At 36.8% G+C, this 143,635-nt stretch overlaps 6 protein-coding genes across 8 annotated transcripts; 4 read left to right on the forward strand and 2 right to left on the reverse strand.

Moving 5' to 3' along the window:
• Window positions 1-12,298: 12,298 nt before the first annotated feature.
• rragd (ras-related GTP binding D) lies at window positions 12,299-33,834 on the reverse strand. 2 transcript variants are annotated; one of them, XM_067368284.1, is made up of 9 exons: window positions 33,765-33,834; window positions 33,282-33,434; window positions 28,539-28,834; window positions 27,181-27,380; window positions 26,966-27,080; window positions 25,333-25,475; window positions 24,067-24,215; window positions 19,510-19,646; window positions 12,299-14,124 (listed from the first exon to the last, which is right to left on the reverse strand). In XM_067368284.1, exons 2-9 carry the CDS (start codon window positions 33,409-33,411, stop codon window positions 14,023-14,025), a joined length of 1,272 nt encoding a protein of 423 aa, XP_067224385.1. In that variant the 5' UTR covers window positions 33,412-33,434; window positions 33,765-33,834; the 3' UTR covers window positions 12,299-14,022. The 2 variants fall into 2 exon arrangements, with proteins under 2 accessions (XP_067224385.1, XP_067224384.1); XM_067368283.1 differs by lacking the exon at window positions 33,765-33,834 and having other exon boundaries at window positions 33,282-33,615.
• A 574-nt stretch (window positions 33,835-34,408) lies between these two features.
• On the forward strand, window positions 34,409-53,388 carry ankrd6a (ankyrin repeat domain 6a). The gene is made up of 14 exons (XM_067366890.1): window positions 34,409-34,414; window positions 38,712-38,810; window positions 39,605-39,703; window positions 39,940-40,038; window positions 40,158-40,256; window positions 41,558-41,656; window positions 41,855-41,932; window positions 45,717-45,821; window positions 46,031-46,167; window positions 49,577-49,721; window positions 49,798-49,950; window positions 50,814-50,927; window positions 51,024-51,324; window positions 52,823-53,388. The coding sequence occupies exons 1-14, from the start codon at window positions 34,409-34,411 to the stop codon at window positions 53,386-53,388; spliced, it is 2,100 nt and encodes a 699-aa protein (XP_067222991.1).
• Window positions 53,389-62,543: 9,155 nt separating this feature from the next.
• gja10a (gap junction protein alpha 10 a) lies at window positions 62,544-63,959 on the forward strand. The gene has a single exon (XM_067366861.1). It carries the CDS (start codon window positions 62,544-62,546, stop codon window positions 63,957-63,959), a length of 1,416 nt encoding a protein of 471 aa, XP_067222962.1.
• A 980-nt stretch (window positions 63,960-64,939) lies between these two features.
• Window positions 64,940-97,661, reverse strand: bach2a (BTB and CNC homology 1, basic leucine zipper transcription factor 2a). 2 transcript variants are annotated; one of them, XR_010892501.1, is made up of 6 exons: window positions 97,484-97,661; window positions 74,588-74,841; window positions 70,595-72,022; window positions 67,452-67,658; window positions 65,740-67,366; window positions 64,940-65,343 (listed from the first exon to the last, which is right to left on the reverse strand). XR_010892501.1 is itself a non-coding variant. In XM_067366860.1 (5 exons), the coding sequence occupies exons 2-5, from the start codon at window positions 74,825-74,827 to the stop codon at window positions 66,920-66,922; spliced, it is 2,322 nt and encodes a 773-aa protein (XP_067222961.1). In that variant the 5' UTR covers window positions 74,828-74,841; window positions 97,484-97,661; the 3' UTR covers window positions 65,389-66,919. The 2 variants fall into 2 exon arrangements, 1 of the variants encoding a protein (XP_067222961.1); XM_067366860.1 differs by lacking the exon at window positions 64,940-65,343 and having other exon boundaries at window positions 65,389-67,366.
• A 4,729-nt stretch (window positions 97,662-102,390) lies between these two features.
• Window positions 102,391-109,147, forward strand: manea (mannosidase, endo-alpha). The gene is made up of 5 exons (XM_067367510.1): window positions 102,391-102,509; window positions 103,248-103,866; window positions 103,948-104,057; window positions 104,143-104,219; window positions 107,729-109,147. Exons 2-5 carry the CDS (start codon window positions 103,365-103,367, stop codon window positions 108,363-108,365), a joined length of 1,326 nt encoding a protein of 441 aa, XP_067223611.1. The 5' UTR covers window positions 102,391-102,509; window positions 103,248-103,364; the 3' UTR covers window positions 108,366-109,147.
• Window positions 109,148-118,809: 9,662 nt separating this feature from the next.
• fut9a (fucosyltransferase 9a) lies at window positions 118,810-119,892 on the forward strand. Its single transcript, XM_067367640.1, has one exon. It carries the CDS (start codon window positions 118,813-118,815, stop codon window positions 119,890-119,892), a length of 1,080 nt encoding a protein of 359 aa, XP_067223741.1. The 5' UTR covers window positions 118,810-118,812.
• Window positions 119,893-143,635: the final 23,743 nt, after the last annotated feature.

Below are 143,635 nucleotides of genomic sequence, written 5' to 3' on the forward strand. Positions count from 1 at the left end.
TTTGGTCTCATCCGTTTTTCTGCATGTGCTTTATTTGTAAACAGAATTTGGTCTCTTTAATATCAGTCTAAGTGCATGAAGCGTTTTCTTGAGAGGACATGAGAGGAAACCGTTTAAGATATAAACGTGTTGCGTCCATATTTTGGGCTCATTTGCGTATCTCCACACAGTATGCTTTAATAAATATGTACAGAATTGTTTGTTTTTCACGTGAAGCATTTTTCTTGTTAAGCATTTGAATGTCCGTCAAGTTCTGCTAATTCACGAGTGCAGTGACATACAATGGTGACATTTTTCACAATCATGACAGAAAACAAATTACTGCGCTAAACTCAATAACGGAAAGGCTGGGCGATCCAGTCAAGATGGCCGATAAACAAAGAAGTTACCCAGAACTCAATGCGGCGTGACGTCAGATTCGTATTCTCTATTGGCCAAAGCTGATCACGTGAGCAACACAACATATGCGTGTGATGCTGACGCAGGAGCTGGCCAATGAGTCGCGTTGAACCTGAGAGCGCTGGATGTAAACAACGTATGTTAATGATACAGAAGAGAAGATATTGTTGAATAAAGTCCTTATTTTTGTTTCGTTTTTTGCGCACAAAAAGTGTTCTCGTCTCTGAACCACTGCAGTCACGTGGATTATTTTAAAAATACCTTTCTGGACCTTTAGTACCTTTCGGGAGTACCTCTCGGATTTCATCAAAAATATCTTAATTTGTGTTCCAAACATGAGCGTAGGTCTTACGGCTGTAGAACAACAGGAGTAATAAATGACAGAATTTTCATTTTTGGGTGAACTAACCCTTTAAGAACAATCTGCAGCAATAACTACAACGTGCCTTTCTACCACTATGAAAATTTAAAGGTGCAATAGGTGATTCGCTACAGAAACTATTTTTGTTATACCGGTTGAAAGTCTCCTCATATCCTGATAGCAATCATTATGTTCAATGGTCTAAATATATTTTTATAAATATATAATTTGTGGAAGGGGTAGGACTTGCTCTAGAGAGTGTATTTAGACAGATGCCAGTCACAAGCACCACAACCACAACAGCAGCTTATGCTGCGTTCATGCCTTAACTACCATAATTAAGAGATGGCAACACATGACGTTCTAACCAGAGCTGTTCACGTTCTCAGACTCAGAATAATGCGCTTCCATGTCAACAATATCAACACCGAAATGAATCTGCAGCAGTCAGGAACAAGCTCTAAGTGGTGTACATTCATTATTATTTTACGTTAAGTGCTTTGAGACATGAGGTAGATTAACGCAGTCTCTTGTGACGATTTGCAGAGAGCAGCTGTGTGTAGGGTTGCCAGGTCTGTGCAACAAAATGCTGTTTTCTTCATCATGCGTCCGAATTCTCCACTGAATTTGTACGTCTGGGGGGTGTTTTGGGGCTGTTGGAGCACCGAAATTGCATGTACAGGGAAAACATCTTCAGTTGTGGCAACAATTTAAAATTACGCCAATTCCACGGGAAAACCGCAAAATTTGCATTACTGCCTTCATGTGTTTTGGAGGAGGCATGGCTTTGGAGAGTGGAAGGGAGGGTGGGATGTTGTGATTTAAAAGCTAGCTCGCTATTGCTAGAGCAGGCTATTGCTAGCCTCTCTGAAAATGTCCTATTGCACCTTTAAAGGATTATTATTTAAAGTAAAATTGCCTGATAATTTACTCACCCCCTTGTCATCCAAGATGTTCATGTCTTTCTTTCTTCGGCCAAAAAGAAATTAAGGTTTTTGATGAAAACATTCCAGGATTTTTCTACACATAGTGGACTTCAATTGTTTCCAAAAGTCCAAAATGTAGTTTCAGTGCAGCTTCAAAGGGCTCTACACAATCCTGGATGAGGAATAAGGGTCTTATCTAGTGAAATGATTGTCCATTTTCTAAAAAAAATAAAAATGTATATACTTTTTAAATACAAATGCTCATTGTGCACTAGCTCTGTGATGGGCATTATGTAATTTAAAAATCAAATTTTTTAATTTTAATTCTGAGGTGAACTAATCCTTTAAGTTGCAACTCAAAATGAAGCCATTAAATAATGACATACATTTTTAAAGCCCATTTTGGCTCAATAGGCGTTTATTAGCCGTTTTTGATTTCTGTGAAAAATAAAATAGGTGATTATACACAAATTACAAGCAGTTTACCTCAAACATGAATTTTGAAGCTGCTGTTTGTTTGTTTGTTAAAAAAGCGTAGGCCTAAATTGCTAAGTTTGCTATATACGAATTCACAATCCCTCAGGTAATTGTAGCCCTTACTTACAAACTTGTTAGCAACTTACATTAAAAAAAAAGTTTTATCAAGTAATGTTAACCACAAGCCTTATTTTACTCACAAATCCAAAACCACCATTCTAAAAATACATAAAACAGTCCCAAGGGAATCCATGGCTTGAAAACTGTTCTGGATTTTAGGACTACAAACATAACAGCTCTGCTTGTTAGAAATTATTGTGCAGTTAAATGGATGGAAACAAACATGATGAAAAGTTTGAAAATCTACTGATATGTTCAGTTTCTTGGTTTCAACTGCTTAAAGATGTCTTTTAAATATCATAAACATTATATAAACCATTCTATGAATTATACGTCTTCCAGTCTTAGAAGGATCATAATAAACTATTTATTTAGTGAATAAACTCTGATAGAAACAACCCAGAGATTGAAAAAGAATCAAATTATAGTAGTCAATGCTTTTCCCCACTGTTTCTTTCCATTTGTAATTTCTTTCCTGTTGAGAGAACATCAGACAGAAGGCAGTTTGCCACGACTGGCACCCTACTGTAACACTGCTGGATTTTCTTTTGTTAATTTGCATGCTTTTTGCATCTGCATCAAGACAAACTGCATCCTCTGAGTGATGACCGCAATTCCAAATGTGTCTCTTTGAATGGTAATGATGCTGTTTAGGAATGACAAATTTGATTCAGTACATGTGAATAATGTTGGAAAACATGCATAATGTGAAAACACCAATGAAAATTTGATACAATTACAAATATCTGTAACACTTTACAAGTCCCATTACTTCATGTTAGCTAAGGCATTAACTAACACTACAATGAGCTATACACATGTTATAATATTTATTAATCTTTGAACTGTCTGTTCTAGATTTTAGGACTACAAACATAACAGCTCTGCTTGTTAGAAGTTTTTGTGCCAAGTTAAATGGATGGGGGAAAAAAATTATGAAAAGATTGAAAATCTACTGATTTGTTCAGTTTCTTGGTTTCAACTGCTTAAAGATGTCAATAAAATGTCATTTGTTAAAGCTGCAGTCCGTTAGTTTCGCCTCTTTGTCGCCATCTCTGTTTGAAATCTGCAATTGCAGTTATTTGTGGAATTATCATCTTTATGTGGGTTGTTCATCAGCGTGGCTCCTCAGCATGGATGAATCTAATGCTTCGAGGAGAATGTGTGGCTGTCAGTCACCGCACCAGTGGATACTGTACTTTGGAATCACAGATTGTAGTCTTCGAAGTATGACCAAAATAAGAATTTTCACTGGAAAATGTCATATGAAGAATTAACAATTTTTGCCATTTTTGTTCTGACCAACTGAGAAAAAAAAGCATTACAATAAATTGTGCGGCCAATGGTGATTAAATCTAACGTTCACTTAGCTAATATCACATCAAACCGTGCAAATTATTATTATTTTTACACTTTGTTCTCAAATTGTTAATGTTAACAACATCAGCATTGCGTGACTACATGTATTTAGTGTGTACTAGAGTTACCTGTAGATTTCAATTTCTGAACAGTCTAATCTCTAACGATAATTTGTCATACCATACAATCCGCCATCAAAATGATGTTTAATTATTGTAGCTGCTGTGAGAAAAGGCTATAAATGATCCGCCACCTGCAGTATCCTCACATGATATAGCCTACTAGCTGGGACTCATTCTTTATGTTTTTTTACAGACATGACGTTAAAGGTGCTAAAGAGGATGTATTGTTTTATACATTTTTGCAATATTACTTGAAACTGTCTTTACTAACTGATAAAAGACTATTTATTAGGTGCACTGAAAGGAATAATATTAATATACATCATCTGTGCACAACATCAGCCAATCGTTTACGCGATCATCGCGTAAACGATTGGCCCTCTGGCTTGTCAATCACTGCCGTGACGTTCCTTGTGAGAGACGAGCGCGGCTGCGCGCTCCAGTAACTTTCCACACTCTACAGGCACTGCATGCGATGTTTTTGTCAGGAGACAGGAGTAACAACTGCAGATTATGAGTTACCTGCGGTGAGTCCGACATAATGAATCCACTAACACGACACAGTGAATGCCGGTGGTAAACACTCGTGTTCCAATACTCGTGCACGAGTTTTGGAAGGCGCTCCCACGAAAGGAGGGGGGGTTGTTCTTACGCATGCGCTCATTTCAAAAACTCAGTAACAGTCTTTGGTTTCTCAGTCAACGAAAAGATCCTCTTTAGCATGTTTAATGATACAAAGACAAACGGCTGCATGCTTGAATTTCCAGCGGAAACCTACCAGTACCACCTGAATTAGAAAAAATTATTACAAGCTTACCGATGTGAATCAGTAAGGAAAAGGTAAGGAGATAGTTTTGAACACTGGCTGGTAATGTACAATTGATTTTGGATCATTTTTAACCGAAAAAAGTTACAGACTGCAGCTTTAATAAAAATTCATTGATAGCTTGGGTCCATTAAATAGTATTAACAGAACTTTAAATGTTAATAATGTAGTGTTGAAATTATACGGATGGTGATGGGAGAAAAATTTATATTCCAATGCTTTTGCATTCTCTCACAAAACATTTTTATGTTCACTCACAAAACTTTTGCCTTCCCATAAGAAACTACTGTAGTTTGTCACCATGATATCAAAACAAACAGTTCTTGTTTTGTTTAGTTTTTTATGCAATAATATTGCAGTATTTATTATAAATGAATTATCCATGCATGTCAATATATATTTTTTTCATGTGCCCTCTTAAACTTTAATCAAAATAACTTCCCCACCCTCTTGTCACTGGCGCGAGGGCAGGACAACCTGTCATCCAATCAATTCCCAATGGGAAAAATCAAGTCCCGGCCTACAAATTCAAGTCCTGCATTTTTTCTTGTCGTTGTGTTCCGTTTCATGCTGACTGTAACAAACCTTAATTGTAAATTTGTGCAAACTTATTGTAAAGTGTTACCCAAATATCTGCAATTATTAAACATCAAAGCAAATGGCTTTGAAATACATTCAAACCAAAAATTATTCAGACATTTTTGATATATTTTTACTAGTGGGTGCAGGACACTGTAGTGCATTTATGTAAGTGAGGATAGCAAAATAAAGTAAACTGTGACATATTATCTCCATACAGTGGACTACCAGTAAAATTGATAAAAAATTTTAAACCAAAATTTATTAAGACACTTTGACCTGACCATGTTTCGCTTAAGTGTTATCTGACATAATTAAGATAATTTATTCTGATACAGTTTACCTCTGAGATCTTATTACCATTTTTTTTTTAAACTATAGTAAATAAACTATATAAATGAATGAAATGTTCAAGGTGTCTGAATACATTTTGGTTTGAGCTCAAGTAAAACAGTCTTTTGTTAAGCTCGAAATTTTAAAACACCTGCGAGGAAAGCTGACGTAATACATTTCCAAAATTGATTTTGACACCAGTTGCTTAAAAGTCATTGCAAAACTTATTTCTGAGAAAAAGTCTATTTTGTTATCTAATGCAAATGAAATCTTTTCAATCTCATGAAGATTTCACAAGAAGATTGGGGGGGGGGGGGGGTGATCTCCATCCAGGGGCTTGCCTGAAGGTCTGCCTTTCTGCCACTGTCACAGCAGCAGATGGTAAGGCTCTTTTTTCATGCATTTGTCCTCCCACTCACTCAGCTCTAGCTCTACTGCCACTGAAACTCAGCTTATCTGGGATTTCACAGCAATTCAGCGCTGCCACGCCCCAGCTCCGTATCCACTTGATGCCTGCCACTGAGCTGGAGCATCGCCAGTGTGTCACTAAAGGATCCGTTACGTAAAAGTTTGTCAGGCCTCTCATATTAAAGGGATAAATCTGTCCCCTGCACAGCCAGGGCTTTTGTGTTGCAGTGTTTGCAAATCAAAATGGAGAAATTCAATTGCAAATATAAACAAAGCTATCCTTGGACGTTTTTTGAAAAGACATGGCTGATGGCATGTAGGAGGCTTTTCAAACGTGCCATGTCAACCTCATGATATCCAGCTTTAACTGTGTCCAAATGAGCGCTGCCACATTGGCTCTGCTCTAACAGCCAAGTGACAAAGATTGGCAATCTGAGTGACTCTGATTGGAGGTTAGCGCTCATGCAGACAGGCGACATCTTTTGAAGTGCAGAGCAAAGCACTGTAGGGCCTCTTTTGCATTAAATTTGCTCATCTCCTCCCTAGATGATGGGTGCTGGAATCACTCTCGCAGTTCACACTGCTGGAAACCTCAAATTGTGGACTAATGTTGCATGCATTGCTCTTACAAATTTAGATAATAAAGGGAGAGTGACGTGCAAAGACTCAAGACTCGTGCAAACAATCTCATACTGAGATATACGTTTCGCTGGAGCTATGATGAAAGAATTACACAAAATGTATGTGCAGTAATGAAATAACATAACAGAGATAATGTGCTGCCATGCGTTGACACACTTAAATGGCTACTTAGCAAATAACTAAATCAGTGTTTCCCAACCTTTTTCAGTCACGGCACCTTTTGAACATTTTTTAAAATTTGTGGCACCCTGTGTTGTCACAATACTAACTTCTATACGATACCTTCTTGAAAAGTATCGATTTTCGATACCACACCGTATATACTGTCATATACAGGTGCTGGTCATATAATTAGAATATCGTGAAAAAGTTCATTTTTTTATTGTAAATTATTTTTAAAAATTAAAAACTTTCATATATTCTAGATTCCCTACATGTAAGGTAAAACACTTCAAAAGTTGAAAAAGTTGAGCCTTCAGATCATCTGTATATTGTTGGATCGACTGTTTCTCATCTTTCTATTGAAAATATCCCATAGATTCAGGGGTCAGGCATGTTGGCTGGCCAATAAAACACAGTAATATCATGGTCAGCAAACCACTTGGAAGTGGTTTTTGCACTGTGGGCAGGTGCTAAAGTCCTGCTGGAAAAGGAAATCAGCATCTCCACAAAGCTTGTCAGCAGATGGAAGCATAAAGTGCTCCAAAATCTCCTGGAAGATTGCTGCATTGACTTTGCACTTGATAAAACACAATGGACCAACACCAGCAGATGTCACGGCCCCCCAAATCATTACTGACTTCAGAAACTTCCCACTAGACTTCAAGCAGCTTGGATTCTGTGCCTCTCCAGTCCTCCTTCAGAATCTGGGACCATGATTTCAACATGAAATGCAAAATTTACTTTTATCTGAAAAGAGGACTTTCGACCACTGTTCATTGTCCAGTTCTTTTTATCCTTAGCCCAGATAAGATGCTTCTGACGTTGTTTCTGTTTCAGAAGTGGCTTGGTAGTCCTTTTCCTGAAGATGTCTGAGTGTGGTGACTCTTGATGCGCTGACTCAGGCTTCATTCTACTCATTGTGAAGCTCTCCCAAGTGTTTGAATCGGCTTTACTTGACAGTATTCTCAAGCTTGCGGTCATCCCTGTTGCTTGTGCACCTTTGCCTACCCAATTTCTTCCTTCTAGTCAACTTTGCGTTTAATATGCTTTGATACATCACTCTGTAAACAGCCACCACATTCAGTAATGACCATCTGTGACTTACTCTCTTTGTGGAGGGTGTCAATGATTGTCTCCTGGACCATTGCCAAATCAGGTCTTCCCAATTAGTGTGGTTTCAAAGAACAAGAGATACCCGGAATTTATACTGTAGGGATGGTCATTTAACGAAACTCAAATGTAAATATTCTAATATTTTGAGATACTGGATTTTGGACTTTCATTAGCTGTACGCTAAAATCAACAAATTAAAAAAAAAAAAAAAAAAACTTTTGAAATGTTTTGCTTTACATGTAGGGAATCTAGTATAAATGAAAGTTTCATTTTTAAAAATAATTTACAATAAAAAATGAACTTTTTCACGATATTCTAATTATATGACCAGCACCTGTAGATATTTTTAATATAATATTATCAATTTTTTTTGTCCATCCATTGAATGTCTAGGCAATCAATAATTTCTTCTGAGGAGATCACTGTATATGATGACAGATTTTAATTAAGGCTTTTTTTCACAAATAAACATTGCTCAATTACCATTACAACTATCTTACCTACATGTTTGCTCACTCAATGTATTTGTTTTTACATGAGGGTAACTTTGTTGCAATAGCACAAGATATCTTGATTTCAAAATTAACAAATAATCAAATTACTAATGATAAAACAAATAAATACAATAGAAAAAATATACAAATTAAATAAATTGCTTTAAGTTTTTCAAGTAGGTGTGAAGCTTTTTACATGTACGCGAGGGTCTGCTATCTCACGACCAATTCGTACGTATTTTACGAGTTGTATGAATTTTGAACAAATTTGTACGATTTGTCTAAACCAGTGACGGGTAGGTTTGGGGTAGGTCATTCGTATGGATTCATATGAATTTGTCAACTTGTAAAAACAGAACAGACAGAACTCATGCAAGCTACAGCGACAATGGAGGCCTACATAGACAAGAGATTGTGTGAAGAGGTTAGAAAGTACCCACATTTGTACAACTCTAGCATGAAAGAATACAAAGATGTTTACATGGGTTGTAACCTGTGTCGAGAGATTATTCAAAAACGCGCATGCGTTGAGCAAATCTTTTTACACGGCACCCCTACTCTAGCCAGACAGCACCCGGTTGGGAAACACTGAACTAAATAAATGTCATGAAATATTGATTTGAGTTGAAATTATTTTTATGTAATAAAAAAGACCATAAGGTGACAAGATAACTAGTGACGTAGTTGCCTGGGATAATAGTCAGTTATGCAAAAACACACATTTGGCCAATCAGAATCAAGTTTGAATATTGTAATATTCATTGCGTTATGATTTCTCATGCAAAATGACATGAAATATGTGAAAAAAAAAAAAAATACCATAATATGATGATACTACAGATATGAAACTACAGTATAGCTAAAAAATATGTAGCTTTCAATTTTGCAAAGATTTTTGAATGGCATGATTGACCAATCAGAATCAAGTATTCCAGAGAGCCATGTAAATGATTGTAATATTCATTTCACTATGATTTCTCAATACAGTAAACAAATAAGTGACATGAAATTTTGATGAGTTTAAATTATTTTATTACATGAGAAAAAATGAAAATAAGGTGATGAGAGATATGACACTAGTGGCTAGAAAGTCAGGATCAGCCAATCAAAATATATAATATTCGTTTTGCTATGATTTCTCTAATAACATAAAAGGTCCCAGCCTCAAAGAATATTTTAATTTCAAATCAGATATTGGAGCGATAATAGATGTTAAATATGTAGGAAATGACTGCAAGCTCAGCATAATCCAACAATGAAGAAAGATAAACCAGTAGTTATATAACTGTTAAAGAATACTATGGGATAATTATTAATTCATAGCAAACAGTGTTTAAAAGTACACTGAAGCCAATGCAGAAAATTTATTGTGTAATGAAACCAGCAAGTATAGCTTAATCAAAAGTAATTTTGGACTTGTTGCTTGTGAGTAAATAATGTAGATATTTTTACAATGCATAGTGTATTCAAACATGTTTGGAGTTTGAAATGCCCAAACATTTTTCAAAAATGTATTAATTATTAAACAATTAAAAATGGAAAACTCTGCATATTATTTTAGTAGGGCTGTTGCTGCCAAAGAAAAAAAAAGGCTGACCCAGTTTTTTTGTTTTTTTTTGAGAACCTTTCATGTCCATAAGTTTCTTTGACACAGACACCATAACTAAAGGCTTTTTAAAGTTGGTGAAAAAAAAGTATGTCACATGTAAATGACTTCAATGCAGTCTCTCTATACACTAAGAAATAAAACCGAGAAACACGCACAATGCTTCACATAGCTCTATGAAGTACTCTTCAGTTGCCTTCAATAGAAATCTGTTTCCAAGGTGATAAACATCAAGAAAATTATTCAATACCGAAGGTTAAATATAGAGATTTTTTTATATGGATGTGCAGTTTGTAACAACTGACTGAAGAACAGCTCACATGTGATGAGCTCTTGTTGTTTAGTGCCAGATGTATGATTACTGATCTGACATTTAATCTAAACTCGAGAAACATGTGACATGCTGCATAACTGAAAAGAACAACAAAAACATCTGTTGTCATTAACCTTTAACCTTAAGGCATGAAACATGCAATCTCTGTCAATACAAGAGAAAATAAGGACCATTGTTACCATTGCTTATACAAAGGAACATATGTAATTGAAAAGTTTTGAAAAGCACCTTCATTTCCTCATTGTGGGGTTGCAAACAAACTGTGGCATATGAAATTTAAAAATGGGTCGCAAAAAATAAGATTAAATTCTTAAATTGTTAATTTATCATTAAATTAAATGTTTGCCTCGGTTGCTGAAAAATTGAAATGGTTCTTAGATTTGCTGGATGCTGAGAGTCTAAATTATAAGTTATCTTTAATGAGGCACTTCTGAATTGTTAATAATAATATTCGGGCTGCATATTCATGTGTCAGCGGGAGGTAAATTCACAAGTCAGATCTGCTGTTTTTCCTCCAACTTTTTCATTCCGTCGGGGAAATAGTGAGGTCAAAGAAATGCAGGCTAGATGCTGGGCTGTCCTCACTCGTCACAGAATCTGGGGCTGTTCATCAGGGCCAATAGTTATGCAACAACAAAGATTACTTTTAAGAGAGGTTGAAACTGAAGAGAGTTCCTCTGGACTTCAGATCATCTCTTGAGCCATATCTGCTCTCACTGACTTTTATTTGAAATCAGAAACTGAAATCAACTTGAACATTGAGTTAGTTACTATATATACATGTCCGGAGGACCCTACAAGTTTGATTAAGCAATCATCAAAAATAAGAGGAAAATATATTATATATATTTTTTTAAATATTTTAAATATAAAGGAAAAATAAGACAATAGTTTTGGTTAAGGTATTTATCAAAATTATTTGGCAAAAAACAAAAACTACAGCTACAGGTTTTATTTTACTATATATGCAAACAAACAAACAAACAAAAACATTAGACTACAGCATAAAATGTATGACAAATGTATATATATATATATATATATATATATATATATATATATATATATATATATATATAATGTGTGTGTATATATACAGTACAGTCCAAAAGTTTGGAACCACTAAGATTTTTAATGTTTTTAAAAGAAGTTTCATCTGCTCACCAAGACTACATTTATTTAATTAAAAATACAGTAAAAACAGTAATATTGTGAAATATTATTACAATTTAAAATAACTGTGTACTATTTAAATATATTTGACAAAGTAATTTATTCCTGTGATGCAAAGCTGAATTTTCAGCATCATTACTCCAGTCTTCAGTGTCACATGATCCTTCAGAAATCATTCTAATATGCTGATTTGCTGCTCAATAAACATTTATGATTATTTTCAATGTTGAAAACAGTTGTGTACTTTTTTTTTCAGTAATGATGCTGAAAATTCAGCTTTGCCATCACAGGAATAAATTACTGTTATATATGTGTGTATATATATATATATATATGTGTGTATGTGTATGTGTGTGTGTGTGTATATATATATATATAAAATATTTATTTATGGGGCCGTTCTACAGAATTGGGGCAAAGTCAGAGTTGGAAACATCTTGGAAAAAAATGTCTTTTTCCACAAATTCTGTATGTATGCATATTGTATACTATCCATGGCACACATTTCTAGTAATTGTGCAGTTAATTCTCATATTGTATTTTCAGAAAGTTTTAGATTATTTTTCCTCTAGGTTATATTGACCTATTAACATTTTATTTACATTAACGTCGTAAAAGTAGTTTTTGCTATTAAAAAAAAAAAAAAAAGTTTTCGCAGGTAAATCAATAACAATTACAATTTTAACAATATTTCAAGTGTAATTTATGAGATTTTTTTTTGTAAATTGAATCCATTTTTTTTTTTTTTTTGTAAAAGGCATAAAGTTAATTATACTGATTTTCAAAGTTAAAGATTCATTAGTTTGAATATACATTGAACCAAACACTATTCAATATACTTTATTTTTGACAAAACATCCCATGTTTCGGTCGTGACTGCACATTTTGGCAGCATCACAACACAATTTTAATTTGCACACTAAAACACTACTAAAACAATAAAATACAATGATTTGCAGAACTGTACTAAAATTTAGTTTATTTCCCCAAAATAAATGGTCATGTGTTCCCTTTTGTCACTACCAAAACAATGATGACGTGTTTCGGTCGTGACAATTTAAGATACTTCTGAGCCTATAGCGCAAAGATGCTAATCAGCATGCGGTTACCACAGTTCTGAACAGTTCTGAACACAGAAAACAAACTAAATTTGATCAAATAACACTCAAAAAATGATGTCACTACCAAAACGTGACAATTTTAGATTCTTTTGAGCCTAGCTTAGAGATGATAATCAGCATATGGTTACCTAGCACAGCTCTGAACAGCTGTACACACATATAAACTAAATTTAATGGAATAACACCCAAAAAAGTTTGCTTAATTGCAGGAAAAAGGTGTTTGGTAGTGACGTTCCTTAAAGTTACACAGATTTTCAGACTTTTGAATGCAGTAAATGATGATTTTATATATATTAAGCTTACTGATATTTTAAATATTATTGTGGGATTCAGTAGATAATAGAAGGATCTTTGTAAACATCTAAAATTTGAATAGTTAAATGCTTTTTAAATGTGTTTTTTGGTTGTGGGACAGCAGTTTGCACCAATTCTGTAGAATGGCCCATATATATATATATATATATATATACAGTGGTGGTCAGAATTATTGGCACCCTTGGTAAATATGATCAAAGATGACTGTAAAAATAAATCTGCATTGTTTATCCTTTTGATCTTTAATTCATAAAATTAGCAAAAGTCTATCCTTTCATTGAAGAAAAAGAAATTGAAAGTGGGGGGCTCACTCCAATCAGTTCACTCCACTCATTTTCTTTAGGGTTCAGGTGAGGGGACTGGGATGGTCATGGCAGAAGCTTCATTTTGTGCTCAGTGACACATGTTTGTGTTGATTTTGTTTGTTTTGGATCATTGTCCTGATGGAAGATCCAACCACAGCCCATTATAAGATTTCTAGCAGAAGCGGCCAGGTTTTGATTTTTTATCTGTTGGTATTTGATAGAATCTATGATACCATGAATCTGAACAAGATGTCCAGGACCTCCAATACAAAAATAGGCCCACAACATTAAATATCCAGCAGTATATTTAACCGTGGACATGGGGTACTTTTTATCCATGTGTGCACCAAATCCATCTGGTGGGTTTGCTGCCAAAAAGCTCTTTTTTTTTAGTTTCATCTGACCATAGAAGCCGGTCCCGTTTGAAGTTCCAGTCTTGACCGACAACTGAATATGCTGGAGATTGTTTCTGGATGAGAGCAGATGATTTTTCTTGAAACCCTCCTGAACAACTTGAGGTGGGGATGTAGGTGATAATTGATAATTTTTTTTAGGCTTTCTGAGACTCAAGACTCAACTAATCTCTGCAGTTCTCCAGCTGTGATCCTTGGAGAGTCTTTGTCCACTCAAACTTTCCTCCTCACTGTGCATTAGGATGATTTAGACACACGTCCTCTTCCAGGCAGATTTGTAACATCTGTAGTTTATTGGAACTTCTCAATTATTGCCCTGATAGTGGAAATGGGGATTTTCAATGCTTTAGCTATTTTCTTACAGCCACTTTCTATTTTGTGAAGCTCGACAATCTTTTGCTGCACATCAGAACTATATTGTTGTTTGGTTTTACTCATTGTGATGAATGATTATTTGGCCTTTGTGTTTCCTCATGTTTATTCTCCTGTATAAAGTCTCGGCTGGACAATTTCATGTTCATGATCACCCTGGTGTGCTAAAAAAAAAAAAAAAAAAACGTAAATATGAATGGGAATATACTTCAGAGATATTTTACTCATAAAATATTCTAGGGGTGCCAATAATTGTGGCCAAAGTGTTTTGGAGAAAAACATATAAACACAGCCCAAAAAGTGTCCCAATCAACCTGAATTCACCCCTATATTTCAAGTTATATATGCTGTTAGTAGCATTAGTTTAAATTCAAAGTGTTAGGAATGTCAACAAAATTTTATTCATTTTTATTTTTAATAATGAATAAATAATGACTCATTAAAGGTGCAATATGTAAGATTTTCTGTCCGCTAGAGGCCTATTCAAAACAAAGGCGTAGCTTAATGACGGCAAGTTTGAGCGCAGAATCTTGGGACATGTGGTGTTCACATCACAGCCCGTGGAAACAATCGGGATAGGACTCAGGAAGAAATCATGTTCATGGTTATTAACGTTAGGGTTAATGTAATATGTATAATGTATATGAAGCAGTGCAGAGTGTTGTGGAAACTGAACAAGGCCGCTGGAGCGATTGCGCAACACGCCGCGAGCAGCAGAACTTTTATTCTGCCACAGTCGCAGTCGCCGCTTCCGCTTTTCCGGTTATGGGTATGAGGTAACGCAGCTCTGTTTATCAGATACATTTGAGTGTGTTGAAAATGATGTTATAATGTTACTCTGTGTGTTCGCTCAATGGCTGCTGTGAGACACTGTTGCACACTGCAGTAAGATAGATCGATATTAGAATATCATATTAAATTCTGGATAGCTTGTATTGACAAATGGCATGCAATTCATTTTAAAACATATTGTATAATGAAGAAAATTCTGTATTACTGTTAGTAATAAAGCAGCATCTGATTATGCTATGTTAGCTACTTCACAAAATAGTTGTATTCTCGGAGGCGTGGTAAAGCATGGTACTCGCAAAAATAAATAAATAAAATCAAGAAAAAAATTGATTTAAACAATAAGACTAAACATGTTGAGCTATATAGCTATAAACGTAACCAAACAGTTGTTTGTAAAAACATGTAATATATTAAAGCGTCTTTGGTGTTTCCATGGTTTCTACTAAATAAAACCGGAAACCGAGGGTAACGCGGGTATGACCCAATTGACAGGCGACTCCTCACACATCCCAGAGCCTTGATTAAAATTGCAGTTTTCTCACGATTTACAAGTAGTTGGAAACATTTGGGATATTATAAGTACTCAAGTGAACAAAATATATAACACCGGCCTGGTGGTTTTTGGACATTTTACTGCAAAAATCTTACATATTGCACCTTTAATGTCCATTATCATAAAGCATTACTAATGAGTAACTAAAAAAAAGTGGTTCACTCATAATATTACACAAAACACAAGCAATTTGCAAAAACTAAATTAAGAAGCTTAAATATACATTAAAAATCCATCAACAGTGTTTGTGTACTTGGAAGAAAGGCAGTGGAAGTATCTGGATAGCTTGACATGTGTCTGATGTGTACTCCATAATAGCACGAGTTACAGTACATGAAGACTGCTCTCTTCTCACCCAATCAATGAAGACCTTGTGAAGAGCCCATAAAGCCTTTTCTTAATGTGGAGCGACAGCTTAAGTCTTAAAGCAATTTAATCCTCTATGACAGCCTTTGATTGGTACATTCACTATAGCTACTGACTAGTTGTGATGGAGAACTATGGCTGATAGATTTAATTTACACTCGGTTTGACAGCAACGCCATTTAAAATGCTGCGAGGAATAAGTCTTTCCTAGATTCTAATATATTCACACTAGGAGAGAGTTCCAACTTTCACTTCAACCTCACTTGTGTGCCTTAACAATACACAAGTGCAAAGGGAAAAGCCCTCAGTCATAGATGCGTCCTTGCTCTCGCTGAGGAAATAGCGCTTGGCCCGTTGATAGAGATTATAATACTAAACATGAAATTGTCTTACATAACACATTGTAGTTTCACTACAGATGATTTAGTGTCCATCCAGAGAGGAGCAGCTCTTGCGTAAGCGGCTCTGACCTCATGAGATTTACCCATCAGCCCTCATTGCTGAAGCAAAGGTATCCCCTGGGATTAGCGCTGGTTCTCTAACCCGCAGCGAGACACTTTCACTGCGTAGGCATTAAAGCCCTGACAACACACACCAACCTCTGAAATCAGTTACATGATATTAGGAGGCGGGACCATGTACTTCCTGTGGCGCCAAAGAAGTTAATTGTTCCTTGCGAGCAAAAGCTAAGTGTGGATGGCCTGGAAAGGGAAAAGCATTTGGGAGTAAAGATACAACGCTTCTTGCATTTGTCAGAATGAGAACATTTTAGCAATAATACATTTTCAAATATGTTAGATATGTGGGAGTGAAATAAAAGTATTTTTCCATATTGTGAGTGATAAAGTAAGAGACTTTTTATTTTATATATATAAAGCACTCATTTTTTAAACAAAATAAATAACTATTCTGCAAATTATTACACTTTTTTTTTTTTTTTTTTTTTACTTTTAATGTAGGCAGATCACCCTGCCAAATGTATATGCACATGGTTCTCAGCCTTTTTGACTGGAAGGCCCCCCATTGTCTGACAATTTTCAAAGGCCCATCCATATATGGTAAGATATTTTCTCCAGTATTTCTGTTTTGTTTTTATGGCAAAGCTGCTTGTTTTTCTTTCTTTCTTTTTTTATAAACTGTGAAACAAACAGAAACAATAAAAAAAGAAATAGGTCTTCTTAATTTTATGTATTTTTTAATATATTTAATATATATTTTTCTATATTTTAATTTTTAATCATAAAATTAAAGGTGCTCTAAGTAATCCTGGGTTTGGTAACTTCCTGTTGACATTCGAAGTGTTGTCAAACAAAACAGAGGCTAGCTAGACCCTCCCTCCTCCTCCTCCTCCCCCTCCCCTCCGTTCTTCCTGAAACAGTCATGAACGCGCATTTAAAATCATTCTTGTCGGTTATTGGCTGGAGCATGTTTGTTATGATTCGTGGTCCGGACTGCACCAGTTTGTTTTTATTGCCATTTTCGGAGCTTGTGGCGACTACAGAGACCGCGTTTTTTTACAGTGTGTTCAGAGGACAGGCAGCCATCGGATAGTGAGGAGATGTTTGCTGTATGTGATAAAAAATGTTTTGGCCTAAAAATGCGTGACATCACTTAGAGCACCTTTAATATTAAAGTCAAGAAAAAAACAAGAAAAAAAATGTAGGGCAGGGCTTGATTTTGCCCATTGAGAATAGAGTGGTTCTCATGGTGACTTTAATTGTATTAATAATAGTAATAATAATAGTAGTAATAATAATAATAATAATGTTAATATGAATCCTGCAGCCCCCTTGGAAGTTTTCTGTGGCCCTCTAGTGGATCCTGGCACCTTAAGGTGCGTTCACGCGGCCTCATAATTCCTGTAGTTACGAGATTCTAGCTTGTAAAAAGCGTTCACGTCCTCGTAGAGCTCGTAGTTACAGCTTGTAAGCTGGGAGTTTTCTGAAAGCTCCCAGATGTACCACGTGGCCGCTGTACCACCTGACCGCTGTAGATTCATTTAGGCGTTGATAGTGGTGCCATGGAAACGCATAATTCCCAGTCCAAGGACAAAAAGGACGTGAACAGCTCCGAATATAAGGTCACGTGTTGTCATTTCAAGATTCCGGTAACTACGAGGTGACGTGAATGCAGCTTTATTTGGGAACCACTGATATATGCAAAACAACCAATCATATGCTTGTTCATTTACTTAAATTTGTTGACATGCTTTTTACCATTTTACTAAATAAAATAATAATAATAATAAAAAAAAAAAAAAAAAATCAGATCAAAAACCATCTTCAGGGGTAATACAAATAAATAATTATGAATTAAAAGGGGAAATTAATTTTTAATTTTAAGCAATCAAAAATTATCAAAAAAAGTCATTTTCTTGTTTTACAATGAATCAAAGGGTGCGTTCACACTTGTCATGTTTGGTTCGATTAAAACGAACCCTGGTGCGATTTGCTCGGTTAGTGCGGTTCATTTGAACATATGGACCAACACGGACCAAAGACATGTAACCGAACCAAAAACAGGAAGACGAGACCCTAAAAAGGACAGAATCCTCACGCATGTCGGTTTTTCTTGTCATAGTCGCGAGTTTGCTCATCACGGTCATCAGACGCGCGTCTCCACGCAGCAGATCGTTTGTGTGTGTGACGGATGGATTCCCGCCGCTATTTTGATTACTTTACACATTTTATAAGCTCTTCACGAGTTCTCAGCTGGCCAAAATACCATCACATACATGCTACGCATACACAACGAGCGCATTTACCTCAGAAAACAGCATTGTTTTGGATGTTCGGTAAGTTGTGTGTCAAAATAGGCAATACGTCATAAAATCCGACCAATCACGTTGTGAATGTATCCCTATGCCTTAAGGTTCGGTATCTTTTGGTTCGGTGATACAATTGCCAATGTGAACGCTAACTGGACCAGGACTAAATGTTTTTTTTCTTCTTCTTTGGTCCGGACCAAATGAACCAAACGAACCGAACTACAAGTGTGAACGCACCCTAAAAGTAAATCGAGATGTTTGTGCCCTACATATGTGGCAGAACTATAGCCTATGATCTTGAACTAATGTCTCTGGAAATGGCTTTGACCATGTATTTTGTGGGAAAATGTAGCATAATTGATTGATTTTTTTTCAGTAAATACAAAATGTTGCGTTCATTGCAAAGAGTTAAAACATGGATGGCTAAGTTAGATGTGCAAGATATTTAATGCACAAAGCAGATTGTATTGGATTGCTGAAGTAAGCGACCCTAAAGAAATTTCTGACAAACTTAAATTACAATTTAAAGTTAATAAAGCAACATATTTATGAAACTGTATAGCCACTTAACCATGAACAAATGACAAAGTAAAAAACATCAGCAGGGATAATAAATATAAGTAATTCTGAATTAAAAGGGGAATTCTTTTTTAATTTTGAGCAAATCAATTTCTTTGTTTTCTTTAAAGTGCATATAGAAGTTAAATGACATGTTTGTGCCCATCTAAGCATATGCGATAAATATCTTGCACTAGTGACTCTGGAAATGGCTTTTTCCATGTATTTTGTGGGAAGCTGCAGCACAGTTGATTGATTTTTTTTTTTTTTCAGTAAAAAATATTATTGAAAATAAAAAATGTGTTCTTTGTGAACAGTTAAAACATGGATGGCTACGTTAGACGCACAAGATATTTAATGCACAAAGCAGTCTGTATTGCCATCTTGGATTGCTGAAAGCAGTAAGTGGCCCTGAAAAAGACTCAGAGCACAAGCAAAGTCTGTGTGAATCCTTCACACTCGAGTCACTGTAACAGGCTGGACAGCTTTCAATGCTCTTCAATGGGGATGCACCTGAGTCCCGTTTGGCACGGTCTGTCTGCTCCACCTCCTTTGGCTCAGAAGCTTCCGACTCCTCTGCACTTTCAAGCGCACGTCAAAAACCTCCTGTATGGCTTTCTTGAAACAGTGGAAATTGTAGTCGATAAGTCCTGCGTGAGCAAAGACAAGTGTAAATAGCCTGCGCTACGAAAAGTCGTTCGACCCATTCCCAAATTAGACCACTGCATAAATGCACACATAACAAGAGATGTCATTTAGCTTTGATCCAGAGAAACAAAAAAAAAAAAAAAAAAAAAAAAAATCAACATTTACTAACACCTACATCCAGCTATAATATGAAAGATAGCGTAAAACATTCAGTATCACATGACGGGTACCAACTGGTTTTATGAACTCACAAATGATTAAATATTCAGTTTGAACCAAAGACTTTAGATATGTAAAAATGGCGCACTCATATTACTATGAATGGGAGAAAGTGTAATGCACAATATGGCAATAAAAAAAAAAAAATTCTAAATAAAAGAGACAATTGCCAATTGGTAAAGTCATCGCATCACAGCAGCTGCTGTTAGAAGCTCTGGGTGTTAGTCAGTTTTCTGAGACACATGCTCATGATTGCATATGTGCAATGACTGGTCCAGGCTGAAAAATGCAGTTTTTTGTCATGAGCATTTGAGCATTTAGAAACAAAATTATTGTTGTCATATTAATTTTGTTGTCAGTTGTCATTCAAGAAAAATGGACCAGTTCTGGTGCGGTTTGAATGATATATGAACGCAACACGGACCAAAGACATGCTTGCCTTCTTCCCATAGTGCATCCTGGTGCCATGTGTTCTCCAGGTATGCGATGCACTCGGCCATTCACGTGATGTAAAAGAAAACACGATTCATTGGACCAGGCCACCTTCTTCCGTTGCTCCGTGGTCCAGTTCTGATGCTCATGTGTCCTCTTTTGGGGCTTTCGTTTGTGGACAGGGGTCAGCATGGGCACCCTGACTGGTCTGTGTCTGTGCAGCCCCATACACAACAAACTGTGATGCACTGTGTATTCTGACACCTTTCTATCAGAACCAGCATTAACTTCTTGAGCAATTTGAGCTACAGTAGCTCCTCTGTGGGATCGGACCACACGGGCCAGCCTTCACTTCCCACATACATAAGTGAGCCTTGGCCGCCCATGACCCTGTCGTTCCACCACGGTTCCTTCCTTGGACCACTTTTGATAGATACTGACCACTGCAGACCAGGAACATCCTACAAGAGCTGCAGTTTTGGAGATGCTCTGACCCAGTCGTCTAGCCATCACAATTTGGCCCTTGTCAAACTCACTCAAATCCTGATGCTTGCCCATTTTTCCTAATTCTAACACATCAACTTTGAGGACAAAATGTTCACTTGCTGCCTAATATATCACACCCACTAAAAGGTGCTGTGATGAAGAGATAATCAGTGTTATTCATTTCACCTGCCAGTGCTCATAATGTCATGCCTGATCGGTGTAGATCTGATGTGCCGCAAAAGATTGTTGTGCTTCACAAAATAGAAAGTTAAATTTACAGCTTTTGGAAGTGAAAAATAAGTCATTGTATAATTTACAGTGAAAAACAGTAAATTGACATTCCCACAATTCCCTGCGTGATGCTTCACATTTGATTAATTTTCGTTGAAATAACTGTTTCTTCTTAGTTTTTTCCAATCAGTTATGTACATTAGGGTTTTGTTACATCTAATGTTGTTAAATTATTGTTTATTGTATTTTTAAAATTTCATGTGTGTGTGCTCATGATGGTGTTTAGTGTGTGTGAATGACACTGTGTGCAGCTTCTATATATTAGTATTGTCCTTCTTAGCTTGTGGAAAAGCTGCTTGTGATGAGCTTTGATTCGTCATGTGACTCTCATCACCACTGTGTTTGGTGACTGTCAGTGTATTACAAAGATACAAACAGATATTAGTACTTCAATAGGTTGGTAAATTAACATTATATCAGTTAATACGAAATTAAAATCAGAAATACGTTTTTTTTTTTTACTGTAATTTTAACAGAATTTTAACCAATTTTTTTACGGTAAAGTTCTGGCAACCACAGCTGCCATTTTTTACTGTATATTTTACTTTTTTTTTTTTTTTACAGTGTAGCTAAAACATTGAAATTTCCACCGTCAAGGCAATAATTAAGAAGTTCTAATCAACTAAAGACGTTACAAATCTGCCTGGAAGAGGATGTGTGTCTAAATCATGCGCGGTGATGAGGAGAGTTTGAGTGGCCAAAGACTCTCCAAGGATCACAGATGGAGAATTGCAGAGATTAGTTGAGTCTTGGGGTCAGAAAAAAAAAAAAAAAAAAATAAAAAAAAACAAAAAAAAAACAAACAGCACCTACATCCCCACATGCTGTTTGGGAGGGTTTAAAAGAAAATCCTCTGCTCTCATCCAAAAACAAACTCCAGCATATTCAGTTGTCAGACACGACTGGAACTTCAAATGGGACCAGCTTCTATGGTAAGATGAAACCACTTCTGCTAGAAATCCAATAATGGGCTGTAGTTGGATTTTCCATCAGGACAATGATCCAAAACAAACATCAAAACCAACACAAAAATGTGTCACTGAGCACAAAATGAAGCTTCTGCCATGACCATCCCAGTCGCCTGACCTGAACCCTAAAGAAAATGAGTGGAGTGAACTGAAGAGAGGAAGCACCAACATGGAGCTGGAATCTGAAGGATCTGGAGAGATTCTGCATGAAGGAATGGTCTCTGATCTCTTGTCATATTATCATGTTATAGGTGACGACTCAGAGCTGTTTTCTTGGCAAAAGGAGGTTGCAAAAAAGTATTGAATAAAAGGGTGCCAATAATAGTGGCCAATGTGTTTTGGAGAAAAACATTTTTCATAAAAAGATTTTACTTCAATGAAAGGTTAGATTTTTGTGATTTTTTTTTTTAATAAAAGTTCAAAAGGATTAACAATGCAGATTTATTTGCACAGGTTTCTTTGTTCATATTTACCAAGGGTGCCAATAATTTTACCATGACTGTATGTGTGTGTATGTATACATTTCTGCTACTATTTGTATAGAATAAACCTAACTATTTACACTTAATGCAAATAATTATTGCCGTTTTCACTTCTTAGTGTAAAATGACCGGTCAAAAATTAATCAGTACAGTTAAAGATCTATTAGCATGAATAAATAACTCCAATGTATATATTACTATGACTCTCTTTAAATGCTAAGTTAAGTCATCAAAGAAGTCAGTGCTGTAGGTTTCCTCTGAACAAATCCACGCCTACATAAGATGCCTTGTTTTCCCCACTGACTAATATGATTGCTCATGATACTCTCCCTAACCCCCTTAGTAATTCCTAGCATGAATATTTCAAACTTCATTAGCCTCCCAAGGATTCCACTAATTATCTCATTCTCTCATGTGAGTGCAGCTTACACCAGCAGGTTCTTTTTTGACTGATTTAAGACAAATCTACTGTAGCTGTAATTGCTAAAAACAGCTTTTAGTAAGCTTGTTGAATCTATATGTGCTGCATGAGAGAATGGTTAATAAACATATGACACATGCTAGTTTTCCTTTCAGCTAGGTCACATTTGATTACACTTAAAGAATGGATATTGGTAGAGCAGTAAAAAGAATAGCTATTGATAACTGGCAAGCGGGGCTTGTTTTCATTTTTTATTCTAGTGAGTATTTATATTATTTTAAAAGCCAGTTTGTGTTTGTGTTGGCTACCAAAAAAAAAAAAAAAAAAAAAAAAAAAAAATCACATTTCTGCCATCATTGCTCAGGAAATAAAATATTCAGAAAATATCAATTAAACACATCTTAACTGTTATTGGAGAATGCCACTACATGTGGCAACTCATCACAATGGGAATCTACTGTTTATTGACAATTTTTTTTTTTGTTTGGGGTTTTTTTTGCTTTAAATTGATCAAAGGTGACAGTTAAGACATTTATAATGTTACAAAATGTTTCTTGAGCACCAAATCAGCATATTTGAATGATTTATGACAGATCATGTGACACTGAAGACTGGAGTAATGGCTACTGAAAATTCAGCTTTGTCATCACAGGAATACATTATATCAAATGTATTAAAATAGAAAACAGTTATTTCAAATTGTAGTAGTATTTCACAATATTACATAAGAGACCTTAAAAAACATTAGAAATATTACAGACCCTAAACTTTTGAATGGTAGGGGAAACAATCATGAGAATTGAAACCTGCCAGTAAGCATCTGAACAGGCTTTTCAGTTACATTTAAACAGTAAATGATTATTCAACACAAAAAGTCATGACCCATCAAAACATTTTGAGGTAAAAGGGCTAAGAGGTTTGTGAACTAACTGACTGAAACCCACAAATAAAACCACTGCTAGAGAAAACATGCATTTTTATCTTTGGACTCAAAATCTCAATGTTACTGAGACTCAAAGAAGCCCTTGAGACTACTCCATGTGACAACCAGCTAAATGGTAAAAGGCAGACTTAAACAATAATATTACACCAAACATATTTCCTTGTTGTCCAGAAAGCTCACCTTTCCTCTCAAAACTCTCTTCCCTGAGGAAACACACCAGGGCAAGAAACTTGGTGACCTCTTTTAGGTACATGACCGTAGTGTTGTTCAAGTGGATTATGGCCATGGATTCTTTATCATATGGAGTTCCTGCCTCATCTCCAGTCAATCTATAAATGTAGAAAAAAAGAACAATTAAAAAAGAAAATAATAACCAAAAGCAAAACCACCTCTCATCATGTCTTCCTTGTGTTTGGCAGTTCCAGAGGACGGGCGGCTTCCATCAGGAAGACACTTTCCCAATTCAGCTAAAGAACAGACCGTATACAGTTGGAAAAAAAAAAAAAATGTATCTGTGTGGAACAGATGTTGATTCATATCATAATTATCAAAATGAACAGATGCCCTGTCATAATCCCCTGCTTTTATAACCAAACAAATGTATGCCATTATGCACGGATATTACAAATATATAAATATTTTCACACAAAAAAAAGCACAGAAAAGATGATGAACAAATTGAGTCAACATAATAAAGCGTGTAATTTGAAGCTTCCTGATACTGAGAGCACGGATCAAGGACGTGAACATGATGAATAGGAGACAAATAAGTAGCTTATTAATTTCAATGAGTAATAAACAAGGCTTGCGGAAATTAATTCCACAGCAGCTCGACTAATGTACATATAAGTCATGTTCTACAAATTAGCCCACGAGCAGGCATGCAAAAATGGGCTGAACTGAATATAACCATTATGTGGCTTAAAATCCATGCATGTCAGTTACCGACTAAGGCTAAAATTCGCAGGGTTAACAGTCCTGCCTGCTCCCCTACTCACGGGATAGTGCTGAGGTGGCCCATCTGCTCTCGCAAGCCACTGCAAACTGACAGCTGTGCGGCCCCGGGTCTGGCCTGTGTTCCTGTACCTACCCAGACCGCGGTGTCCCGTCAAATTACAGGATAAATAGGGTCAGTGGTGCTGGAGGTGCAACTCTCTGCCCTTACAATGTTTACAGCCAGTGTTTACATATCCCTGAGTTATGTGCTGCTAATCCACAAAAGATTAAATCATAGCCCTCAACAGCTATAGGGAAACGAGGCTGCTGCATGTAGAATGTTGTATTTTATTGTGTATTTTTAGATGTATGGCACAAAAGAATTATAGCGAGGTAAGGAGCAAGGCTTGCCGTTCTGCTTCTTGTCTATTGGATAAGAACGTGTCCCATAGCGCAATGTGACTGTGGAGGGAACTGTAAGGGATGGTGGGGAATCTTGGTTTCACTCACCCATAGATGCACGAGATGTCGATGACCACATCTATCATGTCACAACACAACTCGTAGGTCTGCATGTCCACCGGGCTGCTGTCGGTTGCTATGTAAATCTTACTAACCACATCAAAGAGAAAAGCCTTTTCAATCCCTGAATTCTGCAATGAGAGCACAGGATCGGGTTAGGGGTCAGCTGTTATTCTTAAGAAGAAATGCAGCGGAACAGGACATCATATCTAAGAACACTTTGAAGTGGAAATGAATTACGCAACCAAGTAATCAACTGCATTGCAAGTACTTTTGTTAGAAAATGCATCTAATTCTATAAAAGCTGTTGAAAGACTAGAATGCCTCTTCCCAAGTTAAAATGTGACTTTTTTGACTGATGTTTTTAAAAGCATCACACTAGGTTTTAAATTGCAGTTAAATATTTTAAATAAATTAAAAATTAAAATTAAATAATTAAAAAAAAAAAAAACATTTGAATATATAAGCTATATCATTCACATCATTCAAAAGAAAGATTTTTTTGGAAAGAAGTCTTTTATATTCACAAAGGCTGCATATTTTTGATCAAAAATACAGAAAAACAGTAATATTGTGAAATATTACAATTTTGTTGACTTTTCAGCATTATTACTCCAGTCTTCAGTGTCACATGATGCATCAGAAATCAGTGTAATGTGCTGATTTGGTGCTGTCACTTTTGATCAATTTAATGCATCCTTGCTGAATAAAAGTATTAACTTCTTTAAAAAAATTTAGTGACCCAAACTTTTTGACGACAGTCTATGTACAGTAAATACAATTATAAGTTAATAAATATATTCACGGTGTAGAGATCAAAGACATGAATCAATCTATCAAATCACACAATGCATAAAAAACAGATTAATATCACAATGCATTGAAAGGCAGATGGTTAAGAGATTTCAATCTCCATAATGTCAAATCTATAAATTGTTCAGCTATCATATTTGAATAGCAGTCTTTTTACTATGTCAATTTACCCTCTGCTGCCACCAGCTGGCTAACTGCTCAAGTATTTATCATTCTGCTAAATGTAATTGCTTTCCTGTTCAGCATAAAAATAAAACACAAGCATCATGAAATTATATCATGTCTGAAAGAGATCATAATAAATAATAATGGGTTTTATGATAATCATGTTTGTAGGAATATTTTTTCCATTACACAACTTCAAGTGGCAAATCACAGGGCAGTGCAAATGTACCCATGCTAATGGATGAATGTGACCATATATTGCACAACAAATAACAAATTATGCTTTCTGATTATGCGTCTATACTTGAAAATGATTAGCAAAAAACATCAAATACATAATTTCTTTTGACATGTTCTTGCATGATACTGAAACCACTTTGCAAGTTATAATTAGTGTATCGCTCTTTTAATTCTAAATAACACTTCCCATGTATTATCATTTACTGTACAACCTATGACATCATAATTGGTCAATTCTCGCTACCTCAGTTCATGCACAAAAAAATACAAATGAAAAAATATATATGAATTACTAGAAATTTCTGAGGTCTCACTCATCAGAGATTCACTTTGGTTATCAACGCTTGAAACCAAGATATTAAAACTAGTGAGGTGGACCACTAAAACATATTCAGCTACTCACAGATATGAAAATGTTAAGCAGATTCTCAAGGGTGGGAAGTTGAGGGATGAGTTTCTGCACAACTTTACTGAAGGCCTCAAAGATTGAATGATCATAGATGCTTGTCAAGTAGAAACTGAAAGAAATAATACATTTCACATAACAAATTCAACATCTGAAGACATTTTTGAAAATGCCACATAATATCTGAGCTGTTACAAATAAATAATACAAACCTTAAGTGTATTCTTTCTAAACCGGCATCGGCTAGATCATCATTGGCTCGTTTGTGTATATCCCTCTGTTTCTCAATCTTGTGGTCATCTGACAGCCCATCCACCTTGTGGATGAACACCTCAAAGTTGATGTCTGGATTGACCTTGTAGGCTCTTGTCACAGTGAGGTGAAGTCTACTCAATGCCTCCACATAATCATCCTATGCAGTAAGACATTATAGTGTGTTTTTTAGACAGAGAAATACACAGATATACAGACAGACAGACAGACAGAAAGACAGACACACCATTAGACCAACAGACAGACATACAGATAGACCGACAGAGAGAAAGACAGACAGACAGACTGGCCGACAGATAGACCAACAGACAGGCCGATAGACAGAGAGATAGACAGATAGATAAACAGACAGACCAACAGACATACCGACAGACAGACAAACAGATGACAGACAGACCAACATACAGATAGACCGACAGAGAGAAAGACAGACCGACAGATAGACTGGCCGACAGATAGACCAACAGACAGACAGACAGGCAAATAGAAAGAGAGATAGACAGATAGATAAACAGACAGACAGACCGACCGACAGACAGACAGACAAACAGATGAGAGTCAAACCGAGCGGCAGATAAACAGGCAGACAGACAGATGACAGACAGACATACCAACAGACAGACAGACAGACAGATAGATAAAATGACAGACAGACAGGCCGATAGATAGACAGACAGACAGACATACCGACAGACCTACCAACAGACATACCGACAGACAGACAAACAGATGACCGACCGTCAGACAGACCGGCCGATAGACAGATAGATAGATAGATAGATAGATAGATAGATAGATAGATAGATAGATAGATAGATAGATAGATAGATAGATAGATAGATAGATAGATAGATAGATAGATAGATAGATAGATAGATAGATAGATAGATAGACAGACAGACAGACAGGCCGATAGACAGATCGATAGATAGACAGACAGACATACCGACAGACAGGCTGATAGAGAGATAGACAGATCGATAGATAGACAGACAGACATACCGACAGACAGGCTGATAGACAGATAGATAGATAGACAGACAGACATACCGACAGACAGGCTGATAGAGAGATAGACAGATCGATAGATAGACAGACAGACATACCGACAGACAGGCTGATAGACAGATAGATAGATAGACAGACAGACATACCGACAGACAGGCTGATAGAGAGATAGACAGATCGATAGATAGACAGACAGACATACCGACAGACATGCTGATAGACAGATAGACAGAGAGATAGACAGACATAGCGGCCGACAGACAGACAGACTGACTAATAGCCATTTCACCTGAGAGTCTATGACAAAGATGAGGGCCCCTGTGCCACGAAATATCATCTCATAGTCGAATGTGGGGTCGAAGAAATCAATCTGACCAGGAAAGTCCCAGATTTGGAAGCTGACAAAGGAACTGTTGGAAACATCTTCTCGACAAATCTTATTGGTGCTCTCCAGAAAGAGAGTCTCGTTGGGTGACATCTTGTGAAATACAACTTTCTGAATGGAAGACTTGCCACTTCGCCTCAGGCCCATGAGCAGGATCCGAGGTTTCACCTCACTGCTGAACGGATCACTGAACCCCAGCACTGTAAAACAGCCGAACACAGAAACACTGCATGAGAATATTCATCTTTTAATGAATAAATGGTAAACCAAAAGCAGAATTCAAACAACTAAACTGAGACAAAATGAAATGCTAGTGACACAAGCTACACTACAACTTAAACTAATGTTCAAAATGTCAGTTTCCTCAAAAATATTAAACAGCACAACTGTTAATTGATGTTATGTTAATTGAGCACCAAAGGATTTGAGGGGCAAATATCATATATTATATATATATTATATATGATATTTGCCCCTCAACTCCTTTGGTGCTCAATTAACATAACATCAATTAACAGTTGTGCTGTTTAATATATATATATATATATATATATATATATATATATATATATATATATATATATATATATATATATATAAACACTATAAAATGTCTAAGATAGATAGTTTCAGACTCTCTGGCTGTCTTGCATATTTTTCAGGTGGTTGGTAACCACTGGTAACCTGACTTTCAAGAGAGTTGACAGTGAGGACAGTAACATTATGCCCTTGAGGACAGATGACAACGCTGCACAATAACACCTGATTAACAAGCTGTCATCAGCCAACAAAGGTTATTATCTACTTCAGTCAGAAGGTATGCTGCAGATTTGTACTAAACAGTTATGTTTAGATGAGGTAACTCCCCTGAAGAGAAAATGTATGTATTCAAAATAATAATAATAATAACTAGTCCAAAATGAAAGTACACCTAATTTTTAATGATGTTTTATTAAAGTTCGGGAGGAACACGTTCAAATGATCTATCCAATCAGCATGAGAGGAGACTGTATATATGAGCATGAGAGGAGACTGGCTATGTATATACTCCTGACAGGAATATATACATAGCCCACTCACATATGTTCCTCGACAGTCTCCTCACACTTGCCTGGTTACTATCCTAACCAGAGATATGGGGGGAGTACTCTGGGTTCGGGCCAAAATACCAAGCTCGGAGCCCTCTCCTCAGACAGCACGGCAAATACGCATACTACTCTGATTATATGTAAGTGTGAACTCATGAAATAGAAGAAGAGCTGCACGTGGACTCTTCTTAACGAAAAAGATCTGACTGAAAATAATTGCAACCAGCTCTAATTTCTACACAACCCTGAAAAACCATATGACAGAGCATTTTGACATGAAACATCTTATAGAAAGGTTAAAGGTGCCGTAGAACGTCTTTTCAAAAGATGTAATATAAGTCTAAGGTGTCCCCTGAATGTGTCTGTGAAGTTTCAGCTCAAAATACCCCATAGATCTTTTTTAACTGCCTATTTTGGGGCATCATTAACTATGCACCGATTCAGACTGTGCAGCCCCTTTAAATCTCTTTCTCCCTGTCCTCCCAAGCTCTCGACTTTAAGTGCAGTTATACAGTGCATAAACAAAGTTCATACAGCTAATATAACCCTCAAATGGATCTTTACAAGATGTTCGTCATTCATGCTGCATGCATGGATCAGATCATGTGAGTATAGTTTTTATTTGGATGTTTCCATTTGATTCTGAATGAGTTTGAGGCTATATGCTCTGTGGCTAACGGCTAATGCTACACTGTTGGAGAGATTTACAAAGAATGAAGTTGTGTTTATGAATTATACAGACTGCAAGTGTTTAAAAATGAAAATAGCGACGGCTCTTGTCTCCGTGAATACAGTAATAACGATGGTAACTTTAACCACATTTAACAGTACATTAGCAACATGCTAACGAAACATTTAGAAAGACAATTTGCAAATATCACTAAAAATATCATGATATCATGGATCATGTCAGTTATTATTGCTCCATCTGCCATTTTTCGCTGTTGTTCTTGCTTGCTTACCTAGTCTGAAGATTCAGTTGTGCACAGATCCAGATGTTAATACTGGCTGCCCTTGTCTAATGCCTTGAACAGCTGGCATATGCAAATATTGGGGTCATACATTTTAATGATCCCGACTGTTACGTAACCGTTGGTGTTATGTTGAGATTCGCCTGTTTTCCGGAGGTCTATAACAATGGAGTTTGAAACTCAATGTATGTCTTTTCCATGTACTGAACTCTTGTTATTCAACTATGCCGAGGTAAATTCAATTTTTGATTCTAGGGCACCTTTAAAGGTGGCATTAGAATAATTGTCATTTTTTCCATTTATTTTCAAAAAAAGAGTTTCATTCTGCATCATTGCACATACTTCAACATCTAAAAGAGGCATGAACATTGCCACAAACTGCCGCTAACAACATCAGCTGGGGACAAATTCATACACTCTCAATTATGTAGCCAAGAAGTGAAAAGAGAAATGGCATACTAATCCCATCAGTTTAAATCATATTAGCAGGATGACTGGTAGAGGGCATGAGTGTGGAGTTGTGGGCACAGCCTACACTGGCATTCCACTCCTTCATATCACATGCTGCAGCTGATTTGATGACTGTGACCTTGCTAGCTCTCAGCTGAGGAATGTCAACTGCATTTGGTGAGACTGAGGGACACTTCTAGTCTCAAAATACAGCCTGCAGTATTTATCGAAGTGTCTAACTGGGGCACCACATAGTGAGGAGTAGCAGTGTGTTTGTTAAGTTGGTAAGCAACTAAGTGTAAAAAAGCAAGGGGAGGAAATCTTCAGCTCACTAAGCTGACAATCATAGTTTACATCTAAAATTGTGTAGAAACAATGGAATAAGCAGAGCCATAAGAAATGCTTAACTTAAAAATCTAACTGCTTTCTAAGAAATCCTGTCACTAGTTAATTTATACCATGGTCTGTCCAAGTGCTTCATTCTGATTGGCTGGAAGGTGTGCAATAAAACCGTTTAATGCACAGGTAGTTTCAAGTCATTCAGAGATTGCGCAAACACAGAAACGCCACGCACACATTGTTTTCAATGCTGCCCCACGAGTTTTATTAATAAACTAACTTCGCTACTGAATCACTACATTATACTACGCATCAAGGAGGTTGTATCATCGATGTTTTTGAAGTAATTAAACTCACAGCTTCATTGCTTGTAGAGAGAAGCAAAGTACCAACTGATGGGAAGCTTACATTTTTGGTGTTAATATACAACTTGGTCTATTTAAGTAATAATATTATTGTTTTGGTGAAAGTGCGTTTCTCGGATCATAAAAATGCGAGCCCCCTATGAATATGAAATGCCCTCCATTCTGTATGTTCTGATTGCGGCCTTGATGTGTCTCCCTCATCCACTTGCGATCCAATCAACCAAAACACATAAACTTACAGCTTCATTGCTAGTAGAGAGACGCAAAGAACCACCCGACGGGAAGCTTACATAAAGGTCAAACAGCCAAACTGATCAGAAAATACTTCAAAGTCACAAATCCATACACATGCTCATATAGGTGAACGTGATTTCACCAAGTACAACATGTTCCTGATCCTGGAACAACATTCCAATCAACCAATCAGATTTGAGGGACAAGTTTACCATTTATGTCAAGTTTATGTTTACAACCTGGTTTAGGCGCTTCCACAACAGTGTTATTCAACTATCATTTCCCTCTGATTTTAGGGATAAGTTATGGGTAGGGTTAGGTTTAGGGGTTGGGAAAAGGTTAGGACTAAATTTTTGGATAGGGATGTTGTTCCAGGATCAACAAAATATGTTGATCCAGGAACATGTCTTACTTGGCAAAATCACAGTGACCTGCTTATATAACAGATAATCTAGATGGTCTTTAAATAAATCCAGGTGAGACAAGAAATGTGTGCACTCATTAATAAACCTCTTGTAAATATTTACCATGGTATTTATACCAATTTCTAAAGTACCACAGTTACTGCAGTTTGTTGCTACTTACAAACCCATATTTGTTGTTTCAAGTAGCTACATTTTGTATGATACAGGTGGCTAATGCCAAATCACCAGTTTTATTTTATCAACACAACCCTTTTTTAATAAATTTCTCATAAATATTTACCATGGTAAACAGTTTTAACCAAAACACAAGTTATCAGCTTTTAAAATCATAATAAATGGGATCTCAAATAGAGTAAGCAGCTTACAAAAAAATTGATTGAATATAATTTTTTTATTTATTTATTTTTTTTAATAATATCAAGTTACCGCAGTTTATTAATAAATCCCTGCTAAATATTTCCCAACCAAAGTTTCCACCAAAACGCCGTAGATACTAAAAATATTGTTGGCACTCTCAAAACCATAACAAATTGAAATATGATCTCAAACAGTGTAAGAGAATATTTAAGTAGCCTATTTACTCTTTAATATCATTCATTATTTTGGTGGCTAATATCAAGTTACCACTTTTTTGTAACTTGTAGTAACAAATTAACTGTTGTATTTTAAGAGGTAAACCATGGTCATTTTTTTGTACACATTGCGCCGGTTTAGAAACATGTAAAATATACATGAGCCCTTATTTATGATGTGCTACATTAAAACTATCCCTAACCTCCTTCATCACAGTCGCAGTCTCCGTCCCCGTCAGTGAATGTGTCGAAATCATCATCGTCGTCATAATAGTCGAACGACAGCGCTTCGTTTTCTCCGTCCACTTCAATGTAGTTCCGTTCGCTTGTCATTCTCCGAGTTTAAGAAATTTAATCTGAGGAGACAGCCAAACTTTTCCACATTGTCACCTGATATGGCCAAGCCATGGTGAACTTTCACCTTCCCCCCTCTCACACACTCAAAGCAGCCCGCCTGCGCGAGGAATCACAGCACACTGAGACTATTCATCACCATCACCACAGAATGAAGAGCTGCAGTGCTGAAGAACTTTGACAGAGAAGAGTGAGAGGACGCCTCCCGTCCCTTCCCCAAACAAACAGGCTATGCATGGACTCCAACGATGGCTGAGGATCTCGGGAGATGTAGTTTAAAAGGGTTAGTTCACCCAAAAATGAAAATTCGGTCATTTATTAGGCCTACTTACCCTTATGCCGTTCCACACCCGTAAGACCTTCGTTCATCTTCGGAACACAAATTAAGATATTTTTGTTGAAATCTGATGGCTCCGTGAGGCCTTCATAGGGAGCGATGACATTTCGTCTCTCAAGATCCATAAAGGTACTAAAAACATATTTAAATCGGTTCATGTGAGTATAGTGGTTCAATATTAATATTAGCTATAAAGCCACGAGAATATTTTGGGTGGCCAATTTCAAAACACTGCTTCAGGAAGTTTCGGATCATTACGAATCAGTTGTTCGGAGCGCCAAAGTCACGTGATTTCAGCCGTTGGCAGTTTGACACGCGATCTGAATCATGATTCGATACACTGATTCAAAACGCTTCCGAAGCTTCATGAAGCAGTGTTTTGAAATTGGCCATCACTAAATAAATTGTTATTTAGTTTTTTTTGGCACTCCAAAAATATTCTCGTCGCTTTATAATATTATTGAACCACTGTACTCACATCGTGAACCAATTTTAAATATGTTTTTAGTACCTTTATGGATCTTGAGAGAGGAAATGTCATTGCTCCCTATGGAGGCCTCACGGAGCTATCGGATTTCAACTAAAATATCTTAATTTGTGTTCTGAGGATTAACGAAGGTCTTACAGATGTGGAACAGCATGAGGGTAAGTAGCTAATAAATGACATTATTTTAATTTTTGGGTGAACTAACCCTTTAAGTTCACACTTAGAGAATTGATTTAGTAAACTTATTATTGTTGCTGTTTTATTATATTAGCTACATAGAAATGCTAAAGTAGGCCTAATAGCAAAACAAACATTAAAATAATATATAATGTTGGCTATAATAATTAAATGTGTAAACGATATTTAGAATAGGTGTATTAAGATATAAATATAATTAATGTTTGATGATATTTAGTATTAATATCAATTCATTATATATTAAATATCTTAACAAAATAATATTTTTAATTATATTTATATATATATTTCTACACTAGATGCTATAGTGATTATGATCTTTCTGAAATAAAAATAAAAATATTAATTTCAAAGCCAAGGACAGATGGCCTGTTATTTGATTATGAGCTGCTGTACATCTGCAAGTCGCTGGATGGCGCTGTGATGTAGCGCTCAATAACTATTTATATGGAGAAGGTTCAAGCACGTTTATGAAAGAAGAGGCTCATTCTCTCATCATGTTCACCACTGTACATCTGTATAATTAATAATTGGTATATTAAGATTAATTCTCTAGTTAATTTTCTAGTTTAGCTCTCTTTCTGTTGCAAACTTTATTATTGTACACTGTATACATACTTTGTCCTGATGTTCTAATGTGAGCCTTGCAACCAAAAGAGGGAATATTCAATGCATTGCCTAATATGGAATAAAGACAATTGCATCAGAGAGCTGCACACTCTTATAGCTGCACAGATATATAAGGTAGTAACATATGCGACTCCAGATTGAACTTTAGCTCATCGTCTCTTGAAAGCTGTCATAGTCTCACATGATTTGCCCCTGCTTCTGTAATGCCTGCTGATGTTGGTAAGCTCCTCTGGGGCAGCAGGCGGGTGAGTGTGGTTAGGTGGTGTAGTACAGATGTTTAGTGTGCACTGCTGGAAGTATATGATTATTATTACTATGATTGTATATGATTATTATTACTATTAATCACCTTTTTAGTTGAATTCATGATGATTATTCACTCTTAAAGGGTTAGTTCATCCAAAAATGAAAATACTCAGCCTTGTGTCATTCCACATCCGTAAGACCTTCATTCATCTTCAGAACACAAATTAAGATATTTTTGACAAGATAACACAACAGATAAGATCCAACACAACTACCACTAAAAGGTCCAGAAAGGTAGGAAAAAGACATACTCCATGTGACTCCAGTGGCTTATCCTCAATTTTATGAAGCAACAGAAGTGTAAATATGAATGGGAATATACTTCAGAGATATTTTACTCATAAGAATTTCTAGGGGTGCCAATAATTGTGGCCAACATGTATTGGAGAAAAACATTTATTTCATAATGTGAGTTTCCCCCCACTTTCAATCGTTTTACTTTGATAAATTTTTTAAATGAAAGATCAAAGTGATAAACAATGCAGATTTATTTTCACAGCCGCCTTTGCTGATATTTACTAAGGGTGCTAATATTTGTGGAGGGCACTGTATATATTAAACTTTTCAAACAACAAAAATGTTAAGTTTAATATTTATTATTATTATTGGGTCACTTCCTGGTTGTGTTCCTTAGATATGCAAGCTGTCAAAGGAAATACTAGGAGCAGAGATTGTATCTTATTCTTTATTATTTTATGATACCTAATACTGATCTACCCATCTGCCCTGCAAACACTTTTAATTTTCGTGTTATCTTAATATGCATAATTTCCCTGTGGACGGAGTAATGCAATATTCATGAAACCATGAGTGCGGCCTTGAAAACAACAAAAACCGCATGAGCAAAACACACAAATCCAGAATTGCTGTGTTCTTATGATTGCATCCAACCCACCTTAAACTCCCAGATATTGCTTTTACATCACGATGACTTCAAAGGAGATACATTGATAGTAGAAGGTCATAGAAGTGCTTTGTTAAGAGCTGATTGATTTATTTTAAGATCTGAGAGATGTTGAGAGACATTGACATCTCTGTCTCCTTGACATCCAGACTTATCTGTTTGTTTTATCATTTAAGAGTTGTATTCTTTTACCTCAAAGTCATGTGTTTTTCCATGTGAATGCATAAACACCTGCTTTTCTTTGCTTAAAGTGATTTTATTTGATAAATATTGAAGTATATGTTCATGCATAAATCTCAGTATGATATATTCAAGTAGAATATCACATCTTTGACATACCTTGTATAATGAGCGAGTGTTGGCACGGATCCATTGTGTTCAAGCAGTATGATCAAGCAGAGGCTTCTGTCAGAATGAATGTGGGTGAAGAATTTATCTAAAAGTGTATTATGTATTATTAATTCAAAATTTGTGAGCTATACTTCCAATAAGAACAATTTCAGACCAGCCTCAACTTAAAGAATTTTAAATATTTAAATACAAAGCTTGTTTCAGTGCAGTGTGTCATCAATATTCATGAGCTAGCCTGAAAGAGATTATGAGCGCCATCGCATTCATGAACTGTTGAGCAGCGTGCAACAGTAGTATCCTGTGGGGATTTTTATTATTTCTATTTGACTAGTAAAAGAGACACCAGAGCTCTTCTCCATCTGTCCTACTTTGTCCCAGCTGTAGCTCATAGGACTCACATCTGGGACATCTTAAACCCAGATCAAACTCTGCTACTATTCAATCTAGTGTCCTTTCTTTTTTTTTTTACAGCACATTTAGTCCACGCATTTAATGTGTTCTTTGTTTAATGCATATTTTAAGCTGTTTTCCCCAGACTTCAGTGCAAATCTCTCTAATGCTGAATTGTTACTATGTGCAATCCAGATCTCTGTTTAGTGAGAGAATGAGATCATCACATGCTCTTTTCTGAGATACTTATTCTTGAGACACGGGAAAAATTCTCATTTTGAAATTAATCAGAAAAGGGGTATTTTAGTATTTTTATTTATTAATATTGTGAAAAATATTAATATTAACAATATTTTAGTATATTTACTAATATTTAGTATTTATTAATATTTTAATAAATATTTAGTATTTATATTTTGAATTTGCTTTTATTTTTATATTTGATATTTTAGTCATTATAGTACTTAGTTTTTCATCTAATATTTTTTCTGAATTATTTCAAATAATTTGATTGTTAATTTTAGTGCTGTCACATGATTAATCATGATTAATCGCATCCAAAATAAAGGTTTGTGTTTACATAATATGTGTATGCAGTTTGTATATTTATATTTATATATACACACAACATACATGTATATATTTAAGAAATATATTTTAATATATATATTAAAATTTATACTTATATATAATTTATATATAAATGTAAATATTTTATATTTAAATATATTTTTTGGTAAATATATACATGCATGTGTGTATACATATATATATATATACACATAATATACACACCACACATATATTATGTAAGCACAAACTTTTATTTAAAAATGAATGAATTTAAGTTTGACAGTGGTAACAGTTGATTAGATGGAAATGAAATCAGTTTAATTTGCTGATTATTTATTATAAATAAATATTTTCCATGACCATACACATCATTATCCTATTGTGTTGATGTACTAAATTACAGAAAGGGAAATTTTGTGGGGGAAAAAAATCATTGAAAACATAAGTGAAGTCTCCGTAATAAACATTTACTTGTTTTTTTCCCAATTTAATCACAAAAGAGGAACATAATGTCACACACAGAATTTACAGAGACAGACCTGAAATTAAAACAAGAGCTTAAATCAGAGTTTTATGCTTATCCAGAAATATTCCCTTTTGCCCATGTGCAAGACCTAAAGGAAAGACTACAATGAATCTCTCTCTGTTCCTGTGCAAGGGATTACCCATGTGACTCTTTTAATGTCAGCAAAGCCAGCTGGTCATACACTCTCAATCCTGCATGCGGGATTGTGGCACATCTGCATGTGATTTCTTTTATGTGAGCATGCATGACTTGTTTTCCCAGAACGTTTGTTATCCAGCTCACCTGGTCTAGCTTAACAGTCACACGGAGGCAGCGCTCACTCCGCAGGGGGCAGTCGGCGGTTTCCAAGGCGGCCTGGAAGATGTAAACTCATGGTCTATCACTTTTGCTTCTCTTTTTGTGTGTGTGTGTCATTCCATTAAGAATGTTTAAGCCCAAATTCTTATGATTTGTTTTTTGCTAAATCCACAATTTGCAATCTTCTAGCAAAGTTGAAATGTGGCTGAAATATGACGGGCCACAGAACAGTGCTAGATGTTAACCACAATCAGACTGGATGTGTTTTTCTTTTTTCTAGGGTCATCAAACAGCCCTGCACCGGGCAGCTGTTGTGGGAAACCATGACACCATCTCTGCCCTCATCCATGGAGGCTGTGCACTTGATCTACAAGACAAGGTCTGTTCATTTGCAATCTGAAAATTGTTACATTATGGATATTGTAATATCAGAACTATGTAAATTATACACTCTAAAAAATGCTGGGTTAAAAACAACCCAAGTTGGGTTGAAAATGGACAAACCCAGCGATTGGGTTGTTTTAACCCAGCGGTTGGGTTAAATGTTTGCTTAACCTGCTGGGTAGTTTTTATTTAAACCAACTATTGTTTAAAAATTTCTATATGGCTATCTTAAATGAACCCAAAATGGTTGGGAAATTAAAAACCAGATGCAATTAGAGACAACAATAATAGACAAAAGGTGAATGTTTATTAATAAGCTTTAATATTTTATTAATATAAATTTAATAGTTTAATAGTTTATTAATATAAATTTATTAATAAGCAATTTAATAAATGTTTATTGTTTAATAACTATTCATTGAACATTAATAAATGTTCATTTCCAACATACTTTGGGTTAATTTTAATTAAGCAATACAGTAATTATTAAACAATAGTTGAGTTAAATAAAACTACCCAACAGGTTGGGCAATTATTTAACCCTACCGCTGGGTTAAAACAACCCAATCGCTGGGTTTGTCCATTTTCAACCCAACTTGGGTTGTTTTTAACCCAGCATTTTTTAGAGTGTACAGAAATCTTATTAGCTGTATAAAAAAACAAAACAAAACAAAACAAAAAAACTGTTAGACCTATCATAGTACACTCTTGTTCAGTCGCTTTTGCCTACTGAAAAACTATTTATTTGTGGTCAAATCAATGCTATAGAATCTGATTTTCTTTCCTCAGGAAGGAAACACTGCTTTGCATGAGGTATCATGGCATGGCTTCAGCACATGTGTAAAGCTACTGGTCAAAGCTGGTGCCGATGTCCAAGTGAAGAACAAAGTAATTTATGTGCATTATTTTCAAGGATTTTTTAAAAATGCGTATACAGTATCCACTAAAAGTTTATCAGTTTACTGTAGATCAACTAAAAGCTATCAGATATGGTCTAAACCTAGTAAAAACTCAACATTTTGAAAACCAGAGATGTTCTGTTAAATCTCTTTCAGCGGATTCTGATTAATGGTCATTATACAGTCCATAATGATTTATTTTGCATTATTATTTTATTTTTTAAGGCAGGAAACACTCCTCTACATCTAGCCTGTCAGAATGGACATTCCCAGACCGCTCGAGTGCTGCTGCTTGGTGGAGCTATGCCTGACAGCAAAAACAATGCATGTTCACTCTTTTAAAATCATTACAATTTATTTTTAATGATTATATATAAATTGCAATGTGACAGTAAAAAGTTTTAAAACCTGAAAAACAAGAGGAATCATTTCTTTCCTTCCAGGCAGGTGACACATGTTTGCACATTTCTGCACGCTACAATCACTTGTCCATGATTAAGATCCTCTTGGGTTCTTTCTGTTCTGTGGCTGAGAAAAACCAGGTCAGATCCTCATTCTGTTTGTTATGCTACTGCTGTGTCCTAATTTCAAAATTATTTTGTCTATTAAAGGTGCCCTAGAATCAAAAATTTAATTTATATTGGCATAGTTAAATAACAAGAGTTCAGTACATGGAAAAGACATACATTGAGTTTCAAACCCCATTGCTTCCTCCTTCTTATATTAAATCTCATTTGTTTAAAAGACTTCCGGAAAACATGCGGATCTCAACATAACACAGACTGTTACGTAACAGTCGGGATCATTAATATGTATGACCCCAATATTTGCATATATGCCAGCCCATGTTCAAGGCATTACACAAGGAAAGGCAGTATTCACGTCTGGATCTGTGCACAGACTAGGTAAGCAAGCAAAAACAACAGCGAAAAAGGGAAGATGGAGCAATTATAACTGACATGATCCATGATAGCATGATATTTTTAGTGATATTTGTAAATTGTCTTTCTAAACATTTCATTAGCATGTTGCTAATGTAAGTTACTGTTAAATGTGGTTAAAGTTACTATCGTTTCTTACTGTATTCACGGAGACAAGAAAGCCGTTGCTATTTTCATTTTTAAACACTTGCAGTTTGTATTCATGAATTCATAAACACAACTTCATTCTTTATAAATCTCTCCAACAGTGTAGCATTAGCCGTTAGCCACAGAGCATAGCCTCAAACTCATACAGAAACAAACTTAAACATCAAAATAAATACTTTACTCACATAATTCAAAGCATGCATACAGCATGCATGACGAACATCTTGTTAACATCCATTTGAGGGTTATATTAGCTGTGTGAACTTTGTAAATGCACTGTAATATAGTCGAGAGCTCGTGTGGCAGGGAGCACGCCATTTAAAGGGGCGGCGCTGCCAAAATCAGTGTATAGTTAATGATGCCCCAAAATAGGCAGTTTAAAAAATTAATTTAATAAAATCTATGGGGTATTTTGAGCTGAAACTTCACAGACACATTCAGGAGACACCTTAGACTTATATTACATCTTGTGAAAAAGCATTCTTGGGCACCTTTAAGTTGATAGGCAATTACTCTATAAGATGTCAAAAGATGACAAAATTACATAAGTGTTTATTGATGATGTATTATATTAAACTTCAACAAACCTGGCACATAATGAAAAATTCAGAGACAAATGAAAACATTAAAGAGCCTTTGTCTGCTTTATACTCCAATATTGTGGTTTAGATTATAGCAGCCTTCCCCTGTTAATTCCATATACAATTACAGATGTTTTTGGTCATAATCTTGAGGAAAATCGACATATTTTCCAGACAGGAGACACTGCGCTCCATGTCGCTGCTGCTCTAAATCACAAGAAAGCTGTCAGTCTGTTACTGGAAGCAGGAGCTGATGCAAACATCAGAAACAATGTAAGTCATGTAATTTCATGATAGGCCTGAATATTGTATGGTCATTATTAAAATAAATTATAATATAGGTGTCTGGGACTGGATAATGCAACAGCTAAACTATCACTATTGCACCCTTGACCATGGCATTTAGCCTGACAGTAAACTGCTTTGGATGACAACTAAATTACAACTACTTACATGTTACACTATCAACAGACAGGCCACACTGCTCTTGATAAAGCCCAAGACAATAACAACCGAGATTTGGCTATTCTTCTAGCAAAATCTAATCAGGTAAGTAATGTTATGACATTTAAAGATTTTCCATTTAGAACCAGTTCATTGTTCATCAGACAGCATTGAACCTGTTTAATGAATGATTCAATGACTCATAAAGGCAGTCTCGATTTGTTTTTGAACAAATCAGTTGACAAATAAATTATTTGACTCACTCATAAATACAGTCATGTGCCACCGCCTAAGATGCAGTCATGCTATGTTGTAATTCCCATAAAAATGAGATTTCATCTTCATGTCCTCAGAGCTCATAAAGCATAGTTATGCAAGCTTGTTTCTGCCACTAAATAATAAAAAAAGTAATTGCAACTTTTTATCTCACAATTCTGACGTTTTTTCTCAGAATTGCGAGATTTAAACTCAGCAATTGCAAGTAATAAAGTCAGAATTGTGTGATATAAAGTCAGAATTGCGAGATATAATTACACAAGTCTTACATTTTTTCTTGCAACTGCGAGTTCTTGCAATTCTGACTTTATAACTCGCAATTCTAACTTTTTTTCTCAGAATTGCGAGATATAAACTCACAATTGTGTCTTATAAATATATATAAACACAATTCTGACTTTCGACCTTTCAATTCTGATTATATTATCATGGAATGGGTGTAAGGAGATCCTTTGGAAGACTTTTAATCAAATGACAATACAACCAGGAGAGTAAATTACAACCAAAAACAACATCAATGCAAGGAAACTGAGGGCTTATATACAAAGGAAACAGAGGAGCTAATGAGGCTAATTAAGGCACACCTGAACTGAGGACACTAATCAAATCAGTAACCTAGGATACAAACAGGGAGGGAAAGAAGGGGAACTCAATTAATTAACAAACTGAAAACAAACCTAGAAACTCAGACTTGAACAGAACAAGAAAACAGATCAAAAACAAACTCTAAACATGCACAAATAAACCAAACATGTGACCGTACCCTCCCCCTCCTCGAAGGCGTGTCCTCACGGCGTAATACATCCGAGAGGTGGGAGGGTGCCTCCGAGGGCACTGGAGACTCAGGGGGCCATGGAGGTACAGGGGGTGCTCCATACCCCCCCACTCCCATAGGCCAGGAGGGATTCCGGACAACTTTCTGGAGCGGACTCTGGAGAACATACGGGACCGGCCTCTGGAGAACATATGGGACTAGGCTCTGGAGAACATTGACACTGGAGTGGACTCGGGGGCTGGAGGAGACACTGGAGTGAACTCAGGGGCTGGAGCCATATCTGGGCTCCAAGACATCCCTTCATACTCCACCAATACTCCTACTCCTACATGCGTGGCTGCCACAATGGGACAAGACTCAGAAATGCCGGCTATGCTGGGACAAAGCTCTGGAATGGCGGCCATTTTGGGACAAAGCTCTGGAATAGCAGTCATGACGGGATGAGGCACTGGAACAGTGGCCATTTTGAGACGAGGCTCTGGAATGGCAGCGGACATCTTGGGACGAGACTCTGGAAGGGTGACCTGCAGGCTTGCGTGAGATGTGGCCTGAATTTTCCCTGGGCTGAGGACTGGGATGGTCTTAGGAGCTGTAGACGGAGGAAGGGAGGCAGACTTCAGCGATGACCTGACAGATGTAAATGCCGGGTCTGCAACTTTGGCCCCCAGGTCAGTGCTGTCAGAAACCCAGTTTCGGACATAGGCAAACACAGGAGGGCAGGAATGGACAGATCCCTTGATATGTGGTATTTGGAGGGCACCAGCATGGGGTGAGGCCAAGTGTGTTTTAGAGGGGGCAGGATGAGGAAGACTCTCCTTTTCTTTAACTCGCTCTACTTCAAAATTTTAACCGTTTAAATAGAGAATGAAATTTATCGACTCGACTAAAGAGAAATAACAAGCTGGATCACCATAACGAATTGTATCCTCATCCAGTCCCATCCGTGCTGAGGGAGGTGTCAAGAGGTGACACTTTGATATTTTTTGGGTAACAGCCACTAGATGGCGCTCCAGTAGCGTGGCCGCCATTATGGTGTGAAAATACTAACTGGACCATAGAATCCTTCACATCTTAAGCCCCGGGTATACTTCACTTTCCGTGCCCGGATGCGCCACGCGCGCAATCACGTCCGCACATCATTCAAAATATACTAAACCAAGGATGCGTGCAGATGACCGAGTTCGACACACAAAATAGTGCATCCACCATTGCAGCATAGTTCAGAAGATACACCAAGAGAACAGGAATCAAAAATGATGGAGAAGGCATGCTTTTGAGTTTATTCGTCTTTATTTTTGAATCACTCTTCTTCAACGACTGCACATTGTTCTCAGTACTGTGCGTATTGCCACCTAGTGGACACTTCTTTCCTGCTTGCGCATGCGCTGTTGCACGTGCACTGTCCGCACGGTCTCGAAATTTGGGCTGCTCGCGGACAGGGTGTGCGGCCGTCATGCGGAGGGTGCTCAAATGTGGACGGCTGAAGTATACCCGGTGCTTTACGTACCCAAAATCTGCGAATTTCACTGCCAAATCAGAAGCGCAATAGAACAGTTTTTTAAAATGAAGTCACCATTAAATTGTATGGCTCCTATAGTAAATGTTGTATTGTCTTATATATGTTTTATTTTACCAGTTGTGGAATCCAACCATTCAACCATCTGAGGTAACGTAGTTAGCCTACTTTATTGAGCATTTCCATTTTATGCAACTTTACACATTTTATTAATAGTAAATTAATAATTAATAAATTTCAGATCATAATGTTTCAAAGATCATCATGTTTACAGCAAACAATATATTTCAGACCCAGTGGAGTAATAACAGTAAAACTAGATCTGAATTTAAATATATATATAATGTACATTTTAATGGATCACGCTACAAACATAATGATCTTAAAATACATGATGCATTGCTGTGTCCGTTATCACATAATTTTGGACACTTTTGCTTTAATGGACATTAGACAACACAAAATCAAGCTGTTATATTCATATATTTATTGTCCAACATTCCTAGTTTTTCTGATGCATGTCCTTAATTTAATTTCATATGTTGGTATTAATTCAGTGTTTATAATGCTAATACTAGATCTTTTAGATAATTTTAACCCAAACTGACTGGGTTTGAGAGCAAAGGTTCTGTGAAAAACTAAAGACTTAAACACAAAGTGTGTAAAATAAACTGTTAAAAGGATTTGATGATTACTAGTGATAGTATTTTATTATTTTCTGTGTTGTCATCATTCTAGTTTGATTTCAGCTTTAATGTACTTTTTTTTTTTTTTAAACAACACAGCTGATATTGCCATAGAAACTAGTGGACTGCCGACTCGCTTTCATTAATTATACTGGGCATGGTTTGATGGGGTCTTTTATAAAAGTTAAACTTCTTTTATCTCGAGCACTGCGTTTTAAAAATGCTGTGTTGTGTGTGAGACACTGCAAAAGTTGTGAGGCGCAAACGAAAAGGTGAAACATGTTTACATAGAAAACAATGAACGAGTCGCGCAGTGGAATGCAAAAACATTCTGTGTGAATGACCCCTAACCAGTTTCAAACACTGAAACAAAGTGTTGTATAAACTATTATATAATGAAATATATACGGTAAAGATTTAGCTTGTGAATAATTTTTGTGTATTCAGAATAAATGCTTACCTCTGAATGGTCATTGATGGAAAAAATGCTTTGTGCCCTCAAATAGTGTAATTACATGCATGTACCAGCAGGAGCTAACAAAACTATGTTTAACCATCTAAACTGTCAGTAGATATAATATATGTGATATATTATATCAATAGCTTCTCTAAATCAAGTTGTATGTCCCTATTCAGGTCCAGAGGTTTGCGCGTGGAAAGACAGTGAGAAAAAGAAGAGATGTGTTGCGGGCCCAGAAGAGATCTCAGTCCCTCCCCAGAGCTCAATCTTCCCGAGAGAAGGTGAAACGTTCAGATAAGATTCACCAATCTAGAATGACATCTGCGCTGCTGCAGATTCATCATTTGTAATGTGATTGGGGTCTAGAGGCCAGTGAGAAGAAAATGTCACATGACTACTAAGCTTCCATAACTCTAAAAGAGATCAGAGGTGAAGTGATTGTTTTTGTCTAAAAATCCCTCTCACTCTGAGCACTGCCATCATTGTGCAGGACTGTACTGAAGTGGCTGAAGACACGAACAACAGCGATCAAGTATTTCACACGATACAACCTGAACAGAACACAGCAACTCTGAGCCCCTGCATGAGAGGAAAGATCAGGAGTCCGAGAAGGAAGGTAGTGATATTAAATTAATATCATTAATATACTATATATATAATAATACTGAATACTGTAATATATCATACTACGTACCACGTAAGGGATGATGTAAAGTAATAATATACGGGGATGTTAGAGAGGTTTATTATGCAATAATGCTGACATGCTGATTGTATAATATTGTCAATTAGATGGCTTAATAACTTAAACAAATTAAGTTATCCTTTATTTGTTATCCTTTAGTTATCCATTAAAACAATTTACAGATCATTACAAAAATTCCAGAGAGCTATATATTAAACTATATCTACTGTAAATAGTAAAAGAAACCTATTTATTTTTTATCTGAATTACTTTTATTGGCATAACCTAATATAACCAGGTTGATTCAATATATATATTTTGTCTTAAAGGGTTAGTTCATACGGAAGAGGATTAGGGCCAAGCAATAATAAAAAATAAAACCATCTCGAGATTAAAGTCATTAAATTACGAGAAAAAATTCGAGATAAAATGTTGAGAATAAAGTCATTAAATTACGAGTAAAAAGTTGTTAAATTACGAGAACAAATTCGTTAAATTACGAATTTGTTCTCATAATTTAACAAATTTGTTCTCGTAATTTAATGACTTTATTCTCAACATTTTATCTCGACTTTTTCTCAAAATGTAACAACATTTTTATCATAATTTAACGAATTTGTTTTCGTAATTTAATGACTTTATTCTCAACATTTTATCTCGACTTTTTTCTCAATTTAACAACATTTTTCTCATAATTTAACGAATTTGTTCTCGTAATTTAATGACTTTTTTCTCGTAATTTAATGACTTTTTTCTCGTAATTTACTGACTTTATTCTCAACATTTTATCTAGACTTTTTTCTCGAAATTTAACGACATTGTTCTCATAATTTAACGGATTTGTTCTCGTAATTTAATGACTTTTTTCTCGTAATTTAATGACTTTTTTCTCGTAATTTAATGACTTTTTTCTCAACATTTTATCTAGACTTTTTTCTCGAAATGTAACGAGTTTTTTCTCGTAATTTAACGAATTTGTTCTCGTAATTTAATGACTTTTTTCTCGTAATTTAATGACTTTATTCTCAACATTTTATCTCGACTTTTTTCTCGAAATTTAACGACATTTTTCTCATAATTTAATGAATTTGTTCTCGTAATTTAACAACTTTTTTCTCGTAATTTACTGACTTTATTCTCAACATTTTATCTCGACTTTTTTCTCGAAATTTAACGACATTGTTCTCATAATTTAACGGATTTGTTCTCGTAATTTAATGACTTTTTTCTCGTAATTTAATGACTTTTTTCTCATAATTTAATGACTTTTTTCTCGTAATTTAACGAGTTTAGTCTCAACATTTTATCGACTTTTTTTTCTCGAAATTTAACGACATTTTTCTCATAATTTAACGAATTTGTTCTCGTATTTTAACAACTTTTTTCTCGTAATTTAATGACTTTATTCTCAACATTTTATCTCAACTTTTTTCTCGAAATGTAACGAGTTTTTTCGTAATTTAACGAATTTGTTCTCGTATTTTAACAACTTTTTTCTCTTAATTTAATGACTTTATCCTCAACATTTTATCTAGACTTTTTTTCTCGAAATTTAATGAATTTTTCTCATAATTTAACGAATTTGTTCTCGTAATTTAACAACTTTTTTCTCGTAATTTAATGACTTTTTTCTCAACATTTTATCTAGACTTTTTTCTCAAAATTTAACGACATTGTTCTCATAATTTAACGAATTTGTTCTCGTAATTTAATGACTTTTTTCTCGTAATTTAATGACTTTTTTTCTCGTAATTTAATGACTTTTTTCTCGTAATTTAACGAGTTTATTCTCAACATTTTATCGACTTTTTCTCGAAATTTAACGACATTTTTCTCATAATCTAACGAATTTGTTCTCGTAATTTAATGACTTTTTTCTCGTAATTTAATGACTTTATTCTCAACATTTTATCTCGACTTTTTTCTCGAAATTTAACGACATTTTTCTCATAATTTAACGAATTTGTTCTCGTAATTTAATGACTTTTTTCTCGTAATTTAACGAGTTTATTCTCAACATTTTATCGACTTTTTCTCGAAATTTAACGACATTTTTCTCATAATCTAACGAATTTGTTCTCGTAATTTAATGACTTTTTTCTCGTAATTTAATGACTTTATTCTCAACATTTTATCTCGACTTTTTTCTCGAAATTTAACGACATTTTTCTCATAATTTAACGAATTTGTTCTCGTAATTTAATGACTTTTTTCTCGTAATTTAATGACTTTTTTCTCGTAATTTAATGACTTTTTTCTCGTAATTTAACGAGTTTATTCTCAACATTTTATCTCGACTTTTTTCTCGTAATTTAATGACTTTTTTCTCGTAATTTAATGACTTTTTTCTCGTAATTTAATGACTTTTTTCTCGTAATTTAATGACTTTTTTCTCATAATTTAATGAGTTTATTCTCAACATTTTATCTCGACTTTTTTCTCGTAATTTAATTACTTTTTTCTCGTAATTTAATGACTTTTTTCTCGTAATTTAATGACTTTTTTCTCGTAATTTAACGAGTTTATTCTCAACATTTTATCGACTTCTTTCTCGAAATGTAACGAAATTTTTCTTGTAATTTAACGAATTTGTTTTCGTATTTTAACAACTTTTTTCTCGTAATTTAATGACTTTATTCTCAACATTTTATCTCAACTTTTTTCTCGAAATGTAACGAGTTTTTTCTCGTAATTTAACGAATTTGTTCTCGTAATTTAATGACTTTTTTCTCGTAATTTAATGACTTTATTCTCAACATTTTATCTCAACTTTTTTCTCGAAATTTAACAAAATTTTTCTCATAATTTAACGAATTTGTTCTCGTAATTTAATGACTTTTTTCTCGTAATTTAATGACTTTATTCTCAACATTTTATCTCAACTTTTTTCTCAAAATGTAATGAGTTTATTCTCAACATTTTATCTCAACTTTTTTCTTGAAATGTAACAAGTTTTTTCTCGTAATTTAATGAGTTTATTCTCAACATTTTATTTCGACTTTAATCTCTATATGGTTTTATTTTTTTATTATTGCTTGGCCCTAATCCTCTTCCGTAAGTTCACCCAAAAATGACATTTCTGTCATTAATTACTCACCCTCATGTCGTGCCAAACCCGCAAAACCTTTGTTCATCTTCGGAACACAAATTAAGATATTTTTGATGAAATCGGAGGGTTTTCTGAAAGTAAGAAATTTAATTTTAGGGTGAACTAACCCTTTATATCCAGTGTTTTAGTTACCTGACAAAATATTTTCTATACCGTACAGCTCTTTCACATGAACACTTGAAATAGTACAACTGCTCTAAATATATGTTTTTCCTATTAAAAAAGTTGGAACATGTGTCCTGGAGAGAGTATCAGCTCCATGAGAGAGGATCTTCCTTCCAGAGAGTGAAACACAGCAGCCCCAGCTCTCAGGAGGAAGATCAAACTCCGGGAAAAGCCTATCAGCTTTATACATTATACAGAGACAAAGATGGACAGATAAAGCAGGTAAACTCTACATTAGAGCTAAAGTGCAATGCATTTGTTGTTTTAAACCTCTTAAACAGTGACTGTCTGCAAACAGGCTCCTGCAAACAACTGTCATTGTAAGCCGCTCATTAAAACGCTGGAGAATAAGCTGAAAGCCACAAAGATGGAGATGAGGTCAGAAATTCACACTCTCCAAGAGGAGATGAACTGCAGGCTCGGTAGAATAGAGCAAAAACACAAGCATCAGGTTTGTCTTTTTTTTAGGTTTTGTAACTTTTTCACTTTTTTTGTTTACTTTTTCCCTTGTAACTCATCTGCCATCTTTTGAGACAAAACATATAATATGTACATACTGTTCAAAAGTATGGTGAAAATGGTGAAAAAAAAAAAAAAATGTACTCACCAAAGCTACATTTATTAAATCAGAAATACAGTAAAGACTGTAATATTGTGAAATATTACTACAATTTAAAATAATTGTTTTTTTATTCTAATATTTTTAAAATATAATTTATTTCTGTGATGCAAAGCTGAATTTTCAGCATCATTACTCCATTCTTCAGTGTCACATGATCCTTCAGAAATCATTCTGATATGCTGATTTGATGCATGATGACACATGATGAATCTTATTATCAGTTTTGAAAACAATTTTGATGCTCAGTATTTTTGTGGAAACCTTGGTCCTTTTTTTCAGGATTATTTGATGAATAGAAAGTTTAAAAAAACAGCATTTATTTGAAATAAAAATACTTTGTATCATTATAAATGTCTTTACTCTCACTTTTGATCAATTTAATGCATCTTTGCTAAATACAAGAATGTATTTTTTTATTTTTTTTTTAAGTCTTACTTACACCAAACTTGTGAACAGTAGTATATAAAAAAGCAACTTATTGTGATTTGGAATTTTCAATTTTATTGAAAAATTTAGATAAGTAGTACCATTTAATAACTTAGATTAAGAAAGACTTGATCATGGTTGGTTTTTAGTGCACGGTTCATTATTGTAGATTTCTTTGTAATCCCTATGGATAAAGTAAATTGGAAAAACACTTCCAAAAGAAATGAAAACATGGGTATTAGAGACTTAGATCTCTTCCTTTTCAGATTAAAGTGCTTGAGAAACTCACGGAGGAGCGTGTGTCGGCTGAGAGGATGGAGTGTCATTATCGAATCAATCAGAGGGCCACACTGGAACACATGGAGGGCGAGAGAAAACAGGTACATCAGCTCTATAGAGAAGAGATGCGAGACCACTATTGCATCAGTGTAGACATGATTAATCAAGCTGATTTCACTCTGTTTTTATTTTTCAAGCAGTTAGCTGCTACCAACGCTGTAAAAAGCTGGTGCATGTCTAAGATTCAGGATTTTGAGGTGCAAAAGCCTGTCGAGACACAATACTACAAACTCCTGCGCTCTCCATCGCTGGATCAGTCTCTGGTGGAGTCAGACCCCGAGGGTCTTCCGCTGCTGTCACTCGTCTCTGAGGAGAGCTCCAGCTCACTGGCCACCTACGTCAATGTGTTACCCAGCCCAGGAGCAGCTCCTAACACTGATGTGAAAAGTCTTGAGTTTGGGAGGAGATATTTTGAGATGAAGCTGAATGGTTCTTCAGGTTAAAAAAAAAAAAAGAATATTTTATCAGTATCATTATTTCTAGTAAAATATCTAAACATCCTTAAAATCATTTGTACATTTAACTAAGAAGCATATTGCATTTATTAAATATAATATAAGAGAAATTAAATTTTTTATTAAATGTTATCTATCTATCTATCTATCTATCTATCTATCTATCTATCTATCTATCTATCTATCTATCTATCTATCTATCTATCTATCTATCTATCTATCTATCTATCTATCTATCTATCTATCTATCTATCTATCTATCTATCTATAAATATATGTATATATATATATATATATATATATATACACACACATTTATTTTATATATATATATATATGGAAAAAATTAAGAGAACACTCCAAGTTCAGAAATCAATGTTAAGTGGTCTCTTAATTTTTTCCATAGCTGTATATATATATATACAGCTATGGAACTGCTCAAAAGTATACCGCTCAAAAGTTTGGGATCGGTAAGATTTTGAATGTTTTTAAAAGAAGTTTCGTCTGCTCACCAAGGGTGCATTTACTTAATTAAAAATACAGTAAAAAAACTGTAATATTGTGAAATATTATTACAATTTAAAATGACTGTTTTCTATTTGAAAATATTTTAAAATGTCATTTATTCCTGTGATGCAAAGCTGAATTTTCAGTATCATTACTCCAGTCTTCAGTGTCACATGATCCTTCAGAAATCATTCTGATATGCTGATCTGCTGCTCAAGAAACATTTATTGTTTACAATTGTACAAAATATTTGTGTACAATATTTTTTTTTTTCAGGATCTAATCTAATCGTTTGTAACATTATAAATGTCTTTACTGTCACTTTTGATTGATTTAATGCATCCTTGCTGAATAAAAGTATTCATTTCTTTAATTTCTTTTCAGACAAAACTTCTTTTAAAAACATTAAAAATCTTACCGATCCCAAACTTTTGAGTGGTAGTGTGTGTGTGTGTATATATATATATATATAAATATAAATTTAAACAAACTGGCCTTCCCAACCCATTTTACTGCCATAATATTAAATATTTGTAAAATGTAGGAAAAAGTTGTTTTTGATGAAAAATTATGAAGAAACATTTCTCTATGAACTAATGAATTGTTCATAAAGACCAGAAAAATATATTAAGAAAGTAAATATGGTTAATTTTTGATTTCTTGTTGACTTTAAGCATTAGTCTTTACATTTATTATTTTAAGTGATTTTTCAGTATGTTTTGTAATATGCTGTACTCTAAAATAAGACCATATTTAATATGACTCTAAACAGCAAAACATCCTGATAGATAGATAGATAGATAGATAGATAGATAGATAGATAGATAGATAGATAGATAGATAGATAGATAGATAGATAGATAGATAGATAGATAGATAGATAGATAGATAGATAGATAGATAGATAGATAGATAGATAGATAGATAGATAGATATTGATTGATTGGCTAAAGTATCTTTCCATATTCACACAGATAATTATCTTAACCTGACAGCTCCCTCCATGGTTAAACACCAGCCTCTTTCACGGAAGATGGCGACTGCTGACCCCAAGTGGTATCGAGCTGAATTGCAGGAGATTGATGTCTCAAAGTCCAGGTCAGACAAGAGGGATGAACTCTGTGACAGCAGTGCCAGTAGTAGCCTGACCACATCCAGCAAGCAATTCAATGACAGCGATACAGAACCAGCACTTGGCCCTGCCTGGAAACACAGCAGGCACCTGAAGGATAGGATTAAAGCACACCACACTCAAACCCAGCAGTGCGGCACCATGAAGACCCTGGAGGTGTTTTCCCAGCGGCCCGTAGAGGTCACCTTCACTCAAGAGCGGGCAAACTTGCACGCCATGGAGGTGACGCAGCGTTTCTTTGATACTGTTTCCACGCAGCTGGAACGTTGGTATCAAAGGAAGATCCAGGAAGCGCAGACGGTGTCTGAACAGAAAGCTCTGCAGGATAGAGAAGATCTACTGGAGAAGATCAACACACTAGAGGAAGAGTTACAGAGGCTTCGCACTAACACTAAAACCAACTCTTGACACATGTAATGATTTTTGTCAAAGTGAAACTTTGATTTGGAAACAGTTCCATACATTTTAAATGAGTTCTGCATCCCTGTGTTTTACTATAGTACAACAAAACTCTACTTTAAAGTTCACTCTATCACAGTTAACATACCTGGATTCCACTTGATATGAAAGTTGTGGCAATATAAACTAGATTGGAGCTTTGTTAACTGTGGTAGAGTAAACTTTAAAGTAGAGTTTTATTGTACTATAGTAAAACACAGGGATGCAGAGCTCATTTAAAATATATGGAATTGTTTCCAAATCAAAGTTTCATTTTGACAGGAATAGTTATATGTAACTTGTGGTACTTTTTGAGACCACAATGCCCTGTTACCTGATTAAGTATATCTTTGCTCAGTGTTTAGTAGAGGAGAAAAAAAAAATCTGTCATGGAATAATACATTTCGTCATCATTTACTCACCATCTTTGTGACCATCTCTCATAACAGGGTTGAAAAAGATTCAGAATTGAAAAATTGGCTTCCTTTTATTGAGCGGGAATGTGACTTGGATTGGCCACAGCCTACAGGAAGTTCATATGGGATTTGAATGGCAATGACAGGGAGAAGAAATCAAAACAGGGAGAAGAAATCAAAACAGGTAATGCATTCTGGGAAATGACAAAAAAGTGTTGTGACTCTCCGGAAAAAATATATTAAGTAAATGCAAATTTCTATAGGTGGTTTTTCATAGATTTAATTTTCTATTCAATGAAAGTTAATAAGGACTGCTCTATCAAAAGAATAAATAGATATATACATACAAATATAAACAATATAAATAATATAAGTAATATATATTGAGTATAATGATTTCTGAAGGATCATGAGACACTGAAGACATGCGTAATGGTGCTAAAAATTCAGCTTTGCCATCACAGGAATAAATTATGAATATTTAATTATTAATTAAATTCTAAAATATATTAAAAAATTAAAGTTTTTTTAAAATCATAATAATACTTTACAATATTACCGTACTGTATTTTTGATTAAAGCTTGGATGACCATAAGATACTTTTTTCAAAGACATACTGTAAACTTAACCAACCCCGAATAGTAGCGTGTGTATGTGTTTTTTATTTATATATATATATATATAAAATGTAAGAATGTAAAAATTTTCATATTTGTATAAACTATTACTTTAAATGTGACTAAATTATCTTCACTCCAACAATATGGACTTGTAGCTTGTGTGGATTGCAATATTGTGAATTAGGAAACTGTTGTATAGAAATGTTTTCAGTCAATCAATTAGTAATGGCTAGATAAATAGTTAAGATATTTTTTTATTTACCTTAGATAGAATTACTGTAAGTTAGATACTTGTTGTTGTAAAGTATGACATATTGTTCATTTCTCCAGTCTGTGTACCTGTACATACAAAATATAAATAAAATTGTAATTGTTGTAATTAAATGTAATGTAATTTAACTTGAGAATAAAGAGAAATGTATGCAAAGAATGCAGTATTTATTGTCGTGATTGATGATACATGTGAAAGTTATTAAAAGTTTGGCGAGGCAAATGTTGTATAACAGGTCATGATCCGCCATGACCTCTGCAGCACCACATTTCTGTTTTGCAGGGGTCTAACACATCGCATAATCATCCTATATATATATATATATATATATATATATATATATGTATATATTAGTATATGATTTCATTAGTGAATCTCCTCGTTTCATACTTTTCATTAAGAATTTATATCTTTTCCACTAAATAATTAATTGTTTATAATAAATCTGAGATTGAAAACTAATACTTTGAAACTCAAGTACAAGACAATACTAAAATAAAATAAATAAATAAAAAATACAATCTTCGAAGTCTTATGTTATTTTTAGATGTTTAAGGGAATGCTATTCACGTTCTGTTCGTTACCTCGTTCACACCCAAAATCTGTTCTCGGTAAATATCCGCAGGCATGACAGAATCTCATTATCTCCAAACAGTCAGATCAGGGCTGCACGAGTCTGTATTGATTGAAATGGATCAGAGTGAAGTAATCTATCAGCATGGTGGACGGCCATCCAACTGCCTCCATCCATTTTCGAACTCCCGCCCCAACAACAAAATGTTTTTACACTTCAACAAAAACAAAATGCTGTTACATTGTTACCAATTTTTATTTTTTAATATTTAAATTGGCAATGAAAAAACAAAGGAAAAGATATACTGTAAAATTAATGACTTGGCTCTCTGAAATACTTGATTGTGATTGGTCAATATGGAATTCTGCTGAAAAATAATTTCTCTAAACTGCATATCAGAGCATTGTGCCTGGCAACCAGTCTTTCACATTGTGCAACCTTGATGTCTCTTTTATCACTTTGCATTCTTTTCTTTTCTTTTTTTTAGGGCCCAAGCCCTGAGGAGCGAAGGGCCCTTTTGTTCTCCTTAGGTAATTTTTTATTATTTTTTTTTTTTTTACTTACGGACACTTTTGGGTCCCTTATCATGCTCAAAAACTCTGCACACATGTTGGAATCATTGTCCATCATTGTCCCCTTTTCACCCACAGTAACCAAACTTCATACAGTTATAGAGCTCATCAGCACAAACAATTTTTGCACTCTGATTTTGATGAAACTTCCGCTGTGTGTTCGTTGTAGTTACTATTGTGAGTCAAAGTCATAGTGCCACCAACTGGTAGCAAAAGTGTCACTTTCAATGTGCTTTGAAATCTCCCTCTTATTTTTACCCGATTTGCTTCAGTCTTCATAGAATAATGACAAGACACTGTAGATGTAGACCTGTGAAAAGGATTCTTGATATCTTGAATACTGTTGTCATGGCAGTGCGTCAAACTTTCATATTCTTTTTGGGTATTTTTTAGTGTTTAGCATTCAAATTGCATGAAACTCAACACACCTAAGAGTTGTCATCTAGAAGACATGGGGAAAAGCCTTAGAAATGGGTGTGGAGTAGGGGCTCTATAGCACCACCTTTTGATAAAAGTGTTAGTTTTACCTACAATCACCAAACTCGGTACATATATTATTCTCATCAACCCAGACAACTTTCTAATTTAGTCATTAGCTCCAAGCCTCCGACCAACAGGAAGTCAGATATTTTTGTTTGAATGTGGATTTTTCGAACCAAGCTCTGAATTTTAACTACTGTTCCAAAGGCCAGCATACAATTCACACAAAACTTTCTTAGCCTATTGTCCAATATATTGAAGATAAGATAAATTGTCAACAGGTATTGGATATCTTAAAAGGTGTTACCATGGCAAGGGATTAAAGTAATGACAGTCGCATATCTTGTAAATAATAAATTACACACCATTTATTTCTATATAAATTAATACAAATATTAGAAATAAACACATTTCATTCTATTTTTTAATAAAGCAGCATTTGTAAATTAAAAATAGGCAGATTAGTGCCAACTGTGTGTGTGTGTGTGTGTGTGTGTGTGTGTGTGTGTGTCAGTTACACTCTTGATGGTTTAGAGTTGAACCCTTTCATTGTTGTGAGCTTTTGCCTGCATTAAAGGATAAGAAATCACCTTGACTTTTACTATACACATTTGAAACACAAAATAAAGGCATAGAACCAGTTTATTTGTAGGGCACTGACAACATAGTTTTATAATTAAGTAGGTAGGTTAATAATTACATTTAAACAAAGACCTTGAGATAAATAAGGACTTATGAAATTTTGAGCTGCAAAATATAACTTTGCACTCATTTGAAATTGACCAATGACATATCCTATGACATGATATTCATCTAAATTTAAATTATCTCATTAATGTGGCTGTTGTGGTTCACAGTCATAGTGGCACCAGCTGCTGCAGTAAATGTGGCGTATACACTGCTTTCCAAATTATTATGCAATTGACATATCAGTAAGATTTCAGTACAATAAACATTCAGATTTTAGTTTTTCTAAGAAAATGTTTGTTTGTTTATTTATCCATGTCTTTTTAGATAACTGGTATCAATCTCAGACAAAATAATTTGCCAGATCTATGGAAACCCTACTTAGAGGTTGTTCCACATTATTAAGCAAGTCACAGTTCTCATGCCATATGGGAGGAAGAAAGATCTTTCTGAAGATGAAAAGCATGAAATGGTGCAATGATGTGCAAAAGGCATGAAAACAACTAATACTGTGTGAAACTGAATGGAGATTATCGAATTATCATAGGATTGGTGAGTGATTTAGAGCACAGCAGAACTCGGTCAGATAAAGGATTATTAATGAAAGTTCCTGTCAAAAAAAATGTATTGTATTAAACAGGCAGCTATAAAAAAAGCCAGTGTTGAGCAGCAAACAGGTATTTGAAGCTGCTGGTGTCTCTGGAGTCTCAAGAAGCTCTCCATGCAGGCTGGCAGTCGTGCGTAAAGATGCATTTTAGACACCACTAACCAAACCTCACAAAGAGAAACATTTTCAGTGGGTGTAGAAATACATTTTCAAACAGTTTTATTGCTGTGGTGTTTTTTTGCAGCATGGGATAGTGCATAGTGCATTGTACAATAGTGCATTGTACTATGCACTATCCTCCTTTTTATACCAAATGGCCAGTTATGAACTCCACATCTCTTGCAAAAGTCATTTTAATACCCTCCATCTCACTTCCCAGTATTCCAGCCCAAATCATCATTCACCAGCTCCTTGCTGACGTCCCAGTCTTGTTGGAACGTGGTGGCCATTCACCAACCATCCAGAAATCCATCCATTTAGACCATCCATTGTAGTACGGCATTAGTCAGTGAATAAAACTATTTAAAAATGAGTCTTCATGTATTTCTAAACCCACTGTAAATGTTTCTCTCTGTGAGGTTTGGTTAGTGGTGTCTAAAATGCATCTTTACGCACGACTGCCAGCCTGCATGGAGAGTTTCTTGAGACTCCAGAGACACCAGCAGCTTCAAATACCTGTTTGCTGCTCAACACTGGCTTTTTTTTTTTTTAAAGCTGCCCTTTTAATGCAATTAATTTTTTTGACAGGAACTTTCCTCAGTAAGTCTTTATCTGACCGAGTTCTGCTGTGCTCTAAATCTCTCACAAATCTTATGATAATTCAATAATCTCCATTCAGTTTCACACAATATTAGTTGTTTTCATGCCTTTTGCACATCATTGCACCATTTCATGCTTTTCATCTTCAAAAAGATCTTTCTTTGTCCCCATATTGCATGAGAACTGTGACTTGCTTAATAATGTGGAACAACCTGTATGTAGGGTTTCCATAGATCTGGCAAATTATTTTGTCTGAGATTGATACCAGTTATCTAAAAAGACATGGATAAATAAACGAACAAACATTTTCTTGGAAAAACTAAAATCTGTATGCTTGTAGTACAGAAATCTTACTGATTTGTCTCTTGCATAATAATTTGGAACGCAGTGTACAAACAACAGGGGGTCACATAATAAAATAAGTTAAATCAATATTTCATGCACTCAGAAAAAAGGTACAAAAGCTGTCAATATCCTTTCGAGAGGTACTAATATGTACCATTTAGGAACTAATATGTGCACTTCAGGGCTTTTCACACAAAAAGTTAATCCTGGGTGATTCTAAACCCCACTTAAATTGAATCCTGGGTTATCTTGATTCACATTTAACACAGCTGATCATTTTCCCCTGGGTTGAACAATTAATCCTGTATATTCGTAAACTTTACATTCCTAAACCCTGGGGTAACATCCTTATTACCATATTTTCGGTGTCATTGTCACTGATTGGACGAAACCTGCCAGCAATATGTTTAAGGCTTTAAAACTGCGCGTCCTCATTTTATATATATATTAGGGCTGTCAAATAATTAATCATGATTAATCAATACAAAATAAAAGTTTGAGTTTGCATAATATATGTGGGTGTAGTGTGTGTAATTAATATGTATATATAAATACACACAAATTAATGTATATGTTTAAGAGAAATATGGTATTTATGTACAAGATATTTTTATTTATATATAATATATAATAAATAAAACTATAAATTAATACATATACTTGTAAATATTTCTCAAATATATACATGAATGTGTTTGTATTTATATATACATATTAATTACACACACTACACCCACATATATTATGCAAACTCAAACTTTTATTTTGTATTGATTAATCATGATTAATTATTTGACAGCCCTAATATATATATATATATATATATATATACAGTACAGTCCAAAAGTTTGGAACCACTAAGATTTTTTATGTTTTTAAAAGAAGTTTCGTCTGCTCACCAAGGCTACATTTATTTAATTAAAAATACAGTAAAAAACAGTAATATTGTGAAATATTATTACAATTTAAAATAACTGTGTACTATTTAAATATATTTGACAAAGTAATTTATTCCTGTGATGCAAAGCTGAATTTCCAGCATCGTTACTCCAGTCTTCAGTGTCACATGATCCTTCAGAAATCATTCTAATATGCTGATTTGCTGCTCAATAAACATTTATGATTATTTTCAATGTTGAAAACAGTTGTGTACTTTTTTTTTTTCAGGATTCCTTGATGAATAGAAAGTTCAAAAGAACAGCATTTATCTGAAATACAAAGCTTTTGTAGCATTATTCACTACCGTTCAAAAGTTTGGGGTCAGTAAGAATTTTTATTTTTATTTTTTTGAAAAGAAATTAAAGAAATGAATACTTTTATTCAGCAAGGATGCATTAAATCAATCAAAAGTGGCAGTAAAGACATTTATAATGTTACAAAAGATTAGATTTCAGATAAACACTGTTCTTTTGAACTTTCTATTCATCAAATAATCCTGAAAAAAAAAATTGTACACAAATATTTTGTACAATTGTACACATTGAATGTTTCTTGAGCAGCAGATCAGCATATTAGAATGATCATGTGACACTGAAGACTGGAGTAACGATGCTGAAAATTCAGCTTTGCATCACAGGAATAAATTACTTTGTGAAATATATTCAAATAGAAAACAGTTATTTTAAATTGTAATAATATTTCACAATATTACTGTTTTTACTGTATTTTTAATTAAATAAATGTAGCCTTGGTGAGCAGACGAAACTTCTTTTAAAAACATTAAAAATCTTAGTGGTTCCAAACTTTTGGACTGTACTGTATATAATATATAATATATAGCCAATTGTACTTTCAAGTTTACCCTGAATGGACTTTTCGGACTATAAAGGTAAAACTGAAACAGTATCTTCTTTACTTTAATTGACATTTTTCCCCTCAAACACTGAAACTACTGTTAGGCCTACAATGCACAGTGTTTTTGTGACTGTACAAAGCATGTGAACATGAGGCATGCTATTGGCTGTCCGTTGCTATGCAATGCTATGCAGTATATATTATGTACCTTTAAGATACTAATAGGGGTAAATATGCTACAAAGGTAAAAATAAAAACAAGCTTTTCTGTTGTTTTATTATTTATTTGGTGAGCAGCCACATAATAAGTGAAATAATGTACAAAAGTTGCACATTCACAATGGAACAAGACTGTCAGACATATGGTTTCATCACAAATATGATTATTTTTGCACTTATGCACTTTAAGTAGGCTACAGTTTCCTCAATTTAATAAAACAGTTCCTCAAAAAATAACTGTGTTAGCCCCAGTCAAGGCAATTAGATCAAATGAAGAACCACAGAACAAAGACCAATAGAGGATGTTCTGCCATTCGTTCTCTCTCTCTCTCTTTCTTTTTTTTTTTTTTACAGTCTATGCTTGGTACCGTATGAACTCATTATGTAATGCAACGTTCCTGATGTGACTTCTGGCATTTGCAGTTCAAGCTTCTGCAAGGGAAAATCAAATCAATCCCCCATTGACTCTGTCAGCATGTGATGGAAAGCTAATTAAAGGCCCCGAGGGACGGCTGGTCATTTTATGAAGCATGTAGTGTGATCGGCGGGATGATCCAGTTGTGCAGTGCCTGAGAGGTTTGGGCAGGGACGAATCAGGATAATAAAATCACGTGCACATGCTGATTGGTGGATCATGGCTTGCCACGTTCCCTTCTGTTGTTTCAATATAAAACCATGTTTTGTTTTGTTTTGAATCAATTGCTATTGGATTTATAGGGTAAAAGCACAATGTTGTGCAAATATGCTTTTAATGAGATTTGTGGCACATAAAACCAGAAAAAAGAACATGCTAAACAAATCACTGCAGTATTGATGGATTGAGTTTAGGAGGGGGGGCCTGATGCAATCGAGTGCAAGGTCTTTCATTTGACATTGAGTGCTCGCAAACGTAAACAACATGGAAAGCTTTAGCACAAACTCAAAGGGGAACACAAAGGAAAATGGTGAAATATATTTCACATGTATTGTTTTGTGCTAGGTGCTGGGTCAGATAAAAAAGATCACAATCAATGCAGTTTGCTTTGAAACTGGGCTTGACTAATTGGCTAGCTTAAGAATAATGGTTAAATAGGATGAATATGCATGCTTACAAAAGTTTGAGACCCATTTTGTTGTTCGAGTCAACCCGGTAGTTGAGCCAAAATGAGTGGGATTGCATGAATACGGCTTGCATGATATCTTGATATTTTGTGTGGCAGAACATTGTATCGACTGCATGAGGGACATTGGGTTGGTTGGCATCGCGGCAACTTTTTATGTGTGTGGGGGTGCTGTTTTCAGCAATTGCTTAATAAGATCTGCCATGGGGCATTGTCCCGTCAGCTTCTGATCAATTTCTACATCCTGTGAACTCACTGCATGCAACAACTGTGGGGAACATTCACTGTAGCCGACATTATGCTGAGAGACTAGCTGCATTTTTAATGTGCAAACTCCATTGCTGTAAAATGAAGGAATGATTTTCCTTGTTGGAGAAAACATGCTTGTTTATACACCAAGGAAACTAGACAGCAAATCCCACTGAAATGTAAGTGCATTTTAGTTTGGTTTTGCGGATAATGCTTTGATTAGCTTAGTTTGTTTGTGTCTATGAACTATCATTTTGAGCAAAATTAAATACGAGCAGTTTGTTGTTGCATGTGCATGTTGCATTTTTTGTTTGTCGGATACCTAATGCATGTTGGCTAATGCATAAATGCTGAGAATAGACCAACTTGAGCAGTAGGCTAAACTCATATTTTCTTTTGTCTTAAACTAAGCACTGACATGTGGCGGTGAAGATGGGGGACTGGAACTTGTTGGGGAGCATTTTAGAGGAGGTTCATATTCACTCCACCATCGTGGGTAAAATCTGGCTGACCATCCTGTTCATATTCCGGATGTTGGTTCTTGGCGTGGCGGCCGAGGACGTTTGGGTGGACGAGCAAAGCGAGTTCATCTGCAACACGGACCAGCCGGGATGCAAGAACGTCTGCTACGACCAGGCATTCCCGATATCGCTCATTCGCTTCTGGGTACTGCAGATCATTTTTGTTTCCTCGCCTTCGCTGGTCTACATGGGACATGCTCTGTACCGGCTGAGGGCTTTGGAGAAAGAACGACACAGGAGGAAAATCCAGCTGCGAGCCGAGCTGGAAGAAACAGAGCCCCTCTTGGAGGAGCACAAGAAGTTGGAGAAGGAACTGAGGAGGCTGGAAGAGCAGAAGAAAATGAAGAAGGCTCCTTTGAGGGGCTCCTTGCTGCGCACATATATTATTCATATCCTTACCAGATCAGTGGTGGAAGTGGCGTTCATTGTGGGGCAGTATATCTTATATGGCATAGGACTGGATCCTTTGTACAAGTGCGAGAGGGTGCCTTGCCCGAACAGCGTGGACTGTTACGTCTCCAGGCCGACAGAGAAGACCATCTTCATGGTTTTCATGATTGTCATTGCAGGGGTTTCGTTGTTCCTCAACCTCATGGAAATATCCCACCTGGGGGTGAGAAAAATTAAGCAGACTTTAAGGGGACTCAAGTTTGTCGAGGACGACAGTCTTTGCAAACCCAAGCATTCGACCATTCAGCAACTGTGTGTGATGTCGGACTTGTCGCCCCACAAAAACCCGCAGTTGAAAACTTTTATCCCGCCGGGGCAAACGGACCCACCGCTGTTCTTTACCAGCGCTTGCGTCGGCTCAAGCAACGACATGTTGCGGCATAACAGTTTTGCCGCGGCCACCCTCCCAGTGTCCTGCATAACCCAGCAGCCCCGCCAAATGCGCCAGCCTAGCCAGGGTATGATCCATGAACTGCACTCCCAGGCGTCCATGGAGCTGCTAGAGGACCGGGAAAACAGAGACCAGCATCTAGAGAGCAGTAACGGCTCAGAGAGGGACGTTAGGCCTTTTAACTCGGGTCATCTGGGTTCTGAGAGTCATACCGAAATACCAGCCTGCCTTCGCAACGCTCTGCACAGGCCCAGCCGATTGCCGGACCTGGGAAACGATACTTTGGAGTCCTCCGAGAGCGACTTTTGTCAACCGAACAGAAAAGCCAGTTTCATGGCCCGTATGCCCTCAGACAGCATGTCCGGCAGTCCGTCCTGTCCCTCCACTAGGAGTTCGGAGTCCGAGCTGGGCTCCCTCAATGACCTGCCCATGAACCCACCACCAGGGGGAGGACGACGGATGTCCATGGCAAGTAGACACAAATGACACACAACCACTCAGATGGTCAAATAGACATTTAAAAGCTTTCAAAATGATTTTTTTTTTTTGCCTACACTATCAGAAACAAAAGGTACGGCACTGTCACTAGGGCAGTATCCAAAGGTACATATTTGTACCTTACTTACCCGTAAATGGTACTTTAAAAGTGCATATTAGTACCTGAATTAGTTCACTTTTGTATCTTAGGGTACTGCCCCAGTGACAAGCGCCGTACCTTTTTTTTGACAATGTATATATTTATATATAGAATTTACGTATTTTAGAAGAGTAAAATGAATCGATTTTGTGGTTATTAACAAAAGAATTCTGCTAAAACTCTAAGAACCAACAGAAATTGTGTGGATAATGATAATATGAATGATTGCTTTTCAAATTTGTTTACTGACATGAAAATGTCCTTTTTTTTTTTTTTTTTTTACAGAGTGTATTCTTGGATATCTCTTCCATCATGAAAAAGTGAAAGTGAGAAGGACAGAAGGACAACAGGAATGTAACAGGCCGTTCATGAGCAGAAATGAATGGAGATATCAGCAACAAATGGTTTAACTCTGATCTGCTCTGCTGGGGAAGCACTGGTTTAATGCAGCTTTATTGTGTTATAAATAGTGCTGTTTTGTACCGTTCGTTTTTTAATTGCAAGCACCTTAATTTACCAGTAAAGCATGGTGTACAGCTTTTCCATGTCTAATTATGGAAGCCAAAATACATCTATGCATATTTATAAAAGCTTCAGACCTTCAGACAGCTGGCAAAAAAGAGAACATTTTAAATCATTTAGCTTACATCCATAAAATGTGATGCAAGCTGATGGATCCTTACATCAACTTACGAAGAAAATAAAAAGTTTTCTTATTTCCAAAAGTGTTTGTGTTTGAATTCAGGGTGAATACAGATCATGCAAATTTTATATTCCTCAGAGCAAATGATGCAAAACACATTCAATCTGCATAAAACATGCGTGGCAATTTATTTAATATCCTAGTAGACAAATTCAATGTGGACACATTCAAGAATGTAACAAATACAGATTATGAACATTGAGGTCACAACTTTTCAAGATTTAATTAACAAAAGAAAGCAAAACAATCATTTTCAAAGAATCCCACAAATAACTATAAACAGAATATGTACAATACATACAAAATCTACATAAAAGAAATTATTGTAAAACGTCTTTTAAAAAGGTTGTAAACCAGTTCTGCTACAGACCTTGTCCGAGACGAGAGGTATATCGATTTTACAGGTAGATCTGCGAATGTCCAAACTCTCCCTACTGCATGTAAACTAATAATGAATATTCGTATTTGCCCTTATCACAGTGTTCATATAACAACTGTGGTGCATCATATAACAAAGGCATGATAAAATGCTTTATCCAAATCCAAATTCAAAGGTCATGGAGAGAGAGAGAGAGAAAAAAAAAAAAATCAGAATATGCACAGAATTCTTAAGAATTTAATCTGGTAATTTGTGAGACATTTGAAGTCTTGACAGTCAATTATTTGGAAGTTGTCGTTTATGGTGCACAAATTAACCCACATGACTATATGAGATTTTTTTAAGGCCACAACAATTTGATTTTTGGCCAATACAGACTTAAACTAACATGTAACATGTTCAATCAGAATCCCAGAAGTTTTAGTACAAACAAAATATTAAAAACACAGCTTTAATCATGTCTTATCTGTCATTAAAGTCATGCAGTTCACAATAATTTGAAGTAAATAGACTTAATTAAAACAGTAAAACATATACCCCATCTCACCTTTGAACTTTAGTATTGTGACGATACAGATGTAAGTCACTTAAAGCAACAACAATGTAATGCAGCATTGAGATTTCTCCAACTGTTGTCACCTTAAGGCTTGAACTTTCACCTCATGTAATTAAATCAAACATGTAAAAGTGTTAGAGTTCCACTGAATTGAAAGAGGGATGGTATTGGAAACTTTTAACGGTGAAAACATTACAACCACGGAAATAACTGGGAGTGGAGTGTGGTTACGTGTACAAACTTTTTAACATTTAAAAAAAATGATAAAGGTCCGCACCCACCACCAATATATAACCAAAACATAAGAGAGAAAAATAATATTGATTTGCTTATCTGACAACAGTAAAATGATAATGTGCGTAACACCCTGAAGGAATCAAGTCAGATCGGAGAGATCTAAATGTGAGCTGCCAAAATAAACAAAGTCAGAATGAGTAATTTACTAAAGTTTGCTTGGAGAGTTTTATACATAACAGACATCCCTGATCAAACATTTTAACAGTCTAGAAAACTGAGCTTCGGAAAAACCTATAGAAAAAATCTGGACCGTATGAAATGGTGCTTCATCACAAAATATCGGAGGGGACAATCATATAGGCAGCCAATCGTCATTTATGATCTATTCTGACCTTTTGTAGAGAGAGAAAGAGATCAGATGTTCATTTCTCTGCGTGGAAAAACAGATTGCTCAGCTTCTTGCAAATTCAGGTGAGCAGCTGTTTAGTTTCTCTGTTATCTGATTTCGTTTTTTTCTTTACGCACATTAGGAATGCTTGAACGCACAATAGGTGCAAAACACTTTCAAACACTCAATATCACATTTGCATATGCTGCATGATTTGAAGTTGCCTTGCCACAAAAACAAAGTCTGCAATTCCTGAGATAAATGTGAGAACAATTTATTTATATATATATATATATATAATAAAAGAAATTGAAAGTGATAAATGATTTTAGCATCCTATACAGCATGTACGAGAACACATCCATTTACACAAAAAAAAAAAAAAAAAATCAGGTGCAACATGTAAACAGAACAGTCACCTAAAATAGCAACAAATAAAACTTAACACTGGGAAAAAAAGAAGAAGAAAAAAAAAAAAAAAAGTAAAATTTGAACACGTACTTAACCAATACTCGTGTTAAAAGATAAAAATGCAGTTTACCCGACTCAGTTTCTTTCAGGGAGCTCTTCTGTTGTACACTTCTCGGTCATTTCCTGGCAGAAATCAATCGTCACACTTGAGCTGCCCATCTGGGAGGGCTCTGACCTCGCAGAGGTGACAGTGTCCTGGGGCGGCACAGCATCTCTGTCCACTCTAATGTGCGGGTGTGAAGGATGGGCTATGGTGTGACAGTCAGGGGATGACACTATGCTGCCATGTGAGGTGAGGGTGATGTCTATACTGGTTGGACTGGGAGATATTCTAAGGTCTGTACCAGTTGAACCAGATAAAACTGGGTCTGGTTGTAGATTATATAGAGATCGAGACTGATCCGGACTCCATTGTTCCTCCCTGCAGACCTCCTGAGAGAGAAAGGAGAAGTTTTCCCACAGCTCCCCCATGCAGGTCTTTAAATGGCTGCGCTCGGTTAGGAGCTTCTGTCTCTCGCAGACCTAAGCAGGAGAAACACACATAGTAAAGAAGGTGACAATCTAGAGATTCTGGAGGAACGTGCAAGCAAACACTTGTGTTGCCTACCAATTTGTGAATCTCACGCTCCAGATTTTGGATGCAGTCCAGCTTTCTTTTCCTGCAGCGCTGAGCTGCGATGCGGTTTTTACTGCGGCGTCTCATGTCGTGGATGAAGTCTAGCTGATCCGAGGTCAGTTTATGCATCTTTATCATCAGCTGAAAGTCGTTGCGTGGAAGCTCTGTGATCTGGTCGACTGAGAAAGGCAGTTTCACCTGCAAGTGTACAGCACATTATAGTTAGATGCATTTATATACTTGAAAAAGCAAATATAAACAAATTACAAAACAAATATAATATATTTATTTGGCACATCCTTCACACCACAAAATATGATGCTTCACCACTAGATGACACTGCCATCTAACTTGTATGAAGTGTTTTATTTATTTGCGTTCAGAGCCCTGATAGTACAGGCCTCGTCTCCTCCAATGAGAAAACTTATCAAACTCATCAAATATAAAACATTAGAAATATCAGAATATGAACAATATCAGAATATATATTAGTAGTTAGTATATATATATGCTATATGATGATAAAATTATTCAATATCAGATCAGTAGATATTTTTGGTCTTTTACACATAATAATGGATTTTAGGTATACAATACCATTCGAAAGTTTGGGGTCAGTAAGATTTTATGGATTAAAGTTGTTTTGAAATAAATGATTACTTTTATTCAGCAAGGAAACATTAAATTGATCAATTGAGTGTCAGATCAGTGAGAGTAAAGGCATTTATAATGTTAAAATATTTCCATTTCAAATAAATGCTGTTGTTTTGAACTTTTCTATTCATCAACGAGTCCTGAAAAAATGTATCAAAGAGCTTCATTTTACTGTCTTTAGATGGTTCAGCCAATCACAGTACAGCTCTAAAATGAAAATGTGCACAGGACACGTTATGGTTCAATTACAAATTCTGCAAACAGAGTATAACCTGTATTGTTGTTTCAGTGCAATGACAGAGATGAAACCTGACTTAAAACTCCAAGGGAGTCCGTCATGACGAATACTCCCTCTCTCTGTGGTGACCTTGTGCCACTGCTCAGTCTGTGTAAAATGGAGATCTATATTTAACCACTCTACTACACAGAGCTCTGTAATAAGGCTAGAATGACAGATTAGGCTTCCAGCAGCACAGGCACGTTTTCTCCTCTCCTTCTCTCTGAAGTCAGGTCGTTTCTGGGAGAAGACACTCATACTGTGAAGTAGGGCTCATCTGTTAGCCAGTGAGGTGAAGCGGCCCATCATCAGATGGGAGCCTGGGGGCCGCTGCCCCACTTCTGTCTGGGGACCTGCAGCTGGGAGCTTTGAGCTCCGGTGGAATGAAGGACAGAATAAAGACGGCTATAGAAAGATTGTTTCTGCAGAGATTTCTACGCTATATTGGGTGGACATTTTTTTAACCTAATTTTCCTTTTATTTGTGACTAATAAAAAAAGGTGTCAAAAAGTAGCATGTTATTACCAAGGTGTTTTGGACATGTACTATTGTATTCTTTACAATAGTTAAATAATAAAATAACATTTATTATTTTTGACAATTATAATAAACAATTATTCTGAAATAAACTGCAAAACAAGCATTTTTTGTCTATTTTATCAGTTAAAAAAGCCATACTCCTTAAGATAGTAAGATTTGTTTTCAGTGAATGTCTTTATTTTGTCTTACTTGCAGATTTTTTTGTGTGTGTGTGTGTTTTGAGGAAAGGCAAAAGTTGTCTTACAATATTGCTTTACTCACAAAAAAAAAGTAACTATTTACTTAGTTATTTTTTATGGAAAGCAATGCATTATGTTACTTTAATGTATATTTTTTATAGGCACGGGCGGACTGCGGGTCCAGTAGCAAAGACTATTTCGACTCAATTCGGTACCTATTGATAGGCAGGTGCTTTCAAACGGTCTTGTGCTCATTTGTGTTCAAGGTCTGTAGTCTGAAGACCATCAAAGGTTTCTAATTACAATGCGATTTGCAGCATTGTAGCTAGGGCTGCACGATTAATCGAAATTTGGCAAAGGCTGTGCTTTTTTTTAATGCGCATCTTGTCAGTGAAACACGGCTCAGTGATCAGAAACTCCAAATATGCCCCAAAGTACGATAACGCACATCATTTCAGGAAATAAACAGAAGACTGAAAGGCTTTGATTGATTAAACATGATTAATAAACACAGGACTACGACAATATATGGTTTATTCGAGCCTTCTTGGGTACTTTCATGATAATAAAGTATATTTATACTTCAATGCTAATGACAAAGCCTTTATCACTGTATAGAATACTATGAAAAAATATGTTGTGTGCCTGTATTCTATGTGAAAACTTTTCTTTTGCAATGCATTTCCCAAAGGTCCCTAACTTGGCACATTAATATAGAAGTAATGTTTGGTCACAGCTGTGCATATATCAGCTATTTTACAGTGGCTTAGAAGGCAGCTCATCCAATTAGATTGTAGAATCTGAAGCTATCGGTTTCATAAAGCTGCTGTGAAAATATCTGATTTATGCAGCTGCTTTCAAAAATCTTTCTGAGAATCCCATTTAAAAAAGCATGATGTCTATAGTCACTTGTATACTGACAACAACTCCTCAACTGGGTCATCAAAAATCAAAGTCAATGGGAGTCAATTAGACAACAAATTATCATACACAGATTCTTGAACTGGCAATGTATCAGTGTTGTCAGGAGGAGGAACAATTATGTCATTGGGACCTAAGGAACAAGAATGGCTCAGAGCTTATTGCCATGGCAACCCTCCAGTGTTTGCCAAGTTCCTGCAGCTTTATTCTCAATCTCAGAAGCTCGGGAATCATGTGGGAATGTTTTGTAATGATTATATTTTACATATTTATTCATGAAGATGTTGCTTTTAAATGGGATCAAGTATCAGATTTGAATTTTTGACCAAAAGCTCAAATGTTGACAGCAACCACTGCAACAGGATAGCATGATTTTGAGGAATGAAAAAATAATCAAATTGAGATTTTTCTGATATAAATTGTGATTGCAATATGAAAAATATTTTGATTAATATTTTTAATTTCTACTTATTTTTAGTTTCTACTTATTCTTAATTATTTAGGATACAGAATCAACAAAGTGAAACAAATTTTTCCAAAGATGGACCAAAGTGTGTACCAACCTCTTGACTGTGCTCTTTGGTGGCAAACAATTCGCTATCTCCATCAGAAAATGATCCAGATTCATCACTGGAATTAGTGTCATATGACTTCTCACACTTGATTTTTGGTGTCCCCGACGTGCTATGCTCCCGGTGTTCGAACGCCAGGCATCGCGCCATGGTGGAACAAGGAGAGGTAGAGAGCTCAAACTGGGGCAGGCTGGACGGAGATCCTCCACTTCCATCCTCAGCGTAGGAGTAGGAAGAGCAAGAGCTGGAAGTTCTGATGTGACTTTCGGCACGAGATGAGCGAGGACACATTTTAATGGGCACCGGACAGCTGCTCTTTGGGCGGCGGCGGTAGGGCAATTGTGGCTCTTGAGAGACAGAAGTAGGGGAAAGTGTTTGGGAGCATGGGAATGACTGGCTGGAACCTGCCCATAGGTCTTCCGGGGTTTCCTGCCCCAAACAGTTCTCACCCGGATAAGAGTGCGCAGGTGCCACCAGATGGTAGGAGGTCCGAGAGGAGAAGATGACGCTTTTTCGGTCGCTCTCCTGTTCAGCATCCTGCGAACAGATCCTCTCAAAGGAAAGCGACTTGAGGGACACCCCATCAGTTAATTTCTCAGCCTTCTCTGAGGACATCACATCAAGTCCCCCAATGAAAGCCTGATAGTCCTTTTGGAAGTCACCCGGGGCAACTTCTTGTTCTCGAACGGGAGAGTTTTTGCTGGCAGGCTGCAGATCAGTGGTAAGATAATCATCTGAAGAAGTGACTTCCTTTTTAACAAGGGAGCTCAGGCACACTGGTGAACTTTTGCTCACAGGCAATTCAGTGGGTGTTGAACTAAGTTGCCTTCCTTCAAACTCCATTTCCATGTCCATCTCTATGTCACAGCCTTTATCCCTGACCAGACCATCCTGCTCCAACTCAGACAATTCTAGTGGTACACAGACTTCTCCACTGGCTGGCTCTGCCTTCACCTTTGACAGATCCAGGCCCCGAGCATCGCTGCTGGTGACAGTGTCCTGCAAGGAGCCATGAAAGCTTGAGGTACTGCTGTGTGAGGAGGTGGTTGCGTTGTGCTTAGCATGAACCTGATGGTACTTTCGATATTTGGGATAACGAGGGAGGTCGAAGGTTGGAGAATGGAAGTTGTCGGTGGTTTTCAATTGCTCAGTTTCAGGGTGCAGCCTTGATCTGAACAGTGGAGTTTTGGAGTCCCTCGGCCGCGCGTTTCCGTCTTCTGATGGGGGATTCTGGCTGGTGTGCATGCCATCAACCTCACCTTTCATCTGGGCCTGTAGGAAGTGGAAGCAGGAGTCTTCGAGGTTGTGCATGCCCAGGAACTCTGCACAGCACATGACATCCTGGATGTTGTCCCTGTTGAGTAGCAGCTTGGCTGTGTAAGCAAACTGCAACAGTGGGGCAAAGCCTTTCTCCGTGATCTATAGAAAGAAAACGATACAATATTTCAGGGTCATCAGTGGTATTTTAATCATTTTAAAAGGGCCACTTTTGTAACATTTTATTTGTATTCCCAAAGACCACTTATATCATTACTCAAGGTTTCCTGCCATAATTTTCGTACATTCTCTACCTTCTTTATGACTCCTAGAATTACAAAATGCTGTTTTACCTTTAAGACCTTTAAGTAATAGTGATGCACTGATATTTCTAATTAATGGCAGACATATAAAAAAAAAAAAAAGTACTGGATTGTCTAAATAAAAAAATAAAAAAGAACACAACTGAAAATAATTTTAAATCCAACATAATGTACAGTATGAAAAATAAAAATATTTTGAGATTTTCTAAAGATTACATTTAATCAGTGTTATCATTTTGAACAATTAAGTGAGTGTTCAATGATGACAAGTGTAATTTAAATGTAAAAAATAAGGAAATGAGCATTAAATGAACATGAAATATTAATTGATATTTATAGACAACCTTTTACAAATGTGAGGTCAGTACAGTTTTTGAAAGAAGTCACTTATACTTACCACGGATGCACTTATTTGATGAAAAATACAGTAAAAAGTAATATTGTGAAATATTATTAACATTTAAAATAACTGGTTTTCTATTTTTTTATATATTAAAATGTAATTTATTTCCAAAACAGAAGTTATGGCCGGACGGCCGCATCACATGATATTTTGACACTTTAAACAACAGAAAAATACAAATAACTAACTTTTATTTTTATTATTATTATTTACATGAGTACATGAACGAGAGAGGTACTACAACTGAAAACTCCTCTATTTCAAAAATGTAAGTGAACCCCTATTATGAACCCTATGATATCTCCTTCATATTCAGAAAAGGTTTCACAATCAAGAGGTATTTTTGAGACCGAAAATGAACTGCTTATCCTCAAATCAAATTTGAAAAATAGTAACTGTGTCTATCAAGTGTGTGAGCTTCCGATCAAGGTCTTACAAGCTTTATGCCTGGTAATAAAATGTAGTGAACCGCATAGTGTCAGGAACAAAAATAAACCGCCCTTCTCATCACTTTCAATCACTCTATCAATCTCACAGGTATCTACAAATGCTCGGGGCAGCGCTACTACATCAAGAACATCATCTTTAAAATAGAAAGTCATCCTGCTGAAAATACAGCTCCTCCAGACATTCAGTCAGTCCTCCCAGAGCTGCTAATAAATAGAAAAGCTAGGGGGGGAAAATGCTGAGCATTCTGTGGATCTATTTTCAGCTGGCATCAGCAGCTGCCGCCTGCAGAAGCATGTCTTTATGGAAGCCAAGCGCCATATGAGACTCCTTTAATGTTATAACCAGCAATCCTAATGAGGGCAGCAGGCAGGGACGCATGTACACACACAAAGCAGAAAGCAAAGACTCCACACTATAAAGCAAGAGAGAAGCAGCACAGCATGGCTCTGAGGAGAGAATGAGATATGAAGCCAATTTCCTGGTCATTACAGAATACAATTTGACATTAAGTGTTTTGAAGATGAACGATAATTAATATATAAGCAGTGGCAAATGGGGGGCCTTCTGACATATCTGGGATATTGTAATATAAGTTTGAGCTTTGAGATCGCAAAGCACCTAAAGTATTACAACACAGAGAATCAGTCATGAATAAATCATACTTCCAAGTTCTGAGAGGGAACTCTGCTAACACTCCTGGCAAACACAACATCACAAGCAATTATACCAACTCAAAGCTGCAGACGATGAACATGTTTTCTCCATAGACACATTCCTGCCAGACTGCTCTATCTATCAGTGCAATAAAGAGGCACTTGTTCTTGAAACAAAAATTCCTAAAAGAGAAATCTTTTAAATCACAATTAATATTGTGAAATATTAAAATTTAAAAGATCTGTTTATCATTATAATATATTTTGAAATGTCATTTATTCCTGTGATGGCAAAGCTGAATTTTCAGCATCATTACTCTAGTCTTCAGTGTCACATGATCCTTCAGAAATCATTCTAATATGCTGATTTAATGTTCATAAGAACATTTCTTATCATAATTCTTTCAGAAAAGCATTTATTTGAAAATATTTGTAACATTTTAAATTACTTTACTGCCACTTTTGATCAATTTAATGTGTCCTTGCTGAATAAAAGTAACTAAAATAGTTGTATATATATATAAAATAATTTTTTTTTTAAAAATCATACTGACCCCAAACTTTTGAACAGTAGTGTATATTCACTATAGAAATTTCAAGATATTTTTAGGTCTTGAATTTCAAGACTTTTTGAGGCCTGGGTATTTTAAAATGACCTAAATATCTTCAATGACAATGGGTACACAAAATTCACTCAAAATTCAAAAATGATAAATATTTTAATACATAAAATGTATTGTCTTATGAATAGGTCTTTTAATTTTCATCCAGGTGGACAAGGTTTTCAGACAATGCCGATTATCTCTGCTAAAAATCATCAGCACAGGTAATTTAGGTGTATCCTTGCAGGCTGTTAATGTATTCCGATTCTGTAACTCTGCCAAATGAGGACACTCACCTTCTGTGGCAGGCTGATGACCGGCTCATGCTCCGTCTGGCCCCTGAGCAGCAGGGAGAAATACTGGCTACAAGCTGCCAGCACTGCCTTGTGGGCACGGATCTCCCTCCCCTCCACCAGTACTGTCACATCACACAGGACGTCCTGCTTCCGCTGTTCATTCAGGCACAGGAGGATGTTGGCACAATGCACCGTCGACTCATACACATACATGGGAGCTTCAGGCTTCTCCGTAGACATTCCTTGCTCAGAGCCTGGGGATGAAAGCAAACCGACAAGATGCATTTACAAAACAGGCTTACTTGACTTCTCCACATTATTTAGGTTTCAAAAATTATTTATTGCACATTTGATGAAAGCAAACGCACACAAACACACTTCTATCATAATTGCTGATGCAAGTGCACAGATGTCTCAAATCAAGCTGATGACCAATTAGCAGCATGTGTCAGCTCCAAAAGTGGACTGATAATTCTTAGAACTTCGATATGTGAATTCCCAAAGTAACACAAGACAGCTAATAGAGTTTCAAGGAGGGCATATCAAACAGTAAATGTTTTAGCAAGGGTAATGGTCTCAAAAATAATGACAAAATATGTCAAACAAGGACACTGTAGCTCATAGATAAGGATAGCTGATTACTTTACAGGGCAGTTGCTACACAGAAAGCCAAAAATGTGTTGCCAACTGTAAAAAATGTGAATCTATAATAGTATGGGTAGCCATCTCAAGGGAGTCTAATGATGGCTCTGCATGGCCATATAATGACAAAAGGATATGAGCCTATTTTGCAAGACCAGGTTGCAATAGTAGTAGCCTCTGTTGCACTATTCCCACTGTTCCTATTTTCAAGATAACATCGCCATTGCTAAAGGAAAAAAAAAAAAAAAAAAATGAAAAAGTTTCATACACACCAACTTGAAATCAAATGTCTTCTGTGGCCTCCCAAATAAACAGAACCAAACACCACTGAGGTAAAGTGATTTACAGGAAATTTTGAAGTGTATACATTTTATGTCACTTTTGATCAATTTAATGCATCTTTGTTAAATAAATATAATTTTCTTTCAACAGCAACAACAATAACAAAAAAATACGTAGGGTAGTCTATAATAATTTTATAAATTCCAGTGTTAAAGGATTAGTTCACTTTAAAATGAAAATTACCCCAAGATTTACTCACCCTCAAGCCATCCTATATGTATATGACTTTCTTCTTTCTAATGAACACAACCGGAAATATCCATATTTAACAAGTTATAAAGTAAAATATCTAACTTCTGCCAGAACGCCTTTCGTATTCAACTTAGGAAGAAAGTCTAACACCTCTCGCAGTTCAAAGAGCTTACACTACGTCATACGCCTTCCATATTCAACTTACCAACTTAAAAAACTGTAACTGACGCAACACAAATGCATCACTTCACTTCAGAGGCCTTTATTTACCCCCCAAAGCTGTGTGGGGTACGTTTATGATTGATGGATGCACTTTCTTCAGCTTCATACTCATTGGTCCCGTTCACTGCTATTATAAAGCTTGGATGCATCAGGATATTAATAAATTAGGGCTGTCAAAATAACGCGTTAATTTCGATTAATTAATCTGAGAAAAAATATTGTGTAAGAAAAAAATAACGCAGATTAATCCATTCCGTATTGACCTTTGAACCTGGAGCTGTTCTAGCCACCATTCGACTGTAAAATTAATGAGGGAGACGAGAACGCGCTGGCGCTGCCTGGATCATTGACTGGAACATTTACTTATAAAAAACGGCCTGATGGATGTGTTGATAAAAATAAAGTTGTCTGCAATGTCTGCAGCAAGTAATTTGCATATCACCAGAGTTCGTCCACTCTAAAGTAGGCTACCACATCAATGCAAAGCATCCAGGAGTTAACGTTAATCCGGAGGTACGACCTAGCATGTCGTTATAGTAGATATTTCATTCTTTCTATAGAAATATTTCTCATGTCTCTGAGGCAAGCAGATACGCTGAGTTTCAGTTCATGTCCAGTTCACGCGCCAGTGATCGCGCCCGCGCCTCCATGTCATGATTATATTTTCTACTATATTTGCTTCTTATTTATTACATCCAGGTAATTGGTTGATGAAACACTGATTAACATTAAGATAAAATTCTTACAAAACGAAATTACTTTAGAGAAAGGCTTTCTACCAAACAAAACTTCATGAAGTGGTCAAAAATCATGTCTGACACACTCCATGTCTCCCGATATATTCACTTTTCATAATCAAATAGATGAATTTAAAACATAAATATGAAACTACGTTTTCTTTAATGGCTAACACGTAGCCTATAGTACAGTACAGAGAAATTTAATGTGTGAATTACCAATTCAAATGTGAACAAAAATAAAAGCAATTAAATGTGTTATTATAATTAAAAGATGAAAATTAAAATTACGGGTAATAATAGATTATGACGGATTTTTTACGAACCTGTCCGTCAAAATGACGGACAAAGCAAAAGTCAAAACGCAACCTGTTACGGCACACATCATCAAATCTTCTTCCTGAAGCACTTATGAATTTATTTCCTTAGCATATTAGGTCATATTGTTGATTGTTATGGCCATTATTTGAACAGTGAAAATAATAATAAAAGAGTTTTTGAACTTTAATGTCACTAATGCTGATTATTCATTGATTCATTTGAAATGAAATATTTAATACTTTCACAGCAAAAATTATGTATGCGATTAATTTAGATTAATTAATCACAGAGTATGTAATTAGATTAAAATTTTTAATTGATTGACATTCCTATAATAAATATATCTCAGATTGTGTTCATCAGAAAGAAGAAAGTCATATACTCCTAGGATGGCTTGACGGTGAGTAAAACTTGGGGTAATTTTCATTTTAAAGTGAACTAAGACTTTAATGTTGATTAATCCAAAGAATAAACTTGGATTGCAGATTAATATATATCTAAATTTTTATTGTGAAATTATTAATACAATAATATTGTACTATTTATTCTCTTTTCTAAGTGAAAGCTAATCTGTAAGACAATACTAGAATTTCAACAACACTGTTTATTTCAACTTATTTCAACAATGTTTATTTGATAAACAGTCATGTCATGGGAATATTTACAGTCAGCCTGTTATTAATGCAAAATAAACCTCTTGAGGATGATAGAAGACCTGATCTGGATTTATTTAGTGATTCTACAACACCAGATATGGTTTCTCTCTGTTACCCCACTTTATTTAGTTCATTCCTAGAGGTATTGGAAAGTTGAAAGGAGGAACTAGGAAGGGGGCTATTCCAATTATTTTGAACCAGTCTAGTGAAGATGAGCTGTTGAATTGCAATTGCTCACTCTAACACACAGAATATATCACAACACATTTCTCAGCATCAGCTCGTGAATCATTAACACATTTCCCAATAAATCACATACAGAGCCACTCACACTGAAAGAGAAATGTCTGATAGCAGCTGTCATTCGCTTGCTTTGCCCACACTAATGAGACATCACCACCATGTCAATTCATTCAGAGATGTCGCTCTGAAATGCGAAAATACCATGCAAATAAACACAGGGAATTACAGCATGTTTCATCATCGACACTGATGCATGACTATGTCAGACAACCATGACCATAATGCAGATGAGCGTCTTCACAATGGAGCTCAAAGTATGGTGTACTATGAGTGCTGCACGAACAGTACAATGAAATATGTTATCAAAAGACAAATTACTCTGAGAAAAGTGATACACTGAAAAGTCATTCAAGTGCAAAACTAGGTTTAACTGGTCGCTGTGGAAACAGATCGTTGTGGTCTCTACTACAGAGCCTATTCTGTTTCTATTCCTCCAGGACTGAATGGAAATATAATTAGAAAGCATTTTTTTTTTTTAAATGTCCACCATGTTGACCAGCCTTGCAGTCTCACTAATTTATTAAGCCCCTAATTCCCCGGCCTAGATCCACTGCCAAAAACAATATGGCTTTATAATGAGGAGTAATAATTTCTTTGATGGAAAAGAGACTGTAATGAGCATGTACACACTGCAGGAACAAACCGTAATCAGATAAAATGTAAATCTAAAAGTTAGAATTCTGAATAATTAAGCTTAAATTTATTACATACAGACTTTAGACATTTACAGCACAATTATTTTCAAAAACTACACTAAAAATTGCTTGGTTAAAAACGGAAGCAAATGGACAAACCCAGCAATTGGGTTGTTTTAACTCAGCGAATGGGTTATTTTTAGCCCAGCAGTTGGGTTAAATGTTTGCCCAACCTGCTGGGTAGTTTAAAACTATTGTTTAAAAATGACTGTATTGCTTGCTTAAAATGAACCCAAAGTATGGTGGAAATGAACATTTATTAATAATTTTAATGAATAATAATTAAAAAAATAAACATTTATTGAATTGCTTATTAATAAATGTTCACCTTTTGATTATCATTGTTGCCTCTAGTAATTATGTCTGATTTTTAATTTCTAATTCCTATTTATTTTGGGTTCATTTTAAGCCAGCCATTTAGTAATTTTTAAAGGTGCCCTAGAACATTTTTTTAAAAGATGTAATATAAGTCTAAGGTGTCCCCTGAATGTGTCTGTGAAGTTTCAGCTCAAAATACCCCATAGATTTTTTTAAATTAATTTAACAACTGCCTATTTGGGGGCATAATTAGAAATGAGCCGATTCAGGGTACGTGGCCCTTTAATTTTCGTGCTCCACGCCCAAGAGATCACGCTTGCCTTAAACAACATAAAAAAAGTTCAAACAGCTAATATAACCCTCAAAATGGATCTTTACAAAGTGTTCGTCATGCAGCATGTCTAATCGCGTAAGTATAGTGTTTATTTTGATGTTTACATTGATTCTGAATGAGTTTGATAGTGCTCTGTGGCTAAAGCTAACATTACACACTGTTGGAGAGATTTATAAAGAATGAAGTTGTGTTTATGAATTATACAGACTGCAAGTGTTTAAAAATGAAAATAGCGACGGCTCTGGTCTCCGTGAAAACAGTAAGAAATGATGATAACTTTAACCACATTTAACAGTACATTAGCAACATGCAAACGAAACATTTAGAAAGACAATTTACAAATATCACTAAAAATATCATGATATCATGGATCATGTCAGTTATTATTGCTCCATCTGCCATTTTTCGCTGTTGTTCTTGCTTGATTACCTAGTCTGATGATTCAGCTGTGCACAGATCCAGACGTTAATACTGCCTGCCCTTGGGTAATGCCTTGAACATGGGCTGGCATATGCAAATATTGGGGGCGTACATATTAATGATCCCAATGTTCTTCTGAGGTCTTTTAAACAAATGAGATTTAAATAAGGAGGAGGAAACAGTGGAGTTTGAGACTCACTGTATGTCTTTTCCATGTATTGAACTCTTGTTATTTAACTATGCCGAGGTAAATTCAATTTTTGAATCTAGGGAACCCTTTAAACAATAGTTGGGTTAAATGAAACTGCCCAGCATGTTGGTCAAACATTTAACCCAACCATTGGGCTAAAACATCCCAATTGCTAGGTTTGTCCATTTTCAACCCAACTTGGGTTGTTTTTAACCCAGCATTTTTTAGAGTGTAGGGTGTTCTGGGTGGTTGCTTATTGGCTCACATCAAAAGAACCCACCCACAAGTCTCTCAGATATTCTAATCCACATAGCTATGGCTCAGATTCCAATGCTTCAATATAAGTTCATGGAAATGTTTTAATCACCCTCCAGACGAAACCGTGAGTCCTATTACTCAGAAAAGTAACAGCAGACCCCTCTGCATGACTTCCATAGCACATCATTCCATAGCACAAATAGAGCAGGCAATGGTTTAATACTTAAGGTTTGTTCAGTGTGCTTTAGTGTTTCCAATTTAAACTAAACAAAAATTAAGTTCAAGAAAAGAAGTCCATTAGATCCCACATGTAAAAACATTAAATAATTGATTACACAGCACAAATGCGGTGACCCCATTTTCCACACAATCAGCAAGACATTAATTAAAAAGTACATATAATTCAAGGCCTCCTACTTCAGGGGGTAATATGGCCGTTATGACCACCAAGAGAAGCCTGGCCTAATTTCATACTGACCTGATTACAGCGGCTCTTCTTTCAGTTCCAACCACTGAAGAGATTTCTGAGAATAACAAGAGTGCTGTCTTGTAAAAAAAAAAAAAAAAAAAAAACGAGATTGTGAGGTTTCTCTTTTTTTCACATGTTAAACTATCAGTCAGTAACTTTAACAATTTAAAATGTTCATAAGAAATTTCCATGACAATTATTGAGTAAGGATTTTGCTGCCCAAATAATTTTTCAAAATCAGGCTGGATTACTATTTGCATTTCAGCTAATAGTCTTAGATATATGGATGGAGATTTTTACTCTTCACAAACACTATATTATATTATATTATATTATATATTAAAAAAATCTACCCAAACAAAATATAAATATAGTACCATTAAATATAATTCTACACAAGTTTGTAGAGTACCTACCACCTTTCAGTTAACCATTACACCACACCACTGTATCTCATCTTTAGAGAGCTGTCATTGACCTACACATGAACTCTACGCCTGTCTGATGCTCTCGTGCTGAGAACAGTTGATGAATACTTGAGCATATCCTCGTAAAATATATAGGCTAGCCACTATCTGCAGACTCCATGAGCTCATGGTTTCTGTTGCAAGACGTGGCAAGAGCAGAGATCCTGTGCTGCCTGTTGGCTGATGCTTTTAAGCCTACAGGTCAGGAGAGAAAACCACACAGAACCAAACAAAATGACACAACACACCTCAGATAAGAGCTCATCTTGGGGGGATTTTCCAGCAGGAAATTCAACAATGACATCATTAGTTTCAACAATGAACTATTGTGCTCAAAATAAGGTTAGCTGTCTCTCTTTCAGAGGGTCACTCTCATATTCACAAGCCAGTATAAAGGACGTGAACAAATGGTGTTTGAAAAAAATGGATCTCATTGAAAAAATGCAAGCTATTTTTTGATACTCCATGGGAAATGTCCCACAATGCATTCATGACTACATTCACATCTACCCTGCTTCAGTTCAAGTTGGACACAAAATGCCAATGAAAAGTCCTTATTATAGTCAATCTAGAGTAAATGCACTTGTGCCAGTTCACGTAGACCTATTTAAATTAATTACAGTTATGCAAAACACAGTTGTTCATTAAAAGACAATCAGGTGTTAGCTTAACAGCTGAAATATCACTCCTCAAGTCAATCAGGGCATTCCTAAGAAGGCTTTTCAGTGTAAAGATAGGGGGTGACTCCATGCTAGAGTATTTTGAGCACTGGTTGCTGAAGCAGAGCTTGAATGAATCATGATTTCCCAGACTGAAGTGAGAAGTGACTCATAACTGTCTTTAATATGGGCAGAGACAACCGTGACACAAAAACACAGCAAGCAGGCTATAAATATACAGAAGCTCACAGTGAGGTGGATAAACATACTTCAGTACAAGCAGTACATAATACAATAAGCAGATGGTCATGAGCTAGGCATTAAAACATATTATTTTAAACTAAATTAATGAGTCACAAGAGACATTACAATAAATTGACCAAAAATAAGGGGCGTTAGGCACATTAACTGCTAACAGTTTACAGTGGCTTCAAATGTGATACAATCATACAACAGAGAGAACTAATTAGAAAGCTAGAAAGAAATATAACATTTAAGAGCTCAGTCAATATTCAATATCCATTTATTTGTTGTTAAATGACATAAAAGGGTTATCTTAATCCTATGGTGATTCCAAATACAATAAAAACTCCAGTTAAAATAATTAATTTACTTAAGGTATATACAAACCCGATTCCAAAAAAGTTGGGACACTGTACAAATTGTGAATAAAAACAGAATGCAATGATGTGGAAGTTTCAAATTTCATTTTATTCAGAATACAACATAGATGACATATCAAATGTTTAAACCGAGAAAATTTATCATTTTAAAGGAAAAATAAGTTGATTTTAAATTTCATGGCATCAACACATTTAAAAAAAGTTGGGACAAGGCCATGTTTACCACTGTGAGGCATCCCCTCTTCTTTTTATAACAGTCTGCAAACGTCTGGGGACTGAGGAGACAAGTTGCTCAAGTTTAGGAATAGGAATGTTGTCCCATTCTTGTCTAATACAGGCTTCTAGTTGCTCAACTGTCTTAGGTCTTCTTTGTCACATCTTCCTCTTTATGAAGCGCCAAATGTTTTCTATGGGTGAAAGATCTGGACTGCAGGCTGGCCATTTCAGTATCCATCCTTCTTCTATGCAGCCATGATGTTGTAATTGATGCAGTATGTGGTCTGGCATTGTCATGTTGGAAAATGCAAGGTCTTCCCTGAAAGAGACAACGTCTGGATGGGAGCATATGTTGTTCTAGAACTTGGATATACCTTTCAGCATTGATGGTGCCTTTCCAGATGTGTAAGCTGCCCATGCCACACGCACTCATGCAACCCCATATCATCAGAGATGCAGGCTTCTGAACTAAGCGCTGATAACAACTTGGGTTGTCCTTGTCCTCTTTAGTCAAGATGACATGGCGTCCCAGTTTTCCAAAAAGAACTTTAAATTTTGATTCGTCTGACCACAGAACAGTTTTCCACTTTGCCACAGTAATATTAAATGAGCCTTGGGCCCAGAGAAAACGCGCTTCTGGATCATGTTTAGATGTGGCTTCTTTTTTGACCAATAGAGTTTTAGCTGGCAACGGCGAATGGCATGGTGGATTGTGTTCACCAACAATGTTTTCTGGAAGTATTCCTGAGCCCATGTTGTGATTTCCATTACAGTAGCATTCCTGTATGTGATGCAGTGCCGTCTAAGGGTCCGAAGATCACGGGCATCCAGTATGGTTTTCCGGCCTTGACCCTTATGCACAGAGATTGTTCCAGATTCTCTGAATCTTTGGATGATATTATGCACTGTAGATGATGATAACTTCAAACTCTTTGAAATTTTTCTCTGAGAAACTCCTTTCTGATATTGCTCCACTATTTTTCACCGCAGCATTGGGGGGAATTGGTGATCCTCTGCCCATCTTGACTTCTGAGAGACACTGCCACTCTGAGAGGCTCTTTTTATACCCAATCATGTTGCCAATTGACCTAATAAGTTGCAAATTGGTCCTCCAGCTGTTCCTTATGTACATTTAACTTTTCCAGCCGCTTACTGCTACCTGTCCCAACTTTTTTGGAATGTGTAGCTCTAATGAAATCCAAAATGAGACAAAATTTGGCATGACATTTCAAAATGTCTCACTTTCGACATTTGATATGTTATCTATAATCTATTGTGAATAAAATATAAGTTTACGAGATTTGTAAATTATTGCATTCCTTTTTTATTCACAATTTGTAAAGTGTCCCAACTTTTTTGGAATCGGGTTTGTACACTATTGTTCAAAGAGTTTTTTTTTTTTTAAAAGAAGTATGCTCATTAATGCTGCATTTATTTACAGTAAAAACAGTTATATTGTGATATATTATTACAATTAAACTGTTTTCTATGTAAATGTATTTTATTTAAAATGTATTTCCTATTATTATCAAAACTGTTGTGCTTCTTGATATTTTTGTGGAAATCCTGATCAAATTATGATCAAGCATTATGTCTTTAGTGTAACTTTTGATCAATTTAGTGATTAAAAAAATATATATTAATACACTGTAAAAAAAAAAATTGTTGGTTTAACTTAAAGTAAGTTACCTGGTTGCCTTAAAATTTTGAGTTAACTGAAATTAAAAATTTGAGTTAATACAATGAAGGCGATTGGTTTAAATCAACAGAAACTCAAAATATTATGTTATCTGAACCACATTAATTATCCGAGTTGATTTGACAAAAGAAAAAATGTTGTGATAAATCATTAAATAATTTTTTGGTGTACTTTGCTGAATACAAGTTCAGTTTTTTTAAACCTTTTGGAAATTTTACTGACCCCAAACTTTTGAATGTTTAAAAAATAGTCACACTTCAATAAAAAAAATTGAGCGACAAGGCAAAGTTGAATCAATTTTTGCAAGCTTTTATGTAATGAATCAAAGTTAGCTAAAATTACATGTTTGCAATTTAAGTTTAAATCAGTTTAAAAGACACTATTAAAGGCACACTATGTAGTTTTTCGCCACTAGAGGTTGCCTATTTAAAACAAAAGCGTAGCTTGATGACGCTGAGATTGAGCGCGGATTCTTGGGAGATGTCACCTTCACCTCACAGACGGGGGAAAAGAAACGGGACGGGACTCGGGCAGAAAACATGTTCATGGATGAGATTATTAACGTTACTGTAGTATGAAGCAGAGCAGGACCGAGTGTTGTGGGAGCTGAATCGCTGGAGCGATTGCTAATGAGAGATGAGCACGACATGTCTCAAGAGCAGCGGAACCTTTATTATGCCACAGTCGCCGCTTCTTCCGGTCATGAGTATGTGTGGTAAAGCAGCGCTCTTTACATTTGAGAGCGTTGAAAATTATGCTTTAAAATTACTCTGTTCGTTCGCTCGGCGGCTGCTAGGAGACACTTGTTGCACACTGCAGTAAGCTAGATAGGTATTGGTCATGGTAAAACATGGTACTCACTTAGATCAATAGGATCACATCAGTTAGAAATACCAAGGGTTCGCTCTAAACAAGGGGAGTCTGCTTTTAGCTATTATGTCAGCTGCAGCTGGAACCAGCTTCCAGAAGAGATCAGGGGCCGTATTCACAAAACATCTTAAGGCTAAAAGTAGCTCCTAACTTGCCGATTTAGGAGAAACTCTTAAAAGTAATGGGCGTGTCAGTCCTAATTTTAGGACTCCTACATTTTTGCTGTAAGTGTATTTCACAAAGCGTTTTAGCACTAAAACAGGCTCCTAAATCTGTGAAACGGTAGGAGTAGTCAAGAGGACTCCTAAGTCACTAAGACAAAATCAAAAAAATGACTGTTGGTGCCAATCTGCCTTAGCAATTCACCCAAAGACACTGTACACCATTGAGGCAATAGCGACAGAGTCTTGGGTGCTGAGCCATTTCTTCATAAATGCAATACATATTTTGATTTATAGATTTGAATCTATAATAAAACACCAAAAATAAATCTTTAGTAAATAAATACATAAATAAATAATAATGCCTGATTACCTGTGGCAGTCGTTTTCACTAGTTCACACTTACAAATGATCAAATAGAGTAAATATATATACAGCTACGGAAAATATTTCTGAACCTGGAGTGGTCTCTTAATTTTTTCCATAGCTATTATATATATATATATATAAAGAATATACAGAAAACTGTTGAGGTAACTATGCGAGTCGGCTCTCGTCTGTGCACATATACCTCCACTCAAGCTGATTAGATAGACCATTTGAATTTTTGTTCCTCCAAAACATAATTTGTCACTTGAATTCTGCAATCTTTCGAGATGCAAACATGTAAGAGGTGGACAATTAACTGAACATATACTAGTTTAATTAGTGACACATCTTAAAATCTTTAATTGAATATGGCAATATTTTTATTTTAAAATCTATATTTGAATATGGCAACATGATACCTCATTCTTCAATATTTCTATGATTAAATCACTGACAGAGACTCCATCCTCAGTCAATCACTGTGTTTACTCCATAGCAACGAGATCAACCCCACCCATTCTCTTAGCTTAAGACTTCTCTCTATTCCTTAGTAAAAGTTGGTCTCAGCAGCTTGGTGAATAGGTTTTAAGAGAAAACTCTTAGCTAAGAAATTTTACTGCCATTTAGGAGAACTCTTAGTGGTAAGATAAAATGTTTTGTGAATACGGCCCCTGATGTGCTCCAACAGTAGTGACATTCAAATCCAGACTCAAAACACATCTGTTTAGCTGTGCATTTCCTGAATGAGCACTGTGCTATGTCCAAACTGATTGCACATTATTTTATACAGTGCCCTCCACAATTATTGGCACTGTTAGTAATTATGAGCAAAAGCAGCTGTGAAAATAAATCTGCATTGTTTATCCTTTTGATCTTTCATTCAAAAAATTCACAAAATTATAACCTTTCATTTAAAGGAAAATAATTGAAAGTGGGGGGAAACTCACATTATGAAATACATGTTTTTCTCCAATACATGTTGGCCACAATTACTGGCACCCTTTTATTCAAAACTTTTTGCAACCTTCTTTTGCCAAGATAACAGCTTTGAGTCTTGACCTATAATGCCTGATGAGTTTGGAAAACACCTGACAAGAGATCAGAGACCATTCCTTCATGTAGAATCTCTCCAGATCCTTCAGATTCATTCTTCAGCTCCATGCTGGTGCTTCTTCTCAGTTCACTCCACTCATTTTCTTTAGGGTTCAGGTGAGGGGACTGGGATGGTCATGGCAGAAGCTTCATTTTGTGCTCAGTGACACATTTTTGTGTTGGTTTTGATGTTTGTTTTGGATCACTGTCCTAATGGAAGATCCAACCACAGCCCATTATAAGATTTCTAGCAGAAGTGGTCAGGTTTTGATTTTCTATCTGTTGGTATTTGATAGAATCCATGATACCATGTATCTGAACAAGATGTCCAGGACCTCCAATACAAAAATAGGCCCACAACATTAAATATCCAGCAGTATATTTAACCGTGGGCATGGGGTACTTTTTATCCATGTGTGCACCAAATCCATCTGGTGGGTTTGCTGCCAAAAAGCTCTTTTTTTTTTTAGTTTCATCTGACCATGGAAGCCGATCCCGTTTGAACTTCCAGTCTTGTCTGACAACTGAATATGCTGGAGATTGTTTCTGGATGAGAGCAGAGGATTTTTCTTGAAAACCTTCTAAACAACTTGTGGGGATGTAGGTGCTGTTTGATACATTTTTTTAAGCTTTCTGAGACTCAAGACTCAACTAATCTCTGCAGTTCTCCAGCTGTGATCCTTGGAGAGTCTTTGTCCACTCAAACTCTCCTCCTCAATGTGCATTAGGACGATTTAGAGACACGTCCTCTTCCAGGCAGATTTGTAAAATCTGTAGTTTATTGGAACTTCTCAATTATTGCCCTGATAGTGGAAATGGGGATTTTCACTGTTTAAGCTATTTTCTTACAGCCACTTTCTATTTTGTGAAGCTCATCAATCTTTTGCTGCACATCAGAACTATATTCTTCGGTTTTACTCATTGTGATGACTGATTAAGAGAATTTGGCCTTTGTGTTTCCTCATGTTTATACTCCTGTGGAACAGGAAGTCATGGCTGGACAATTTCATGTTCATGATCACCCTGGTGTGCTAAAAAAAATGTAAATATGAATGGGAATATACTTCAGAGATATTTTATTCATAAAAATTTCTAGGGGTGCCAATAATTGTGGTCAACATGTATTGGAGAAAAACATTTATTTCCTAATGTGAGTTTCCCCCCACTTTCAACTGTTTTCCTTCAATGAAAGGTTATAATTTTGTGAATTTTTTTGAATGAAAGATCAAAAGGATAAACAATGCAGATTTATTTTCACAGCCGCCTTTGCTCATAATAACTAAGGGTGCCAATAATTGTGGAGGGCACTGTGTGTACTCTTTTAATTTTTCTTCTTGTCTCTATTATATATATATTTTTTTCATTTTAACAGTTTTTAATACATTCTATATCAATCTTTCATGCATCCTCTGTTTATTCATGTCTGTTTTAATGCATTTTAAATTCTTCAAATTTCTCTGGTAAGAGTCAGAGTGGGGAGTGATCCATGATGGTTGAAACTCTGTGGTGACTAATGTGGGAGAGAGTAGTGGGTTTGAGTGAACCCGAGGTCAGGGACCAAATTTACTGAGCGTGGACCGAGGGCAATCCTAGGGCTCTACATGGCCAATTTTAGGCTAAAAATCAGATCTGTTGGAGACGTCCAACAGATTATTTAGGCGCCGAAATAACCACAGACAACAACCATCATTTGGAAGTCCGAGAGTAAGAGACAAATAAAAATTATTTTGAAAATTATACTAGTAATTTGGGAAAAATGGAAAAAAGCTCTGTGGTAAGCCATTGTGGTTAAGAGACTTCTTTGTTAAAAACAAAATTGAAACCACGTGGTGAGAGTAGTGGGTCTGAGTAAACCTGTGGTCGAGGACCAAATTAACAGAGCGCGGACTGGAGGGTCAGTCCTAGAGCTCTTCCTGGCCGATTTTAGGTGAAAAATTGGATCTAATGGAGACGGCCAACAGATTATTTAGTCGCTGAGAGAAAACCACAGAGACAATGTGGCTTAATTTTCAGACCTTTTTTTTCTTGTTTCCTATTACAACTTATCTACACTATGAGCAATGCTTGACAACACAACAAAACTAGAACACTCCCGATATAATCAACACAGCTGCCTAGACTGCGCTTTTGCAGTTTGACTTCACACGACTTGAATGTAACTGGAGCATGCTAGTTTTGTCACGTCATGTCACTCGCATGTAGTGTAGATGGGATGTCAGCATGACCATGTCCTGGACATCCTTTCTAAACAGATGGTAATTGAGGCCAGCATGGGAGGCAGTAACCATCTGAGGGTGACTGATGGTTCAGTCAGCAGGTTGCACCTGATTTGCTCACTACAGTAAAATATCATACATCTCACACAAGTATCTCACAAGTACTTTGAGTTCAAATAGCTCAGGAAACATTATTAACAATCAACTAGGAAACACTGAAAAGCTTTGAAGATTTAATTCTGCTGTGATCTCACAAACCCATCATGAAACATCAAAAAGAAGGAATGCAAAAAATGCGAGTGCTGAAAGGTTTAAGCACTCATTAAAATTTCCTCATGCTCTACAAATTTGACGAGGAACATAAACACACATTTGAAGATTGTTTACTACTTTTTATCCATGTAAGACACCCTAGACATTTGCAAAGGCATGTCAAAACAACAAACTTTTGAGAAACATTCAAAAATAAAAACAAAACAAAGTGATAAAATCTGTTTCTCTACTAATTTATATAGAAGCTTGTATCTGCCACTCAATACAAAATAAAAAAGGTAATTGTGACTTCTGGACAGTTTACTTCTGGCAATTTTAACTTTTTCTCAGAACTGCGAGATATAAACACACAATTGTGCGTTATAAAGTCAGAATTGTGAGATATAAACTTGTTTTCCTCAGAATTGGACTTTATAACTCGCAATTGCATGTTTATATGTCAGAATAGAGAGATATAAACTTGCAACTGCAAGACAAAAAAGTCAGATTTGCAAAATAAACAATTGTGAGAAAAGTCAAAATTACAAGACAAAAAGTCAGAATTGCAAAATATTTATGACTGAGAGAAAAAAAGTCCAAATTGTGAGAAAAAGTCCAAATTGTGAGATGTAACCCTGCAATAGTGAGAAAAGAAGTCAGAATTGCGAGATATAAACTCGCAATTGCAAAACACAAAGTCAGAATTGCGAGATATTTACGATCGATAGAAAAACAAATATAAGAAAAAAGTCAAAATTGTGATATGTAAACTTGCAATTGTGAGAAAAGAAGCCACAATTGCGAGATATAAACTCGCAATTGCAAAACACAAAGTCAGAATTGCAAAATATATACGATTGATAGAAAAAAAGTCAGAATTGTGAGAACAAAGTCAAAATTGCAAGATATAAACTTGCAATTGTGAGAAAAGTCAGAATTGCAAAATATAAACTCGCAACTGGAAGACAAAAAGTCAGAATTGTGAAAAAAAAAAAAAAAATCAAAATTGTGAGATGTAACCCTGCAATAGTGAGAAATGAAGTGAGAATTGTGATATATAAACTCGCAATTGGAAGACAAAAAGTCAGAATTGCGAAATATTTACGATTGAGAGAAAAATAATTATAAGAAAAAAAGTCAAAATTGTGAGATGTAAACTTGCAATTGTGAGAAAAGTTGTCAGAACTGCGAGATATAAACTAGCAATTGCACAACACAAAGTCAGAATTGTGAGAAAAGAGTCAGAATTGCAAAATATAAACTCGCAACTGGAAGACAAAAAGTCAGAATTGGGAAATATAAACTCACAATTATGAGAAAAAAGTCAAAATTGTGAGATGTAACCCTGCAATAGTGAGAAAAGAAGTCAGAATTGCAAGATATAAATTCACAATTGCCAAACAAAAAGTCAGATAAAAAAGATGCAATTATCTTTTACATTTTATTATTCCATAAGCGGAAAAAAGCTTCCATAAATTAATGACATGTGACAAGGCAAAAAGCTTCGCATGACCAATACCATGAACCATGTTAAATATAGTGTCCTAAAATGTACTGACTTTTGATTTATTTCCTTTTTTGTACTGTCATGCTTTGGTCACTAATTGGGCAAAACTACTAGATTAATTAAGGCCTCAAGTCATGAGCAATTCCGCTATAATTACAATTTCTGCATCAATGTTTCCAGGACTCAGTTGTGCTTCTTAAACTGCTGAAAGCAATATTACAATGACATTAGAATCATCGCCCTGAAGTTGAGCTGAAGTTCACTGTTGTCATTTCAATAGACCTTTCCTAAAAAAAAAGCACACGTATATCAATCCACTGGGAATGACCTTTCTTTCCTGTCACTCCATTTTCTAGGATGTCGTCTTCTCTTCTCTTATTTCAGCTGAACCACTGACATCACATCTCGCCTGAGGTATGTTTCCTCTGTCTGCAGCGAGAGTATAACTGGACCACTCAAGTCAGTCAAAGCGAAAGATAGCAACAAAAGAGGTAACAAAATTCAGTGAAATCTAGGATATTCATGATCAAATTACACATTATGAAATGGATAGTCCCTGTCCTGGAAGTTGATTTTTCAATACAGCTGAACATTGTGCTTAATGTCATTTAGCCGTGACTACATTCATCTTGTACCTTAACTGAAGTACTATAAAAACTAGTAAGAACGATACGAACCGCACGTCATAAAGAGCACAACCAAAGAGTTTATCAGGTTAAGTGCAACCCACATGTCATATTGAAAACCACGCGTGTTTACTGCTTACTATGCAGCTGGTTTCCTGCATTCATATTCAGCTGTGTTACTTTAACCTAAGTCAGCTGATGACCTACTTCAAACAGAGGATAAGAGTCACAACTCCTGTTTCATCTGCCTGTCAAAGCGGAAGATTCCGGTAAAATACAAAAAAAAATGCAGCGGTAAGCATCGTGACACTTATATTCAAAGGAATAACAGAGATGAGACGGGGGTGTAGCTGGAGATTTGTGCTTGCTACTTCAGCATGAATGCATCTTGAGGCAATACATTTGGATTTGCAGACTGAAGCTGCAATAGCTGAGATATGCATTATTTCATAAAATGCTTGGTAACACATAGAACCGTTTTGGAAATCTTTTGTCAAATATGCAAAAACATCTCGTAAAGAAACATTACTCTAGCGACTATTATTCTGCACCACTAAAATGTCACTTTTGCACCATGTTAAGAATATATTCCATTCCATCACTCAATATATAAAGTATTTATATAAATGTTGCAAGTGAACAGTCTGGATATTTAAATGATACAAAACACAATGTTTGTCAAGATTTTTTTGTATTTTAAAATTTATACATTTTTCTACATAACTAGCCCCCCTCCCCCACCCAAATAGCCCAAAACCCACAATAAATAGATAATGTCAATATCAAATATTATACATTTTTCTAAATTACTAACCCCCCCACTCCAACATATCAAACACCGCCATTAGGTAAAAAATAAAACACTTTTTGTTTTTGTTTTAAAGGGGTCCCATTATGCCCCTTTTCATAAGATGTAATAAGTCTCTGGTGTCCACAGAATGTGTCTGTGAAGTTTCAGCTCAAAATACCCCTGTTTTTTCTTGTCAAATATGGCCCTACTTGGGTGTGAGCAAAAACATGCCGTTTTTGTGCGTGTCCCTTTAAATGCAAATGAGCTGCTGCTCCTGGCCCCCTTTCCAGAAAGGGCGGAGCTTTAACAGCTCACGCTTTAAATACTCAACAACAAAACTGGAGAATCTCACGCAGCCAAAATGTCAGAAATTGTCAGTAGCGGTGTTCGGCCCTACCTGTTCAAAACAGATTTGGACACTGATGGAGAGACTCAGGAAGAAGTTACAACTTTTCGAATGGAAATGGACGTTTCTGAATGGTTAGTGGATAAATTTATGTTGTGGAGTTAATTTGATTCAACTCATTAACTAGCGTGTAGCATCATGTTAATCTTTCGTGCAAATCCAGCATTGAACTGACCCCCGTTTGTGAAGCAGTCTAGTGTTCTGACGAATAACGCTACCAATTAGATTATGTTACCAACACTATATTTGCATTGTGTCACCTACTGTTTTAATGGGAGATAGTAAAATCTGAGCGGGTTTACAAATCGTCACACTTTACCATTTTGGTGGTTCAGGATCATTATTACAACAACATTTCCCATATTAGACCATCCTGTGTAATTTAAATCTTCACCACTAAGGAAATCTCTTAATGGCCCCATTAGATGCGTCTGTATTCTCTTGGATTGAGTCGATCTCTCAGACTAACACTACTCTAGCTGTACAACAGGAAGTGAATCAGTACTCAGTGGGTTCATCAAGTCCACACAGTTAATAAATGACAGCTGTGGCCAAGTGCTCAGTTTTTGTTTTTTTTCACCTTTTGGTCTTTAAGAGCATTAGAGGCATTAGTATTATCATATCATGACCAGGCACTTCATTATTACCTGTGAACTGCTTTAATCGCAATATGTTTGGGTACAGAAGGGGCATACAAATGATTTAGCAATATTGTGGTGAAAAACGATACACGCAGTCAGCCGAACTGAAACTAAATGAGCAAAAACACAACTCTGAACACATCATTCAGTGATTTGACGGTGCAGAGATTTAATAAAATTGACATGCACACACAGTAGTACAGTTCTTGGGCTTTTTGTGTTTGTTAATATTAGTGTTTGCCAAATAAAACACAATTATTAATAGTCATACTTAAGAGTTTTATTTTTAAACCTGCACCTTATACTACAGACATTAATTGTACCACAAATCATGAATGAAGATGCGCTAATTTCTTTTCAAAGCAATCAGACAAAACGGGCTAAAACGTCCCATTGACTTACATTGAATTGGGCCAGACACCAACTATCTAACAACCACTCAAAAACCCTAACAGCCCCATACACTGAGAACACCTGTATAGAGAGTCATTTTGGGTATGATTATTTCTTCTCAAAACTAAATATGTTGCATCTGAGATGCTGATCTGTGTACAGTGCAGCTTTTACATTGAGAAATATGTCACCTTCCACTGCTGAACACTATAAATGTCATGTATAGGGTGACTCAAGCACTTCATGACACAGAACCGGAGTTCTGTTTGCTTTATCAAACCATTACAGAAGCAGTCTGTAATAGTTTGAAGAAACATCAATCAATGAAGAAACATCTGTTATGTTGCAAACACAAGCAAAAGACAAACAGCATCTGTTTCTCAACCGGTGATAAGCGACAAACCCACAACTGCTGACAAAACAGGTGCTTTCATCAGAAGAACAAACCACTGTTACATGACTAAGGAGAGGTTTCTGCACAGTCAACAGCGAAGACGAGCCATTGATTAGGCTGTGGCCATTGATTCTAACACTTCTTATAAAGACTGCATATGGGAATTGCAAAGGCTTTGGAGGGGAAAAATAAAAAATAAAAAATCAGGAAGAACACTAAAACAGATTCAAGTCCTATAAGCCAGATCTTTGCTATCATAAAGACCCTGAGAGATCTGAACATCAGTAATTGGTAGTTGAATCTCATTATCACATTAAGACCAAGAATGCTTATGATATTCCCACACTAAGGTCACAGCTCTAAATAAAGATGTGTCAGAGAGATACAGCTTCCCTATGCAAATCTAAGTTAAAAAGTAAAGGTGGTTAATCCATAATAAATCTATGAATACTTCTAGAATATGATGAAAATTTCACAACGAACACAGGAAATTAGCTAGTCTCTTTGCTGCACCACAAAGAGACCTGTGAACATCTCATCTCACAGGATGTAAACCACAAACACATCCACCCATAACTGTATCTCATACACTCCCTGCTTAATCAAAAACACATCAAATCTGGGTCTATGTGGTGCAACGCAATTGGTTTCATAAATAGTTACGGAATATATGATATTTCAGAAGAGATTTTGTGGCATACACGTATTAAAACTAGCACAGATCAAGAAAGCAACAAACACACGCTTGTTTTGGCAGGCTGATGGTAAAGATTCATAAAGCCACCAACCAATGCCCTCTCACACTTCTTCTTTCAGTACAGCATAGTGATGCAATTCCTCAATTTTTTTAATGTGTTTTAACATCCCCAGATTGACTGTCCAACCGTCTCCATTGACTTTATATAGCGCGAGGCTGCCTCTTTGTCATTTCTGGCTTATAACAAAAAAGAACAATATCTAAAAGCTGCTATGTGACATGGTGTACAGTAAACAAGCTAAAAAACCCAGAACTAAGTTTTTTATAAACGGTTGACCCCAAAAAAAAAACAATGTTTAAGGACACAAAAGTGGATACAGACAGTGAGACAGAGCACAACGGGTCATATTACTATAAGAAATACATTACAAAGAGGGGAATGCAATACAAAGTCAATGGAGACGTTGGATTGCTATGGGCGTGGCTTAAATGTGCTCCGTCTCTATGGTGGAACGAGTGAAGGAGACACGCTGAATGAAAGTGCACATTCACTCTCTGACAGCAGAGGGCGCTGATGGAACAGCAGAATGCAGCGGTTACCCCGGAAAATAATACTTTCTGAAACAAATGTAGCTATTGCTCAATCTTAGTTAATGCATTAAATAATGAGACCTTATTGTAAAGTATTATCTGTTGTTCTTTATAGCCTAATTCATTTGCACTTTAGAAAATTTTACCTTATATATGTTTGTGTATTGTAGGCTATTGTTGTATTTAAACATGCAGAGTTCTTTTTGTCATAAGAAAAAAAGTTGCAAAAAAGTATAACTCATTTCAATATCGTGATAATACCATATATCGTGATAAAAGCTTCAGCAATTAATCGCAACATGAAAATTTGATGTCACATGCCTAGTCATCACACCTCTATTTAAAGAATTTCTAGATAATTTCATGGTTTACGAAACATCAGCATTAGCTTAATTTGAGCATAGTTTATAGCAACAGTTTGTGATTTCAGTCAGCTTTTATACATATGAGAGTATACATGAATGGGTTTGTATTTTTATATATTCTGTTGTCATTTTATATGTTTTTGTATTTTTATTAGGCCTGGGCGATAAAACGGTATCGATATTTATCGACGGTACGTCTCAATCGATAACGATAGAAACATGTTCGATATAACTCTTGATATAGTTTAACTTAAATGCATTACAATGTAAACAGACATTAAGTTCAGTTGCATGAACAACTCCAGCTCGCTCCGTGAATTCAGAACACACAAACACATGAAAATTACTTCTGTACCTGCCGGCGACGAGGAGATTGTGAATAAAAAATGACATGTCAGCTCGTCAGTGTGAGAATTTCATGATTTCCTTACGTCTTGCAGTTGATCTACTTCAAAGTTCGTCTTGAGAGAGCAGTTGTTATGTCGGTATTAACGGCTGCACAAACAGTGTTTTCAGTCACACAGTATCTTTATTTCTGTGCTACAAATATTAAGATTATCACAGAAGTACTGAGATAAAAGTTTATAGTTCAGATTAAACACTAATGGCTACGTTATCGACCAAAATAGAGCAAATCAGCTTTTGAAAGAAACTTGAACGGGCTGAAAATGACGCATTTATAAATTACATTGTTTCACCACCAGGTGGCGACAAGTGAGAGTTAAAAAATGTATTCATTCAACAGATTCTTTCAACACACTGATTCATCCAGTAATGAAAGAGTATGAGCGTGTCATCCAAACAGATATATAATATATATATATATATATAATATATAATATATATATATATATATATATAATTATTAATATTAATAATAATACACTTAATATTTTGTCAGAACCTCTTTACATGTTATTTCGTTTAGTTGTCATTCAGAATTGTGATCTCGGTTTGAAACAAAGAAACAAACAACAAAAAAAAAAAAGTTTCTCAATATATCCAGAATTGTACAGTTTCTTTAACACTTATTTAATCTTCATATAAAATAGAAGAAATGTTAGTTTACATTTTATTTTGCTTTGTTTTAAAAATTATTTGTTGTTTGCCTTAATTAAAAATGCATTGGTTAAATTCAAACATTTTTTTCCTACTAAAATTTGTTCAATAATTATCGATACCGATCAATATGAAACATTATATCATGATATATTTTTTTAGCTGTATCACCCAGCCCTATTTTTTTATTGTTTTTGTCATTTTTTTTTTTTTTTTTTAAACGTCTATATAGTTTTACCTTCAGTTTTAGTACATCGAGCTAAAGTTTAGCCTTGAAAACTAGCTAAAATAAAATATTTCAGTCAACGTTCATTTTATTTTAAGTAAGGAAATTGTATGGTTTTAGTTAACTAACCCTGTGATGAACACAACATTTTGCCTTGGACAGATAGATAGATATGAACACACAAAATGGCATTAAATGCCGTCTTGCTGAATCACTGTTTTCTATTGTCTCAGTCAGAGTGCAGTCGGTCCAGCCCATAATTGTACCTGCCATCTCCTAGTGACTAAATGCAGCACGAACCTCCAGACCTAAAAATGTCAGTGCAGCCCCTCTGACTGACTGTATCCGAAAACGTTGACGTAAGCGTTCTCTCTGTGCTGAGACATTGCCTCTTCTGGTACCGCAGTCAACTTACTCCTGTCGACGAGACTCTCACACCCAAACAGACATAAACTGTAACGAGCAGCACCACACTCACCTAAACTTTCACTCGTTCCTGCACGAAGATGTTCTGCAAGACGCGCGTTCACATGGTCTCTTTCTTCGCGCTTCGTGAACAGCTGGAGGAGCGTGTGCACGGCGATTCGTGTCTTTGAAACAGGAGGAATGATGTGTCTCCGTCTGTGTTGGATTACATACGAGACCGCGTGCTTTTGCTTTGCTCTTTGCTGATTGTGGCATTTCCAGCACGCGCCTCCTCTAAATTGCTACATTGTTGACATTGGGGCGATGACGTCATGGCGATGCGCCCATAGTAAAGAGAGATAAAATAGCGCGAGCCATTCAATGTTTCTACAATTTGTGAATCTAGCTAACATCCTCACACCTGTAAATGAATCACCTTCTGAGGTGCTGCATACTGCGGATAGGTGTATAACGCATTTGGCGTGCTAATGATTTCACAGATAATGGGATTTTGACACCTTATACATGCAGCATTGATTTGAAGAAACCCTCACATTGCGACTTCTTCTTTAAAAAAAAAACAAAACAAAAAAAACAGTAGCCTATATGATAGCAAAAATTGCAACCACAGTTCAGGTTATTCATACTTTAAAAACAGATTGAGCTTTATAGTGGTTGTATTTAGATTAGAGCAAGGCCAGAGTAAGCATAACATCACTTAATCTCACTGTACCCCAAAGGAGCTGGCAAGCAATTACATGAATTATCGGGCTGTTGCAGACGGCTTTCGCTTCTCCTTTGATTCTGATCCAAACGAGCCATAATTTCTCTGTTAGGTTCAAAAATAACTGTGACAGATTCTCAAAGGCGCAGAGTGGCACTGACATCAAAGTCCTCTTTATCGCTGAAAATGGAGACCTTCAGATGCGAAAAATGCCTCAGCTCGGCATCCGTCCTTACAAAGCATCAGTGAACCTGTCAGTGTTCATGGTGCACTTGGGAAATGATTGCTTTCTAGCTTTGTTTGAGTCACTCGTCATTTCAAACACCAGGGATTGTGATTACAGCTGCAGCAACTCAGTATTGATGTTAGTGTGTGTATATATATTTATTTATACAGCAGTTCTTTCTGGTTCTCAAATTTGATTGGCTGAGAGCCGTGCGATATTCTAGCGATAACAGCACTCTCACCTTTTCACAATCACTCCGCTTGAAGCGACTGTCATGGCGGCCGAGCAAATCCACCGTATTTTTTTAAAAATACTACTACTACCACTTGTTGTACCACAAACTGTATTTTTTTTTCAGAATGTAGTTGTTTAGACCTGAGATATATGACTCATATTTAATCATAGCGCCTAATGTACAATTTGTTTAGACGTTTTTGGAGATGCGAGCTCAGCGGCCGTTCAGTGCTCGTGTAACCGCCGAGAACCGCTTCATTTCGGCCAGTGCTTCGGGGATTTTCCGCTGGCTCCTATAGTGGTTAAACATGAGATATAATTCATTGTGGGCACCTAAAATGGGCAATATGTTGTCTTATTAATCCATTATTTGTTTCTGAGCAAATTAAATTTGGCTATGTTAAATTTAATAATTTAATATTAAGGCTATATTTAACTTACATCCTATATATTGAAATAATGTTGTTCAATAAATAGTATATATATATGTATATACACATTATAGTATATATAAACAGTGCAAAATAGTATTAAAATTATGTGTAGAAATCGTTGCTTTGTTGTGACAAAGAATGTCCTGAAAAAATGAATTTCATTGATGTCATTCAGAGTAACCAATATAAAGGGACTATTTTGGATCAAGTCATATGGTCAGTATCTTGTGACAGGATGTAACATCATTCAGACACCTGTAAAGGACCACATGGTCGTGAAGCAAAGTAACTAACCGTGTGTCTCAATCAGCTCCCTAGTTCAGTAGTCAGGGCACTGATCAGGGTATCAGCCACATTCACTTTCATTATATACTGATTCACGACCTAGGGAGCTGATTGAGACGCAGGGCCACTCTGCGTTCCATTCGGAAGGTCTCATCCCTATGCCTTAATGCCTTGAAAGGGTTTTCCCTCCGGAGTGAGAGCTTTGAAGGGATGAAGGGTGTAGGGGTCAAAAAAACTTTTTGAAATGCACTCTGCGTCATCTTAACAAGACGCCTTCGTCACACATTTTGTACGCTGGTTGACCTCCCAAAAAACGCTCTGAACGATGAGTGCATTGTGCAAGCTGCTGCGCCTTTTGTTTAATGTTAGTTTATTTATTTATTTGTTTTTGGTTTATGGCACCATATTGTATATTGTGTCTATGTATTTGATACATTTAAATGGACTGATAAAGGGAGCTGTAAAATACAATGTCGTTTTGACCATAATAATCTAACTTGTATAAATATTACAGCATAGAAAAATACTATACATACATTTATAGGTAAATCGAACTACGAGCCTCCAGTTCCCATTCTGTGACTCCAAACAACTTCACTGTGCACAGGATCACAGGGGCCCGAAGTGTCCATCATCAGTTGTACCCTTCATTCTGAAGGGCCCTTTGAAGTTTTGAGCACTTCGGTTTGGAACGACCCTTCAATATGGCGGCCATGATTGCTTTCACTCTGAAGCATAGACAGTAATAGAAATGGACACAGCGACCCCATTGGAACTCAATTGAGACAAGTGAAGCCCATTTTTAGCGATTTTTAGCACTTCCGTTTCTGACGCACAGACTCAAACTAAGCTTGATGACGTCCGCAACCTGTCTGACAGATGTAAATATTCTAGTAGCTGTGCGTGCAAACTGCCATCGTTAATCTTGCAGAGACGGCGAGCTTGAGCGGGGAGTTCTTTGGCATGAGTGAGCAGGAGTAATTATTCTGATTAATTAGTTTGTATAGTATTTTAAAATGTAACGCCAGTACGCCATATTAAGATAATGCATACTATTGCCTGCGAGCTTCTCCTCCTGTCTGTACGGTAATTTCTGTACTGTGCGACAGAGAGTCGAGTGGTTATGACGCAATCGTTAGCCTATTTTTACAAAAACTGTTTCTACGGGGCCATAATGTAACATAGAAGGTAATGGAGCCCTTTATACATTGTTGTGTATCTTTAGAAATAAATAATGGACAAATGGAGTCTTTAAACGCCTCAGATGTAAAGTTATTCGCTGTCAAAGTGATGCCAAAATGAATGGGAGTCAATGGGATGCTAACGCAAGTGAAGTTCTGCTACAAGATGGCGGCACGCGGCCGACTTCAACTTCCGGACCGTAACTCTCTCTTAACTATTTGAAAAATTAATGTTTTCACTTGCTCATACGCATTTCCCGAAAACATCAGGTCAAACCGCTATAAAACAAGGAAAATGTTGTAATATTTTAAAAACTTGTACTAAATATAAAATGTTTGATTGTCCTTTTGCTAGCTAGATATCAGCCTGTTAGCATTGTTTGAAAATATCAGGTGCGTCCCAATTTGTGTACTTATGCACTATTCTATGACGTTTTTAAGTATAAATAGTGCAAGTAGTGCATTCACACTGAAAATTCCAAAAACAAAAAGTACACTTTAAATACCCGGATGATGCACTAAATTAACGGAAAAAACAAAGTGTGGAATGTTGGACACTTCATGCACTCAACTGTCGCAGCTTTAATAACGCGGTGGAGGGGGAGGGGAGATCAGACACCGATGTTAAATGACAAAATAACCTTATAGAATTCACGCACTACATGGATGAGTACATAGTGCATAAGTGCATAGTGTATAGTGTGTCATTTGGGACGCAACTATTGTCATTTGGTATAACCAAAAGTGTCATTCGTTAAAACCGAAATTTTGATCTAACCGAATTACTTTTTTGGTGACAAATTTGATCCGTCTTGTAAAAAATGACAAAAGCGGTGTTAACTGATTATAAAAACCACATAATCTCATTGTTAACACTTAATAAAACTTCAAAATTAATTATATCTCCATTATGTTTTTTTTTTACACTTTTAAAAACCTTATTCGTCAATGACCCACATAATCCCTACATTTAAAGAGTTAGTTCACCCAAAAATGAATATATATATATATATATATATATATATATATATATATATATATATATATATATATATATATACATACACATACATCTACATCCAATAAGCTAGATTTAAAAATGGACATTGTGTTTGAATTGATTTGAGGTGTGCAGACCCAGACCTTTATCTTTTTAATTGTTAGCAAAATTTTATTTTACTGATGCAATATTGTAGAAATTCATAATGTATTTGCACATTATGATGCAGTGTACGTTATGAACAATAAACGTTCAAGCAAACATTCAGATAACTGAACAAACATGCCTTGCTGTTATTCCAGTCTACCCACTTTATTTTAATGCAAACAGCGCCCCCTCGTGGCTACGACTGAAAATGTGATTAGCTCGAAATTTCAAACCAAAATATCGACCTGTCGAAGTTTAATTAATAATTTAAAAAATCTTCTGTTTAGGTCTGAAACCACAACACGCTAATGTTATATTCATTTTTTAAAATATATATACACCCTATTATTTAGTACGTCGCACATTACATTTAAGTTGCCAAAGGACATTTCGCACATTTTCATTTTGTTGTCATGGAAAATGCAAAACACAGCAGAGGAAAGGAAATCTGAACTTCGCTGATCCAAACTGAAACAGACAACGAGTGAATGAGACGACTGATACTATCAACCGCCGCCTGACAGCTGCCATGGCAATCCGGCTTGACTTTCACCGCTCTCCAGCCAACGCATTTACTAATGTTACTATGGAGAAGGCTTAGCTCATGAATATTAATCAGGCTCCGTGATTGGCTTTTCGCCAAGGAACGTAAACGCTAGCTAATTATTATTCATGAATTCAGCCTTCTCCATAGTAGGAGTCTTATATTCGCCTCCCGTCCAGTAGATTGCAGTAAAACTCACGTATCTCTAAAACTGCCGAATAAACAGGACAGAAGAAAATACTGTTCACTGATACTTCCGTATTAGATTAAAGTGTAAGATATTTTCTGTACACAAGGTTTGTCACTTGATGTCTGTCAAGAGAGGTATGACGCTTTGTAACAATGTGTGTTTCAGTCTCAATTACACATGTTTCAGTGTTAAATAACTGTACAATGCATCTGTTTTCTTTTATATTTTTTGTTCACCCTTAGTGTTCATTTTAGGTCTAAAAATATGAAAGATTTGCAACTAAAAATTTGTCGATTTTTTTTTTTAATCATGGAAACCGTGTTATGTTTATTCTTTTGATAGGTTAACCAATTAAATGCAATAATATCCACGCTTTAATTCATTTGTTATTTTGGATGCCATGTCATTTAAAAGCAATAATGTCCATGCATTTTCAGCATACTAATATTGCCTGTAGTGTGTTTAAATTAATACATTCACAAATGCTCAAGTCAATGTAGGAATAAGCTATAAATTGATAGAAGAAAGATTGCCCTTCTATCTTACTGCATGCATACTCTGTATAAAACGGAGCATAGGTTAAAAAGTTAATGATTTGTAAAATCAAATTAAGTTGTGCAATTTGAGTGTACAAGATGCCTTGATATGACCTACTGCCTCATTACAGACTGAGTTTCATTTAAACATGTTTATTTATTATTATTAGTAGTAATATAATTATTTTATTTATTTATTTATAGTTATTTAGTTATTATATAGTTATAGTTATATAGTTATTAGTTATTTAACTCTCTAAATAAATAAATAAAAAAAACTATTTATTTAGTGGGTTTATTTATTTATTTAATTCAATTTGATTAATTTTTTTACAGCTATTCCAGCAAAAGCTTAAAGATGAAGAAGGAACCTTGATAGTTTTTTGAAACATATTTGTTCCTCCATTGACTGAACATCTTCGGTGGAATGGACTTTAACCATCCTCCAGGGTAATGGCACGGTTTAGGCAGAAATCATGTTTTGCACTTATTGCTTTAGCATTGGTTGTGTTTATTATAACAGTCATCTTAAAGTCTCTGAGCCCTGAGGATAACAATATTGGCAGTCAGTTTGCACTAAGACTTATTGAACCTCCAAGAGAAGTGGAAAAAAATACCAAGGTTGTTGTAACCGGGAAACCTGCGCAGATGATACAAGCGGAGAAAGCTGATAGCCTGAAGAACAAAATGCAAGATTTCCCTGAACCAAATTACAATGTGCACGCTTTCTATTATGTGTGGTATGGGAACCCTCAGTTTGATGGAAAGTATGTTCACTGGAATCATCAACTCTTACTTCACTGGGACACCAAAGTGGCCTCAGGTTATCCCACAGGACAACACCAGCCTCCTGATGACATCGGGGCAAATTTCTACCCTGCACTGGGTCCGTACAGCTCCAGAGATCCGACGGTTTTAGAGGAACACATGCGACAGCTCCGAACAGCTGCTGTTGGTGAGAAGCCTCTTTGAAACACACATTATGATTACTTATTTATAGTTGCTCCATCCATCTACTGAATATGCTTTTCTTCAGGTGTTCTAGCAATTTCGTGGTATCCACGTAGCATGAAGGACGACAATGGTGAAGAAATTGATAACTTGCTGCCTTTGATTCTGGATGCAGCTGACAAATATCAGTTAAAGGTGCTGTAGATACAGATGAAGGTTTGAAATTCATAATCTTGCTTTTGATGTTGTGTCTCATGCATTTTTTTTTTGTCCCTAACAGGTTGTTTTTCATATTGAACCATACAAAGGACGAGATGATGTGAATATGCGTGAAAATATTAAATATATTACAGAGAGGTACGTTTGATGTCTTTCATACAGCTCTCGCTATTCATTTAATTAAAGGGTTAGATCACCCAGAAATTAAAACTGTGTCATTAATTCCTCTCCCTCATGTCGTTCCAAACCTGTAATGCCTTTGTTCAACTTTGGAATACAAATGAAGATCTTTTTAATGAAATCTACCTTTATGGATCTTGAGAGGGGAAGTACCATTGCTTGCGATGCAGGCCTCGCTGAGCCATTGGATTTCATCAAAAATATCTTAATTTGTCTTCCGAAGATAAACTTACGGTTGTAGAATGACATGAGGGTGAGTAATAAATGACAGAATTTTCATTTTTGGGTGAACTAACCCTTTAAAATATAATGTTTTTATACATACAGTATCTGAGTAAGTGAGTACACCCCTCACATTTTTGTTATTATTATTTTATTATTTCTTTTCATGTAACAACACTGAAGAAATTACACTTTGCTACAATGTAAAGTAGTGAGTGTACAGCTTGTATAACAGTGTAAATTTTCTGTCCCGTCAAAAAAACTCAACACACAGCCATTAATGTCTAAACCGCTGGCCACAAAAGTGAGTACACCCCTAAGTGAAAATGTCCAAATTGGTCCCAAAGTGTCAATATTTTGTGTGGCCACCAATATTTTCCAGCACTGCCTTAACCCTCTTGGACATGGAGTTCACCAGAGCTTCACTGGTTGCCACTGGAGTCCTATTCCACTCCTCCATGACGACAACACGGAGCTGGTGGATGTTAGAGACCTTGCGCTCCTCCACCTTCTGTTTGAGGATGCCCCACAGATGCTCAATAGGGTTTAGGTCTGGAGACATGCTTGGCCAGTCCATCACCTTTACCCTCAGCTTCTTGAGCAAAGGCAGTGGTTGTCATGAAGGTGTGTTTGGGGTCGTTATCATGTTGGAATACTGCCCTGCGGCCCAGTCTCTGAAGGGAGGGGATCATGCTCTGCTCATTCATGGTTCCCTCAATGAACTGTAGCTCCCCAGTGCCGGCAGCCCTCATGCAGCCCCAGACCATGACACTCCCACCACCATGCTTGACTGTAGGCAAGACACACTTGTCTTTGTACTCCTCACCTGGTTGCCGCCACACACGCTTGACACCATCTGACACCAAATTTAACACGCCTGCTCCCCATTCACACCTGAGACCTTGTAACACTAACGAGTCACATGACACCGGGGAGAGAAAATGGCTAATTGGGCCCAATTTGGACATTTTCATTTAAGGGTTTACTCACTTTTGTGGCCAGCGGTTTAGACATTAAAGGCTTAGTTCACCCAAAAATGAAAATTATGTCATTAATGACTCACCCTCATGTCTTTCCACACCCGTAAGACCTTCGTTCATTTTCGGAACACAGTTTAAGATATTTTAGATTTAGTTCAAGAGCTTTCTGTCCCTCCATTGAAAATGTATGTGCCGTAGACTGTCCATGTCCAGAAAGGTAATAAAAACATCATCAAAGCATCACATACGTGGCTGTGGTTGTTTTTGGTGATTAGGACATCCACAACATTTTGAAGCATCGACAATACATTTTGGTCCAAAAATAACAAAAACTACGACTTTATTCAGCATTGTATTCTCTTCCGGGTCTGTTGTCAATCCGCGTTCACGACTCCGCTTCTTCTTCTTTCCTGTTTTATGCCGATTAGGCTTCCAGCTTATCCAGTTGTTAAGTCTGACGTCACGCGGCAGCACTTCCGGGTCCTAACGCTCTATCTCATACCACAAGAAAACAACAAATGGTGCTAATATACATTCACAATGTGGTGTAATACTACAAAAAATATATAACTACAACCTTTATCTCCATATCAAAATTCCAGATGGCCAGACAATGATTCATCTTTTATAAATCATTAAAATATTAATAACTTTGACGCTGCAAGCACGGAGACTGTTGTGTAGACTGTAAGTATTTAAAATGTTTAACTTTTTAAAATGATTGATGTTTAATATGAATAAATAGCGCTCATAAACGGCCGTCGATGGCATTCTCAAGAGTGAAACGAGTCGAGGCTTGGACCCGGAAACGGCGTTCTTTACGTCACGACTTAACAAGCGGATTGGTGCATTACCGCCCCCTTCTGCTCCGGAGTGTGGTTCACGACTCCGCAGTGACGCTGCTGACGTGTTATCCGGTGCGCCCGAGCTTCGTTTACAGTCTGAGGGAGACGCATGCTGTATTCAAGCTATTCTACATTGTTTGTATTTTGGTATTGCTATATTTTTTAAAATGGTGCGTAAGTGCGCATGTCGCGGATCTCCTAATCCTCAAAAACAACCACGTTGACGTAAAAGTGCATTACCAACGCCGACAGATGAAAGGATTCAATGGAATCAATTCAATGGAATCAATTCAATGGAAAGGATTCCGGAAGAGAAGACAATGCTGAATTAAGTCATAGTTTTTGTTATTTTTGGACCAAAATGTATTTTCGATGCTTCAACAAACCCTAACTGAACCTCTGATGTCACATGGACTACTTTGATGATGTTTTTATTACCTTTCTGGACATGGACAGTCTACCGTACATACATTTTCAATGGAGGGACAGAAAGCTCTCGGACTAAATCTAAAATATCTTAAACTGTGTTTCCGAAGATGAACGGAGGTCTTACGGGTTTGGAACGACATGAGGGTGAGTCATTAATGACATAATTTTCATTTTTGGGTGAACTAACCCTTTAATAGCTGTGTGTTGAGTTATTTTGAGGGGACAGCAAATTTACTCTGTTATACAAGCTGTACACTCACTACTTTACATTGTAGCAAAGTGTAATTTCTTCAGTGCTGTCACATTAAAAGATATAATAAAATATTTACAAAAATGTGAGGGGTGTACTCACTTCTGTGAGATACTGTATGATCAACATTTGTAAAGTAGTTTTATATATTTTCCATCATTTTTAATTAGATTCTGCTGTTCGCAATGCTTCATGGGATTGTAGTTCTTTCCCTCACTAAAGCTGTTAAGTACATAGTCTTGTACCTTTGTCTTTTTTGTCTGATTTTCAAAAACTTTTTTGCCTCAAATCAAAGTTTGTAATGTTGTGGTTCAGCTCGTAGCTGATTGGCTTGGATCAGGGCTTATAACTCTTTAACAAAGACTATTTTAAAATCCCTATGAGAAAAATGAATTTAAAAAAAAAAAAAACAGCGCTGCTGAAAAAGGGGGCATGCGCTAATGCCCTCTATAGCAAACCACAACATCCAGTGGCCCAATCAATTCCCGATGGACAAAATCCCAGTCCCATTCCCATTTTTCTTCTTCAAGAAGCCATTTCACTCAGATATACATCACAATAAGAAAAGACTATCGCAACCCCCATTTCATGTGGACTTTAAAATAAGAAAAGCAGTGATATTAGTCTCTAATTATTCTGTAGTTAATCAAAATAATCTGTTGTTATTCTCAGTGATGAATGATCACTGAGAAATCATGTACAGATTTGTTTTTAATAACACTTATATATTACATTTTACAGGTATGGAAACCATCCTGCTTTTTATAGATACAAAACAAGCACTGGCAAATTTCTTCCACTGTATTATATATATGACTCCTACTTACAAACTCCAGATGTTTGGGCACAACTGCTTCAGCCGAATGGTTTATCGACCATCAGAGGGACACCGTATGATGGCATCTTCATTGCTCTTCTTGTGGAAGAAAAGCATAAGAAGGACATACAGGCTGCCGGATTTGATGGACTCTACACGTATTTTGCGACCAATGGCTTTACGTATGGTTCCTCACATCACAACTGGAGATCAATCAAAACCTTCTGTGATTATAATGACTTGTTATTCATTCCAAGTATAGGGCCAGGTTATATCGACACTAGCATTAGGCCTTGGAACTCCCAGAATACAAGGAACCGCATTAATGGGAAGTATTACGAGAATGCTTTTAATGCGGCCGTGGAGGCAAGGCCACAGATCATCTCTATAACTTCATTCAATGAATGGCATGAAGGAACGCAAATCGAAAAGGCCGTCCCCAAGACATGGGGTAAAACTGTGTATCTTAACTACCTTCCTCATAAACCTACAGTTTATTTAGAGTTAACGCAAAAATGGGCTAGAAAATTCAGCGAGGAGCAGAAGAAATGGCTGGAGTAAAGAGCAGTTATTGACTTCATAGTTAATCCTGAAAAAGCAATATTGCCCCTAAGTAGTGCTTACTAAGGCCATGGTTTGTTTAATTTCTTTCCGTTTTGAGTTGTGTGCAGTCTGTTTTACATACATGTCTTTTACCACTCTATATGACAACTTGACTGATTAAACACATCAATTATTAATGCTAAATTGCAATCAGAGATGTTCCGCATGGAAGCTGTACATAAAATAACAGTCTTACTTCATACTATTTTTTAACTACTCTGTACTTAGCTTAAAATTTAAATGGGTTACATTTATTTTGAAATATGCATTTAAAACTGGCATTCTGTAAAAAGTCTTTCAAGATTCACATATGATATTCATGAACATTACAATAAGTGCACTTTGTCACATGCTTTAAATTTTATGTAAGTGCATAACATTAAACACACAATATAAAGTGTGACCAAAATAATTGTTTGTGATGGTCATGGCATTAGAATGAATTGAATCATTAATTTATTATTAACTATATTAATGGGAGTTATTAAAAGAACAATAAATTATTTAAAATAAAATCACTGTGTTGCACATTTTTGTACATCATATGCATATATTTATCAGTAGTTTAAAGATTTTTCTGTGCATTGCAATCGATTCAAACAGCAATGAGGAATATAAAATATAATATATTTAAGGAATTGTTACTCTTGAATAGTGCCTAATTGGGCCACAATTGGTTTGTCGTTTTTGAGTTGTGTGCATTTGATTGGCTTGCATGCCTATTTACTCCTTTATGAAATCCTGGCTCATTAAACTTATCAAATTGCATTAAGAGATAGTTTGACTGAAAGCTTTAAGTATATAAATGAATTGCCTGTGCACTCTAAAACAAATCTTGAGTTTTTTTTATTTTTTTTTTTCTGGGTTGAGCAAAGCAATATACAGGGGCGCGATGTGAGTCACCTAAACGAGTGTTGCATCGGTCTTTTGGTGTGATGTAAACACCTGATGCCTTGCATAAAATTTTATGATTTTATTAAAAAGATACAGAATATAAATACTTAGGATGTTAAAATATGTGCTCAGAATTGTACACTGATTATTTATGGACAGGTTATGGAACCAGTCACAGCTACGAGTAAAACACAGGCGGCGGTCTAAAGTTATCAGTTTCCCTGCAGAACGCGAGCCATCTCTGGCACGAGATCCAGCGGTGGAAACAGGACAACAGAGACTGGTCGATTACACTTGAATTACTTGTAAATGTTTATTTTTTTCTAATATTTGTTAATCGAGCTTAAAGGGTTAGTTCACCCAAAAATGAAAATAATGTCATTTATTACTTACCCTGATGTCGTTCCACACCCGTAAAATCTTCGTTAATCTTCGGAACACAAATTAAGATATTTTAGTTGAAATCCGATGGCTCCGTGAGGCCTTCATTCGGAGCAATTACATTTCCTCTTTCAAAATCCATAAAGGTACTAAAAACATATTTAAATTGGTTCATGTGAGTACAGTGGTTCAATATTAATATTATAAAGTGACGAGAATATTTTTGGTGAGCCAAAAAAACAAAATAACGACTTCTTTAGTGATGGCCGATTTCAAAACACTGCTTCAGGAAGATTCGGAGCATAAATGAATCAGTGTATCGAATCATGATTCAGATCGCGTGTCAAACTGCCAACGGCTGAAATCACGTGACTTTGGCGCTCCGAACAGCAGATTCGAAACACTTGCTGCGTCCCAATTCGCCTACTTATACTACGTCCTAAAAGTATGTACTCTTTTTGTAAAGAAAAAGTACATACTTTTGAGTGTGTAGTAGAAGAGTATGCAAGTTTTGGGACATACTACCTCGTCATAACTGCGTCTTTAACGGACGTTCTGTTGCTTAGTTACTCAACCTGTAACTGTTTAAACTACCGTGTCAATCATCATGTCACAGTTAAAATCCTCCACATTTAATTAAATTTATTTTCCTACTGTTTCGGAGAGAAATGTAGTCGCACGTTGATCTGCCAGTCATGGGTCTTTCATGCAGAGAACTCTCCTCATCTTTGCATAATGATGCATTTAAAAGTTAATGACCAAACACATCGTTATAAAAGTTCACAATGCTGTTGCAGATGAAATATAATGTGGATAACATTTAATAAATATCTTTTTGTCAGGTTAGACACTGCTTATTAATCATTCAAGCCACTTTATCTTAACCGTCGTACCTCGCACGTCCGTCATGTTTGTAGTTTTTAAACACTTTTTATTCGTATTTGTAGTTCTAATCGAATCCTCGTCCACAGCGCAATGTGTTATGGGCAATATTAGCCGTTAGAAGTGTGCACGGATCTGCACTTCGAATTCTAACCGGAAAAAGTACACCATCCGGGTATCTTTGGAATACTCATTTCAACATACTACGATTTGGGACATACTAATTCTTTTTTCGAATACTATTTAGGATGCATAGTATGCGAATTGGGACGCAGCAACTGATTCATAATGATCCAAAGCTTCATGAAGCAGTGTTTTGAAATCGGCCATCACTAAATAAATCGTTATTTTGTTTTTTAGGCGCACCAAAAATATTCTTGTCTTTTTATAATATTAATATTGAACCACTGTACTCACATGAACCGATTTAAATATGTTTTTAGTACCTTTATGGATCTTGAGAGAGGAAGTGTCATTGCTCCCTATGCAGGCCTCACGGAGCTATCGGATTTCAACAAAAATATCTTAATTTGTGTTCCGAAGATTAACAAAGGTTTTACGGGTGTGGAACGGCATCAGGATAAGTAATAAATTACCAAATTTTCATTTTTGGGTGAACTAACCCTTTAAATGTAGGGATTATGTGGGTCATTGACAAATAAGGTTTTTAAAAGTGTAAAAAAACAAAAACATAATGGAGATATCATTGATTTTGAAGTTTTATTAAGTGCTAACAATGAGATTATGTGGTTTTAATAATCAATTAACACTGTTTTTGTCATTTTTTACAAGATGGACAAAATTTGTCACCAAAAAAGTCATTCGGTTAGATCAAAATTTCAGTTTTACCGAATGACACTTTTGGTTATACCAAATTAGGGCTGCACGATATATCGCATGAGATTGTCACGCGCATTTCGTCAGTAAAGCCGGTTCCCTGATTGCCGCTAAATCACCATCACCTGCTTTCAAATGGAGCGACATTTAATAGACAGAGCCGTAGTTCACTGACAAGCTACGCAATATCGCGTTCATTATCGAAGGCAATTCATCTGCGATATGAACGCGATATTGCGTAGCTTGTCAGTGAACTACGGCTCTGTCTATTAAATGTCGCTCCATTTGAAAGCAGGTGATGGCGATTTAGCGGCAATCAGGGAACCGGCTTTACTGACGAAATGCGCGTGACAATCGTATGCGATATATCGTACAGCCCTATACCAAATGACTATAATTTCAAACAATGCTTACAGGCTGATATCTAGCTAGCTAAAAGGACAATCAAACTTTTTATATTTAGCACAAGTTTTTAAAATATTACAACATTTTCCTTGTTTTATAGCGATTGTACCGAATGACCTGATGTTTCAGGACATGGTCTGAGCATGTGAAAACATGAATTTTTCAAATAGTTAAAAAAGAGTTAGTTACTTTGCTTCACGACTATGTGGTACTTTGAAGGTGTCTGAATGATGTCACATCCTGTCCTTGACCGCATGACTTGATCCAAAATGGTCCCTTTATATTGGTTACTCCAAATGACATTAATGAAATTTGAAATTAATGAAACATTTTTCTGGACATTCTTTCTCATAACAAAGCAACGACTTGATATATGTTGATATATGATGTTATAAAATCATGCCAGAATAAAAAATATATACATTTATTACATTTTAAGATACAGTTGCAAAAAAAAGTATGTAAACCACTTGCAGAATATGTGAAAATGTGAATTATTTTAATAAAATAAGAGAGATCATACAAAATGCATGTTATTTTTTGTTTAGTACTGTCTTGAGTAAGATATTTTACATAAAAGATGTTTGCATTTAGTTCACAAGACAAAACAATAGCTGAATTTATTAAAATAACCCCATTCATAAGTATGTGAACCATTGAATCTCAATACTGTGTGTGGTTACCTGGATGATCCACGACTGTTTTTTTGTTTTGTGATTGTTGTTCATGAGTCTCTTGTTTGTCCTGATCAGTTAAACTGAGCTCTGTTCTTCAGAAAAATCCTTTGGGTCCTACAGATTCTTCAGTTTTCCAGCTTTTTTTTTTTTGCAAATTTGAACCCTTTCCAGCAGTGACTGAATGCTTTTGAGATCTGTCTTTTCACACTGAGGACAATTGAAAGACTCAAACTCAACTATTCAAAAAGGTTCAAACATTCACTGACGCTCCAAAAGGAAACACGATGCATTAAGAGTCTGGGGCTGAAAACCTTTGAACAGGATGAAGATGTCACAATTTTTCTTATTTTGTTTAAATATCATTGTTTTTCATTTAGTACTGCCCTTCGGAACCAACAGAAGATACTTGCATGTTTTAAGTATAATTTACCTTGATATTTGAATTCAAAAGTTTTCACCCCTCAGCTCTTAACGCATCGTGTTTCCTTCTGGAGCATCAGTGAATGTTTGAACCTTTTTTAATAGTTGAGTTTGAGTCCCTCAATTGTCCTCAGTGTGAAAAGACAGATCTCAAAATGTCACTGCTGGAAAGGGTTCAAATATGCCAAAAATGCTTGAAAACTGAAGAATCTCCATTGGGTGGTTTAACTGCTCAGAACAAACAAGGGATTCATTAACATTCGTGAATCATAGTAACCACACACAGTATTGAGAATCAATGGTTCACACACTTTTGAATAGGGCCATTTTAATAAATTCAGCTACTTTTTTGTCTTGTGAACTAAATGCAAACATCTTTCATGTAAAATATATACTCAGGACAGTACTAAACAAAAAATAAAATGCATTTTGTATGATCACTCATTTTATTAAAATTATTCATATTTTCACAGATTCTGCAAATGGTTCACATACTTTTTCTTGCCACTGTATAGATCACAAATAAAATGGCTATATTGGCCTTTGGACGGTTAAACCAAATGACCTTTTGACACTTCAAATCTTCGAAATACCTTTATATATGTAGCGAAATATAATTAAAACCTTTTGGATTCAATAAAAAAGATCTAGTTTTACTACCTTACATGTGATATCTTTGTTTTTATTATTATTATTATTTTTATTAAGGCCTTTGGAAAAAAAAAAAAGCCCTGTCATGTCATTGACCCATGTATTGAAAACGATACAAAATATAAAATATGATCAAAAATAAAGGAATTATCAAGCAAACCATGGTTGTGTGGAGTATAAAAAAAGCTAGCATTATAGTAAAAATGAATCTGGTTTAAACAACACATTATGCTGGGTTAAATAACCCAATTTGCTGGGTAAAATTAACCCAACGTGTTCTGTCCTATATTTACCCAGCCCTTGGGTTGAAAACAACCCGTATTTATCAATCTATTAATCATTTTTAAGACAATAAAGTATTAAATTATCACTGATTATTCGATCCATGTTTTTAAACGTTTTTTAAAATGGTCATCACATGCACTTAAGTATAGGCTAACTAATGCACAGCTGACTGTAACAGACTGCAAACTAAACCACTGAATCCAAACAGCAATGATGAACAAAGGAATAATCCTCGAGTACATACATAATCCAGTCTAACGCCACTATTGCAAAGCCTATTTCATTTCCCATCTCATGCATTTGTTTGCATTCCATCATTTGCACATATTAACTGCACAAGCACGCACGCTTGCACACACTCTAAATCTACAATTTCATCCATGCATATGAACAGCACGGGCACTGGAAAGGTATCAGGGCGCATGTGGGGAGGGGGACATTATTCTACATCACATCACACGGCGTTACATGGCGTCTTTTCCAGCGACGCACTTGCTCGCACTCTCCGTTTCTTACCCATAGGATCGTACGTGTTTTGTCTTGCACGCGCTGATTTGAGTCTCTCATCATTGCGGACACATTGCAATATGCAGTGATGCTCTGACGCGAAGGCTATGGGTTCAGGTGCATCCTATCCAAATATTGCCTCCATCGGAGATTTTTCAGCACCATTCCGATATGCGAAGTGTGTGGGATGTAAATAAAAGAAGCGCATGATGTGGCTTTCCCTCGAGGATGATTGCTGATGGAGAGGTGAGACAAACGATTTACCGATATGAAGGTTACCTGTATGCTTTGCATATGTTGCACGACACGAGTAGAGGCTTTAAATATCACGCACTGCGTGCAACATCATTTTTTCATTCATCTCTTTGGGGATTTTTGATTTATAATAATTAATCAAGGCACGAGCGCAGGGACATTCATTCTCATGGGATGCTTCATGCGTCCTTTTTGGATGCGGTTTTGCTTAAAATAGACAAAGCAGTCGAGATGGAATAGAGAGAGAGAGAGAGAGCATGTCATATTGAAAGAATAGCCATATTTTCGCATAGTAAAATGTCAGATGTGACAGTCTGTTTTAAGATGACCTTCAGCATCACTGGTGAAAGCACATCACCTTGCACGGTACCATATTCACTTATGATGTTGTGAACAGCAGAAACACTATTTTAGATTAAATAGCCTATCACTGATTGGATAGACACAAATTCAGAAAGCCTACTAAATAAGCTACACAAATGCTTTATATTTAATGATTTTGCATCTTCTTTTCATCTTCATGTCCTTCATCCACATCTATTTATTAGACGTGAACACTCAAGCCAACTAGCAGCGTGCAACTCTGTGTCCCAAATACATCACAATACATTTAAAACAAATGGCTTTCTTTTTCGAAGACTCCCAGAGAGACACAAACATGCATCCTCTGTTTACTTTAACGGGATCATGCATTATATGAGTATTGTTGGCCAGAAATATGAAATGTGCAATAGTTAGCGGTTAGGATATGCCAAACACTTTGCTTATTAAATGACCCTCCCCTCAGGACATTTAAAGCCCCCTAGGGGCTTTTAAACAGCTGATTATTGTCCGGTGTTTCTAAACCTTTAGAAAAAGATCATGCATTTGTAGTAATTATTCTATTATGTACTGGATGTGACCAATGTTTGATATAACAGGTGTATAATCTCTCTGAAGCCCTGTGTGTCCCGCTCATTTGCAGAGAGGTTTTGCTGTGAAATAAGATGATTGAGTCACAGATGCACTGATAAACCTTTTAAACAGCTCTTATGTCCACATGTGGATTAATGGTAAATGGACACTATGGAGATGACACAAAGCTCATTTCTCAACCCCAGTTGACCCCACAGCTGAAATGCAATATAAATATGAGTAGAAACAGGTGTATAGAGCATTTGAGAGCATATGAGAACCCTAAATCACTTTATTATATATATATAGCGATAGAAAATGTCATTTTCATTGTCAAGTTGTTATTACTCCCGGAGATCCATACATGCTTTTAAGTTTATAGTCAGTCATCAGTTTGTTCATTGATTTCTTGCTTTATTAATTCACTAATATCTGTCAGATTAAATATGTTAGAGATTTGAAGTTAAATAGAACATGATGTTATTAAGTGGAAGCGTGAAGATTTGTTTATTGGCACATTTCACAGTCACTGCATGTGAAATTGTACAGCTAAGTTGTTTATTGAAGTTTACTGAGTAAGTTAATTGAATGTGTATTTGCTTTTTAATGGTGTATACTATTGGTTTTAAGTTGAAGTCATTAACTTTTGAAGAATTGTGCATAAAATGTGCAGGGCAGTTTTCAGGAACACCTTTAGCAGTATGGGAATGTAGGAAACCGTAGGATTCTGTATACAGAAAAACAAAATCTAATGTTTTCAGATCATAAAACTGTCATTGCCATTATGAATATTTGGTGTAAATAGGCCTTTTGGTTCTATTATCTCTTGACATCCTGAAGATGGCAGTGTTCTTATGTGTAAAACTGATTATCTGAATGTTCTTTGTAATGATCCAGAATTATTTTGGCCAATTCAATTAACAGGGCCACAGTACCACCTGAACAGTGGTCAATAAATATACAGTTTCCTATGATGAATTTGGTTCCCCCAATCTAAAATGTTTGGTTACACCGTTTCTACACAAAGTGTTGATATTCAGCTTTAAAGTCAGTGATTTGATTGTATAGAGATGTAATCAATTTTCTGTCTTTTTCCCTCATGAGAAGACCTATGATTTTAAGACTGACATTCTTCTGGTAGTAAAAAGAAGAACCTGGAACATATAATCATTTTACCTATTGGATATCAGCAAATCTGTCAGGTGAATTTTTAAGATTATTTACTTTGCATATACGTTGGATTTCTCAGTGCTTGTGATTAGCTGACTTTGTCATGATGGTACATACATATTTATCATATTTTTTTCTTTCTAAAGTAATTAACTACTTCATAAACTATTTTGGAACTATTCAGTAAGTCTTACAATGTCGATTGTGGATACCCACATATTCTACTGTCTATAAGCAGTATTTTAATATCTGAAGTGTCCTTGTACAGTTTTACAACGCAAAAGTGCTAGACATGTAAGTGCTAATTTAGTCGAGGACTAAAATCTTCATTACAGCTAGCATACATATGATCAGCTGACAGACAAGACACAACATATATGTATTGCAAATATATATATATATATATATATATATATATATATATATATATATATATATATATATATATATATATATATATATATATATATATATATTTATAATAATAGAGCTCTTTTTGAAATATGAATAGATTTAAATGCTTTTTTAAGGTATGTGCAAATTAATTTGCCTTGTACAATCAATGTAGTTATGTAATTATGTTGCATTAGATAATGTTTTATTAGTGCAGTAACTTACTGTACATTATATTTAGTTAAATATTGCAGTTAACATGCAGCATGTATTGAAAGCAGTTAACATAATTTAAATGTTGGTAAAAATGAACAAATAACGTATTAAAAACTACTAACTTAACTGAATTAGCAGCAAAAAAGCTAGAAAATCTAAATATAATATAATATAATATAATATAATATAATATAATATAATATAATATAATATAATATAATATAATATAATATAATATAATATAATATAATATATGCTTCACATTATAATATAATATAATGATATATATGCTACACATTATTCAGAGAAATAACACTGGCTGTTTCCAAACATTTATTCTGCTGCTCCGAGCAAGATGATGCATGGTATAAGACCTTGAATTTGAATGCAATATATTAATACTTATATATTCTTCATTTACATATGGAAATAGGCTATATTTTTTATTATCAATCACCTGTTTTGGCAGCGTGCAGTAAACGCACCAGTCATGGAAAGTAATAATTTATTTACAGAAATATGTCCTATCCTATCTGACTGAAACTTTGCACACGGGTCATTTTAGGTCAAAGAACTGTCTGTGGTGGATGGGAATACTAATATGGCTGCTGGAACACTACTGGTTGCTGACAGTTTAGAAAATATTTAACAGCAGTTTCAGGATATTAAAATGTATTAATTTAGCTTAAGATGGCACAATGCAGTTCATTAACACATTCATTAGTTCACCCAAACATCAAATTTCTGTCATTGAGTACTTACCCTCATGTCGTTCCAAACCCGTAAAATCTTCGGAACACAAATTAAGATATTTTTGATGAAATCCGAGAGCTTTCTGACCTCCCTGTAGATAGCAATGTTATTACCAATTTCAAGGCCCAGAAAGATAGTAAAGACTTCATTAAAATAGTCCATGTGACTACAGTGGTTCAACCTTAATGTTATCAAGCGACAAGAATACTTTTTGTGCGCAAAAGCAAAACAAAAATAACGACTTTATTCAACAATTTCTTCTCTCACGTTGTAAACACAGTGCAGTGCTTCCTGGTTCTACGTCAGAATGCCGGCTCTGTATTGGCCAACACTGTTCATGTGAGCAACACGAGGCATGTGTTTGATGCTGACACAGGAGCCGGCCAACAGTCATTATTTTTGTTACTTTTTGTGAATACTTTTGTGCACAAAAAGTATTCTCATCACTTCATAACATTGGGTTGAACCACTGTAGTCACTTTAAACGATGTCTTTACTACTGTACCTTTCTTGGCCTTGAAATTGCTGTCTATAGGGAGCTCAGAAAGCTTTCAGATTTCATCAAAATATATTAATTTGTGTTCTGAAGATGAATGAAGGTCTTACGGGTTTGGAACGACATGAGGGTGAGTAATTAATGACAGAAATTTCATTTTTGTGTGAACTAACCTTTTAAAGAAATGACTTCAAAATCAAACTAAAATTGTTTCATGTAATGACCGATAACCTTTTTTTGTTTTTTTTGCCTTCCCACCATTATCTGTTTCCTGTTTAAAGGCCAGAGTATGCCATCTGCACCAACTTACAGAATCCTACGACCCCTCCTGCTTGGTATCTTTTTATTGGGATGCTTTGTGACTCTGTTTTTAATGTACATCAAACCATCTACGAGCTGGTTATCAGGCCCCGTCGAGTCGGAAACATCCACAGCCCGAGTGAAAAGCCTCCTTTCCACCAGAAGTGAACAGAACCAGACCACAATCCTGGTCTGGCTTTGGCCTTTTGGCGAAACCTACGACCTAAACGTCTGCAGCTCTTTGTTCAGTATCGATGGCTGCTTCATCACCGCCGACCGAAACCTTTACAACAAATCTGACGCTGTCGTCATACATCACAGGGACATCACCAGCGACCTATCCAACATGCCGCCAGCTTATCGGCCCAAGTTGCAGAGATGGATTTGGATGAATTTCGAGTCACCGTCGCATTCATCTCAGTTACCTGGAATTGAAAACTTGTTTAATTTAACTCTAAACTATCGGCAGGATGCTGATATAGAAGTGCCTTATGGATCGATTGTCGCAGCCCAAGGAGAGGAGGACTTCGTGCCGCCAAGCAAGAACAAGCTCATTTGTTGGATCGTTAGCAATTGGAACCCGGATCACGTCAGGGTGAAATACTACAATGAACTGTACAAGCACATCGAGGTTCATGCATACGGACAGGCTTTTGGTGAGTACATTTCCGACCAGGACTATTTCCCCACAATTGCCAGCTGTAAGTTCTATTTGGCATTCGAAAACTCGATTCACAAAGACTACATCACTGAGAAATTGTACAATCCGCTTTCTGTTGGCACTGTACCTGTGGTGCTAGGACCACCAAGGGAGAACTATCAGAACTTTGTGCAGGGAAACGCTTTTATCCACGTCGATGACTTCCCGTCTCCAAAGGAGCTGGCTGATTACCTCCTGTTCCTTGATAAAAATGAGGAGCTTTACCTGAAGTACTTTGACTGGCGTAAACACTTTAAGGTTAAAAAGGCATACTTCTGGTCCGAACACACGTGTCTGGCCTGCGATTACGTCAGAAGGCACAATGAGTACAAGGCAATTAACAATCTTGACAAATGGTATTGGGGTTAATCCGCACCTAAACCACTGGACCAGCTTAATGAAAGTTGCTTGACAATAATGAGCTTCGTGTAACTTAATTCAAATGAGGGTCTGTTGTGAGCACTTACAGACTTTTATTTTTGTAAAATGTCCCAAAGTAGCTGTACATTTACTTTGTGTTCGGTTTCATTTGTTTATTAAGCTGGATGCAAATCATGTAATAATGCATTTTGCATTATTTGCATATAATGCATTTTAGAGTTTAATGAGTACATATTTATTAGAAAAGCAGATTTTGACGAAAATGCGCAAAATGCATTTGAATGGATAGTTCACCCAAAAATGATGCAAATCATGCATTTTAGAGTTTAAAGGGTTAGTTCACCCAAAAATGAAATTTCTGTCATTAATTACTCTCTTTCATGTCGTTCCACACCTGTAAGACTTTCATTCTTCTTCGGAACAAAAATTAAGATATTTTTTGATGAATTCCGTTTTTTTTAATCTCCCATAGAAAGCAATGACGTTACCACAATTATGGTCCAGAGAAATAGTAAAGACATTGTTAAAACAGTCAACGTGACTACAGTGGTTCAACCTTAATGTTATGAAGCCGCAAGAATATTTTTTGTGCGCAAAAACAAAACTAAAGTATTAAAACTAAATATTCAACATTTTCTTCTCTTCCCTGTCACTTTTCTACGCAGTGAACGCAATGCAGCGCTTCCGTGTTTACACCGGCTCAGTATTGGCCGACGCTGTTCACGTGACCACCACGACGTTTGCATGTGATGATGACGCAGGAGCTGGAACGTAGAACCTGGAAGCTCTGCAGTGTGTCTTCAATGTAAACTGCATATTACAATGACAGGGTAGAGAGGAAATTGTTGAATAAAGCAGAGATGGGCACTCGAGTTAGAGACTCAGACTCGAGTCGCACTCGAGTCGCATTTTAACAGACTTCAGACTCGGACTCGACCTGAAATGACTTCAGACTTGACTCGACTCGACACAAAAGACTCGGAATATTTTAAAAACGACTCAAGTCTTTTACCCTGAACTATATAATAAATAAAGAATTCGTATTGTGTTTAAATGGTTTTATAATATCTGCATCATCACATATATTTCCTTACATGTCTTGGTAGATTGGACGCCTGTCATAGAATTTGATTACATCATAGACTGTAAAAAGGATTACATATGTCTGTGCGCGTAAACTCCGAAATGTCATAATAAGAGTCCCGTGCAACATGGCAGGAGTCACTGTGCCTTATGTTCTTTCGTTTGGATTTATTATCACGTCAGATCGACTAGATGCATAGAATGTGGGAAAACAATTAAACACACCGGAACAACATCATCAAATTTTATGAGACATCGCATCCACAAAGGTTAGTCACATTAACTCACACAGCTAGCTATTATACTGTGGTGTAGCTGCATGGCTCTTTTGAATTGCCAGCCTGTTAAAATATGAACAAAAAATCTAGACTTTAAACCTAGCACTACGTTTTATCAATCTTTTCGTATTATTTGCAGCTTTTCTATTTCTTAATGTGTGTCCATAAGGGAGAGAGATAGAAAGAGATGTTAATCCATTTACTTAAAGCTTATATTTTAATGTATCACAATCAGCATGTGTAGAGTTTTCTATTGACATTCTTAAACATTCCGAAGTTTGATATTTTCTGATAATGACTGTCGTCAATAACAACGAAGCTGTATAACAATCAGCTGTATGATAACAAACCGTGACTCACTGGCGCCATCTTGCGTCTGTTTAGCGACTGTATTGAAAATGTCTACTCGTGTTGCCGGGACGACTATTTTGTACATTGTAATGGATTATAAAGTAACAAACTGGATGTACATTATCCCTTACATCATAGGACCTTAATTTCAAATAAAACAGATTATAGAAATATATAATTTTGTTTATATAATTAAAATACTAGGATAAAATATCGGATTTGATTATGAGATTTTTTTTTTTTTTTTTTTTTTTTTAATGACTCGAGACTCGACTCGGACTCGTGACAAAAGACTCCAGACTTGACTCAGACTCCAGTGATAAAGACTTCAGACGGACTCCAAATAAAAGACTGGACCTCTCTGGAATAAGGTAATTATTTTTGCTTTGTTTTTTCGCACAAAAAGTATTCTCCACACTTCATAACATTAAGATTGAACCACTGTAGTCACTTGGACTATTTCAACGATGTCTTTACTACTTTTCTAGACCTTGAACGTGGAAACTTTGTTGCTTTCTATGGGAGAAGGTATTACAGGTTTGGAACGACATGAGAGAGAGTACTTAATGACAGAAGTTTCATTTTTGGGTGAACTAACCCTTTAATAAGTATGTATTTATTTGAAAAGAAACATATTTATTTTGACCAAATGCACAAATCCATTTAAATGTAATTTAAATCTCACCTACAAACTTGTACGACTTTCTCTCTTCACAAAAGAAGATATTTTGTAAATGATATTTTGGATGCAAATCATGCATTTAGAGTTTAATAAATACATGTACTTAAAGGGATGTAAAAATGCACTTAAAGGGATAGTTCACTCAAAAATGATGCAAATAATGCATTTTAATATGCAAGTTTAATAAGTACATATTTATTCTTTCTTAATTGGAACACATAAGAAGATATTTTGCTAAGTGTTTTTGCCTATACAGAGAATGTCACTGGGGTCCAAAATAACACACACAAAAGTTATTTTTCCAAAGTATCTTCTTTCGTGTCAATGAGAGAATTTTCATTTCTGGGTGAACTATCCCTTTAAAATTTCGCTGTTTTCATACATGACCTCATATAGGATATCTGTTTAATGAGAACAGAGCACTTTCTGAAACTGAGATTTTTATGCTTCATTTATATCATTGGTTATTGTGTAAATGTTAGTGCTAGAGACATCTATGCAGTGTTTACAGAACTTATGTTGTGCAAAATGTCTATGTACTGTAAATGTAATGTGTATAGTATGTATTTTAAGACAACTTGCCTTTCATTTGGATGATGTTTTGCGCATTCATATTTTACCATGCTATGTTGGAGCCCATAGTGACCAACGTGCACTTGCTACTGAAAAACAAACATACCAAGAGTGCGTTACTGCTGATAATGTTTTACTGTACTGATTAACTGCTGATAATATCACTGTTAAGTAGCTTGGATATGTGATACTGTGAAGTATCAATGTGTACTGTGAAGTTTTGTTTTTGAAATATTGAAATGTTACTTTAACAGTTAAGTGTTGAACAGAGAGCAGGAGGCTAATATACATAAAGTCATATGTGGGTGGTGCCATATTCACAGGAATGCAAAATGTTGCCAAATGAGTAGACGCACTCGATGTATGAGACAAACGAAATCATAATGTGAGAAGCGTAATGACTCGCTTTTCTAATCCTGATGTTGCTTTAGCTGTAAGCTTAGAAGATTTGTTCGCTGCCAAAGTTTTCTTTCTCAAAAGAGATGCTTCTGATCTTTTATCTCTGGGATTCAAGTCATCACATTTCTCAGATAGGCTCTCATTTCATGGTGAAGGACTGTTTTTGATGTGCTTACACACGTAGTCGGTCTAATATTAGATGAGGGTAAAGAACTCTATTATTGATCAATGAACTTTTTTTTTTTTTCTGCTGTGGATCACAGACTGTGCTGCTGATACTGTCACTGCAAAAAAATCATGTTCTCAAATGCTGTTTTGTCTTATTTCCAGTAAAATAAAATCTAAATCTCTCTGAGAGAAATATTTAATTTACTGTTTTAATCATAAATCAAACATAATTGTATGAGGTTTATGTTTAAAGGGATAGTTTATCGAAAAATCATTTATTCACCGATTTTCGTTCACTATCCCCTTAAAACAAGAAACAGACAATGTGCAAAAATGCCATTTTAATCATAAACTTCAGTAAATTTTGTATTTATTCTTAAAACAAGAAAAAATCCAAATGGACAAAAAGTACATTTATTTTCATTTACACATACATTTGGCAAATGCTTTTATTCAAAGTGACTTGTATGCATTCAAGGTATACTTTTTATGGAACCCCTGGCCTTGGTGTTGCAAGCACTATGCTTCACTGTTTAAGCTTCTGGAATGCATTTGACATATAACAATCTATTATATATATTCTGTGAAAACAGGTCTTATTATCTTACACAATTTTGATTCAAGCTAATTTATCTGATTTTAATGATTTTTACTGGGAAATAACACAAAAAGTTATTAGGAAATTGATTTTTGCACTGCTTATATGAAAAAGCACACTTTAATAGATGGTATAAACAGATGCCCAATTACTCGTAAGTTTTGAATCACTTACAGTACATTCTTGTTGTTTTTATGTCTGAAGCACATATGGTTGTGGGTTATTGCTGTTGTGTGTCCAGTTGAACATATGAACAGTAACACCATCATCAGTGGTTAAATATTTCATGCTTGGGTTTTTAACTTTTGTATTCATGAGGGACCATCAGTTTTGAAAAAAAAAAAAAAAATTGTGCTATTTTAACAATGTCCATCTGTATATTACTCAAATGTGCACACTTCAATGAGCCGGACTTTTTTTATATGAACTGAGAATATATGTAGTAACAAAGCCAGCACTATACATCTTGGATCAACGGTTGTCGAAGATAATCCTTTTGCCGTGAATGCTCTTTATGCATTGTAAATAGCCGTACTGTTGGATGATCTTAAACCTGTAGCGAATGCCTGAGGATGAAAACGCTGAAATGAGACGGACAAAGTAAGCCCTTTCTGAGCCTTTGCACCGAGGAAGAAAAGTCTCCTGCTGAAGACAAAGATGACAGTGTTACGGAGAGGCCATTTTCTGCCCCTAAAGCGGTTTTCACAATGAACATCCGTATCATTTTTTTGGGATTAGGAACTAGTCCTTTGAACACTGTTGGACTGGAAAAACTTTAGCTAAAAGTTTCTCTCATTCTCAAGTGTTTGATTTATTGAAACAATGAGAGTACAAAGATGTATTGTGACTAAAAATGTGAAATAAGAAATGTTTATGGTTTCATCATGTTGTACAAAGTGATTCAGAGATTGCTTATTTAATTACTGACCATAATTACTGACTTGTATTGATTTGTGGTCTCTCTATCTCTCTCTCCACCTCTGTATCTTTATCTCCCGTGCACGAATGTTGGCTGTGAGCTCTTGATACCCTTTAAAACAGCATTTGCATTATGAGTGTGTTAGCAGTGTCTGACTCAGAGCCCCTGCTGACTCACACATGTAGGCTGGTCGCACTGACGCCGGCATGGAGTATGATATCTCCTCTATGCATTATGGACTCAAATGCGAAATGAACCCACATTCCTATTGTGCTGAGGAACTCGAGGGTGTATAGAACAGTTCTTTGCCACGTTAATTGCCAAAAGAGTGTTATTTGCCAAATTACTTACTGTAGATGTCTGTTAGTAAAATAAAGAGATGGAAATAAAATTACATTCACAGAACATTTAGCTTCCCATCCTGATTTCAAGCATGAAAAAATGTATACAAATAGTTCAACCCAAAAATATTTACTTACCCATATGTTGTTATATTTTTCCCAAAAGTTCACTGTGACCACATCTGTCAAGATAACTGTAACCTTGCCCACTCAGTGAGCTCACAGGTATATTATGTATAGAATTAACCAGCAGTCAAGATGATTAATTTACCACAGCATTTACGTACTATGTGAAAACCCTCACACCAAACCATTGCATCCACAAAATACACTGCACATGTGCCCATTGCCCCTCGAGTGCAACCTCCTGGGAAAACATAAAAAGAAACAAAGACAAAAACATTTAAAACAAACAACTCAGCAGTCACCATTCCTTCTCATGAAAACCATGCTATATGTCATTACCTCCCAATACACGTAGGCCTGTTATCGAAAAGAGGGACTCGACATGCTGAGCACTAAAAAACTATTAACAGCGAGTTCAAAACTCATTAAAACACCACATTAAATAAACACAGTAGAACACTAGACTCTAAAATAAATGGATAACAATCAGTGCCAGTCCTTGTCTTAGTACCTTGCACTATCCACTGATATAATAGACATCAGCCCAGCTCCTGAACTATCAAAATGCTTAGCAGCTTGCATTATCCACAGCTATAATAATCATCAGCCTGCTCCTGAACAATCAAAGAGCCCAGCTTCCCATTCACATTCTACTCTTCTGAACATTTATCTTCCTTTAAAATAGTTCTTTTCACCTGGACTAATTTGTGTGACAATTATTAATCCTAACACCCTTTCCGGTTGTGCTTCACACAATTCTCCCACAGGTCTTAATGTCCCCCTACCACAGGGGTAGGCAAGTTCGGTCCTAGAGAGCTGCTGTCCTGCTGAGTTTAGCTCCAACCTTAATCAAACACATCTGAAGCTAATCAAGCTCTTCAGGATTACTAAGGCTATAGGCAGCTGAAGGTTTTTTTCATGGTTGGAGCTAAACTCTGCAGGACAGCGGCTCTGTAGGACTGAACTTGCCTACAAGTAGACGACAATAAAACAACTACAATAAAACCAAGATTCCAATAGAGGTAGTCTGATCTGTTGACTTATAAAGTGACATCATATTTTCTTATGATAAATTTGGGTGAGGAACAGACAAAATTAAGTTGTTATTCCTTGATAATCTTTTTCTTTTCTGCAGCTTCAACTTGAGCTTAGATATACCCCTACCCCCAAAAAAAATGCAGATTAATTTTTGAACATCGAGCTGGGAAAGACATGATCCAAGCAGGTGGCAGTAGTTGCCATAAATAGCCGCTTTTCCACTGTTGGGCCAAACGGTTCTTAGAATGGTAAGGAACAGTTCCAGTTGTGTTTCCACTTGAGACTGGTACGGCACGACACGATTACAAACCGCTCTCTGCCCGGAATTCTCTGCACAGTTGTCGAACTCTGATCATGGCCTATAGAGGGCACGACAGGATAGGAAATCTATGAAGTCCACATTTATGCGCCGTACAACTGTTAATGACAAATAAGGGCATACTCCGAGATCGCTCCATAAAATATGTTTGATTATACCATCTGGATGCTCAATATTGATTGGGTGAATGCACGTTTTAAACAACTTATTGTACACTTATTGTAAGTTAATCGCTGTTCTAAACTAATGCGCTGCTGCATGGTAACACGCTGTAAGGGAAGTCCACTGAAGGCAAGTTGAACTGAACCCATGTGCAGTTTATTGAAAACATTAACAGATATAAAATAAACTTGACAAAGCCAGACAAAAAAACTTGACAAAAAAGACTTGACAAAGCCAGACTTGGCTTGGCTTGACTTGAAATAACATGAACAAAACTTGAACAGAAACATAAACCAACAGCAGATTACAGGGAACAAAGCTAGACAAGACACAATGGTAACATGAGGGCTATTTATACACAAAGACTAATGACATAAGACACATCTGAAACCAATGAACAATGAACCAATGAGAACAGAGCAGAGTATCACATGACAAGACAAACCAATGAGAACATGAACCCATAACCACATGACATGACATTAAACCAATCAGCACATGGCACATTAGGCCTGTTCGGCTTCATGCGTCACCTGACAAAAGCAATGCATTCTGGTTAGAAAATTTGTCTGACTTTGATCGGCGCTGCAGCCGCCTTACAATCATATGCCATCAAAGTACCATGAGGGCAAAATGAGACCAGCCGCCTAGGTCAGGCGTTGCAGTTGCTTAAAATCAGCTCCGAAAGCGTTGATGATGACATGTTTTATTAACAAGGTTTGGGAGGAGCAATTTCAGATAATTAACCTAATTAACACGAATGGAGAGCATTCAGTCAATCAACTCGTTAACGACAAGAGGTGTATATATACAACAGTCTTACCTCCGTTCATTTGACAGTTTATCAGCATTTGGTTCACCCGTTGCTACAATGTCTCAAATTCAACTCTTCCCGTCTGACGATGAGGCCAAATTTTCTCCTGATCCTCTGCCACAATCTGCCGGCCCCAAGACTACTCCTTCTCTACCTGATACTGCCACCGAGCCCCAGGCTTCATCACGTGGGTGCCATCCTGCTTGAGCAGCCATTCGCTCGCCAAGACGCCGAGGCCTACCCTGGCCACCACCGGCAAGAATTCCAGCTTCCTCCCTAGCGTTCTCTTATCGTTCGGCCATGCCAACGATTCCACCTATTGGAAAGTGGACAGTACTGAGTCTGAGGCAAAAGCTGATTAATTATGACGTTCAGCCTTTGCGCAGAATGAACAAAGCGGATTTGTACAAACTATACGTTACCTTACAATCAGCCAACCTCTCTCCTTAGTCCATCCCAGCCTCCATGGAGGCCAATAGGCAGAAGAAATCTCACAGGGCCTCGAATTCGCCTCGCCCAACACCACCACCTTCCTCCCGCACAAGATCCGGTGCTCTGCGAGTGTCGGGCCACAATGGCAGATTCCCCAGATTCCTCCACTACAAGACCTCACATGCCTCCTGCTTCGGCTCAGCTTTTCACCATGGCTCTTCCACGGCACTATATGCAGCTGGGCCTGCCAGCCCTCCCTCAGCCTCTCAGTTTTTTCCTCCAGCTGTTTCCAACCCCTTTCCTTTGCAGTGGCTTTCAGCTCCTGTAAAAGATGCTAGTGTGAGGCTGCCTTCGCAAGCGGCGCAGGCTCATGCATTCTATCACCTTTCTGCGACTACCGCTAACCCCTCCCCCTTTCAGTGGCCTGCAGCTCCAGCAGAACAAGCAAGTGTGAGGCTGCCTCAGTCGGATATTATAGATAACATTCCTTAATCAATGGAACGGCCTATCATTTTTCTATAATAATCTCATCTCTTCCCCCGTAGATATCCAGCTGTTCACAGACGCAGCCCCCTCAATCGGCTTTGGGGTTTTTTACCAAGGATGCTGGTTTGCGTCTCCATGGCCCCCCAACTTCAGGATACACCACAGTCCTCAGCGCTATTCGAGCTTTACCCTCTTGTAGTAGCAGCCTTCTTGTGGGGGAAAGAATGGACTGCTAGCAGTATTTTAGTGCATTGCGACAATGAAGCAACAGTCCAGTGCATTAATAAAGGCGTTCCAATTCACTCGCTCTGATGCCATTTTTAAGACGTCTAATCTGGATCTCAGCATGCGATCAATTTATCATAATCGCTAAACATGTCCCCGGGTCAGAAAATCAAATCGCTGACTCTCTGTCTCGTTCAGAAATTCATGATGCTGGCTCCAGAGGCAAACCAATTCCCAACTCCAGTACCTCACTATTCAGAACTAATATTCCTGTAACCCACCCGTTAAAACCCCTCCTCGATGCATCGCTCGAAACATCCTCCAAGCAGTTTCCCCCAGAACCCTCCAATCCTATGTGACAGCATGGAGATTTTTTAAAGCATTCCACTTTTCATAAAGCCCGCCATTTCCCAATTTTTCTCTCCTTTCACTTTCTTCATCTACTCCCTTAGCAGTGTCAAAGACTTCAAAGTCGGGTCCATCAAAGGCTACCTGAGCAGCGTCCAACTTTTTCACAAATTAATGTACGGCGCTCCCTCCCCCGAGATAAATAATTCTTAAATCTCCCTCCTGATCAAAGTGATCCAAAGATCCCAGCCCACCCATCCCGACGCCAGACAACCCATGCTGTGAGTCTTGATCTCCTGTCGGATGCTGTGAGAGCCTTCCCGTTCGACTATCTATGTTTTCTCTTTCTCCATCCAGCGAGTATTGATCTCCCAGGGATTGCAGCAGCAGCCCTCCCAGTTGGGCATCTATGTTTTCTTTCTCTTTCCAGCGAGGCTTACCAGTCTGATGCCGTGAGCCTTGGTCTCCCGTCAGATGCAGTGAGAGCCCTCCCAGTCGAGCATCTATGTTTTCTCCTTCTCCGTCCAGCGAGTATTGATTTCCCAGCGGACACCGTAAGAGCTCTCCCGGTCAAGCTTTTCTCCGTCTGGCAAGGCTTACTCGTCCAATGCAGTGAGTCTTGATCTCCAGTCAGACACCGCGAGAGCCTCCAGTTCAAACATCTATGCCTTACTTTTTGTCCGCCTGCCAGCGAGGCTTACCCGTCTGATGCGGTGAGTACTGAGCTCCCGTTGGGCGTTCCAAATTATTTCACCCTGCAGTCGCCCCCATCCATCAATCGGTAGTGTTTATCGGCCATCCTTGGTCAAGCAACCATGCTTCTCGAAACGCCAGCTCACCAATTCTCAAGGCTTTTTTTGGGCTCTTTTAGTCTGATGGCAGTCTCTGTACTCCTCCCCCACCTGCAACCGGCAGATCTCGCCAGCTGGTGGCAGGCTAGTGTACTTCATCTCAAACAGGCCTATTAACTAAGGGAGCACATGAGGAGCAATGAACAAACAAGCAGCATGAAACAAACTACAAAATAAAAGACATGAAATCAGAAACATGAAACAAGACCCAAAACCAAATGTGACACACGTGCAGATCACGCACACACAGAAATATTCAGTAGCGCAGAAATGTATTGTCAACACTGTTCTGTGATTCATCAATAAAATTTTTCAAGTAGAATCTGAAAAAAGTTCTAGCATATATTTCTTAGTTACTAAATCCCACAGCTTCAGTAGATAGACGCTGCCAAGTAGAATTAATTCACACATGCAATCGCTCTCTCACTAATGCATTCATATAAATGTAATCTTTACTGTGCTACTTTATCTGTATATAGAATAGCAGAAATCGGTGAGAAATATGACCCAAAGACAAAAGAACTGATAAGCTGTTATGTAAGAGCAATAGCCTTGTGGGAAGTGCTGTGTCACATGCTATAGCTGTGCACTAGGAAACCAGCGTTTGTGTCTGAACCTAAACCTCAGCTTGATAATGATGATGAAATGATGATGATTCAGGTTCCTCCAGTCCGCTGTTTGGATAGGAGGGCCCACACTACGATCTGAACCGGAGAGCCTTCATGGACTAGGGCACAAGGATCACACTGCAATTTAGAAAGGAAGAAAACCCACTGCGCCCAAACAAAGGGCTCACACTGCGATTCGAACGGGAGAGCCCACGATAAATATCTAAGACGTGAAAGCTCTCAGTGCAGTTGAATGGGAGGGCCCATACTGTGATTCGAATGGGAAAGCCTGCTTTGCATCTGGATGGATACAAGGCCAGTGGGGCTTGGCAAGCAGTGAGTTGTGTCCCTTTTTTTTGAGCTTATGTGGATGTGAGAGTTTGGTGGGCTTGTCTGATGTGGAAGAGGTTTGATCTGAAAGTGTGGGAGGCCAAGCATTTAAATTTGGTTTTCTGATGGTGTTCTGGGCTTCTGTGGTGGCAGAAAGAGTGGGAAGAAAAATATTTTGTGGGGATATTGGAGCTGGTGAGGACAATTTTTAGTTTATTCTGGAACCAGTGTTTTTTGGAACATGAGAATGGCCTTTGTTGATGCAATGGACTGTTGTTTGATTATCACAATAGTAGGAAATGGATTCTGTTGACCAGTCAAAGCCCCATAAAGGTGACAAGTTCAACGAGATCAGCTAGACCTTAAGCTGCAGTAGCAAGAATTAGAAGATGCAAAATGAAAGGCAGGCCTTGAGGATTTATGAGCATGGCATAGTTTAAATGACCTAGTAAAAAGAGCAAAATGTGCTTGGTACAATGGGGAGCTTCTAGTAAGTTTGAAGAGATGGCAATTATTCTGTCTATTCTTTCCTTCTCATTGAGAAGATGAATGAGGTAGGGGATGGCGTTACAGGATGGTGTTTTGCAGTAATTGTTACACTGATAGCGTCGAATATTTTCAAGCTGCTTTTGCAACCGAATGTCAAACGGACTATGAGCAGAGAAGGAAGATCAGCATCAGCACCAGCTAGGATTAGAGAGGAAAGTTATGAAGATACTGGTGGAGGTTATCCAGGGCTACTGCGTGAGGAGGAGGTGGAAGAGGCGCCGCTGAAGTGAGGGTATGAGATGGCAAGCAAGCTGGGTCTGTAGACGTGGAGGGTAGGTAAGAGGGGGGCTGAGCTAGAGGCATCTTTGTTGATGGAACTGCTTATTGACTAGATTGGAAGAAGAAGAGAAAAAAGGTGTGTGGGGGGGGTAAGGTGGCGGACATTCAGCGGGGGCAGCCTCATGCTGAATTTTGCCCCTTTGTAAGAATTAAGATCAAAAGTAGAAACAGAAGCAAAAAAAGTTGAGTGAGATGGGATTTCTGTCTTACTGTGTGTTCACACCGCCGGCGGCGAGAGCGTCAAAGTGATGCTACTCATTCATTTTCAATGAGAGCCGGCGGCGAGCTCCGGCGAGAGCGGCGCGGTGCGTCTTGGACGGTGAGAGCGGCGAGGAGAGTTGAAATCAGGTTAACTTTATGGTAATGAGCTATGACGTGGTTCGCCGGCAACCAATTAGAATATAAAGGTCCTCGCTTGAGAGGCTTCCGATTGGTTGACATGACTTGTCATTTACTTTGGCTCTGCTTTGACCCTCCCGTCGGCGGCGGTTTGAACGAACAGTACAGCGTTGTTGGCAGGGCGGCCAAGGCGAATGTTGACGCTCTCACAGCCGGCGGTGTGAACGCACGGTTATACTGTCACGATCATTATCAGTTCCTGTCAGTTCCCGGACTACATTTCCCACAATCCTCCCTGCCAGTCACATTTTCACTCTTCACCAATCACCTGTTGCCACATACAGCTTAGCACACTACCTGGACTATAAATGACTCACACACACACCACCTGATGGAAAAGTCTTGTTTTCCCTGTGATACAATTCTGAGTATTTATTATCCTGTCTGCCTTTCTGTTACCGTTCCTGCCTGTTACCCGTTATCGACCCATCCTGACCATTGCCTTGTCTGCTGTTCTGTGAGTGATATATGCCTGTCCAACCCGATTTCACGGCAATTCGTACGTATTTTACGAGGTGGCTAAATCGTATGAATTCATACGACCTCACTCGTACTAATTCATACGTTTTTTGCTAAATCGTATGTATTTTACGAGTTGACAAATTCGTATGAATTCATACGAATGACCTACCCCAAACCCCGCCCCTAAACCTAACCGTCACTGGGGTTTAGACAAATCGTACGAATTTGCACGAGTGAGGTCGTATGAATTTATACGAAATAGCCACCTCGTAGAATAAGTACGAATTGGTCGTGAGATAGCGTTGGCCTGTCCTGGGGCCCGTTCTTCGTACGTTGCTTATTACATCTGAGATCAAATGACACATCCAAGATGATATCATCGTACTTATCATGATCCAGCTGATTGGGTTCTTCAAACACACCTGTTGTGTATGATTAGTATCGCTGGATTAAGTTATCTGAGATAATTGCGCGTTCATGTGTTGGCTTAAAAGGGGATATGTATCGATAGTAGAAACATTGATCAGCAATGCAGCGATTGGCTGGAGTCAAGACGGCAACGTAATGACATCATAGAATGAGAAAAGACACCTGACGAAAAACTTGACGATTTCTAGACATTTATAAGGAAACAGCCAAGCGAATAAATGACAGAAGAACGACATGAATGTTAGATAAATGAAATGTGCGCTATTTTTTTTTTTTTACATGATTACCCAATTATTTAGGCTATATTCACAATTTTTATTATTTGTACATTCAATTTTTTATTTCAATGTTGTAATTAGCAACTAATTTACCTTTGAAGCATATTTGACAGCATTAATTAAAGTTTCTTAAGGGTCAAGATGGCATAGACATCTGTACATCATGTGTGTAAAACTCCAATAAAAAATATTACGTAATTATTCCCTCACGAATGAATCTCTCACAGAGTAAAACTGTCGGTGTCTATATTATGACACTACATGGCATTATAGTGTTATTTGCTAATTTATTTTTAAATCATTATTATTGTCCCTGGTTTACATTAGGGCACTCTTATGGAAAAGTAGCAGAGGCTGGGACAGGCTTTAAACATCACCTCCGCTTAAAAAGATGCAATCTAATCCTGTTTACATGAAATAAGCCTGCTCCCGAGCAGGTTTAAGCTTACGGACCTGTTGCTATGACAGCAAGTCTAGGATGAGTTTCGAAGAACCAAACGATCCAAGATCATGCCAAATCGTCAACAATCAAATCCGGCTAACTGAGTTAGCGACGTACGAAGAACGGGCCCCTGATCTTTGCCTGTATCCTGACTATGACTCTGCCTGTCCCTTGCTGTTCCTGTTTGTTCCCGTTTTGACCCTGCCTGTATGACCATACTCAATTTTAATAAAAGCTTTGCATTTGGATCCCTGCCTGAGTCCAGCTTCGTTACCCATACCTGAAAGATGAGGATCTCATGCTCAGAAGAGGTGCGTGTTTTTTTCAGATACCATTTTTGGTGTAAACAAGCCTTTAAAGCTTTTTTTTTTTTTCAAAATTAAGATATTGAATATAAAATATCTTAGGTCCCGCTTATAGGACCTTGACAGACATTTTCACTATAAACTGTCATTGTACTATATGTAAAAGACCAGTGTAAAGATTCTACAAAATTACTACTTTTAGGGTTACACTGAAATAAAATAATAGCAAACAGACTTAAAATGATATAAGAATGAGTAAAAAAAAAAATGTGTGAAATGTTTCTTTAAGCGACTGCATTAAAACAACTGCAAGCTTACAGAATTTCACCACCTGCATTAGTCAAACAGCAACATGCTTTTTCAGCAACATATCTCAGACTGGTAAAAATAGCACACCAAATCCACTGTACACTGAATGATGACACCACAGAGGCAGTTTGGTGTGCTGGCCATCAAATCCCTCGCTGTTGTGGTGACTTCTCTGTGTTGATACTCTGGCATTCAAAACAATAGGACAGCAAGTTGTTCAGGTAATATGCCAGATGAAGTGGTAAAGTTCATCCAGTTACTACATATTTTCTCTATTACTTTGAAGAGGGAATGTGTATGTTTCTTTGCATGTTGTGTGTGTGTGTGCCTGCATGCAGATGACAAGAATATAATCAGTGTGTAAATCCATATAGGACTAAGCTTAGGCATTAAATTTCATTCTGCACTGGGATATTTAAAGATCTGAACAACAAAATCCACAAGCAGAGAAATAATGTAGATCAAGCAGATTTTACACAATACCATCGGAAGCACTACTGCCACAGTTCAATGAAATCCACCCGTGAAATTTAAGGCCCTTTCATTTTTCTGAAGGATCATGAAAAGGCATATTTATTATGAATTCATAAACCAAATAAATGTTTGCTTTAGCTAGATGATTGCTAAAGGATTCTCCAAAGAACCCAATATTTTTTCAAAAAATACAATTAGAAAAATAAAATATTGAACACAATGCAGTACACTACAGTATTTGGTTACAAAGTTACAAAGCTAAATGATTAAATATCTATACACAAAACATTGGTGTCTATAAAACAATAATAATAATAAAACCTTTCCGTTTTAAGCATAACTTGTCATGCAATGTTTGTGCTTAGTACATTGCATAGCTTTTTTGATTCACTTGTTTCTGATTGGTCAGTTGTGGCATTCAACCAATATTTCTAAATATCAACAGTTTCTCATGGCAACTACTCAAAGATAATATTGTCAGGGTTATGTTTAAGTTTTATTATGTTTTGGTTTCTTTTTCCCCATTCTCGTTTTGCCTGTGTTCCTGGTCATTATTTGTTTCCATGGTTTCTGATTATACAAAAACCTGTTTCTGTTCCAGTAAATTACCTCACTCTGTGTATTTAAGCCTCATAAATGTTGAATGTAGCAAATTTCTCCTTGGATTTAATATTAAAGACTTTTTATTATCCTGAATTTTTTTCTGCTGTGTCTATAATAATGGACTTCCCAGCAGTCCGCCTTCTCTGCTTAGAGCAAGAAGAGCAAACCCTTGAGGACCATTTTGGAAATTTGAGGAAATTTTTAGACCCGGTGTGCCTCACCCACTACACGAATCCAAGGCACGCTTTGGCTGTGATGGTCCTCTGGGGAATTTCGTCACATTTGGAGGGTGGGTGCTGGTGAACAATGGATCACAGTTCACTATCTGCCCCACTGAGGAGAACATCACCAACCCCACTACGGATCCAGAGCCCAGCCAGCTGCCTCCCACACCCTACACGGAGCCTATGCCAGAGCTTGCTGCAATGCCAGCACCACAGACAACGGCTGAGCTGATCATCACCTGAAGCCCAAGCCTGTTGGAAAGTCTGAAAGGCTTTCCGTCTGGAAAGGCAACTCCGTCTGTCTCAGTGGGTGTGCTCGTGGAATTTGAGGGAATGGAATTGAGCCCCGCCCACACTCCTACCACTGAGGACGGCCTCTGTAATATTTAATGAGGATGTGGAAGAGGATGGTGGAGCCCTGCTTCCGCTGGCTCCCTTCAGTTCTTTGGCTCCTCTGTTTACTTCACTCTGCTGCATGGATCCGCCTCGGGTCTTCTGGTCTCCAGCTATGCCTTGGTAAGTGATTCCCCTGTCTCCACCATGGGCAGCTGAGCCTGTCACTACACCTTGGCCCGTCGACCAGTCGGCTCCACCATGGTTCCTCGACCGCTCAGCTCCACCTGGGTCTGTTGTCCTTAAAGCTCCACTGGGACTCCCTCGTCCTTCCGGCTCCACCTTGGTCAGTCGTCGCTCTGCCTGTGCCACAGACTTTCAATACTTCAGCTGCTCTTCATTCCTTTACCCCTTCGGCTCAGTCAGGCTCCGCCTTCCCTCTGGCTCCGCCTTGGTCCTTAGTCCCACCAGCTGTGCCTCAGTCCTCCGGCACCCTGGCTTCACCTCGGCCACTCGTCTTCACATTGGCCTCCATGATTATTTTAAAAAAGTATAAAGGTCCTCCTCTAACACAACATAACAATCCTAAACATAAACCATAATTGGGGCGTAAGCAGATTGTATGAAAATGTACATATGAGATCATATGAATTAATACAAATTAGCCACCAATTCGGCAAAAAGTAAAATAGTTACTAATTGACATGAGATTGTGTTGTTATATCAAAGACTTGAGGTGGGTGTCATGATCATGAGTTGGAGTGCCCTGTTTAGCCACCAGAGGGCACTCCAACATGGACTTTTGTCACCTGTCTGGACTTCATTACCCACAATTTCACCTCCAGGACTCATTATCCTCATTTCATTGCACTCAGCTGTTTTGTGTTTGTTCATTAGTGTCTGTCTATTTATACTCAGTTGTTTCTGTCCTTGGTGGTGGTTTGTTATATTATTTGTTACGTGCACTTTTGTTCCCTCTGGCTTTCTGTTTTATGTGGACTGTTATATGGATTTTGACCCTTGCCTGTTCTCTGGATTTTGACTTTGGATTGCCCAATAAAATATGCTGCACTTGGATCCTAACATCTTGTTTCTGTGTGCACCTGTGACAGAGGGCCAAAAAGCAACACCCTAGCAAACATGCTAACAACACCTTAGCAACTGCCTAGCAACACCCTGGCAACTACACAGAGCATCCTAGCACAATGGTAGCAGAAAGAAAATGTGAAAGTCTACTTTATAACTGCAAATTTTGCAGTAAGCATTAGTGAACTCTGTGTCCTACAAGTTAATCAGCTTTTATTGCATATCCTGTCACCTTGTCCTCCATCAATCCCACCTGGGCATAGCTGAGAGAGCGTCTCAGGGTCCCTGAAGGGGTGTACAGTTCTGCAAAATCATAGGGTTTGTGATTTTGCCTCTTTGTCTCTTTGTCCACCAAGCCTATCTTATTTCCAACTGAGAGCTCTGCCGAGGCTTGTCTGCTCGGAGCAGTTGGGAAAGGCAATCGTCAACTCAGAGAAGCTGAATGGTGTGAGACCACTTATTGCTGTGAAGGCCACCTGATCTCAACCCAATGACTCCACTTATGCTGTCAACACTTTGTTAAGCATCTTAGTCCTGAGTAGAATGTGTGAGAATGAAGTAGCTGAAGAGATGCCTTCTTATAATCAGTGTCAGATCAGCAGATTTTACAGCAGATATGTCACAACAGATTAAATAGACTGTTTGTAAGTATACAATAGTAAGATGGGCTTATTGTTACTGCCATTAGTTTCAGTAAAAGGTAAAAAAAAAAAAAATGTTTGTTAAAGTTAGCACATCCTTCATCATCATATTATTAAATTATTTTTCAACTATTAATTGAATATTTAAACTGGATTGTAAATATCAGATTTTCAATGTGGTTGGAGACTAAAACTAACTAAAAAATAACTGGTAATTGAAATAATTGAAATAAAATGTTTAACTTAAAAGCCTGAAATGAAAATGAAAAATATTCTCTTGGCAACTAACTGAAAAAAAGTGTAAGTTGAAGTACTAAAATAACTAAAAGTAAAAAACGAATTAGAAAGCACTGATGCATTACAAGCTAAAAGTGCTTGCTTTCAGGTACTTGCTTAGAATATGTTTCTGGCTGCAGCTCATCATTTGCTGTCATAACCTCCATAAAATGGTAAAAGTCTAGAAATATTAGAAACATTAGTAAATTGTTATGTTTTTGAAATCCCAATTACTTCCATTAAAAGATTCCAGATAATTATATAAAGAGATTTTTTCCTCGCCAACATTTCCTTCTCTTAATCTTTCAAACCACGTATAAACATACAAACATTTTTATCTGGACTTACTTGTCGAGTTTCTGACAAACATGCTGCATGCTCTGGGATGCCTAGCAACCAAAAGTCTGTCCATGTTTGTTTATTCTGAGATGAGCTGCTAACTTCACAGTTGGAGGTTAAACTATGGTCGCAACAGCTGTGCTCTGAGCTTAAAACCCCTGGTGACGGATGTTCATCAGTTCAAACATCTAGCAGGTTATGTTGACACCTGGTAAAGAGAACGAAAAGACAGACATGAATGCTTGGGAAAGATAATGAGACTCAAAATACTGCTGTCAAGAGTTACGTAATCGTGGCATGCAGTTCTGCAAACTGTCACTTTTGGCATCCAGGACACTTCACTTTACAAGACACTTTTGCAAGAAGGATCATATAAACTGAATGTCATCACACTGAATAAATCACCAAGAAATAAATGCAGTTCTGTTCATTCATCAACAGGATTTGAAACAGATTATATGAGCCAGAAACTGCAGAAAAACTAAGGTAGCATTGATCTTTGCTTTCTCTAATAGACGGACCTCCCTTTATGCATGCATGATGGATTAAGTTCTTTAACTGCTGATCTTCAGAGCTATTTTTGCACAAGATCATTTCTCTCATACTCTTGATAAATGATATGACTACAAACTCAGAAACACATTTTTAATTAGTTGAATGTGGTTCAAGTGTCAAGTGCAAAATACTGCAAACAAAATGCATCTGTTTATTATGGTTCTTTACATATAATGTATATATTAGATTACAGCAAACTTTCAACAGGCATCACAGCAATAAGACATACATAAATAAAAAATAAAGAAAGAAAACAGAAAAGAAGTCTTGGGATGTTGGTGTGAAAAATGTCTTGTCTGAAAGTTTGAATTTGAAACAGCCTGATTTGAACACAAAGAACTACAAAAAAAATTTTTCCCCAAATTATGGAAGTCTATGGGGTCCATGAACTGTTTGGTTACGCTAAACGTAATTTAAGGCGGAGCGAGCCCATCTAATCTTCCAATCAACAGCCAGAGTATATAATCAGCTGCTTACCTCTCTTCGGTCTCAGCTGTTCCAGCATCCCTCCACCTCCCCAACTCCACCTTCATCTCAGGTACCTTGCCCTATGTAATCATATCCTATATTTATTCACTGGGGGGTGGGCTTATTGTATCAGAGCTCGAGTTGAAGCTGCTTCATCGAGCCCCTCCTCAGTAAACAGCAAGCCAAATTAACTAACCTAATACCTTAAAGATTACATGGGCAAACTAACTTGTTAATGATGTTTAATGTTGTCATGATCAACGTCTGTTCCTGTCACATCCCGGACTACATTTCCCATGATCCTCCATTGCTTATCACCTGCACTCACTTCACAATCACTCCACACTAATCACCACACCCAGCTGCACATCATTACCAGGACTATAAAGGACTCACACTCACACCACCAGTGGGCGAAGTCTTGATTTCCCAGTGTGTCATTTCTGAGCGTTTCTTTGTTTCCTGTCTGCCCGTGTTTGATCTTGCCTGTTCCTGTTTATTGACCCGTTGCTGCCTGTCCTGACTCTTGCCTTGTATACCGACCTGTGAATGATATCCGCCTGCCTCGATCTACTGCCTGTACTCTGACTACGACTCTGCCTGTTCCTTGCTGTTCCTGTTTGCCCCTGATCGACCCAGCCTGTACGACTATGCTCACTTTGAATAAAAGCTTGCAAATGGAACTCTGCCTCAGTCCCGCTTCGCTACAGAAGACTTCGCCGCCACCACGATCCAGCAGCTTTCCCGGAGAGCATATAAACGGTATGGACATTGCTCAATTATTGTTGTGGAGTACGCAGGGTACACGATCACTAGAGGAATATGTGCAGGAATATTTGAACATTGCTTACCTCTCTGATCTACCAGACTGTGCTCTGATTGACTTCTTTTGTGATGGCGTCAACCAACCTCTCCAGAGTAGATTAAGACGAGAGGGACCGCGTTCATCACTCTGCGGTTTTATGGACTATGCTCTGTTGTTAGTTGGTTCTCCATTTACTGTGGGTGTCGCGGAGGAATGCAATTCCTCGGCTGGCTGTGTAATGGCCGCCGCGCCTAAGGACACTCACAAGATGGCGGCTCCCATAACAGCAACACCAGTCCACGTCTCCGCTGATCGCCCAGAGTCACGTCACGTCTCCGCTGATCGCCCAGAGTCACGTCACGTCTCCGCTGATCGCCCAGAGTCACGTCACGTCTCCGCTGATCGCCCAGAGTCACGTCACGTCTCCGCTGATCGCCCAGAGTCACGTCACGTCTCCGCTGCGCTTGCAACGCACTCAAGTTCGCCGGTTGCAACGCACCTCAGCTCTCTGGATGCGATGGACAAGATGGCTGTTTCGCCAGTGCCTACGGGCAAGATGGCCGCCCCTTTGGTGTCAAGGAACATAGGGGGTGTTCCAGCCATCGAGTCCGCTCCAGAACCTGTGCTACTTGCCCTGCCAGCACCCCACGAGCTCCTTGTCCACGAATCGACCATGGCCACCGTTGATTTCCCCAAGAACTTTTTTGGGGGGGGGCCATATACCAGAGGGTGGGGAGCTTGTGGGTGGGGACCCTGCACGGCCGCAACCATCAGCGTGCTCCGAACTGCTAGGGCCGCCCATGGACTATAAACCCCTATGGCCATTAATGGACTGTAGGCCACTAAGGCCATGTATGGACTCCGACCTGCCGTGGCTGCTCAAGCCGCCTGACCTGCCGTGGCTGCCCAAGCCGCCTGACCTGCCGTGGTTACCTGAACCACCCAATCTACCATGGCCGCCCGAGCCACCTGACCCACCGTGGCTGCCCGAGTTCCAGGGGCTGCATTGGAGATCCCGTTCCTGGCTGCTACTAGATCTCCAATGCACCCACCCCCCCTCCCTAGCTGTTCCTTCACGTCGCGAGGACGCGCCTTCCGGGAGGGGGGCGTTATGTCATGATAAACGTCTGTTCCTGTCACATCCCGGACTACATTTCCCGTGATCCTCCATTGCTTATCACCTGCACTCACTTCACAATCACTCCACACTAATCACCACACCCAGCTGCACATCATTACCAGGACTATAAAGGACTCACACTCACACCACCAGTGGGCGAAGTCTTGATTTCCCAGTGTGTCATTTCTGAGCGTTTCTTTGTTTCCTGTCTACCCGTGTTTGATCTTGCCTGTTCCTGTTTATTGACCCGTTGCTGCCTGTCCTGACTCTTGCCTTGTATACCGACCTGTGAATGATATCCGCCTGCCTCGATCTACTGCCTGTACTCTGACTACGACTCTGCCTGTTCCTTGCTGTTCCTGTTTGCCCCTGATCGACCCAGCCTGTACGACTATGCTCACTTTGAATAAAAGCTTGCAAATGGATCTCTGCCTCAGTCCCGCTTCGTTACAAATGTCACAGACGACCTCTGCAGTCCCATTTAGTTAGCAAACGCTTTTCATGAAAAGTAAAAGCATTATTGATGCATTTCATAAAATGTGAAAATATCTTGAGCTTGCCCACAAACCTTTTTCAGACATTTAACCAAAACCCCTTTTAAAAAACACAATAGCTGCATCCGAAATCACGTACTGAGTAGGTATTACATTTGAATTTAATTTTACTTCATAACTGTTGAAAAAGTATGTATTACATAGTACGAATGCGTATGAATATAGTATGAATGAAATCCAGACGTACCAGTGATTGTATAATATAGGGAGAAGAGAGGGTATCTCTTACCAATGGAGAAAGGGTAAAGGCTAACTTAATCACTTGCGGCACCTCTCAGCCTATTGTGTAATGGCAGTGATATCAGTGCCCGCCGTTCAAAACTCCTTCCCTGCGTACCGCCACAGCCGGAGCCTTAGCATTAGCCGTTATGCTTTTTTGGCTAAAGGTTGCAGGCTTGCCTTCCAGTGGCTTTTACACAACATAATAAATAAATTTGTATCAAGCTAAAATCTACATATAGTTCCCAACAAAAGTATTGTTTAGTGTAAACATGCTGAAGATTAGCGAACAGGCAGTCGATTAATTAAATGATTAGCTATTTCCCCACAAAAGCTGTTTAATCAGCATAGCCTCTCATCCTTTGACTTCCTTTCAAAAAACGGCCTCTGGTCTCCTTCCCTGCGGACCACCCGAGGCGGAGCATTAGCATTAGCCGTTACGCTTTTCTGGCTAAAGGTCGCAGGCTTGCCACCCAGTGGCTTTGGACGTACTACATCCGTCATATTGTTACTGTCACATGACAGTACCAGCGTCAGTTACATCCCTTCAACTACATTCACAAATCCTCTCCCGTGGCCTCATGGGATAGTAAAGTGTCCATCGTATGCGCACTTCAGAATCTCGCCGGAAATAATAAGTCATCCGATACTTTACTGTTTTTTGAATACTATGAATTCAGACATACTGCTCTGTTCGTATACTGTTTTTCGCGTACTATATAGTAGGAAAGTATTCGATTTCAGACGCAGCAAATTACTTTAAGATGATGGAACATATGAAGAGTTCAAATGCAAAACCCTCTAAATCCATAAGACTTCTTTTCTTTAAAATGAACATTTTTTACCAGGCTTTTACAATCAAGTTCAGGAGTTTCATTTTAAAGGTAATGATAAGGTTATTAGCTAGTGAATAAAATAACTTTTTTTCAAAAATGTCACTCGACAATTTATTGGTTTTTAACAAGTTCGATTTTCTTTTGCGTCAAAACCAGCTAAATCCACTCGTACTTTTTTTGCAAAAGCCTCTAAATCCACCTATTTGGGACAAGACATGGTAAATAGTTGAAAAATCACTAAAGATGCAACTAAAAACCCTGAAAAAGATGAGAGCACTTATCACTTAAAAACTAAACAATAGACAAACCTCTTTACACAGGGATCTAACACGTCTCTTCTATTCAGCCTCCACTTTTTGCCTCCTCCGTTTACATGGCACAGCTTCCATATGAGACAGAAGCGTCTTGTTTGACTTTGTCTTTGGCGAAATAGAGCTGTTGTTTTATGTATAATAAATCTGATTCCTTCAAAGTAACGGCACTGCACGAAGAACTGTTATGAGTGCATGATACAATTGCGACCGAGCCTTCCACTGTAGGCTATTTTGCCTTATCACAGGTGGAGTTTTGAGGTAAATAACGTTTTCTTCTGCCATTCAATGTTAGTAGGACAGG

The sequence above is a fragment of the Chanodichthys erythropterus genome, chromosome 18 (genome assembly GCF_024489055.1).
Source record: "Chanodichthys erythropterus isolate Z2021 chromosome 18, ASM2448905v1, whole genome shotgun sequence".
Classification (NCBI taxonomy): domain Eukaryota; kingdom Metazoa; phylum Chordata; class Actinopteri; order Cypriniformes; family Xenocyprididae; genus Chanodichthys; species Chanodichthys erythropterus.

Excerpts from the sequence above, each read along its gene's own strand:
- rragd (XM_067368284.1), bottom strand. The coding sequence starts at position 33,411 with ATGACAAGCGAACGGAACTACATTGAAGTGGACGGAGAAAACGAAGCG. Across the intron at positions 27,081-27,180 it reads TTAGAAAGAATACACTTAAG|TTTCTACTTGACAAGCATCT; the intron begins GTTTGTATTATT and ends TATTTCTTTCAG. Across the intron at positions 25,476-26,965 it reads TGCTTAACATTTTCATATCT|AATTCAGGGATTGAAAAGGC; the intron begins GTGAGTAGCTGA and ends CTCTCATTGCAG.
- ankrd6a (XM_067366890.1), top strand. Across the intron at positions 40,257-41,557 it reads CTGTGGCTGAGAAAAACCAG|ACAGGAGACACTGCGCTCCA; the intron begins GTCAGATCCTCA and ends CATATTTTCCAG. Across the intron at positions 49,951-50,813 it reads AGCAAAAACACAAGCATCAG|ATTAAAGTGCTTGAGAAACT; the intron begins GTTTGTCTTTTT and ends CTTCCTTTTCAG.
- gja10a (XM_067366861.1), top strand. The coding sequence starts at position 62,544 with ATGGGGGACTGGAACTTGTTGGGGAGCATTTTAGAGGAGGTTCATATT.
- bach2a (XM_067366860.1), bottom strand. The coding sequence starts at position 74,827 with ATGTCTACGGAGAAGCCTGAAGCTCCCATGTATGTGTATGAGTCGACG. Across the intron at positions 72,023-74,587 it reads TCATCAGCCTGCCACAGAAG|ATCACGGAGAAAGGCTTTGC; the intron begins GTGAGTGTCCTC and ends TTCTTTCTATAG. Across the intron at positions 67,367-67,451 it reads AGCGTGAGATTCACAAATTG|GTCTGCGAGAGACAGAAGCT; the intron begins GTAGGCAACACA and ends TCTCCTGCTTAG.
- manea (XM_067367510.1), top strand. The coding sequence starts at position 103,365 with ATGGCACGGTTTAGGCAGAAATCATGTTTTGCACTTATTGCTTTAGCA. Across the intron at positions 103,867-103,947 it reads GCTCCGAACAGCTGCTGTTG|GTGTTCTAGCAATTTCGTGG; the intron begins GTGAGAAGCCTC and ends GCTTTTCTTCAG. Across the intron at positions 104,058-104,142 it reads CTGACAAATATCAGTTAAAG|GTTGTTTTTCATATTGAACC; the intron begins GTGCTGTAGATA and ends TGTCCCTAACAG.
- fut9a (XM_067367640.1), top strand. The coding sequence starts at position 118,813 with ATGCCATCTGCACCAACTTACAGAATCCTACGACCCCTCCTGCTTGGT.